Source organism: Haliotis asinina, chromosome 11 (assembly GCF_037392515.1).
Source record: "Haliotis asinina isolate JCU_RB_2024 chromosome 11, JCU_Hal_asi_v2, whole genome shotgun sequence".
NCBI lineage: Eukaryota > Metazoa > Mollusca > Gastropoda > Lepetellida > Haliotidae > Haliotis > Haliotis asinina.
In genome coordinates this window covers 35,309,491-35,431,499 of record NC_090290.1, presented here as the reverse complement: position 1 = coordinate 35,431,499, position 122,009 = coordinate 35,309,491, and the positions used below count along the sequence as shown (strand labels likewise).

At 39.9% G+C, this 122,009-nt stretch overlaps 3 protein-coding genes and 1 pseudogene across 4 annotated transcripts in view; all 4 read right to left on the bottom strand.

Moving 5' to 3' along the window:
• Positions 1-7,228: 7,228 nt before the first annotated feature.
• Positions 7,229-17,445, bottom strand: LOC137256291 (uncharacterized). Its single transcript, XM_067794035.1, has 7 exons — positions 17,327-17,445; positions 16,164-16,270; positions 12,518-12,871; positions 10,720-11,265; positions 9,458-9,496; positions 8,001-8,088; positions 7,229-7,600 (listed from the first exon to the last, which is right to left on the bottom strand). The coding sequence occupies exons 2-7, from the start codon at positions 16,216-16,218 to the stop codon at positions 7,453-7,455; spliced, it is 1,230 nt and encodes a 409-aa protein (XP_067650136.1). The 5' UTR covers positions 16,219-16,270; positions 17,327-17,445; the 3' UTR covers positions 7,229-7,452.
• Positions 17,446-26,359: 8,914 nt separating this feature from the next.
• LOC137255388 (mucin-3A-like) lies at positions 26,360-35,687 on the bottom strand (annotated as a pseudogene).
• An 8,821-nt stretch (positions 35,688-44,508) lies between these two features.
• LOC137255620 (uncharacterized) lies at positions 44,509-71,298 on the bottom strand. 2 transcript variants are annotated; one of them, XM_067793073.1, is made up of 19 exons: positions 71,085-71,298; positions 70,353-70,631; positions 65,194-65,333; positions 60,860-61,219; positions 59,217-59,570; positions 57,671-58,057; positions 56,561-56,638; positions 55,717-56,103; positions 54,594-54,671; positions 53,735-54,136; positions 52,610-52,687; positions 51,750-52,151; positions 50,625-50,702; positions 49,615-50,166; positions 48,490-48,576; positions 47,619-48,032; positions 46,526-46,570; positions 45,911-45,998; positions 44,509-45,376 (listed from the first exon to the last, which is right to left on the bottom strand). In XM_067793073.1, exons 3-19 carry the CDS (start codon positions 65,246-65,248, stop codon positions 44,908-44,910), a joined length of 4,314 nt encoding a protein of 1,437 aa, XP_067649174.1. In that variant the 5' UTR covers positions 65,249-65,333; positions 70,353-70,631; positions 71,085-71,298; the 3' UTR covers positions 44,509-44,907. The 2 variants fall into 2 exon arrangements, with proteins under 2 accessions (XP_067649174.1, XP_067649173.1); XM_067793072.1 differs by lacking the exons at positions 70,353-70,631; positions 71,085-71,298 and adding an exon at positions 66,375-66,466.
• A 33,605-nt stretch (positions 71,299-104,903) lies between these two features.
• LOC137255619 (uncharacterized) overlaps positions 104,904-122,009 on the bottom strand; it is a 17,907-nt gene continuing 801 nt past the window's right edge. Inside the window, exons 2-7 of the mRNA XM_067793071.1 lie at positions 117,779-117,881; positions 111,032-111,427; positions 108,051-108,404; positions 107,362-107,607; positions 106,795-106,882; positions 104,904-106,326 (exon numbers count right to left, since the gene is read on the bottom strand). Of these exons, the coding sequence (XP_067649172.1) occupies positions 106,179-106,326; positions 106,795-106,882; positions 107,362-107,607; positions 108,051-108,404; positions 111,032-111,427; positions 117,779-117,833 (1,287 nt within the window). The 5' untranslated portion in view covers positions 117,834-117,881 and the 3' untranslated portion in view covers positions 104,904-106,178. The remainder of the gene's footprint in view (positions 106,327-106,794; positions 106,883-107,361; positions 107,608-108,050; positions 108,405-111,031; positions 111,428-117,778; positions 117,882-122,009) is intronic.

Genomic DNA, 122,009 nt, shown 5'->3' with positions numbered 1-122,009 from the left:
CGCCTTACGAGACACGTATTAAACAGTATCGGTATTGATTGCATTGTACCAGAAGCAACCAAGTGCATTCATCCAGATGACTTGCCCCTCCTGCATGTAACAAACGCGTCCACAACGCTTACTTGTTCACTGCGCTGGCTCATTTAATACTTGTCAAGCAGCACACGTCTCTGGTCGAGCATTCTGATCCGTCGACTTTCTGATTTCAGAGTAGTAAAATGCATTCGATGATGACCACTTTGGTCTCAGCTATTCATTAGTTATCAAAAGTTTGGATCCTAATCAGAAAGACGCAAGGGGTGTTGGATAGTTTAAAACTCTATATGTTTTTACGTTTTGTATTTATCTTTGTCCACTCAGATGATATCATGATACTTTGATGCTTTAAATACTCTTGTACACATTAAAATCGATGCTGTAATAAACTACATTAACAAGGAGATATATATACACAGGAGACTATATTTATATCTGCTTCAATAAAATGACACATCATTTCATTGACACAGTTTCAGTTGTAGGAATGCTACACACGATCACCATACTTCGAGCAAGTGTCTATTTACTGTGTCTTGGCTTGATTGCTTTATATCTTAAACAGGCCAGCGACCAGCATGAAAACATTCACTGTTATTCAAGTTATAGTTTTCTTTTACCTGAATTGTAGGATAAACAGATTTGGCTAAGCTGAAGGTGAGTACTTCAACTTTGGTTTGTAAAAGATTTATAAACGTCATCATGTTTGGATACTTGTATACATGTAAAGGTAAATAGCGACGTCTAAATGTCAAACTATAATAACATGACATTCATGCTCTATGTCATCATTGCAAAAACAACTTAAACGTTTTCCTAAAACTAATTTTGATTGAACCATCTTCCTTTGTCAATCATTAGTGAATGAGAAGATAATCGCAAGCGTGTCAAGGCTAGTCTATAGCATGTAGTTTCAATTTGAGATAAATAGTTTTCCGTGGTAAGTGATGATTTCATAATGAATTATATTCCTTTTCCCTTAATGGGAAGATAGGGACAAGAGCTGGGACCTTGCTTCGTGTAGTCTAATCCGATAGAAGCCGACCCCTTAATTAATGAACTTAAACTCTCCCAGTGTGTTAAACACGGTCTGGCATTAACTTCGCAAAACACTTCACTCACTGACTTACCCCTCCTTAGTGTTGGAGAGAGGTTTTTCTTTGCTGATTCTGAAGTTAATATGTCATTATCCGTTGGTGAAGAGGTTTCTGGCAAAACAACAAACGTTCAGATTTGAACCTGAAAACGATATCGCCACTGGCAGATATCTGCACAAGTACACCTGTTTCTGTCCAAGCCAAGAAGACACGTTGACATGCAGTAACCAAAACCGGTTGTGCGGATCACATTCAGCCATCTTCTATAGCAACAAACGGGTTACCTTAGAACTATTTAGATGTGGGTACTTACGGGCGATTTGAACAAATGATAACGAGCATGGCAAGATATAAAACTGGGTAGCGATGTGTAAACACTTACTAAAGACGGATTAAGGAAGTCGATGATGTGTTGACATGGCTACACGCTATATTGGGAGACAAAATTCACTCAAAAGTGTGCAGGGATGATATGATGACGTGTATTGCAACGTGTGCCGCACATACAGGACATTTTGCTTTAGACCTGGACATGCATATTTGACACATATAACTTTCTCATCGCTGTACGACATTTCCATAAAAACATAGTTATGGACACCAAGTGGTCTCTCACAGTTGCGGATCTACATATTCGTATTTATGCATATGCACGGAATTTCTGCACGGTAGCCTAATGGCGAGAGTGTTCTCTAATAACCCCCCAAAACCCCAGGTTGATTCGTCTCGTGGTTACAATGCTTGAAGCCCATTGCTGGCGTCCTATGCCGTGATATTGCTTGAATTGTGCCAGATGCGCACCATACTCAATGATCACAGCCATTCGTAACCAAATATGCTTAAGGAAAACGAACGGTAAAAGTTGAATAAATAAGAGTATGTCTAGATCATAATCAGAATTCATTGTACGATTCTGACTATATCTTTTGTCCTCATGAATGATTATGAGATTGTGTAGACACCGGGTGCCAAAATGTGGGTCCATTGCATGAACAAATGGGGTTATTTGTCAAATGTACCACACGTTCCTACAAATCCACTGGGGTGTTACAAAGAGTGTGTAGAAGGAGAGTTTTGACACAGACAGCGTTGTGACGCCGTTGCTGTGTACGGATGTTGTTATTGTAGACGCCAAAACTTGTTATTTACCAGCTCTCTGTGTGCTGACCGTGTTGGTAGACGCCACGGCTGCTTGTATTGTACATGTGGTAAAAGTAGCACTAGCTGTAACAGTAGGAGTAGTAGTAGTTGATGTAGACGTTGGGGTGTTCAGTGACACATCTGAAGGAACGCTGGCTCCACACACGACGGTAACATCCTTACCTGTATCAGCTACAAATATACGATCAATGTTCAGCACTATGTACACTCACGTTTAATCCACATCGCTTAGAGTAAACATTCAGGCAATGTTCACAGTTATATCTAATATCTAATATACAAAGTTTACAGGTACATCAAATATGCAATATTTACAGTTACATCTAATATTACATTTATAATGTTTACAGTTATATCTAATATGCAATGTTTACAGTTATATCTAGTATGGAATGTTTACAGTTATATCCAGTATGCAATGTTTACAGTTATATCTAATATGGAATGCTCACAGTTACCTAATATCAACGACAGTGTTTGTACCTTTGCGCTTCATTTTAATTATACTGGGCTGTCGTACCACATAACGTTTTGTTTGAACATTGAAAGGTAAGTTATCACTGATGCGGTAGGTAACACTCAAAAAAAAAAATGGTGGAAAAAATGCAAAAGTTTCAGTCATATTTGGTTTCATTCTTGAGTACATCCATGCGTACTTCCGAAATTAAGAGCCAAATATTTATGACGTGATCAAGTTTAGTTCAGTACACCATCGCGAATATATACTGACGATATGACAATTATTTTATAATGTAAATATTTTTACCATAATCTATTCATGACAGGAAAGAATCGGACACAAGTTTGCTGTCTTACATTCTCCTTGTTACATTCAGTGGCATATACAGATGTAAAGTTGATATAGTTACTGTGTCGCTATAATGGTATTTAACAAAAAAATTCACAACCACAGAACATCTTCACATTTTTAAAATTGAAAAAAATGTTGCACGTTTCAGTTAAACGTGAAAGACAAAGATGTCTCGTTACAGTTCGGTGTAGAGCCAAATCAAGAGATATAAAATAATTTTAACTTACTTTTCGCTCGTATCCACATCCTTTTCTTTATGTCCAGGGTCGACTGTCAAGAATACTGAAAAATGGGAATATGTGTAGAGAATTTTCGCTGCAAAATTGGGACGTTTGCGACCGTACAGTGGTGGATATTAAGCAAGCTGTGGAACAAGGCGGTCGCGTCTCGGATCTCACGAAAACTATGACGAACATGGCCACCCGGATAACCGTGTTGAATCTGATACTCGTGTTGTTGTTTTGTGCTGGAGAGAAGCTGAACCCGGGACCTACTGACCGATCAGGTGATAATCAGATCATCATAGCTCACTTCGAAGCAGTTCCGCGATCAAACAAACACTTTTGACTGATCCAAATCCAAGCAAAAGCGAAGATGCGGTATTAGACGCCATTGGAGGGTTGAAGAGGAGGTTCGATGATATCGTGAAATCTAACAACGCGTTCAATTCATAATATTCTAGTGAAAAAGACGTCAGTGCAAAAGAATACCCATTACTGACTATCCTCAGAAACATATTCCGTTAGGTGTAAAGATCAAAAATTATGCAAAAGGACAATTGAAAATAAAAAATGACAAGTGTTCTTGAAAAGGGTAAACATGTCCTGTTCCGAAAGTGAATAAATAACACAAAATACACACATATTCAATGACGTGTGTGTACAAGAAGGTTGTATTTCAGGTATGTAAGGACCCGATGTTGGAAGGCTAAAACCGCCTAATTGGGACATGGAATGTACTACTGTAAAGATGTGTCTGAGGGCTCAGTGTACCGAAGTAGCCGGTAGATGACCGTGGACCCGTTTCGTCTAAGATCTCGTAACCTTTCTCGTAGCATTGGCACCTCGTATGTTACAGTACAGGAGGTAGGGATGCCGCGGGGAAACTTACGAGATCTCGTGCTTACGAGAGCTTTGTGAAACGGGGTTCATCGCAACTCACTGCAGACAACTTACGTCGTGGTTACACTGGTATAGTATGTTCACATGGCAGTCTGTAGCCACTCACTCACTCCCATCACTCTCACTCACTCACTCAGTCACATCACTCTCACTCACATCGCTCTCACTCAGATCACTCTCACCCACTCGCTCACTCCCACCACTCACATAACTCTCTCATTCACTCACTCACTAACATCTCTCTCAGTCACTCCCATCACTCTCACTCACTCACTAGTTGTACCATGATTACCCATTCGACTACTGGTTCATTCACTGTTACCAAAAGAAATTTGCCTCAATGTTGGCTGTAGGTTCACAGTGTATCCTACCTCTGACTGAACATCAGGTCCAGCTTCGTCCAGCTTGTATAACTGTTGTCGACAGGTTGTTTCGCTGTCATATCGCGGGTCCTGTTTGGTTTTCTCACGCTACCTGGCTGTGATATTGCCGACGCGATGTCACATGTGAACTCTCTTAACTCATCTCTCCCCTCTTGCAGATTTTACTAGATAGTACATTCGAGTCAATCTCCAACAGCGCATGTAATATGTTACATATTCCAAATATTTACCAGTACAAAACATTTTCGAGTAATACGCATATTCGAGGGACGAACGGTCTTTTTATGGAAAAAGTGAAAGTTTTTTCCTCGATATGATATCACTGGAATGCATGTCATATGTTCTTCCTAAGTTGTTTAGTCCACTGATTAAAGCGTTAGCTCGACACGCCGCAGATTAAGGTTCGATTCCCCACAACGGAGAAGATCATTATTCGATTGGATCTCTCTTGCACAAGGACCACCAGTACCCGTATCTATCTATCTATCTATCTATCTATCTATCTATCTATCTATCTATCTATCTATCTATCTATCTATCTATCTATCTATCTATCTATCTTTCTATCTATCTATCTATCTATTTATCTATCTGTCTGTCTGTCTCTCTGTCTCTCTGTCTCTCTGTACATATGACAGCAATTTCCATAACCAAGAAGATGTTAGGAGCATAATGCTAAAGAATTAAATGACGAATGGCGGAGTAAATATATTTCATGGTAATAATATATTAATTAATTTTATTTTATCTGGATTGGTTGATTTGTTGTTTTACGCCGCACTCAGCAACATTCCAGCTATGTGTAGCGGTCTGTAAATAATCAGTCACACTTAACTCACATTTAGAAAGAAAGAAACATTTAATAACCATTCTTTCACGGAAGTTTGTCCTCATCAGTCAAGCCTGTGGGATGTTCCACATGATAATAATATAGGTCACCAGCAATCCAAGGGACTAAACCGATAGCAGATAGTGAGTGAGTCAAGTTTCACGACGTTTGAAGCAATATTCCAGCAATATGTATTCCGAGTGAGGAGCGAGCACATTAACCATTAGGATACCCATCCACTCCATTTATCAATGGTGAGTGAGTTTAGTTTTACGCCGCACTCAGCAATATTACAAGTTGTATGGCGGCGGTCTGTAAATAATCGAGTCTGGACCAGACAATCCAGTCATCAATGCGCAAATTGGGAACCGATGACATGTGTCAACCAAGTCAGCGAGCCTGACCACCTGATCCCGTTAGTCGCCATTTACGACAAGCATGGTCTCCTTTCATGGCAAGCATGGGTTGCTGAAGGCCTATTCTACCCAGGACCTTCAGGGGCCCATTCATCAAAGAACTGTATACAAGTACATATATAGCATATACATCAAAAGTAAAAGCTGAGTTTGAGAATACTGGACTCATGTAGGTCCAACAACAACAGTAAAAATGTACTAACTCTTCAAAAACGTCGTCGTTGAAAGATCGTAAAGAGTAAAGTAAGAGAAACAGCATATGTTAAAAGGAAAATGCTGTGTTAAATTTTGTAAGTCTTGTTTCTTTTCTTTCTTTCTTTTTTTTTTTTTGTTTGTTGTTGTTTGTTTGCTTTTTCGAAACATCGCACTGACATCTAGAAGTTGAGGGGTCGCAGTCTGCAGTTGCCCGACATTTCAACGTTCATCATAGCGACAGACATAACACCCTAGCCCAGGATCCAGCAACATCCGGGCTGCTCACTTGCGTCATCATCTTGCTACTTTGAATTTGACAGCACATCGGTACATCAGTGAAGTCCTTGCACGTCACATGCTTCGGATTATAGTCCGCTGCCTTGACAATTCTAACGTCATTGACTTGCCATGGCCTTCCACTAAATCTAAACTCGATAGAGCACTACGTCAAAACACGCCTCAGACTTCCACAACTGGAAACTTCCACTATTCGCAAACTGACGTAGTAAATTCTTCCAAACGTGACCTCTGCATTATTTTTATATATAGAATTTGGCAATCCAATGCAATAGACGCTATGCAATTTGATCATCTAACATCTATGTTTAAAGAGAGCAAGAGAGTATATGGTTCATAGTGCGGGAATATTTAGCTAATTTATCTGAAATTATCTGAAATTCAGTGACAGTGTACAATCATACTTGAAGAATTGTGCCTCATGTAACTGTAACAGTGAACACAGCACATCAGATCCATAAAAATAGTTATCTAGGGCTGGGACGGGTAGTCCGGATACCCGGGTTGGATGGGTAATGAGTTGGATCCGGGTACCCGTCTCAATACACGGACCGTAATGACCATGTGACTTATAGATTAAACATTGTACTCTGTAATTTTTTCTTACATGATTAAAAGATTTTACCTGTATACATGTACATAATTTACGGTGACTTCTACTGAATATGATATATGATTAAGATACTGAAACCTCGAAACATTAACCTCCGAGTTGAATAATATATTGCCATTTCCTTGCCATTTGATGTCAGGAATTTAAACAATAGGTGTCTGGGTAGGGTAATAGGGGGTGGTGTACCCGGATAGAAAATTTGGATCCGCCTCAGCTCTACTGTAAACATCCACGGACAATACCAAATGGCACTTTTTTCACACAAATTATTTCTTTTCATTTTCTCGTTCTTGCTATAATGTTTTCGTTATTTCAATTATAGGTTTTCATGCTTCATAACAGGGTGACTTAACGCCTTAGTCACCCACGAAATCAATGTCTCATGAAAATATATAATATATATCCACTGCAAAACAAATCCAAAGTTCTTAAAAAGTTCTTACACGAAACAAAAGCGAGGGCATATGTACATCTACATTATCCTGCTATTTTGTTATTGATTGTAATATTCATAGGAGGTGTTAGCATATGTCGCCGTGCTGGCAGGACGTGCTGTACTATACGTGTGTTCTTCGTTCATAGTTGAGGTAGTGTCGTAAACATCTGCACCATTATTCCTTGCCTTCCGTTGGCAGTAACATCTGTGAACAGAGATTTTCACCACTAAGATATAGACACACAATGTTACATAGATTTCACTTAATCTAGTTTTTGTAGGGTGGCGAGCTAACTTAATGGTTAAAGCGCTTGCTCTCCAGAAACCTAGGTTCTATTCTCTACAGAAATCATAAACTTGTTTGTCTTTCATCAATGTTGAGTGGTGGGGTAAGCCAGTGGATACAGAGATCGCACGTAACTTCAAAGTGATCTGTGCAGAGAGTTTCTAGAGCTCTTGCCGTGGCATCGTTGGGCTACTTCACATGACAAATTAAGCAACAACAAAAATGAGGACTGGACATTTTCTTCCGACAAAGGAAAACAATATTTCCACCTATTTTGTGTTACACACATCTTTAGTGTCATTCTAAAGAGTAAAAGTACCTGGACATTATCCACCCCAAAACAAAGCCAATCACCAGAACTGCAGCGGACACGCCCAGTGTTGTGGGTAAGGTGCTTGATGACTCATCTGCACAAAGAAATAGACGTTGATACTACCATACGAATACCTGGATATTTCTCATATGTACTATACCGAACATGGTAATGTTGAGGTATTATGAAGCTACCTGTATTTACTGTACTACTGAGGTAAAGTGTGTAAACATAATTCTGAGAAAAAAACATAAAATATAATGATAATGTTTCCTTCAGCATGACTTGTTCATATCAATACTTATAATAGTCTATATTCACTTCACGAACAAATGACGATTAATACGTGAAGACGGCATCCTTATATGTTCATAACAGAACGATCAGTTTATAAGGTTACATGATTGTACCAATACCACACATTCAAGATGTTGGCCTTGCGAATCTCGCGTTGGAGGAAAGTTTGAATTGTCGAAACGCGGAGCCATTGTCTCCGCTGATGTCGTTTCAGAATTCTGTAGGTTTTGAGGGGTACGAGCTGATGATGTTCCCCGGATTTTCTTGTAGGCAGATATACCAGCAAATACGGCGAGTGTAGCAGTTGTAGAAGTTGAAGCAGCTATACTAGTAGAAGTAGCAATAGCAGTAGGGGTAGTATTAACAAAGCTAGTAGTACCTGTCTGTTTAGTAGCTGTGGCAGAAGCAGCAGCAGCAGCAGTAGCAGTAGTAGTAACATGAGTAGTTGTCGGATAAAGTTGATAAAGTGATAAAATTGTGAGCAAATGAAATACTTTAAATACATTTTCTTACCATATCATTCTCGAGTAAATATATATAGAAATTCAATAGATGACCCTGCTGACGGTTTTGATCACGTAACAAAAAGAAAATAAACAACAACATTTATCAACTGAACCGAGACATTCACGGCCAGTAATCGGTGTCATCGATGAAGAATTGGATTTTATATCATTGTTTCCTTGGAGACAATATTTGGTCATACACGAACGATATCTGTATTTGGATGCCCGTATTTCACCTTTTGATTTACCCTTGTTTGGGTGAAGAGGACTCTGGCAAAACGACAAACATATTGGCTTGAATGCATTCAGCTAGTGACGAAAACAAGTAGGCGTGCAGAATGAGAAGAATGAATTACGTATAAGAATTGATCAGTTTTTGACCAGGAAACCAGTATTGTTCTATCTCTGCCATTTGTTTAAATGAGGCATTATTCAACTGAAAGTGTACTCAAAACATGGTTACAGCTGATCCTAGTCTTCTTCTTCTAGTACTATTCCTCTACTACTACGTGTACAACAATAATATATTTAACTATACCTATTGCTACTACAACGACGACTGTTGCTATTATTGTTATTAATTGTTTGTTAATACAATTGCTACAAAGTATCTGGCAGCTAGTAGATTAACTTTGCAAAACACTCCACTCGCTGACTTACCCCTGCTTGGTGTTGAAGAAATTCTTTCCTTTGTTGTTTCTGAAATTGGTATGTCATGATCCGTTGGTGAAGAGGTTTCTGGCAAAAAGACTAACATATTGTCCTGAGAACATTTAATTGCTGATGAAAATAACTGGCTGTTTAACTTTTGAATACCAGTCAATAATATTCACGCTCGATAAAAATGGAATCCTGAAAAACAGACTTGTACCAAAAAACGAAACCACCGATTGAAGGCATCTGTACAAGTACACCTGTTTCTGTCCAAGCCAAGAAGACATGGTGACAATAACCCAAATCATATAAGCTGTTCACATTCAGCCATCTTCAATAGCAATACACGGGTTACCTTGGAACTATACGAAACAGCAAAAGAAACGCAAAAGTTTCGAAAAAATGAAATCTCATAAAAGTATGCGTTCATGTTTATGTCTTCTATTTAAAAACTTGACAAAACAGAGTTGCTTTTACTTGGCTCTTCAGTATATTTAGATTCGGATATCTGCGGGTGATTTGAACAAATGAATAAGCGCATGAATGGCAAGGTATATTATTAGGTAGTGATGTCTAAGCATTTACTAAAAGCATATGAAAATCTATGATGTGCTGACGCTGAGAAGCTGGCACGGATGGTATGAGCTGACTTAGAGAATTGTCCACATCTATTGGAAAGTGTGCCGTACATGCCAGATATTTCGCTTTAAAACTGGACATGCATATTTGACACATATGACTTTCTCATTGTTGCACACCATGGGTTCTGACATCTAGACAAAAATTGGGTATGGACACCAAGTGTTCTCTCACTGTTGCGGATCTGCATATGCTTCTTTATGTATATGGACAAAATTTCTGCACGGTAGCCTAGTCGCTCCCTAAACCCGAGTTCGATTGGTTACAATGTATGACGCCCATTGCTGGCGTCCTATGCCGTGATATTGCTTGTACAGCTGCTCACTACACTCAACTACAGCGATTCGTAACCATGTATGCTTAAGGAAAACGAACGGTAAAAGCTGAATCAATAAACTGCATGATTCTGACTATATACCGTTTTCGCTTATGAATGATTATGAGATTGTGTACACACCAGGGCCCCATTTCACAAAGCGGCCGTAGCGCTAAGGTGATCTTAACTCCCATACTTTAACACAAACTTACAACTGTTGTTGCGCTACGGTCGCTTTGTGAAACGGGCCCCAGCTGGTGTTTGCCAAAAGGTGGGTGCATCAATGAACAAAGGGGTTATTTGTCATATGTACCAAAAGATCCTATAGATCCACTGGGGTGTTGAGACGGGTGTGGAGAGGGAGAGTTTGACTTGGATTGGTGTGGCGGGGTGCTTTGAAAAACACCATTCACAATCGACGCGGACAGCGTTGTGGTGCCCTTGCTGTGTACGGACGTCCTTGATGATGTTGTTATTGTGGACGGAAAAGCTTGTGGTTTACCAGCTTTCTGTGTGCTGACTGTGTTGGTAGACGCCATTGTTGCTTGTTTAGTAGATGTGGTAGACGTAGCAGTAGTTGTTGTAGGAGTTGTAGTAGTGGTAGTTGATGTCGTTGTAGTAGATGTTGTAGATGTAGCAGTAGTTATTGTAGGAGTTGTAGTAGTGGTAGTTGATGTCGTTGTAGTAGATGTGGTAGACGTAGCAGTAGCCGTAACAGTAGGTGTTGTAGGAGTTGTAGTAGTAGGAGTTGTAGTAGTAGTTGATGTCGTTGTAGTTGATGTAGACGTCGGGCAGTGCAGTGACACATCTGAAGGGATACTGGCTCCACACACGACGGTTACATTCTGACCTGTATCGGCTACAAATATACGATCAATGTTCAGCACTATGTACACTCACGTTTAATCCACATCGCTTAGAGGCATTCAGGCAATGTTCACAGTTATATCTAATATCTAAATTGCAAACATTATAGTTTTATCTGATAGCTAATTTATAATAATTATAGTTATGTTCAATATGCAATGTTCACAGTTATATATAATATACAATGTTCACAGATATATCTAATATCTAATTTACAATATTTACAGCTCTAATAAGCAATGTTTACAGTTATATCTAACATACAAAGTTCATAGTAGCCTAATATCGCCACAAACTACAGTGTTTGTATCTTTGTGCTTGATTTCAAAGATACTGGACTGTCGTGCCATATAAACCTTTGTTGAAACATTGGGAGGTAACTTACGACTGATGTGGTAAGTAAAACTCAAAGAATTAATTGGTACTGGGGATATTGGTGAAGACAATTGATAGAGGTTATAACTCGAATTGTTTCCTGATTTTTATATGCGTTGGATTTGCGTTTAGCAATTCTTGTAGACTGTGGCCAACAGTCACTGAGCATTTGTCTGAACAACATATCAATCACCATTACAGAACAGGCTCAAACAAAATGTTTGTTCAGTCTTTTTCGGAAGTTTAGGTGACATTCATCGAGTTTCCTGTGTTACATCATGTAACATGTCTTCTCTTATGCCACTTTTGGGCTACATAATTTAACATCTATCTTACTCCACTTTTCAGCATCAGTATTGAAATACATACCGTCATAAAAATCCCAATTTACTTTCGCGAACCTTTCATATAACAGGTTATTGAGAATACATAAGTTTCCAAACAAAATAAAATGTTCGTGGTGCAAATAATTCCAATTTCCAGTCTTATTTAATGTTTAATGTTTAGGTAATATCTATTGATATTTGAAGTTCATAGCCTAATATTTGTGCCGTCATCAAGTTTAATGCAGTTTGGCGACACCATCGTCAAGTTTTATTGATGATAAAACATACACGTATATAATAATGTAAATAGTTCTACCATAATCTATTCATGACAGAAAGGAATTGGACACAAGTTAGCCATATTACAGTGTCCCGGTCACATTCAATGGCACATCTCGTTGTAAAGTTCATATGGGTACCGTGTCACTATAAACGTATTTGACGACAAAAGAAATCATTTAAACGTGAAAGAGAAAGACGTCTTGTTACAAACTGGTTCAGAGCCAAATCAAGAGATATACAATATTTTTAACTGAGTCTTACTCTTCGCTCGTATCCACAGAAATTCCTTTTCTTGGCGTCCAGGGTCGACTGTCGTGAATATTGACATGTTAACATAGTTGGACGTGCTCTCAAACATTGTACTGGAACAGTTGCTGGGTGCAGGTGGATTCTTACAATCCACCTTCCTGATGGGCACATCTCTATCAGTGAAGTCTACCTGACAGGCAGGGGGCACAACTCGTGTTGCAGCAAGTTGTATGATGACATGAGAGTCACACTCATGAGAGTATGCTATACAGTTAGCATGGGCCTCTCCGTCATGTTGGTCGTTGTACAGATACACTTCCTGTCCTGTGTATGTAGAGTCGTGCTGGATGTGTAGCACGGTGTCAGCTGAAAGGGAAGACCAAAGATACTACTTACACAAAGGTACATGTGGGTGTGTTTGTTCTGAATAGGTAATCACATGACTTTCATACACGTAAGAAGTTACATATTAGAGAGATCGGATAAATCTATGTGACCGGTGAAGGTCCGGGGTAGAATAGGAAATCAGCAGCCCATGCTTGCCACAAAAGGCGACGATGATTGTTGTAAGAGGCAACTTACGGACTATGGTGTTGAGACTCTTTGACTTGGTTGACACAAACTATCTTTTCCTGTACACTTGCCATATATTTCAACTTTAGTTCGCTGGTCGTTGTAATGTACATGTGAAGTCATTGTATGCAATCGTCCCTGTTGAAATTCGATTGAGAGAAGCAGCCTGCCGTAGGTATATTTAATGTCGGAGTAAAGTCATCAAATACTTTTTGCATTTCTTAATGAATGGAACGGACGTGCCTCTGTCACCTCTCATTATAACAAACACCAGTAGATCGTTATTTTCACCCGGGAACTCCGACATGGGTCTGCTTTACAAGCTCCACCACTGTTTGCTAATACAGTAGAACATGGATATAGCGAACACGGATATAGCGAACAAATTTAAAAGTCCCGTCAATGGTCCCTTTATAATATCATTAAAATTATACGTGAATAATGAACTCGTGAGTAGCGAATTAACGGTTATAGCGAACTGATTTCCTGACCCCAAGCCCAAATAACGACGTGAGTAGCGAACTCACACAGTGTCAGCTCAGTGTCAACTCAGCGACTTAGCGGTATACATCAACCTTGTGGGTGGTGAATCAACATTGTTTAACCTCGTTGGCGGGGAATCAACATTGTTTAACCTCGTTGGCGGGGAATCAACATTGTTTGATAGTCATTAATTAATTAACAAAAGAAACACATCGTGTTTAAAAGCTTGACTGATACACAGATCTTCAGTTCGCTCTCGTCGCTATGGCAGGCAAACGTAAAGCTATCACCTTTGACACAAAGCTGATGACAAAAGATGATGAACCTCGTCCGAAGCCATCATTTGCTGAGGTGAATCTTAGTATTTCTGACTTTTTTGCTATTGCAACTGATATTTCACTTGATAATGTCATTGTAATTGTAATGCTACTGAGCTGTACAGTCTCCGTCGTAATTCCTATGTTGTAGTTACTTTTATAAGACAAGAGATAAGAATTTGATTGATACAGTAACATATACTAGGCACATGAAGAAACTGTGCACACAAAAACTTGTGTAGACACATAATGATTTAAACAGTGTCATGTATGCACGTACCATTTTCCGTGACGTCAGTTGCGTTGTTGCACGTGCATTCCGGGAAAGGGAAACAGAACAAATCAATGCCACAAAATACTGTAACTTGGGAAGCTCAATCCCTGCTGCTGCGATCGTTCGAAAATTGAAACGCATAGCGTACCAAGGCTAGCGTCTGCACAATGTCATGAGGCCATTGGGATGGTCCCTGGGGAAATGCCACAACTACAAGTGGCTGTACATTTCCACTGCCATCGGGACACCATTTCTGCACTAGTGAGACGCTACTTATCACAAATGACAAATCACAAATCGATCGGCCAAGTGTAACAATGCCAAGACAGGACAGATGGATAAGTGTGACCCATCTTTGCCACAGGTTTCAGACTGCATTGATGACTGCCCGGACCATCCAGGGATTTGCCGTATTCACCCCAACGCAGTTCGACAACGACAACGAGGCCGTGCAGGTGTTCACAAAGTCCAGGTAATAGTGATCTGTCAGTTGGTTCTTCATGACAGGAAGACAGTACTCAGTCACCTGATCACTCTCACGCTGCTGACAACAACGACTGAGTTCATCTGGTCCCTTCTGTCTTAAACTAACCCCAGCTATTTCCCTCTGACATGTGGCGTCAGAGGACACCCCGAGTGTAAACATGGTTGGGAGAAGCATCTCTGTGGCAGCACACGGGGGGTCGAGTGTCAGCATGAAGTTGTAACAGGCAGTCTTGTTTCTCCGGCCACAGACAACTGCGTATGGAACTGCAGATGGAAATGTGACTGATACCAGAAACTTTGGCACAACCAAACATCATCAACTAACTTCTCAACAGATGTGGCTCCTACGTTTATCTGACAACAATGAGAAGTGAGCAAATCTTGTACATAATACTTGGAACAGGGTTTTCTATGCAACATGCACTGTGTCAACATCCTTCATAGAATTGTATGAATGCGATATTCAGTATTCGACACTTTTCAGTATTCGACACTTATGGAAAATTCATCTCAGCTGGAAGCTTCCCAAATGTTTATAATAAATGGGAAAGAGAAGTTGACACTCTATAGACTGGAAGTGTATTTTTTCACGATATTGAAATGCCATAAGTGACACAAAACTCTAGATTTCCAACACAAGTTCTTACATAGAATAATATACTAGTATAACACAAAGGAACTGCTTAAAGTAAAACTGGTCGCCTCCGATCTGTGCTCTTTCTATGGGATAGAAGGCGAAAGTATTGACCATGTGTTTGTAAAATGTCCGTGAGTCAAATCCTCCTGGGAGGGTTTTAACAAATATGTTGATTGAATATTCGGAAAGCACATTGAAATAACAAACTATGGCATTCTATTTCTTTCTTGTGCTAACAGTTTATTAACTCATATGATCACTCTAGGGCATAAACCATGTATTAATTCATTTTAAAATTACCCTTAAAATGTCCTCACAGCAGAAAAATACATTGCTAGTTTAGAATAAGTCTTTTCAACAGAAAAAGAAATGTATTGTAACACATGCTTTAACTATTTTGTGATAAATAACAAACACCCGGAGAACGTTTAACTGGCTTTTTCCCACTGCTAGCTCTTAAGATGTATGAACTCCATATTTCTGAGATACAACTTTCATCTGTATGCATCATGGAATGGTATCCATAGAGGACAGAAGGTGCAATTAGGAAGCTATCATGTTAGTCACGAGCTATTTGAACTACTGCAACTTAACACGTCAGCCCTGTTCCCAACACAAATAGTTATTTATCCCGTAAACGCGAATTGTTCAAGACTATACCGATTTAGGTTGGTTTGCTCTTCATGTGTAGCCATACATCGTAAAGCTCAGTGTTAAATATGTGCAACAGCATGACTGCACTGCCAAATTATACATTTGTGTAATGAACAAAACATCACCGTAACGCACTTAGCCTCTTTAAAATTGAACGCAACTTGACCATGGCAACTATGCTATTATTTTGACATTTTACTCCACACAAGAAAGAAAGCTGCGATACTTTTATACCTTGAAGCAAAACCCACGGCAGCAGAAAAAGGGATCCTCGTCGATTTGTCCACATCCTGGCGTGGGTTAGGTCTACAGACACCCGTCCAAATGTATACTCTCAGGAACTATAGGGAAACATCAACATTTTGATAATCATACAGTAACGTTATACAAAAATGCCTTAGTGCAAGTGGTACAAGAGAAATAGGTCAGCCAGATTCTTTAGAGTTACAACAGGAAACTATACTAACTAAATTAATGTTTAATATCAGGACAGTTTGGTGTACAACATGAGTTTCTGTGTGTAACTGTCCTAAATCAATCATAATCATATGAAAACTCTGTCACTACACATTACAAACATGCCCGGCACGTGATCCCTTGATGAGAATTCGTTGTTTGATATCATCAGGAAATAGTCATGAAAACATTCGCCAGCAAAGTTCGTCTATGTCGCGATACCTTTGCCAACGATGTTCTTCCATGTAGATATACGTCTGCAAATGATGTTCTTTCATGTGGATACACATTTGCCAACGATGTTCTTATATGTGGATACACTTTCTCCATCGATGTTCTTCCATGTGGATACACATTTGCAAACGATGTTCTTTCATGTGAATATGCATTTGCGATCAATGTTCTTCCTTGTCGATACGCCTCTACAACTATGTTCGCCGACGTGGATATACGTTTCCCAACGATATTCTTCTATGAGGACACATGTTCGCCAAAGATATTCCTCCAACACCGTTCTTTTACGTGGAAACACATTTTCAAACGATGTCCTTCTATGTGAATATAGATGTACCAATGATATTCTTCTATGTGGATACATCTGACTACACATGACTACACATGACTATACATATGACATCGATAAGAATTATATATATGACAGGGCTGCATCAGTCACGCACAGACAACAGAAGCTATTTTTGGGGTCTTCAATGACCTACTTAACACATAATAAGGGCCTGGCACTGTACCCATATCTTCATGGATACAAGCACATGCTCACCGGGAGATACTCCCAATGTCCTGAGGTCACAGGCACCTGCTTACTTCACCGACTTTCTACAGCAATTATACAATTTGCTTAACTGACACAAATACACCTTACACATGCCAGTGTATTATCTACTGTTTACAACCACATTAATGTTTCACATGTATCCTACCTCCAACTGAACATCATGATGATTCAGCCAAACTCCACTTGACAGTAAACAGCTTACATCCCCACAAGACCAAGCCAAAACTGTCATTACTTTCTGTTCATGGGTCCATGAGCGCAGTCACAGTGAGTTACAATTTTTATCTCTATGTCATCTCATCTTTATCTGTATCGTGTGTCAACAGACAACGAATATTTCATAACCGGCCTGGGTTGAGTAATCCAGTCAGATTTGGAGCCGGTTTGGGTGTCCTCAGTGTTAAAATGAACCTACTACTAATTGCAAATACCTGTATTTTTGAGATACTTATACTTATACTTTAATGACATGACAAGCGGTGAGGTAGCCACGTGGTTAAAGCGTTCGCACGTAGCGCCGAATACACGAGTTCGATTCCGCACATGTTTGAAACCCATTCCTGGTGTCCGCCGTCGTGATATTGCTTTTATATTGCTAACAGGGGCATAAGGGACATGCTAACTCACTCACTAGATACTCATCAATCAGATGAAGCTCATGTTAGTTCAATTCACAGATGACTGCAGAACAATTCCCTCCGGTGGCTTGAAGGACGGAAAACGTATCATATATTTCATAAGTGTATCGTGGAACCCTGCAGCGAATCGGTAGAGAAATATTATTGTGTCATCAGCACGTTGGGGTTTTTTTTTGGGTCTGTCGGGTAGCCTAATGGTTAATGCGTCCACTTGGGTTCGATTCCCCACATGGGTACAACGTGTAAAGCTCATTTCTGGTGTTCCCCGATATTGCAGGAATATTGCTAAAGCGGCGTAAAACCATAGTTACTTGAGTGACGGTTATATGTCAAACAAGCATAGTGATGTAGCACAGTGAGTATAATTTGTTGCCTGGGCCTCATACTGTGTTGTCTTCTTGAACAAGGCACTTCGTCCACATTGCACCCAGTCCATCCGGCTGTGTATTATGGGTAACTGATAAGCCGAACCTATACGGTCAAGCCTGTTACTTTGGTAATACACGTTATCAACTTTCAGGCTGCAGGAGTGGTCTTCAGTATCTGAAACTCATAAGAGGCTCGTAGACTTGGCTGATGCATGTCATAGTATCAGTATTGCGTTGATGGATGCTCATGATGCTGATCACTGGATTGTCTGGTACAGAATAGAAAATTTACTACTGAAAAAATTGCTGAAACAAACAACAGTCCATTCACATTCATGCATATCGGGAGGCATTCAGTTGGACGTTACCTAAGACCTTCGTGAATCATGTGTCAATAATCCAGACATTGAGTATTCACTGTGACACAGGCTGCTTATCACAATCGGCATACTGTTTCAAGCTCCCCGAACCTATTCACTGCGCATGCGTTATGAGCGCGGCACAGCTGTAAACAACACTTTTCCCCAAACTCCGATTTCGTGGGCTTTTTTTCATTGCAATTTTTCGCAAGTTTCTAAGTAGAATTGGCATTTTTGATGATTTGTTTTGGTAAGTGCATACCTAAAGGTATCAGAATCTGTAAAGTTGTGTTTTACGTTGCATGTGACCTATAACCACTAACTGGGCTCTTAGTTACCCAGGCGTATGCTTGCCTGTAGATACATGTGGACACAACCAGCAGCAGTTGAATGAGTTCGATAAAGAAAAAAGTGTTATCTGTTAGTTGAATGTTGCAATAGGATGGCATGTCATGATAATGGATCATCATTTGAAATGTCCTATGAATTCTTAATCAGCTGTGTGATTTAAATGATAGCGTCATAATGGTCTGTCTGACATACTGATCTAGACAGACATTGATTCGACCATTAAGTTTATCAACCTCCATTCGGTGGGAGATAATGTCGCTAATTACAGCTGTCAAACTCATCTTGTTTATTTCAGAACTCCTACCCTAGAGGTATTTTCTGTAATTCTCTCTTCTGGACCCCCAAAACAATGAATACATCCTTACAATTCTTTAAAGTGTTGGATTTGTATGATGTGATATAATAATGATAATAAATGTGAACTTATAATGCGCCTTTTCCATGCACAAGGTCTATGCTCAAAGCGTTAACAAAGTGGGTGCATAGTATACATATCTACATAATCAGAGACTGATAGCTAGTAATAATGCAAAGAAAACAGGTGGGTCCTTAACAATCGTTTAAAGGAATTGAACTCAGCTGCTGATTTCATGGTGATAGGCAGAGAGTTCCAGAGTAGAGGGGGAGGACAGGGAAAGGATTACCTACCAAACGTTTGCAGTTTGAAACGAGGCACAGAGAGAAATTCTGAGAACGAAGCTGTCTACCTGGAAAGTATGGAGTATTTAGATAGGAATTCTGGACCTTTGTCATTGGGACATTTGTACACAAAACACAAATCTTGATTTATCAGGAAGGCAGGGGAGGTTTCTCATGGCAGGCGTTATGTGGGAGTGCTTGGAAGTTCCGCCTATGATTCGGCAGACTGTATTCTGGACATTTTGTAAATTTGAAAGCAGGTTCTGAGAAATACAAAAAAATGAGGCTATTACAATTATCAGTTTTTGACAAAACAAGTCCCTGAACCAGACCAGACACTGCATCACGACTGATGAGATGACGTATCTCCCAATGGCTCGTAGGTGGAAGAAGCATATTCTGCAGAGCTGATTAACATGGGTGTCCATCGCCAGTTGTGAGTCAAGTGTAACTCCGAGATGTTTAACAGAGTCCACTGGTTGTATTGCTGCATCAGCTGCCCTAACAGTACTGGTGGTACTAGCGTATATTTGATTAAATATACCTGAGTTTTTAACTTCATACATAAGACATAATTCAGGTGCTGTAACAATGTCACTAACTGATTGATTGAACCCCATGATATGGAGCGTGGGGGGTGCAGTGCTGGTACCAATTGATTTTGTACCCATTCTCAGAAAACTATCCCGTTCATTTCGGTATGATGGTCTCGGTTGTCTTTAGATTTTGCCTTGAAGACTAGGGACCAGCCACGTAGGAATCCCCGACTCTTGCAACCAGCATGGAGCACAATCAGTCGCTCTTTCCAAGTAGTAATTTTCTGGCACAGGACTCTGAAGTGGAGTAGGCGAACCATTGTGTCCCTGTGGTATGGGAAGCATTTACCCATGTTTGTCCAAATATACAGGCTCGTAACCCTATGTACTTTTCTTTCGAATTGTGCTTAAGTACTGGTTTCTTAGTCGAACAATATCAGAGCTCTCGCACAGTGCACGTCTATTTTCTGAAACTACTTTTTTTGTAACGGAAACCAAATTTGTGAAGCAACTTCCATAACTGATATTTTGATATGACCAAAGAATGATTTGTCTCCATATGCGTTTACAGAAAAGTTATTTTGTTTATATAGAGACTTAATGGCGTTTCTAACCAGCTATTGTTGAAATGAATCGACTGTCTCACATCGTGTGGGTTTTGAGACGGTCTCTTCAGCTGTGTCCGTACAGGTTGAATCGGTACAGTTTTTCAAGACAGTTTTTAACTTCCCTTCCGTCATCCCTACAGCACGTGCAGTTTGTAAACGATACTTTGCCAAAGCATATTGATGCCTGCCCCTTTCACCTTCGTTTTTAAAAAAGTTAAATACTTTGCAAATAATTTACTTAGCGCCGTGTGATAATCCCATTGTTTCAGGTATTTTTCGAAATTTCATGACAAAGTGATTTAGTCATCCACAATATCACTCACTCACTCACAACATCAATGTACGTTACTAAACGAATTCGAAGTTCTTAATAACAGAACGTTTACACTAAACAAAAGGAGGGGCATATATATATACATGCACAAATTTTAAGAATCACTATTTTCATGGTGTCTTGATTTCAACACTGAAGATCAGAACAACTATATATACAAACTATAAATGTTGATGACTGAATTAGACTTCCATAGATTCTGGAACCTAAGCTGGTCAAAATGTGACAATGAAAACGTTTCCCTACTATCTGAATCTTGAAAATCTAGTTTCATGCACATGGTTTCACCTCTCTGTGGTGAGACTGTGGGGCATGGAAGGCATGAAAAATGCTGGCATGTCATCACTGCGTCATCACCCGTTTAGTTGCCAAACATAAGCAAACCAATGATGTCAGTGACAGTCATAGATCTCGTTATGATATTTACCGTTAAGTATACAAGGTAGCAGATCACTTTTGTGCGTGTGCATACATATTTATTATCATGCAATGTTATTGATTGTAATATTCATAAGAGGTGTTAGCATATGTTGCCGTACTGGTAGGATGTACTGTACTATACGTGTGTTCTTCGTTCATGGTTGAGGTTGTGCTGTAGACAACTGCACCATTATTCCTTGTCTTCCGTTGGTAGTAACACCTGTAAACAGAGATTGCCCCTATTAAAACACAGACACACAATGATACATGGATTTCTCTTAATCTCAGTTACTTAGTTTTGTAGGGTGGTGGGGTAGCTTAATGGCTGAAGCGCTCGCTGTACAGAAACCCAGATTCTGTTCTCTACAGAAATCATAAACTTGTTTGTCCTTCCGCAATGTTGGGTGGTGGGACAACCCCAGTTGATACAGAGATCGCACGTAACTATTTTCGATACCTCATACGGGTATAATCTCTGGACAGAGTTTCTGGTGTCCCCCGCCGTGGCATCGCTAGGATATTGCCAAAAGTGGGGTGGAAATATATTCATTCACCCTGTATTATTTAACGAGGATACTTCAGACATCTCTAGCATTAGGCTTGACATGACAAAGTAATCGTATTAAACAAAAGACGATTGAACGTTTGTTTTTTCCCACAAGGAAAACAATATTTCTACTTATTTTGTGTTGCATACATCTTTATTCATTCTAAATACTAAAACTACCTGGTCATTATCCACCCCAAAACAAAGCCAACCAGCAGAACAGCAGCGGACACGCCCAGTGTTATGGGTATGGTGTTTGACTCACCTGTACAAGGAAATAAAATCTGTTTTTACCAAAACCGAGCATGATAATACTTACGCAATTTGAAGCTACCTGCATTGACTGTATTACTGTGGTACAGTCAATGCAAACATAATTTTGAGAATACAAAAAAATGAAGAAAATGATAATATATCCTCCAGCATTGTTCATGCCAATACGTTAGTCCAGTTTACTTGGCAAAAGAATGACGTTTAGTAAGTGAAGACGGCTTCCTTAAATGTCCTTCCCCTTCTCTCCCAATATCAGACCACTTCTTCTTTTATTTCAGCAATATTTGTCAGATTTTTCTCATTGACACTTACCTCCATAAGCCCCCACCCCACCCCCCACCCCCCCACCCCACTAGCATTTGTATTGGTTGTAGGTCCGGGCTGTAGCTTGCCCAGTCTAATAATGTCATATTTGGGGCGCCAAACCAGGCCTGTGAATGCTTTGAACGATGTTTTGGGTCGTTGTCCTGCTGGGAAAGTACAAACATTTCCATAGAACATGTGTCCAGTTAGAAGTAAATATACCTCGAGAATATGTTTGTACCACTCACCGTTCACATTCCATTCAAATACACACAGGGATGTTGCCCCTAACTCAGATATGCCACCAACACGTTAAAATTCGGTGATACAGTTTTCAGTTTGTTTGGTCCAGAATTTCAATGTATTTTGGAAACAGCCGCACATAACTTTCATCTGAGAAAATCCCTTTGTTCCAGTTAAAATCACTATGCTGTGAGCACCAGTTCAACCTTCGCTCCTTTTGTTCAGGTTTCATTATCGGTGATGGAATTCCTCGACATTTCTTCCAACCCATTGCATGTAGCTCAGTTCTAGTTTTGTCTTCACGGACAGAGACAATCATATCCAGCCTTAAGAATACCAGCCGCCAACAGTTTATTTTATGGGCCTGCCTGCGCCGTTCTCAAAGAACATTTTTTAAAACACGATTATAAGTTGACAAAGGGACGCCTGCTCTACTTGAAATAACTTTAGCTGACTTGATGTTCTTGTTATAATACTTTATAAATAAATCAACTTTCTCTTCTTTAAACCATCCATACTGAGGATCACTGAAAATACCGTCTAATGGCAAGTAAACAAAGGGGGGTAACTCTTCACAATGTAATGGAAAAGGGTTAACGGAGATGTCTCTCTTGAATAAAACCAAGCACTTGATAGCTGGTCAAGGTTGCTAATGGTAGAAATCCAACTAAAGGTCACATGCAACCAAATAATCAAACCTAATTGAACACGGGTATCATTTATTCATGATACGCAAAATGCATTGTTGATTAAGAAAAAAACAATATACAAAATTTGTTAATTTCAAATTACATGTGGTCAATTACTGAAGTTGTGCACTGGATATTGTCATCGGCAGATAGGCAGGCAGACATGAAGGTGTCAATAAACCAGACATTGAGTTTTCTCTATGACAGAGGCTGCTCATCACAGTCAACATGGTCTTTTTTCTTTCATGTAACAAGTAGATTTTTACTTGTTAGTGTACATAACCAAGATTAGATTACTGCTCACGACCTCATACGCCGGGCAGGCATATTGTTTCATGCTCCACGAACCTATTCACTGCGCATTCTATATGAGCATAGCATAGCTGTTGAAACCACATTTTCTGCCAGCACTGGGGCAAAATTAGTGAATCGTTTGAACTGATTTCGAGTGCTTTTTTCATCGAGTTTTATTTCAACTTTATAGGTTGAATTGGTATGTTTCCTGATTCGTTTCGGTAAGTGCATACCGAAAAATATCACAATCTGCAAAGTTGTGTCTTACGTTTCATGTGACCTTTAAACATAATCCTAAAATTCTCAATAATTTCTGGTCATACTACAACACGCTCCTATACCAGTTCACCTAGTAGACAACAGGGGATGTAACATATATATTCTTATCCTTTTACAGACTCTGCAATATCTTAAAACTGAACTTTTGTTAATATATGATAACACATTTACTAACAGGGGGTTTATTGACCGATAGCCATTGGACGTTTTACCTCTTGGTTTCTTACTGTCAGAAATTCCTATTGATCAAGTGAGCGTGACCCGGGTTAAACTTGATCTTCAACAATCCATGCTTGTCACTAGAGATGACTAAAGCCACCCTGACACTTGCACGAGTTTCGTCCCCTTACTGGTTTGCAGTTTCTTGCGTGCCAATGAGTAAACTCGGCGTAAACTGGTGTGAAGTATGCATAAACTGTGCGGGGTAATTATAAAATGTTCCAAATTTCTGTCGCGCATATTCTTCGTGCCACTTGCGTGAAGTAGGCGTGAACATTGCGCAACCTACTCGTAAACGCTGCGAGCAGTGCGTATCAAAGTGTGTCGATTCCCAGCCTTGCGTGCATTGAAAAAGGGTAAACGCACTCGTCTCGTTTGAATGAAACGGTGTACTTAATAACTGGTCGAGGTTGTTTATACTAGAAATCAAATTATCATATTCCTAAAATTCTCAACACTTTCTTGTCATAATATACGCTTTTCTTTTCGTTTCAAGCTTGGCCAAACAAACTGTATACTTTCTTCTGAGCACTAGTATAGCTTGGTGCATGTCATAAACGCTTACCACCTTTCTAAAAGAAACAGCATCCGGGGTGGAGTTGAGAAAAACAAAGACATAATCTAGATCACAGGCATATTTTACTATAATGAAATTCATGGACGGCGGCGATGTTACCAAAACAGGGACAAGGATACACGTCGGTTGGTTGCCAACATTGTTCCCAGCTAACCTTCATACGTTGGACAACCTTGGCAATGTCGCCGTGGAATTCGAAATGGGGCTACTGCTGCTCCTCCTGTTGTTCTCCGTCGTCTTCTACTAGTACTACAACTACTGCTGCTGCTGCTACTACTACGTGTACAATAGCAATATACTTAACTACACCTACTGCTACTGCACCTTATCATTATCATATCCTTGTCATTATTTGTTTGATAATACAGTTGTAACAATGTCTCTAGCAACAAATACTACATAGATAGTACTAAGATTTGTTACTTCGCAAAAACACTTCACTCACTAACTTACCCCTGTTTGGTGTTGAAGAAAGGCTTTTCTTTGCTTATTCTGAAGTTGATATGTTATTATCCGTTGGTGAAGAGGTTTCTGGCAAAACGACAAACATATTGTCTTGAAAAGAAATATCACTAGTGATGAAAACAACTGGCATTCTATCTTTTGAATACCAGTCAATAAAATTTAGCTCGATAAAAAAATAATTATGGAATCGTTGAAAAATAGACTTGAACCTGAAAACGATACCGCCGAGGGTACACCTGTTTCTCTCCCAGCCAAGAAGACACGTAGACAGGCAGTAACCAATCTCGATTGTGCTGATCACGTTCAGCCATCTTCTAGAACAACAAACGGGTTACCTTAGAAGTATTTAGATCTGGGTACTTACTGGTGATTAGAACTATGATAGCGAGCATGCCAGGGTATAACACCAGGTAGCAATGTGTAAACACTTACTAAAGGCTGACATGGTCACACGCTATATTGGGAGACAATAGCACTCAAAAGTTGGCACGGATGGTATGAGCTGACTTAGGGAATTGTCCACATATATCAAAACGTGTGCCGTACATACAGGACATTTGGCTTTAAAACTGGACATACATATTTGACACATATAACTTTCTCATAGTTGCACTACTGGGGTTAAGACATTCGACAAAACATAGGCATGGACACCAGGTGTTCTCTCACAGCTGTCGATCAGCATATGCTTCTTAATGTATATTTGCAGAAGTTCGGTAGCCTAGTTGTGACAGTGTTCTCTAATCACTCCCAAAACCCGGGTTTGAGTCGTCTCTTGATTACAGTGTTTGAAGCCCATTGCTGGCGTCCTGTGTCGTGATATTGCTTGAATTGTGCCAGATGCGCACAATACTCAGTGATCACAGCCATTCGTAAACATATATGCTTATGGAAAATGCTGAATCAATAAAATTATTTCTAGATCATAATCAGTGTTTATTGTGCGATTCTGACTATATCGTTTCTGCTTTTGACTTATTATACGATTGTATAGACATCAGCTGTGTGCCAAAAAGTGGGTTTATTGCATATGGGGTTATTTGTCATATTTACCGGAAGATCCTATAAACCAAATGGGGTGTTGCGACGGGGCTGTAGGAGAGTTTGACTTGGATTGGTGTAGTGTGGTGCTTTGAGAAACACCATTCCCAATAGACGCAGACAGCGTTGTGGTGCTGTTGCTGTGTACGGACGTCTTTGATGACGCTGTTATCGTTATTGTAGACCTCACAACTTGTGATTTACCAGCTTTCTGTGTGCTGACTGTGTTGGTAGACGCCATTGTTGCTTGTTTTGTAGATGCGGTAGTAGTAGCAGTAGTTGTTCTAGGAGTTGTAGTAATAGTTGATGTCGTTGTAGTTGATGTAGACGTTGGGCAGTTCAGTGACACATCTGAAGGGATGCTGGCTCCACACACGACGGTGACATTCTTACCTGTATCAGCTACAAATATACGATCAATGTTCAGAACTATGTACACTCATGTTTAATCCACATCACTTAAAGTAAATATTCAGACAATGTTCACAGTTATATCTAATATCTAATGTAAAATGTTTACAGTCATATCTAGTATGCAACGTTCACAGTGACCTAAAACCGCCACCAACCACAGTGTTTGTACTTTTGCGCTTGATTTCAAATATGCTGTGCTGTCATGCCATATAAACTTTTGTTGAAACATTGAAAGTTAATGTATCACTGAAGTGGTAGGTAACACTCGAAGACATAAATGGTAAAGAGGATGTAGGTGAAGACAACTGATAGAGGTTATTACACGAGTTGTTTTCGGATTTAAATATGCGCTGTATATGTAACAACATTGTATTTAGCAAATCTTGTAGATTGTTGCCAACAGTCACTGAACATTTGTCTGAACAATATATCAATCACTACTAGAGAACGGACTGTTCAGTGTTATCCGAAGGTCTGGTGACAGTAAACAGGTTTCCTGTGTTACATCATGTAACATGTCTTCTCTTATGCCACTTTTCGGCAACATCATGTAACATTTATCTTACTCCACTTTTCAGCATCAGGAATGAAATACAATGACGTAATAAAAAAATCCTAATCCACTTTCTTGAAACCTTTCATATGGCAGGTTATTGAGAATGAATAATAGAAAGTTCGTGGTGAAACAAATGCACATTTTCAGTCATATTTGGTTTCATGTTTAGGTAGATCCATTCATTCTTGCGAAATTAAGAGCCAAATATTTGTGACGTGATCAGGTTTAGTGGTACACTATCGTGAATATATATTGATGATATGACATACATTTATGAGGTAAATGTGTTTACCATAATCTATTCATGACAGGAAAGAATTGGATAGAAGCTAGCCATCTTAGATTCTCCTTGTTACATTTAGTACCTCATGTAGTTATAAGGTTCATATAGTTACCGTGTCACCATAAAGGCATTTGACAAAAAAAGTAGAATTTCAAAACCACCAAACCTCTTCATATTTTTAAAACTTAAAAAAATCTTGCGCGTTTCGATTAAACGTGAAAGACAAAGATGTCTTGTTACAATTTGGTGTAGAGCCAAATCAAGAGATATGCAATAAATCCAACTTACTTTTCACTCGCATCCACAGAAATTCCTTTTTTGTGTGTCCAGGGTCGACTGTCATGAATATTGACATGTTAAGCGGACACAACTCGTGTTGCAACAAGTTGAATAATGCCATGAGAGTCACACTCATGAGAGTATGCTATACAGTTAGCTTTGGCCATCCCGTCATGTTGGTCGTTGTACAGATACACCTCCTGTCCTGTGTATCTAGAGTTCTGCTGAATGTGCAACACCGTGTCATCTGAAAAGGAACACAGAGGTTTTACTGGTGTGTGTGCTTCTTACAGAATGATCTAAATGTACCTGTATTCCAGCCTTGGTTCATAAATTCATGTGACTTTCATATTAAAGGTTATATAGAACAAAATAATTTGTCATATATATTCATCTTTGTCCTTTGTCAATACATGTAGATTGTGAGTAACTGTAGCCTTTGACAAAACTTCAAGCATACAATTAATCAGGAAAATCTGGCATTGTCACTCATGACCATAATATTCAGAGCATAGATTTTCGAAGCTCTCTTAGCGCCAAGATAGTCGTAAGTTAATGTTAAGGCATGGCACGTACGACTATCTTAACGTTAAGACAGTTTAGGTAATCTAAGCCCTCAACACCTATCTGTTTCAAATTTCTAGAAGAGAATACAGCGCTTTAAATGACATGAGAGAATTGGAATTCTCTTCATAGATATCGCACACGGTTTCAAAAGATACATACACGGCATTGCCATAGCTGTGAAACAGACTAGCCAACAGAAAGAGGTAGTTAAGACTGAATGCACAGAAAAAGCTATAGCTGTGCAATTTATTCAGCATGATTTCAAGGCTGAGAAAACTGCTACGTATGGAAGGTTATCTGGTGGGATTATTGTATTGAAACACCTTCTAGTCCGTAGGTATGTGAAAAAATCATTGACTTCCCTGAATGCTATATATACGGTTTTTGATAAGTCAGTTTTTTAGTACGGGTAAAGATGTGTTATTCGCGGGTGTCTATATACATCCTTATGAAACCAGCTATATGTGGCATCTCAATGTTGCAAGACTCACTCCTTGATATTTTGCAAGAATGTGGTGATATGTACTTGTTCATTGGTGGCGACTTTAACGCAAGAACTGCTTATGAACCTGACTTCATAGATGATGACATAGCAGAGAGACTAAATCTAGACGACTTTAGTTATCGTTTTGATAAACTTAATCTGGAACGTTGTTCATGTGACAAAATAATAAACAAAACAGGGACACAGCTACTAAATTTATGCTCAGTTTTTGATCTGTCTATATATAATGGCCGTTGTGGTACTAACTCGTCTATCGGTGACTTCACTTTCATTGGTGCCTCTGGGGCAAGTGTCATTGACTATGTGTTGTCGTTGGGAGAGCTGCTTTCCCTCTGTCGAGATTGAAACTAGGTCAGAGGCCGACCACCTTCCCTCGTGTGTGCATTGCAGTCACGTGACAATGTACCGGCTGACTCTGAGTCTCATGATGCACGTGAGCATTGTGATTACCGGTATGTCTGGGACGTAATCAAACGGGATTTATTTAGGGACACTTTACCTTCTGATTAATTTCTGATTTGGATATGTCTGATGCCTTTTCAGAATTAATACACTCAGATGTTGACAAAGCAGTCACGGTGTTTACTGATCCCATCTGTAATGCTGCAAACGGTATGAAACGATTATATAGTAATGCTAAGAAAACGCCGCAGGATTGGTTTGATAAAGAATGTGAATATTATAGCTATGAGAGAAATCAGCTGTCATCTGTGTTCAGGTCTCATAAGGATCCAATCTCTTTGGCGAGTTATATAAAGACGAGAAATAAGTATACATCATTGTTGAGAGATAAAAAGCGTAGCCATAATATGAGCTTATGTAACATTTTGTTATGTATATAATAGTAAAACCTTTGAGCCTGTTTTTAACCAAATACATCCATAACACAGTGGTATAATAATGGTAAAAGTCATTGGGTTTCCAAATTGAAATACTTATTGTTTCGACTTGGCTATATATGGGAGTCACAAACAATAATTAGTAAAGAATCCTTCATTACGGAAGTTATGTCAGATTAAAATGTTCTTTTGAACAAGACTGACACTACTTACTATTCAACAGCTCTAAAACAAGAAATTGTACTTTTTTAAGGGTACCTTTGGAACAGAGTTATATCTCAAACGATTACCCCAAAATAGAAACAGACATATGTGAATGCTCCTACGGACGGAAGGGTGTGCACTGTCTGTAATGAAGGATACATGGAAGATGAATACCATTATTTGATGGTTTGTGTACGGTATAAACTATTGCGTGAGAGATATTTACCTGCTTTATATCATATCCAACGCATGATAAATTTAATATGCTTTTGGGTTCAGAGGACGTTAATATCGGTAGAAAGCTGGCCATGTATATCTATCATGCAAACTGTATGAGAATAACCTGCTGATTGGTTATTAATCCCTCTTTATATTCATTATGGGTATGGTTGTATGTGTATATGTGTATATATGAATATGTATGGATATGTATGTACACACACATACACACACACACACGCATACACACACATATGTATGTATATACAGACATATATATATACACACACATATATACGCACGCACACATACACACACACACATATATATATATATATATGTTCATATATATATATATATATATATATATATATATATATATGTATGTATGTATGTATGTATATATGTATGTGTAATGTATATGCAGTATACAATATGTAGTGCCGTATACAATATGCAATAAGTGCTGACTGACCACATGCATATGTGAATATGGGCCGGGGGCATAAATTCTTCTTGAATAAAGATGATAGACAATTGTGGTAACAGATTATGTAAACATAACCAGTTATGTCAGCACGTAAACCTAAACCAATAAGTGATGAGACATCAAGGTAAAGCGTTCCCTCTATGTGGCATCTATTGAGTGAATGAAGTTTAAGGAGCCTTACCCATTGTGGCGGGTGTATACCGAAACTCTGTGTATCCATCATGCCGATGTATCCAACTAGTCCTAATGCTTGTTCTACTCTTCGGGCTTTTCACTTTAGCATCGTGCATTTGGCTGTACACATCCATTACAGGTAGTTGCGAGTTCAACCAAATCATAAGAAGTATACATACAAAATATTTTATGACACACTGCAGTTTAACATGAAGAACAACAATGAATAGCAAATGGTACATTAGTAGGAGGAGTCAGTAGAAGACAAAGACGAACATTTGCTTGCGCTCACTTTAAGCGTGATAGAGGTGTAAGATTTTACATTCAAACGTCTCAATAAACAGTAAGTATGATGGCATCCTTGAACTTGTATAATTCATATTTAGTTGCGAGTACGTACACGAATACGCTGTTGAGCTTCCCACAACTTGTAAAGAAAAGTCATACCAAGTCTCGATTAGTATATATATTTGCACTCAATAAAACCTGATGATTTGTTTGTTGCTTATGGTACATATATGAATGTTGATAAAAAGTAGTTGGACACTACTCACTGTGTACACATTCATATGTGAAGGTCACAAAGTCTTCACCATCGGTATGCTGCACCTTCAGACCAGGTGAAGACAGTTGACATGTTGTCGAGGCCGTGCAGGTGTTCACAAAGTCCAGGTAGTTGTGATCTGTGAGGTTGTTCTTCATGACAGGAAGACAGTACTCAGTCACGGTATCAGTCTCACGCTTCGGACAACAACCAGCCGTTTTTCTGTGGCATGTGGGATGACAGTACACCCCCAGTGTAAACATGGCGGGGAGAAGCAGCATCTGGGTGGAGGGACACGAGGGCTCGTCTCTCAACGGAACGTTCTGACAAGCAATCACGTGTCTCTGGCCAAAGACAGCTGTGTATGGAACTGTTGAGGGAAAACCGATTTAGACCTTAGATATAAAGACGTAAAGCTGTTACTGTAGTGAATTGGTACATAATTGGATATCCAGACAGTCGAATAACATATAGTACATCAGTTGCCTAGTTCTATTTAACTTTATGCCTTATATTTCATGAAGCCAGATTCTTTTTCCAACACAAAACTAATATTTTCAAACTGCTGTGTTCTTCCGAGAAAACAGCATGATTTCGTATTGTTTTGTCGCTAACTGCAGTAAACAAACATAATAGGAATTCCTCCATCATTGAAAAAGAAAACTCTTGCTTTGAAGTTTGCATTTCAGCCCCATTTTGACTTTAGTACTACAATGTTATTCATACATGTGTATAACGATCACAATCCACTGACTTTTGTTTATAAATGAAGAATAAATGTCACCTCTTAATGCGAAGAGCTTATCTTTGCACGAACTTGAGTTAAACATAAAACATACTGAAGTTAAGACAATAATATTCCTGATGCATTATCACGAGTTGTTAGAGGATGATCAGTTTTGACATGATTTGTGGAGATGTATCTCTGGAGATTTCCCGTCATTTGCAGTTTCTTGTTCACTGGTCTATGCAGGTGTTAATCTCAATGCAAAAATTTGGGCAACTACAGTTCGAATTCCAAAGTCCAGTTAGAAAACCATTTTGCACTGCGAGATGAATATTCAGTACTTTTGAATGGAGATAAAAACTCAAAGAATATATGGACTTTGGTAAAAATGAGGAAGCTCCGGTTATTCGAGAATTCAGAGCAAAGATTGGTTTGAAGAAAATGTTCTGACATTGAAGGACAGCATCCCCAACACAGGCAATTGCAAATCAGTAATATCACAGGCAGGGTCACGTTATAGTCGGCTTAGCTTCCTCTCCTTTGCCAGGTTAGAAGAGGGACAGAAAAGGGCTGAACTGATAGCAAAATCGAGGTCTCTGGGGAAACAAGATCAGATTGAATTGGAAAATGCAAGAAAAGGAACTGGAGCTTGAAGCTCAGTTAGCTATCACAGAGGCGAAACGTAATGTCATAGTTTGTGTTAAGGTTCTCCAGAACATAAAGAGACCGGCGTTATAAAGCAAGACCTATCTTTGCAACGAGAGACACTTAAACTTAAGAAAAACCTTAAGCTGATCAACATGCTAGTTCTAAAAGAGTCTTAAACGTATTGCACGTATAAGTAAACATCAAACTGATCACCATAAGTGATAAGAAGTGACTACACTTCTGCCGTTCGCCATCTCAGCATGTCAGCTGCAGAAATGATAAAATTTACTGGAGATGATTTTCATTAAGAGATTCATTAAGAGATGCTTTTCCTTAAGAGATTCATGAGACAGTTTAGGAATAAAGCGATTTTAAACACTGATGATATGGATGAGATTGTAAACCATCTAGACCAGTTTACCACTGGAGAAGCAAACAGCTAAACAGATGGCAACATGGCTTACAATGCTATACTTAGAGAATATGAAGAGAGATATGGGAACACAGACTTGATTGCTTCTGCCTGTATCAAGAAAGCGTTAGAGTGACCACTCATTAAGATGGTCAATGCAAACGGACTGGATGAGTTTTCGATATTCCTCACTGAATGTAAACATGAAGTAGGCAGTATCAACTCTCCCAAAATTTTGTACTATCCTGAAAAAAAGAGGAGACTAGATATGAAGCTACCGTACCAGTATCACGACAAGTGGCGACACCTTGTTTCAAACATTTGGGGGAAAAACACCAATCCATTCAATTGTATGACTTGGTGAACTTTATGGGACGTAAAGCGAAGAAAGCAGTTGATCCGATCTATGGCAAGAAAGCGATGAATAGAAATCATCATCTTCACTGTCAAGATGTCGTCTAGGAAACATTCAACAAAACAAAACTCAAACTTTTGCCACAAATCTCACTGAGTGCACACAAAGAACGAGATCACAGGTCAACACTACAGTGTTTAGAAAATCTGGTGATCAAAGGCTAAGATATCTGTTGACGTATATGCTGTAGTTCATTCAACCACCATAAGCTCAGTTCCTGTAGAGAATGGGGATTCTTTCTTATGACAGACGACTACATCTTATGATGACCAAAGGCCTTTGTATCAAATGTTTTAGATGCGGACACACAGACAAACGGTGTGAATGGAAGGTAAAGTGTTCAAAGTGTGATGGTAATCGCCACACCTTGTTACACATTGATGGTCACAAATCACCAGCTGTGATTAAGAATGTTGAGTCCAAACCAACAAGCGCCTGTGCTAGTGGTCCCATGGCAGCTGGTGAAGGTGAATGTACAATGGCCATTATTCCGGTGAGGGTCGGGATGAGGAATAGCTGTAAGATGGTAGAGACATATGCTTTCCTTGATCCTGAAATTAGTGTTTCATTTTGCTCAGAACAGTTGATGGACCAACTTGAAGACAGGTCCACGTGGGAGTCCACATGCTACAAGAACACTGCTTGGATAGGTAGTCTGGAACGTGGTACATAACACGGCATCAGGCAAAGACGCAAGATTCCCTGTATTTAGAACAGAAGTAGTTGCCCTGGAATGAATAGAAAGTATGAGGAACTTGGAGAAAGTTGTTAAAACAGGAATCAACTTTGATTTCCCAGAGAAAATGATTAACGACAAGAAAGAACATTCGCATGAAGATAAACTCTTCAAAGAGAAAGTAGAGAATTCAATTAAATGCGGAAACGGGCATTTCTCTATAAAACTACCCTTCAGAAAAGAAAATGTTTGTTTACCAAAGAACCAAACTCCAGCCTTTCACAGACTTCAAAGCCTTAAAGAGAAACTGAAAAGAAATCAGAAATTTCATGAAGACTATACTGAATTTATTAACAACATCCTGAAAATGGGTTATGCAGAGAAAGTCCCTGAAGGTATGATCAAGAGAGAAATAGGAAATGGATGGTGCATACCCCATCATGGTATTTATCATTCTAGAAAGCCCGACAAGATACGCGTGGTGTTCATGTTCTCAGCCACCTACCATGAAATCTCTTTAAATAGTTAATTCCTGCCAGGACCAAACTTGACCATCAATCTCATAGTGGTTCTCTTGAGGCTCAGACAAGAACATATTGCCTTCATGGGCGATGTTGAATCCATTTTCTATCAGATGCAGTTGTTTGAAGAAGTCAGAGACTATGCACGACTCTTCTGGTGCGAAGATGGTGACCTGCAACAAGAGCAAACAACATATCGGATGAAAGGTCACCTGTTTGGAGCAGTTTCAGCACCAAGCTGTTCCAACGCAGCATTGCGAAAGACAGCACATGTTAACCAAGAGTTTTACGATGAAGAAGTAATAGAAATGTTAAAGAAGAATTTCTGCATAGATGACCGTTTGAAGTCTGCAGCCAGTGAAGAAAGGGCTATATCTCTCATACACCAAATTGCAACTCTCTGTCAGAGAGGAGATTTTCGTTTGTCAAAGTGGATGAGCAATAACCACACTGTATTAAACTCCATTCCACCCGAAGAGAGGGCAAAAGCTGTCAAACACTTAGATTTGGAAAACTCAGAACTTCCACCTGAGAGGACACTTGGTATGTTCTGGGAAGTAGGAAAGGATACTCTGGGCTTTACTTTCACCTTAGAAATCACATAACACCAAGAGAGGAATTCTAGCAACCTTGAGCTCGGTTTATAACCCGATTGGCCTACTGTCACCTTTCTTCCTTACAGCAATGTCACTGCTACAGACCCCTTGTCGTCAGAATGTAGTTTGGGATGACAAGACTGAGGGAGATGGATTACGAAATTGGACACAGTGGAAGGAAGATCTACTTCAGATTGAGGAACTTCATGTAATGAGATCATACAAACCGTGAGACTTTGGTCCTGTGCGTACATGTGAGCTGCACATGTTCTCAGATACTAGTGACATCGGATATGGTGTTGTAGTCTATCTCTTACTAACCAACAACAGATATGAGATTCACTGGTCTTTGGGTTTTTTTGCGTAAATCTCGCGTAGCACCACTAAAGAAAGTGCCAACAAGCAGCAGCCCTGAGTGTCAGGTTGAGCAGGATGATAGTGGAAGAACTTGACTACTCCATGTTGTCACTGTGCAGTATTCATCTGGACCTATAGTATGCCAGCTATTAGGTACATCACAAATGAAAAGACAAGATTTCACACCTTTGTCGCCAATCGCAATGGAGTTATAAGAGAAGCCTCAGATGTGAAACAGTGGAAATACATTGAAACATCCTTGAACCCAGCAGACATAGCATCAAGAGGCGCTAGAATTCATATCTTCTTCCAAGCGGCCTTCTGATCACAAGGAACAGATTTCCTGTGGCGCCATGAAGCAGAATGGCAGAAAGAAACAAACCTCAACTACCACATACCTGAAGCGGACCCAGAAGTGACGGAAGTTGTCAGCAGTACTTCACTTCATCAGGTAGAGATAATCAACAGATTACTGCTTTGCTTCTCTGACTGGTGGAAACGAGTTGTAGGTTGGATCATAATGGTTTTGACGTTCTGAAAGCAAAGGCCATGAAGGAAGAAACAGTAGAACTTGTAAACAAGTTTCCATCATCAGAAATACTTGTGTTGGGGGGTTAAGCGGCAGGTCCAGATGATGTCTTAGCCCGAAATTATTCATTGCTGTGGCAGCCTACTCCTTCCTTATCTACTGCTTTTGTATAATAATATTCTATCTAATTCCTACTGACAGGTGTGAAGGTTTGGTTGCTCCACTCAATAAGAAGGGAAGGTATAATTGCGTGCATAATTATTGAGGTATATCCCTCATAGATTCGTTTAGGAAAATATTTTCGATCACTGACAGTAAACGTCTGCATCAGTTTGCTAATTTCTTTGACAGTATTCCGGAGTCTCAAGCGTGATTTAAACAGGGATATTGTACTATGGATAATGTGTTTACTTTACAATGCCTTGTGCAAAAAAGCTGTCTAAAGGTGAGGGTAGATTTTTCTGTTATGGTTAGTTTTGTTATGGTTTTGGTGGAAAGTTGCTGCTGGTTTATGTACTCTAAAATATAAGCGTCTGTTAGAATATGCAGTACTTCTATAACACAGTATTATGACTGTTTAAGTGGAGTAAGACAAGGATGTGTCCCCATTCCATAGTTTAATTTCCAATGTTTATCTCAGAATTTCACTCTATGATAGAAGATATGCATTCTTGATGATAGTGTGGTTGGGTTGCAAAGGAAAATCGACTTCTTGTGTAAATTTTGTAAGTCTTGGGGGTCACAAGTGAATATGGATAAGGCAGAGATAGTAGCATGTTGAAATGGGTGATACCTTCGTAATTATGAAAAATGTTGGGTTTTTATGGCGTACAACTGAAAACAGCCACATATTATAATTATCTTGGTATCATGTTTTCTACTAGGTGTAAACTATTAAGAATGTCTAATGACCGTTATCACAAACTATGTTATAATTAAATATTTAGACTGGATTCTATTACTAGGATTACTTGGGTTTCTCAAATACGAAAGGTCTTCAATGAGTATGGATTTGGTTATGTTTGGCTTGTACATTTCAAAAGTATTCTATCATCGTTGCAGCTTGATAATCACATTTTAAGAAACAATGTAAGAGACTAAACAAGATATTAATTTATGGTTAAGATTCAATGCTTTCCTGGTACGATGTAATATGAATTCAGATGTAATTTGTAAGATCTGTAATAGTAATAGAAATGAAGACGGGTCCACTTGCTATTTAACTGTGGTAAATATGCACATATTTACCTCTATGGAATAATTTAACAAATGATTGCAAACTCATAAAGTTAATAACTTCTAATGACAACTTACTTTCATTAAATTGTGCTAAATTTATCAAAACAGCACTTAAATGTCGATCTTCTATATAATGACAACACAAATATCTGCCTGTTGTCATTATGCAAAGTGTCATATAAATTGCTTGCTTCTTTTGTTTCTTGTTTGGGGTTGTTTTTGGGTTTTTTTGGTTTTTTTTGTTTGGTTTGGTTTTTTGGTTGTTGTTGTTTTTGTTTTTTTGTACATCAGCCGATGGCCTACAAACTGATATAACCCTCTCTCCCTTTGTACTATCTATAGAGAATTGTGTACTTTAAATATCAAGGACAGTTCGTCCACATTCTGTAGGGAATGAGTCTTATATGGATGTGTTATAGTGTCAAAAGAGTAATGCATTGTACACGTGTACTGTACTTAGATTTGTGATATATACTACTGTTAAACTTGTGCCACAAAAATATACGCATTGAGAATAGAGTAGACCTATCTACAATGACTTTATTCCAGAATCATCTTCCTTTATGTGGACATTTCTGACATAGTTACCCCATGTGTATATGGGAAATATTACCCTTGCTCTCATCTCACATTACATCTCACGTCATACCATTGAGTGGCGATCATATCATTCAACTGTTAGAAGTGTTTTGTACATATTTTCATGACACTAAATTCAGACACAATGTATGATATGATTATACCATAAAAATGATCACATGATACCTTGAAGGAAAATCCATGTCACCAGTAAGAGGGATTCTCGCCACTTCGTCCACATTCTGGTGTGGTTTGGGATGTACACTCGCTCAGATGTTCGTTATCAGCGGCTATAATGATGATATAAAATTTCATACCGCTTGTAATCACCATACGGTTATGTAATGCAGAATGTAATATAATACCGACTCTATCCTTTCATGCTACACGAGTTTTTGGTGCCAAACACTTAAGTGAATAATGTATAGCAACTTTATGTCAAATTTGTTCAAGATTTGTGAAAGAAAGTCTTTTAGCAGCAAATGGCATTATGTTTCACCAAATTGTGAAACATATATCGGAAAGGCTTTGCATTACTTGACATGTGAGTTTCTTGACTGTTAATACGTTGACACTAGAAAAAATGGAGTGAGTGCAATTTATCATATTTGTCCGAATAATAGGCTAAGATGTTATGATTCTTCTTATATTCTTCTTTTAAGGAAGGCGGTGTATCGAAGCATACGCTTACTCCTTCATCGGGGGAACGATTAAATATTTACTCCGAAACACCGCATTCCTCAAAGTGAAGATATGTATCACTTAAAAGCGCTCAGATATTATTCCAGTGAAAGGAATGACAGTACAAAAGAATACCCATTACTGACTATCCTCAGAAACATATTCCGTTTGATGTAAAGATCAAAATTATGCGAAAGGACAACTGAAAATCAATAATGACAACATGTGTTCTAGAAGAGGGTAAACACGTCCTCTCGCAAGCTTAAGATCTCATAACATTTATCGTAACATTGGTACCTCTTATGTTACAGTATAGGAGGTAGGGATGCCACGAGGAAACTTACCAGATTTTGTGCTTACGAGAGCTTTGTGAAACGGGGTCCGACCCAACTCACTGCAGACACCCTACGTCGCGGTTACATTGGTGCGTTCACATGGCAGTTTGCAGCCATTTTACTCACGCACTCCTATCACTTCCTCACTCCTCACTCCCATCACTCTCACTCACTCCCATCACTCTCACTCACTCTCTCTCACTAACATCACTGGTTGTACCATGATACCCATTCGACTACTTCTACGTCAAGAAATTTGCCTCAGTGTTGGCTGTAGTTTCTTAACGTCACAACGTATCCTACCTCTGACTGTACATCAGCTCTAGCTACGTCCAGGTTCACGATGAACGACTAAATCTTTGCAGAATTGCTTGCTTGTTGTAATCGCAGACGCTGTGATAGGGGCATTTTATCTTATCCACAATTTTTAACTGCGACATGTATGACTGTCGATAGGTACTTTTGCTATCATATCGCGAGACGTGTTTGTTTTTCTCGGTTGTAATATTGCCGACGCGATGTAGCATGTAAACTCCCTTAACTCCACTTGCACCCTCTTTCGCAAATCAATTCACACCCAATGTAAACCTTTTCAGTTCACAGCCAGAGCCCCAAACATATATTTACAGAAATGGCATTTCTTGCTGTCTGCTGGCCCTAAAACCCATTCATATTCTCAATTTAAACCTCTTTTCGGTAGTGATCCATATCTCCATTGCATAGCTATCAAGACATTTTGTATTGCTTTAGCTAAATTCAGGTGTAGTTCACACCAATTGAATATAGAAATGGGTAGATATACAAAAACACCAAAGAGCTAAAGATTGTGTGAAATGCGTTCCTATAACTACGTGGAAAATGAGTTACTGTATCATTTCTTGTTGATATGCACTGCTTACGATGACCTACGCAATCCTTTTATTCCCGCTGATGTTTTCACTCATCCAACCGTGTGTAAATTCAACCGATTAATGTGTAATGTTACTCCTGTTCTTACGAAATCTTCCCTTACGCTAGTAATCAGCGTCACCGCAGCTTGAAGGCAGCAAATGTATCTGTATCATGGACCGCTGGCCTACACTCACGTGAATAAAGAAAGACAAAGAAAGAAATATATTTTAATAGACAGTACATTTTAGGTTTGCCCAAAGCAAGAGATGCCATGCAATTTGATCATCTAATAGCTATGAGTATATGGACAACACTCACAATGCAGGCATATTTAACTGAATATGTAACAGAATTATCTTAAATCAGTCACAGTGTGGATACAGAGATCGCACAGAGTCCTGCGCACATTGAAAAAGGATAAACAGACTTGTCTCTCTAAAGTAAAACCATGTACATGATAGATGGGTGTTTATACTAGAATTCAAATTAGCCTATTCCTAAAATTGTCAATAATTCCTGGTCATACTATACGCTTTTCGTTTCTTTTCAAGTTTGGTCAAACAAACTGTACACTTTCTTCTCAGAACTAGTTTCGGTTAACGCATGTCATAAACGCTTACCACCTTTCTAGGACAAACGGCATCGGGTGTAGAGTTCAGAAAAAAGTCTCTGTCCCAAGGAGTACAAAGACATAATCTAGATCACAGGCATATTTTGCTTTAATGAAATTCATGGACGGCAGGGATGTTACCAAAACAGGGACAAGGATACACGTCGGATGGTTGCCAACATTGTTCCTAGGTAACCTTCATACGTTGGAAAACGATGGCAATGTCGCCGTGGGAGTCTTCAACGTTCCAGCATTTCTCCTGTCATAATACGGACACAACGGGTGATAGCAAACAACGTAGACTTTACTCAATGTAACTGTATTATGTATGGTCACTTCTTCACATGTCATTATATCTATGTAGTTGTTAAATCAGTTGCCAACCAACAGAGACACAAACCTCTGATACAGCTGAATACAGGCACGAGGCAAAATGTTCCCCTTTTTCCTGTCTGTGATAAGAATACATAAGTAGTTTAAACACTTATTCTAGCCATCAGTACGTAACGTCAACGATCTGAACAGCAATGTGTACATAAAGCATGTTGTGTAGACAAAACGTCTGAAATGTAACGTGTCTAAAGGGCTTTGTCGGTTCTATTTACAAAAAGATAAACTTGATGTATTCTGAGATCTATAATTTTGGTTTGTTTTTTTTATTGATTTTTTTTTTTGCAATCTGTGTCACATGCAAAGAGTATTTACATTTATTCTGTTGCTGCTCGCTCGCTCACTCAAAACCAACACACACGAACTCACTCACTCGTGGCTGTGATATTATTTGCATCACTGTGTTTTATTGGTGCCTGGGTCAATTACCTTAGACAGATCAGGCATCATATTCTTGGATTTATGGTCTTCTAAACATAGTTCCTTGCTTAATTGAATGGACGACATGGGTGTCTGAAAACTATGGATAGAGGAGGTAGAAAGAACAATGTACACATGGTGTCTCTGAAAACTGTTGGTAGATGGAGGTGCAAAGTGCAATGTACAAACTAAGTCATTGTATTAATACTAGTTCCTCTGCCAATCATTTCCTGCGAAATATTACTTGCATTCCAAAACCTGGAACTGGCAAATATATACATTTTAGTCATACCTTGAGCTTACATCTGTTCATTTAGTTGAGCAATGTCATTCAATCAGTACCTCAAACTAAACCCTTATCCAGGAAAGTTTAAAGAATTCGTTATCCCTTTAAGCTCATGACACTAAATTCGGACAAAATAATGTTTAAATTCCTTTATAAAATCATCAGAATATACCTTATAGTAAAATCCATGTCGTCAGAAAGAGGTCTCCTGGCCACTTCGTCCACATTCTTGTCCAGTGTAGGTGTTGAGACACACTCGTCCAGATGTTCAGATTCAGAGACTACATAGTTGGACCAATAACTGTTTTCAAACAGGCTTGTAAAGTGACTGTCACAGCTTATGACACCACTTAAATTCATGTCATTTGTTCACCATTATCTGAGGTGGGGAAGGGGGGGGGGGGGGGGGAATTAGCCTAGGTGAAGGAGTCCCTTCGACTTCGACAGAACGGTGTCCGAAGGTATATGCAAAACAATCATGATACAGGTAGTTATGTCAACAGAGATTACAAATGTGTTTTGATATATGTGGCCAAACAAATATGTTTATTAGGTAACGGCATTTAAAGTGTAGGACACAACGTGGATGAAACGACGACAATGTGTATAACAGAGTATTTTCCCACACAGAACATTATTAGCCGCCCCTCCGGTTTTGACACCCTGTTCGTGTAAAACGTGCTTGTTTGTGCACAAGTTATACTGTTTAATAGTGAGTGAATGAGTTCTGTTTTATGTTGATCTTTAGCAATATTCCACCTATATCACAGCGTTGGACACCAGACACTTTGTACCCATGCGGGGAATCGAACCCGGGTCCTCGACGTGACGAGCGAACGCTTTAACCACTAGGCTACCCCATCGCCCTCTACTGTGTAACAAATTGGTATCTAACGCATTACATAAACATGTTGATACATGGTTAAACTGATGTTCATCTCAATCATCTGAATTAGAAATGAAGCATTATTTTCTCATGCAAAGGCATTCTAAAAGCAAGTTAACTTTTCAAGCAAGTTTACTCTCCGCCCAGTAAATGGGTACCCGGTGGGATAAGTCATGTAACTGAAAACGTCGCGCCTCACAGGCAGCTTGGGTTAATGAGTGTAATGATGTGTTGCTTCCGGGATCATGCACAAGTACGTGGATACAGGCACTTTATTAATTGCCATTGGTTCATTATCATGTTCTTGTAAATATGTCCTTGCCTACTATCAGTGGTGTGATCACTTTGATTAATACTGCTTGGCAAGTATTAGATGAGTCACGACCTGACAAATGACCCCAATTCGCATATATGGGAACACCCTTCAGAACATTCCGTTTGAAACAAGAGGAAAACAGGTTATTGTCTTAATATTGAAAAGTTCGATTTCCTCGTGCGAATCATGTCGTGATGGTATTTTAATAAACTAAATCGCTCTACGAGACACGTGTTAAACAGTAGCGGTACTGATTTCACGCCACGGTCAGTATGTATTGCACGTGTTTATCCGCCTGTAGCATCCAAGTGTATTCGTCCAGATGACTTGCCCCGCCTGTTTGTCACAAACGCGCTCACTGCGCTGGCTCATCTAATACTTACGAAGCAGCTCACCCTGTCTGTATGTGTGGCTGGTCGAGTACCAGTCCGTCAATTTTCTGATTTCAGAGTAGTAAAATGCATTCGATCTTTGGTCTTAGCTATTCGTAAGTTATCCAAATATTACCTCATACCAAAAAAAAAAAAAAGACGCAAGGGGTGTTGGGTGGTTTAAACCTCTTTATCTTTAACTTTTGTACTTTTCTTTGTCCACTCAGGGGATATAATGAGCGATTGATCTATTAAATACCTTTGTACACAATTTAAATTAATGCTGTAATAAAATACATTCACAAGGAGAAAGATAGATTATAACAGAAATAGAGATTATATCATCGTTTCATTGACACATTTCCAGTTGTAGGAATGCTACAAACAATCACCATACTCCGAGCAAGTGTCTGTTTACTGTGTCTTGGTTTGATATGTTTTATGTCTGAAATACGCCAACGGCCAGCATGTAAACATTCACGGACAATTCAAGTTATAGTTTCCTTTTAACTGAACTGTAGGATAAACAGAAGGTTAGTTCTTCAACTTTGGTTTGTAAAAGATTTATAAACGTCATCATGTTTGGATACTTGTATACATATAGATGTAAATAGCGACATCTAAATGTCAAACTATAATAACATGACATTCATCTTCTATGTCATCATTGCAAAAATGACATAAACGTTTTCCTAAAACTAATTTTGATCGAGCCATCTTCCTTTGTCAATCAGTAGTGAATGAGAAGATAATCGTAAGCGATGTCAAGGCTAGTCTGTAGTATGTAATTTCAATTTGAGATAAGTGATGATGAATTCATAATGAATTATATTCATTTTTCATCAAATGGGAAGATAGGGACAAGAGCTGGGACCTTGCCTCTTGTAGTCTAATCCGATAGAAGCCGACCCCTTAATTAATGAACTTAGACTCTCCCAATGTGATAAACACGGTCTGAAATTCGACCGATTAGTCCAGAACAGCTCAAGTATGATACGACAGATCGGCACTGAGAAGTGTTCAAAATTCGACGGATTGGGTCGTGATCGTGTGGTTTACTTACTTGCACCCGAAAGCTGTGATAACATCATTGGCGTCATGTGTATGGAACCGACTACATGTATGTTGGACAAAATTCAAGCAAATCATTGCATCAAAAAGATGCACAAACAACGAATGCCTTCCTGACCTGCAACAGGTTTATCACGCACGTGCATTACAAAAATACAAATAATCCGGATGGATTATGAGATAAGCTATTCCTAACTACTGGCGTTGAAATCTGTCAGAACAGGTACGTATTTACTGAAGCAGCCTTAATTTTCGGATTAAAATAGCCTAAAACGTACATTGTTGAACCATTCGCATAACGTAAGATATCCTCGCACAGACAAGGGCTTAGCCTCGTGGTTAAATCGTGCGCTTGTGACACCGAAGACCTGGTCCGATTCTCCATATGGATACAATATGTGAAGCCCATTTCTGGTGTGCCCTGGAATATTGCTAAACGCGGCGTAAAACTATAGTCATTCATTCGTACATACAATGATGTTCACATTTGTCAAGTTACTTCTGAAACTTGGCTTAAATCTCAGAGACATCATCACTCACACCTTCAAGAGTGCATGACCCGGATGTTCTACGAACTCTCTTCTTGTCGACTTTGGCGTATATAACTGTCACCTGATCAATTTCCTGAGGCTTGTTCGCCTCGGCATAGAGATCTGAAGCTTGAGCATCGCTTCTCTCCTCTGAATCGTCTCCACTGGGTTTGGCATTGAAAAGAACATCGTCAATATAGTCCAGTATACGTGGTAAGTTTTCCCTCAAACTGAGAGCTGCACCAGCTGGTCCGTGCTCGCAGTAAGGAGACACAGCTTCATGTCCATTGGACTCATCACCAAAGCTCTTTTTGTGCAGCAGCTCTATCTTGGAGTCATCAGCTGACGAGAGGACCGGGTAGGAAACATATGTATCTCGACCGCCGGAGTTCCTGACACCCTTGGAGTACTTCCCATTCTCCAGTTTTTGCTCTATTTCCACTGAGCCGTGTCTGTAAAATGTAAATTCGGTAGGCATTGTGAGGGATTTATATTTGTTTTTAGGCTTACTGTTTTGTTAAGTAAGCACGTGTGCAAAGGGTTAATTTTGCTGTGTTTCATAAAACAGACTTCTAGCTATCTATGTCTTTTTCTCCCTTTCTTTCTGTATCTTTCTGTCTGTCTGTATATACACCTATGTGGATGTTGTGCCGAACCCAATGGACACATTTCGACAGAACGATGTATAATGTGTGACACATACATAATGATGTGTTCCCTGACACAATGACAGTTTTATGTAACATATGGAGTACGAGCAGCCACATATATTGGACATACAAGCGTTTTCACTAATACACGGCGCAGTTGTAAACTTGCAAGATCTTTTTCATCGCCTGTACAGAGATCTTAGATGAACAAATTCCACAATTAAGATGTAATGCACATGTACGTTCACGTAGATTTTTGTATGATAAATTACACCTGGTAGTAATGGTATTTCACGAAGGTTTCGGACTGTATAAGCTGTTCAGACATGTGTGTACCTTTTCCTTCGTCGAACGCACACTGTGATTGTCACTAGGACAGCTATCAAAACACCTCCTCCAACACTCCCGACGATTATAAACACCTCTGTAAAAGCATAGATAGATGTTGATATGTGTCGTTTTCATTTTTCAAAACGAGCCGTTGCGTCACATTCACATATTAATGACGTTTATGCACACCTTATGATCAGTTGTTGTGAAATAGGTTCTCCAGTTTTCAAGTAAGGGCAGACATTTTACGATGTGTCATCATTATTATCGTGACTTCAGTGTTGTTTTATAAAGTAAACGGTAGTAACACATTTCGCCAACAGCAATGAAGAACACGTGAGAGGAAAAATCTCATCTATCTGTCTTGAGAGTACTCAAAAAGGGGCTACTGTTGCTCCCCCTCTTCTTCGTCGTTGTCTTCTTCTTCTGCTATTACTACAACTACTCCTACTGCCACTGCCACTGCTACTACTACTACGTGTACAACAACATTATACTTTGCTACTCCTACTGCTACTACAACGACAACGACAACGGTCACTATTATTGTCATTATTTGTTTGATTAAACAGTTGCGACAAAGCACTCTACCAACAAGTACTACTTCACACACTAACTCACCTCTGCTTGGTGTTGAGGAAACTCTTTCATTTGTTGATTCTGAAACTGAAATGTCATTATCCTCTCGTGACGCGTTTTCTAGCAAAAAACACAAATGTCAAATATATACTTGTCAGAACATTTCACTAGTGATGAAAACAACTGGCTCCCTTTCTTTTCAATACCAGTCAAAAATATTCAACCTCGATAAAAAATGTAGACTCGAACCTAAAAACGATACCGCCAATGGCAGCCATCTGTACAAGTACACCTGTTTCTCTCCAAACCAAGATGACACGCTGACATACAGTAACCAAACTCGATTGTGCTGATAACATTCAGTCATCTTCTATAGCAACATACGGGTTACCGTAGGACTATTTAGATCCGAGTACTTACGACTTCCGGGTGATTAGAACAAATGATAACGAGCATGGAAAGGTATAAAACTAGGTAGCGATGTGTAAACACTTACTAAAGTGGATGATGTGTTGACATGGCCACACGCTTTATTAGGAGACAATTTCACTCGCAGGGTTGGTATGAGTTGACTTACAGAAATGTCCACATATAGTAAAATGTGTGCCGTACATACAGGACATTTGGCTTTTCAAACTGGACATGCATATTTAACATATATAAAAACTTTCTCATCGATGTACAACTGGGGTTAAGGTATTTCATAGACATGGACACGGACACCAAGTGTTCTCTCATTGCTGCCGATCTACATATGCTTTTTAATACACATGGGCAGAATTTCTTCACGCACGCCTAGATTTGACAGTGTTCTCTAATCACTCCCACAATCCGGATTCGATTCGTCTCTTGATTACAATGTTTGAAGCCCATTGCTGGCGTCCTATATCGTGATATTGCTTGAATTGTGCCAGATGCGCACCATACTCAATGACCACAGTCATTCCTAACCATATATGCTTAAGGAAAACGAATGGTAATAGCTGAATCAATAAACCTATTTCTAGATCATAATCAGAGTTCATTGTACGATTCAGACTACATCAATTCTGCTTTTGACTGATTATGAGACACCAGGTGTTTGCCAAAAAGAGGGTTCTTTGCATAAACAAATGGGGTTATTTGTCATACGTACCAGAGGATCCTATAAATCCACTGGGGTGTTGCGGCGGATGTGTAGAAGGAGAGTTCCACTTGGATTGGTGTGGCGGGGTGCTTTGAGAAACACCATTTCCAGTGAACGCAGACAGCGTTGAGGCGCCCTTGCTGTGTACGGACGTCTTTGATGACTTTGTTATTGTAGACGGCACAACTTGTGGTTTACCAGCTTTCTGTGTGCTGACTGTGTTGGTAGACGCCATTGTTGCTTGTTTGGTAGATGTGGTAGACGTAGCAGTAGTTGTTGTAGGAGTTGTAGGTCTTGTAGTAGTAGGAGTTGTAGTAGTAGTAGTTGATGTTGTTTTAGTTGATGTAGACGCTGGAGTGTTCAGTGACACATCTGAAGGGATGTCGGTTCCACGCAAGATGGTGGCATTCTTATCTGCATCAGCTATAAATATACGATCAATGTTCAGCACTCTGTACACTCACGTTTGATCCACATCACTTGAAGTGTTCACTCAGGCAATGTTCACAGCTATGTCAAATAATTTACAATGTTCACAGGTACATCTAATATCTAATATACAATGTTCACAGTTGCCTTATATCACCACAAATGACGATGCTTTACCCATGGGCTTGCCTTGTTATGTAATGGGCTGTCACATAAACGTTTGTTGAAACATTGAAAGGTAAGTTATCACTGATGTGCCAGGTAGCACTCAAAGATATATTTGGTAAAGAGGACATTCGTGATGGAAACTGATAGAGGTTATTACGGCTAATAATGCTATTATTGTCATTGTTTGTTTGAGAATACAGTTTCAACAATGTTTCTACCAACAAGTACTAGATAGATAATACTATGAGATTAACTTCGCAAAACACTTCACTCACTGACTTACCCCTGCTTGGTGTTGAAGAACGGCTTTCCTCTCTTTTTACTGAAGTTGATGTGCCATGATGTGTTGGTGACGAGGTTTCTGGCAAAACTACAAACATGTCGTCTTGAGAACATTTAATTACCGATAAAAAAGCTGGTTGTTTAACTTTGGATTACAACAGTCAATAATATTCAATCTCGATAAGAAAATGGAATCTTGAAAAATAGACTTGAAACTGAAAACGATACCACTGATGAGAGCCATCTGTACAAGTACACCTCTTTCTCTCCAAACCAAGATGACACGCTGACATGCAGCAACCAAAATCGATTGTGCTGATAACATTCAGCCATCTTCTATAGCAACATACGGGTTACCTTTGAATTATATAAATTCGAGTAGTTACGGGTAATTAGAACAAATGATAACGAGCATGCCAAGTTATAATATACTAGGTAGCGATGTGTAAGCACTGCTAAAGACGGATTAAGAAAGTCGATGATGTGTTGACATACCCACACGCTTTGTTGAGAGACAATTTCACGCAAAAGTGTGCAGGGATGGTATGAGTTGACTTAGAGAAATGTTTACATCTACTAAAACGTGTGCCGTACATACAGGACATTTTGCCTTTAAAACTGGACATGCATATTTGACATATATAACTTCCTCACCGATGTACAACTGGGGTTAAGACTTTTCGACAAATAATGGACATGGACACCAAGTGTTCTCTCATTGCTGCCGATCTACATATGCTTCTTAATACACATGGGCAGAATTTCTTCAACGCAAGCCTAGATTTGACAGTGTTCTCTAATCACTCCCACTATCCGGATTCGATTCGTCTCTTGATTACAATGTTTGAAGCCCATTGCTGGCGTCCTATGTCCTGACATTGCTTGAATTGTGCCAGATGCGCACCATACTCAATGATCACAGTCACTCCTAACCATATAAGCTTAAGGAAAACGAACGGTAAAGGCTGAATCAATAAACCTATTTCTAGATCCTAATCAGAGTTCATTGTACGATACAGACTATATCGTTTCTGCTTTTGACTGATTATGAGATTGTGTAGACACCAAGTGTTTGCCAAAGAGCGGATTCTTTGCATAAACAGATGGGGTTATTTGTCATACGTACCAGAAGATCCTCTAAATCCACTGGGGTGTTGCGACTGGTGTGTAGAAGGAGAGTTCCACTTGGATTGGTGTGGCGGGGTGCTTTGAGAAACACCATTTCCAATGAATGCAGACAGAGTTGTGGCGTCCTTGCTGTGTACGGACGTCTTTGATGACTTTGTTATTGTAGACGGCACAACTTGTGGTTTACCAGCTTTCTGTGTGCTGACTGTGTTGGTAGACGCCATTGTTGCTTGTTTAGTAGATGTGGTAGACGTAGCAGTAGTTGTAAGAACAGTAGTTGTTGTAGGAGTTGTAGTAGTAGTAGCTGATGTTGTAGTAGATGTGGTAGCCCTATCAGTAGCCGTAACAGTAGTTGTTGTAGGAGTTGTAGTAGTAGTTGATGTCGTTGTAGTAGATGTGGTAGCCCTATCAGTAGCCGTAACAGTAGTTGTTGTAGGAGTTGTAGTAGTAGTTGATGTCGTTTTAGTTGATGTAGACGTTGGGGTGTTCAGTGAGACATCTGAAGGGATGTTGGCTCCACACAAGAGGGTGGCATTCTTATCTGCATCACCTACAAATATACGATCAATGTTCAGCACTCTGTACACTCACGTTTCATCAAGATTACTGATAGTAAACATTCAGGCAATGTTCGTAGTTAGGTCTAATAATTTACAATGTTCATAGGTACATCTAATATCTAATATACAATGTTCACAGTTACCTAATATCGCCACCAACGACAGTGATTTACCTGTGTGCTTCATTTCAAATATAATAGGCTGTCACATAAACGTTTGTTGAAACATTGAAAGGTTAGTTATCACTGATGTGGTAGGTAGCACTCAAAGATATATTTGTTAAAGAGGATATTGGTGATGGGAATTGATAAAGGGTTATTACGGTTAATAATGCTATTATTGTGATTACTTGTTTGAGAATAGAGTTGCAACAATGTCTCTACCAACAAGTACTAGATAGATAGTACTATGAGATTAACTTCGCAAAACACTTCACTCACTGTCTTACCCCTGCTTGGTGTTGAAGAAAGGCTTTCCTCTCTTGATTCTGAAGTTGATGTGTCATGATGTGTTGGTGAAGAGGTTTCTGGCAAAACCACAGACATATCGTCTTGAGAACATTTAATTAGCGATGAAAAACACTGGTTGTTTAACTTTGGATTACCACAGTCAATAATATTCAATCTCGATAACAAAAATGGAATCTTCAGAAATAGACTTGAACCTGAAAACGATACCGCCGATGGCAGCCATCTGTACAAGTACACCTGTTTCAGTCCAAGTCAAGAGGACACGTTGACTTACAGTTATCAAAATCGATTGTGCTGATCACATTCAGTCATCTTCTATAGCAACAAACGGGTTACCTTAGAACTATTTAGATCCGGCTACTTACGGGTAATTAGAACAAATGATAACGAGCATGGAAAGGTATAAAACTAGGTAGTCATGTGTAAACACTTACTAAAGGCGGATTAAGGAAGTCGATGATGTGTTGACATGGCCTCACGCTTTTTAGGGAGACAATTTCACTCGAAAGTGTGCAGGGATGGTATGAGTTGACTTAGAGAAATGTTTACAGGTTTCAAAACGTGTGCCGTACATACAGGACATTTGGTTCTAAAACTGGACGTGCATATTTGATATATATAACTTTCTCACCGATGTAAAAATGGGGTTTGGACCTTTCAACAAAACATGGACATGGACACCAAGTGTTCTCTCATTGCTGCCGATCTACATATGCTTCTTAATACACATGGGCAGAATTTCTTCAACGCAAGCCTAGTTTTGACAGTGTTCTCTAATCACTCCCACAATCAGGATTCGATTCGTCTCTTGATTACAATGTTTGAAGCCCATTGCTGGCGTCCTATGTCGTGATATTGCTTGAATTGTGCCAGATGCGCACCATACTCAATGATCACAGTCATTCCTAACCATATAAGCTTAAGGGAAACGAACGGTAAAAGCTGAATCAATAAACCTATTTCTAGATCATAATCAGAGTTCATTGTACGATTCTGACTACATCGTTTCTGCTTTTGACTGATTATGAGATTGTGTAGACACCAAGTGTTTGCCAAAAAGAGGGTTCTTTGCATAAACAAATGGGGTTATTTGTCATACGTACCAGAAGATCCTCTAAATCCACTGGGGTGTTGCGACTGGTGTGTAGAAGGAGAGTTCCACTTGGATTGGTGTGGCGGGGTGCTTTGAGAAACACCATTTCCAATGAATGCAGACAGAGTTGTGGCGTCCTTGCTGTGTACGGACGTCTTTGATGACTTTGTTATTGTAGACGGCACAACTTGTGGTTTACCAGCTTTCTGTGTGCTGACTGTGTTGGTAGACGCCATTGTTGCTTGTTTGGTAGATGTGGTAGACGTAGCAGTAGTTGTTGTCGGAGTTGTAGTAGTAGGAGTTCTAGTAGCAGATGATGTTGTTTTCGTTGATGTAGACGTTGGGTTGTTCAGTGAGACATCTGAAGGGATGTTGGCCCCACACAAGAGCTGGACATTCTTATCTGCATCAGCTATAAATATACGATCAATGTTCAGCACTGTGTATACTCACGTTTGATCCACATCACCTGAAGTGTTCACTCAGGCAATGTTCACAGCTATGTCAAATAATTTACAATGTTCACAGGTACATCTAATATCTAATATACAATGTTCACAGTTACCTAATATCGCCACAAATGACTATGCTTTACCTCTGCGCTTAATTTGAAATATAATAGGCTGTCACATAAACGTTTGTTGAAACATTGAAAGGTAAGTTATCACTGATGTGGTAGGTAGCACTCAAAGATATATTTGGTAAAGAGGATATTGGTGATGGGAATTGATAAAGGGTTATTACGGTTAATAATGCTATTATTGTCATTATTTTTTTGAGAAAACAGTTGCTACAATGTCTCTACCAACAAGTACTAGATAGATAGTACTATGAGATTAACTTCGCAAAACACTTCACTCACTGTCTTACCCCTGCTTGGTGTTGAAGAAAGGCTTTCCTCTCTTGATTCTGAAGTTGATGTGTCATGATGTGTTGGTGAAGAGGTTTCTGGCAAAACCACAGACATATCGTCTTGAGAACATTTAATTAGCGATGAAAAACACTGGTTGTTTAACTTTGGATTACCACAGTCAATAATATTCAATCTCGATAACAAAAATGGAATCTTCAGAAATAGACTTGAACCTGAAAACGATACCGCCGATGGCAGCCATCTGTACAAGTACACCTGTTTCTGTCCAAGTCAAGAGGACACGTTGACTTACAGTTATCAAAATCGATTGTGCTGGTCACATTCACCCATCTTCTATAGCAACAAACGGGTTACCTTAGAACTATTTAGATACGGCTACTTACGGGTAATTAGAACAAATGATAACGAGCATGGAAAGGTATAAAACTAGGTAGTCATGTGTAAACACTTACTAAAGGCGGATTAAGGAAGTCGATGATGTGTTGACATGGCCTCACGCTTTTTAGGGAGACAATTTCACGCATAAGTGTGCAGGGATGGTATGAGTAGACTTAGAGAAAGGTTTACATGTTTCAAAACGTGTGCCATACATACAGGACATTTGGTTCTAAAACTGGACGTGCATATTTGATATATATAACTTTCTCACCGCTGTATAACTGGGGTTAAGACATTTCGACAAAACATAGACATGGACACCAAGTGTTCTCTCATTGCTGCCGATCTACATATGCTTCTTAATACACATGGGCAGAATTTCTTCAACGCAAGCCTAGTTTTGACAGTGTTCTCTAACCACTCCCACAATCCGGATTCGATTCGTCTCTTGATTACAATGTTTGAAGCCCATTGCTGGCGTCCTATGTCGTGATATTGCTTGAATTGTGCCAGATGCGCACCATACTCAATGATCACAGTCATTCCTAACCATATAAGCTTAAGGGAAACGAACGGTAAAAGCTGAATCAATAAACCTATTTCTAGATCATAATCAGAGTTCATTGTACGATTCTGACTACATCGTTTCTGCTTTTGACTGATTATGAGATTGTGTAGACACCAAGTGTTTGCCAAAAAGAGGGTTCTTTGCATAAACAAATGGGGTTATTTGTCATACGTACCAGAAGATCCTCTAAATCCACTGGGGTGTTGCGACTGGTGTGTAGAAGGAGAGTTCCACTTGGATTGGTGTGGCGGGGTGCTTTGAGAAACACCATTTCCAATGAACGCAGACAACGTTGTGGCACCCTTGCTGTGTACGGACGTCTTTGATGACTTTGTTATTGTAGACGGCACAACTTGTGGTTTACCAGCTTTCTGTGTGCTGACTGTGTTGGTAGACGCCATTGTTGCTTGTTTGGTAGATGTGGTAGACGTAGCAGTAGTTGTTGTAGGAGTTGTAGTAGTAGGAGTTCTAGTAGCAGATGATGTTGTTTTCGTTGATGTAGACGCTGGAGTGTTCAGTGACACATCTGAAGGGATGCCGGTTCCACGCAACATGGTGGCATTCTTATCTGCATCAGCTATAAATATACGATCAATGTTCAGCACTCTGTACACTCACGTTTGATCCACATCACTTGAAGTGTTCACTCAGGCAATGTTCACAGTTATGTCAAATAATTTACAATGTTCACAGGTACATCTAATATCTAATATACAATGTTCACAGTTACCTTATATCACCACAAATGACGATGCTTTACCCATGGGCTTGCTTTGTTTTATAATGGGCTGTCACATAAACGTTTGTTGAAACATTGAAAGGTAAGTTATCACTGACGTGGTAGGTAGCACTCAAAGATATATTTGTTAAAGAGGATATTCGTGATGGGAATTGATACAGGTTATTACGGCTAATAATGCTATTATTGTCATTACTTGTTTGAGAATAGAGTTGCAACAATGTCTCTACCAACAAGTACTACATAGATAGTACTAAGAGATTAACTTCGCAAAACACTTCACTCACTGTCTTACCCCTGCTTGGTGTTGAAGAAAGGCTTTCCTCTCTTGATTCTGTAGTTGATGTGTCATGATGTGTTGGTGAAGAGGTTTCTGGCAAAACCACAAACATATCGTGTTGAGAACATTTAATTAGCCATGAAAAAGCTGACTGTTTAACTTTGGATTACAACAGTCAATAATATTCAATCTCGATAAGAAAATGGAATCTTGAAAAATAGACTTGAAACTGAAAACGATACCACTGATGACAGCCATCTGTACAAGTACACCTGTTTCAGTCCAAGCCAAGAAGACCTGTTGACATGCAGTTACCAAAATCGATTGTGCTGATCACATTCAGTCATCTTCTATAGCAACAAACGAGTTACCTTTGAATTATATAAATTCGGGTACTTACGGGTAATTAGAACAAATGATAACGAGCATGGAAAGGTATAATACTAGGTAGCGATGTGTAAACACTTACTAAAGGCAGATTAAGAAAGTCGATGATGTGTTAAAATGGCCATACGCTTTGTTGAGAGACAATTTCACTGATAAGTGTGCAGGGATGGTATGAGTTGACTTACAGAAATGTTTACATGTTTCAAAACGTGTGCCGTACATACAGGACATTTGGTTCTAAAACTGGACATGCATATTTGACATATATAACTTTCTCACCGCTGTACAACTGGGGTTTGGACTTTTCAACAAAACATGGACACGGACACCAAGTGTTCTCTCATTGCTGCCGATCTACATATGCTTCTTAATACACATGGGCAGAATTTTTTCAACGCAAGCCTAGTTTTGACAGTGTTCTCTAATCACTCCCACTATCCGGATTCGATTCGTCTCTTGGTTACAATGTTTGAAGCCCATTACTGGCGTCCTATGACGTGTTATTGCTTGAATTGTGCCAGATGCGCACCATACTCAATGATCACAGTCATTCCTAACCATACATGCTTAAGGAAAACGAACGGTAAAAGCTGAATCAATAAACCTATTTCTAGATCATAATCAGAGTTCATTGTGCGATTCTGACTACATCGTTTCTGCTTTTGACTGATTATGAGATTGTGTAGACACCAGGTGTTTGCCAAAGAGCGGATTCTTTGCATAAACAAATGGGGTTATTTGTCATACGTACCAGAAGATCCTCTAAATCCACTGGGGTGTTGCGACTGGTGTGTAGAAGGAGAGTTCCACTTGGATTGGTGTGGCGGGGTGCTTTGAGAAACACCATTTCCAATGAATGCAGACTGCGTTGTGGCGCCCTTGCTGTGAACGGACGTCTTTGATGACTTTGTTATTGTAGACGGCACAACTTGTGGTTTACCAGCTTTCTGTGTGCTGACTGTGTTGGTAGACGCCATTGTTGCTTGTTTGGTAGATGTGGTAGACGTAGCAGTAGTTGTTGTAGGAGTTGTAGTAGTAATTGATGTCGTTTTAGTTGATGTAGACGTTGGGCAGTTCAGTGACACATCTGAAGGGATGTTGGCTCCACACAAGAGGGGGGCATTCTTATCTGCATCAGCTACAAATATACGATCAATCTTCAGCACTCTGTACACTCACGTTTCATCAACATTACTTATAGTAAACATTCAGGCAATGTTCGTAGTTAGGTCTAATAATTTACAATGTTCACAGGTACGTCTAATATCTAATATACAATGTTCGCAGTTACCTAATATCGCCACCAACGACAGTGGTTTACCTGTGTGCTTCATTTCAAATATAATGGGCTGTCACATAAACGTTTGTTGAAACATTGAAAGGTAAGTTATCACTGATGTGGTAGGTAGCACTCAAAGATATATTTGGTAGAGAGGATATTGGTGATGGGAATTGATACAGGTTATTACGGTTAATAATGCTATTATTGTCATTACTTGTTTGAGAATAGAGTTGCAACAATGTCTCTACCAACAAGTACTAGATAGATAGTACTAAGAGATTAACTTCGCAAAACACTTCACTCACTGTCTTACCCCTGCTTGGTGTTGAAGAAAGGCTTTCCTCTCTTGATTCTGAAGTTGATGTGTCATGATGTGTTGGTGACGAGGTTTCTGGCAAAACCACAAACATGTCGTCTTGAGAACGTTTAATTAGCGATGAAAAAGCTGGTTGTTTAACTTTGGATTACCACAGTCAATAATATTCAATCTCGATAACAAAAATGGAATCTTCAGAAATAGACTTGAACCTGAAAACGATACCACTGATGACAGCCATCTGTACAAGTACACCTGTTTCTGTCCAAGCCAAGAAGACCTGTTGACATACAGTTACCAAAATCGATTGTGCTCATCACATTCAGTCATCTTCTATAGCAACAAACGGGTTACCTTAGAACTATTTACATCCGGGTACTTACGGGTAATTAGAACAAATGATAACGAGCATGGAAAGGTATAATACTAGGTAGCGATGTGTAAACACTTACTAAAGGCAGATTAAGAAAGTCGATGATGTGTTAAAATGGCCTCACGCTTTTTTGGGAGACAATTTCACTCATAAGTGTGTAGGGATGGTATGAGTTGACTTAGAGAAAGGTTTACATGTTTCAAAACGTGTGCCGTACATACAGGACATTTGGTTCTAAAACTGGACATGCATATTTGACATATATAACTTTCTCACCGCTGTACAACTGGGGTTAAGACATTTCGACAAAACATAGACATGGACACCAAGTGTTCTCTCATTGCTGCCGATCTACATATGCTTCTTAATACACATGGGCAGAATTTCTTCACGCACGCCTAGATTTGTCAGTGTTCTCTAATCACTCCCACAATCCGGATTCGATTCGTCTCTTGATTACAATGTTTGAAGCCCATTGCTGGCGTCCTATGACGTGTTATTGCTTGAATTGTGCCAGATACGCACCATACACAATGATCACAGTCATTCCTAACCATACATGCTTAAGGAAAACGAACGGTAAAAGCTGAATCAATAAACCTATTTCTAGATCCTAATCAGAGTTCATTGTACGATTCTGACTACATCGTTTCTGCTTTTGACTGATTATGAGATTGTGTTTGCCAAAGAGCGGATTCTTTGCATAAACAAATGGGGTTATTTGTCATACGTACCAGAAGATCCTCTAAATCCATGGGGGTGTTGCGACGGGTGTGTAGAAGGAGAGTTCCACTTGGATTGGTGTGGCGGGGTGCTTTGAGAAACACCATTTCCAATGAATGCAGACTGCGTTGTGGCGCCCTTGCTGTGAACGGACGTCTTTGATGACTTTGTTATTGTAGACGGCACAACTTGTGGTTTACCAGCTTTCTGTGTGCTGACTGTGTTGGTAGACGCCATTGTTGCTTGTTTGGTAGATGTGGTAGACGTAGCAGTAGTTGTTGTAGGAGTTGTAGTAGTAATTGATGTCGTTTTAGTTGATGTAGACGTTGGGCAGTTCAGTGACACATCTGAAGGTATGTTGGCTCCACACACGACGGTGACATTCTTACCTGTATCAGCTACAAATATACGATCAATGTTCAGCACTATGTACACTTCAGTTTAATCAACATCATTTAAAGTAAACATTCAGGTAATGTTCACAGTTATATCTAATATCAAATATACAATGTTTACATTTATGTCAAGTATGGAATGTTAGCTAGTATCGCCACCAACCACAGTGTTTGTACTTTTGCGTTTGTTTTCAAACCCTGGGCTGCCGTGCCATAGAAACTTTTGTTGATACTTTGAAAGGTCAGTTATCACTGATGTGGTAAGTGACACTCAAAGACATTATTGGTAAAGAAGATATTGGTGAAGGCAACTGATAGAGGTTATTACACGATTTCTTTTTGAATTGTCATATGCACTGTATATGTAATAACTTTGTATTTAGCAATTCTTGCAGATTGTTGCCAACAGTCACTGAATATTTGTCTGAACAACATAATCACCATTATAGAATGGGCTTTAACAAAATGTACGCTCAAATCTTATCAGAAGGTCTGGTGACAGTAATGTATACGTGTTCTCTTATGCCACTTTTCAGCTACATCGTGTAACATCTATCTTTCTCCACTTTCCAGCATCAGGAATGAAATACAATGACGTAATAAAACTCGTTTTTCACTCTTTCGAACCTTTCATATAACAGGTTATTGAGAATAAATACTTGTCCCATGGGAACAAAACAAAATAAAAAGCTTGTGGTGGAAAAAATGCAAAATTTTCAGTCATATTTGGTTTTATGTTTAGGTAGATCCATTCATACTTCCCAAATTTCAGAGCCAAATATTTGTGACGTGATCACGTTTAGTGCAGGACAACATCGTGAATATATATTGACGATATGACATTCATTTATATTATGTTAAATATTTTTACAAATATTTTTGCCATAATCTATTCATGACAAGAAAGAACTGGACACAAGTTAGCCATTTTAGATTCTATTTGTTACATTCAGTAGCACATGTAGTTATAAAGTTCATGCAGTTACCGTGTCACGATAAAGGTATTTGATAAAAAACAGTAGAATTTTAAAATCACCGAACATCTTCACATATTTAAAATTAAAAATATCTTGCACGGTTCTATTAAACGTGAAAGACAAAGATGTCTTGTTACAATTTGGTGTAGAGCCAAATCAATAGATATGCAATAAATCCAACTTACTTTTCACTCGCATCCACAGAAATTCCTTTTTTGGGTGTCCAGGGTCGACTGTCATGAATATTGACATGTTAACATAGTTGGATTTGCTCTCAAACATTGTACTGGAACAGTTGCTGGATGCAGGTGGATTCTTACAGTCTACCTTCTTGATGGGCACATCTCTATCAGTGAAGTTTACCTGACAGGCAGCGGACACAACTCGTGTTGCAGCAAGTTGTATAATGACATGAGAGTCACACCCATGAGAGTATGCTATACAGTTAGCTTTAGCCATCCCGTCATGTTGGTCGTTGTACAGATACACCTCCTGTCCTGTGTATCTAGAGTTCTGCTGAATGTGCAACACCGTGTCATCTGAAAAGGAACACAGCGGTTTTACTGGTGTGTGTGCTTCTTACAGAACGGTCTAAATGTACCTGTATACCTGCCTTGGTTCATAAATTCATATGACTTTCATATTAAAGGTTATATAGAAGAAAAATAATTTGTCATATATATTCATCTTTGCCCTTTGCCAATACATGTAGAGTGTGAGTGATTGTAGCTTTTGACAAAACTTCAAGCATACAATTAATCAGGAAAATCTGGCACTCCTACTCATGACCATAATATTCAGGGCCCAGATTTTCGAAGCTCTCTTAGCGCTAAGACAGTCGTAAGTTAATTTTAAGGTATGGCACTTACAATTATCTTAACGTTAAGAGAGCTTCGGAAATTTAAGCCCTCAACGTCTATCTGTCTCAAATTTCTAGAAGATAATGTCGCCCTTTAAACGACTATAGAGAACTGAAAATGAATCCACGCCATAGATATTTGAAACTTTTTTAAAAAAATATATGCACGGCACTGGCATAGCTGTGAAACAGAGCAGCCAACAGAAAGAAGTAGCTAAGACTGAATGCACAGAAAAAGCTAAAGCTGTACAACTGCATCAACAGATCATGTAAGCATAACCAGTTATGTCAGCACGTAAGTCTAAACCAATAAGTGATGAGACATCAACGTCCAGCGTCCCCTCTATGTGACATCTATCGAGTGAATGTGGTTTTACACAGTTGTAGCAATGTTCAAGCGACACGATGAAGAAGGCTTACCCATCGCGCCGGATATATATTGAAACTCTGTGTAACCATCATGTTGATGTGTGCAACTGGTCCTAATACTTGTTCTGCTGGGGTTTTTTTCATTTTAGCATCGTACGTTTGGCTGTACGCTTCCATTACATGTAGTTGCGAGTACAGCCAAATGATAAGAGGTATATGTACATAATATTTCATGACAAACTGCAGATTAACATAAACAACATGTAATTCACACAAATGGTACATAAGTGGGAGAGGTCAGTAGGGGACAAAGAAGAACATTTGGTTACTCTCTCTTTAAGCTTGAGAGAGGTGTAAGATTCTACTCTGAAACGTCTCACTATCCAATAAATAAGAAGTTGTCATCCTTGAAGTTGTATAATTCATATTTAGTCGCGAGTACGTACACGGATACGCTGTTGAGCTTCCCAGAACTTGTAAAGAAAAGTCACACCAAGTCTCGATTAGTATATATATTTGCACTCAATAAAACCTGATGATGTGTTTGTTGCTTATGGTTCATATATGAATGTTGATAAAAAGTAGTTGGACACTACTCACTGTGTACACATTCATATGTGAAGGTCACAAAGTGTTCACCATCGGTAGGCTGCACCTTCAGACGAGGTGAAGACAGTTGACATGTTGTCGAGGCCGTGCAGGTGTTCACAAAGTCCAGGTAGTTGTGATCTGTGAGGTTGTTCTTCATGACAGGAAGACAGTACTCAGTCACGGTATCAGTCTCACGCTTCGGACAACAACCAGCCGTTTTTCTGTGACATGTGGGATGAGAGTACACCCCGAGTGTAAACATGGTGGGGAGAAGCAGCATCTGGGTGGAGGGACACGAGGGCTCGTCTCTCAACGGAACGTTCTGACAGGCAATCACGTGTCTCTGGCCAAAGACAGCTGTGTATGGAACTGTTGAGGGAAAACCGATTTAGGCCTTAGATATAAAGACGTACAGCTGTTACTGTAGTGAATTGGTACATAATTGGATAACCAGACAGTCGAATAACATATAGTACATCAGTTGCCTAGTTTTATGTAACTTTATGCTTTATGCTTTATGAAACCAGATGCTTTTGCCAACACACAACTAATATTTTCAAACTGCTGTGTTCTTCCGAGAAAAGAGCATGATTTTGTATTGTTTTGTTGCTGACTATAATAAACAAACATACTAGGAACTATTCCATCATTAAAAAAGAAACTCTTGCCTTGTTGTTTGCACTTCAGCAATATTGACTTTAGTACTACTGTGTTATTCATACAGGTGTACAACGATCACAATCCACTGAATTTTGTGCATAAATGAAGAAAATAAAGTCACCTCTTCATGCGAAGAGCCTATCTTTGCAGGAACTTGAGCCAGACATAAAACATGCTGAAGGGAAGACAATATCATTGCTGATGCATTATCACGAGTTGTTTGGGGATGATCGGTTTTGACATGCTTTGTGGAGATGTATCTCTAGTGATTTCGTATCTTTGGCAGGCTGTTGCTCACTGGTTCATGCAGGTGTTAATCTCATTAATAAATTTGAACAACTACGGTCCCAATCCAAAAGTGGGACTGTCAAGGGTGGTGATACATTTCTTAAATATTCATGATGTTTCTTATTACTTTGGAGTACAATATGGCGGACTGAGTAAGTCGGGCGTATCACTGCTCAGCCCTCATTACTAATACAACCACTAAACTGAACTATCACACATATTTAAAGCATCACTGATGAAACCGGGAATATGTGTAGAACAGTTTTGTTGCAAAATTGTTTCGTTTGCGACCGAACAATGGTGGATACTAAGCAAACTGTGGAACAAGGTGGTCGTGTCTCGGATGTCACGAAAACACGCAGTGACGAACATGGCCACCCGGATAGCCTTGTTGAATCTTATACTCATGTTGTTGTTTTGTGCTGAGGAGCAGCTGAACCCTGGACTTACTGATCGAGCAGGAGATGATCATCGCTCACTTCAGAGCAGTTCTGCGAACAAATAAACACTTTTGACTGATCCAAATCCAAGTACAAGCGAAGCTGCGGTATGAGACGCCATTGACGGGTTGAAGATGAAGTTTGAAGATATCGTGAAATCCAACAACGAGTTACACAGTAAGTTGGATACCGTTAATAAATTTGTTAAAGACCTAAGTAATAATCTACATGTGATAGAAGACCGATAGGTACTACTAGAATCAGGAAATTTGAAGTTAAGAGATTACGTCTGCGAAATTGAAGATTGAACTGGATTACTTGGAAAATCAAAGCAAAATCAAATACGAACCACAGTGAATCGAGGGATGACTGCGATTCTACTGTGCGTGATGTGTTGAAAACTCATCTTGATCTCGATAATTCACATATTGTTATTAATCGTGCTCACAGAATCATGAAATGAAAAGCAATTATAGCAGCCAAAAAACTCAAAGGTACGTCCATGTTTATTAGTGAGGACTTTACAAAGACAGTTCGCGACAAGAGGCGCATGTTGAAACATATGACGATGGAGGCAAGGCCAAACGAACGACGAGCGAGCTAATCTAGATTTGGCAAGTTGTTTATTGACAAAAATGTAAAAGGCGAGATTGTTGTTGGGATAGAGACCACCACTGCAAAGCCAGGTCCACACGCAGACATTGGAGGCGATGTTAATTAGCCAACATAGATACGAATTCGGCCCGGCCTTGGTTTGTAACAAAACTTATAATGAAATTGACAATGACGTGTAGCTGTCAGTTCTGAGCTGCAACGTCAACGAGTTAAAACACAAGATAGACGATACTGAAGTTAATGATGATTTGTCAAAGCACCCTATCTTAGGCTTATTGGAGATCTGGAATAATTGTCCGAAAGACTATATTGAATCATTATTCCCTGATCATACAGTTTATACGAACTATAGAGACTTTAACTAAAGAGAGGGGGTGGCTGTCTGTGTCTACTCTTCTTTGATATGAGCCTTATTTCGTGTTATTGTCGATTACACAGATATGATTTTCTTGTGTTCGACAAGAGGGCATTTAATTCTAGACGTGATATCATATTTGGATTTGTATACATCCATTCTATGAATACATGCATTGTGACCGACAATAGACTACCTAAAGGAATTGAGTACTTGGACAAAACTCTATCAGCTGTCATATATGACCACTCTGATTGTGAGAAATTATTCTACCGGGTGATTATAACGAGAGGACCACATCATCGATCATGGTAATAGATATATTACAAGCTTAGAGGATATAGACTACGTCTCTGATACAGTTAGCACCACTGGCAATTCCAGACATAATGTGTGTAATGACAATGGGAAACATTTGATTAATTAGTGTTGTACATTTGCAGTACATGTAGTTAATGGACGATTCACAGGTGACGAACATGGGGCGTATACATGTTTTATAGAAAACGGCACAAGTCTTGTTGACTATGTTGTGTGTTCATTTAACATTTTCTATCGTATTTCAGACTTCAAGGTCGAAACCCGCTCTGAGCCTGACCATTTTCCAATCATAACTACACTTAATGTTAGTTGTGCAAACACGTCGTGTGAGCATGATGAAGTTAATGTAAAATGTGTTTACGACGTTCCAAAGTTTGTGTGGAAAAAAGAAATAGGTGACGATTATGTGTGTAATGTTGCTCAGTCGCTGGTATGTTGCAGGAAACTGTTGACTCTGCTGTGGAGGTGCTGACTGGAGTGATACTGAATGCTGTTGTCAGGTGTGGTGTACAGTCTCGTGGTAGTAGGTCCAGCGGTGGATCAGTGGATAAGTGGTTTAATAATGAGTGTAGGCATAAGAAGGCTAATACGTTCAGTGTACTGTATGAGTTTAGATTGACAGGGAGCAAGGCTGTTTTGCTGGAGAATTGTAAACTGAGGAATTGGTATAGATCGTTATGTTGAAAGAAGCGGAAAGCGTACGATGAGTCTTTTCTAATATCATGATGAAAATATTTGTGATAGATCTACTGATGCAGAAGTCAATAATATACTTAATTCGTACATTGGGTGTTTAAGCGCAGGTCCTGATGATGTCTTAGCCGTGATGATTATTCATTGGTGTCTCAGCCTACTCTTTCCCTATCTACTACTTTTGTATAACAATATTCTATCTACAGGTACTTTCCCTCCTGATTGGTGTAAAGGTTTGGTTGTTCCACCAAATAAGAAAGGGAGGTATAATTGTGTGGATAATTATCGAGCTGTATCCCTGACAGTCTCGGGGCGAAATTTGCATGGTATGGGGTGCTTTCTGTCGGAACAACCGTTCCCGACTTCTTGTCATCCGCGTAAACCTCACAGCTGCTGCTTACCGCGACCAGAAGCTTACCCCTGAACTCGTTCCTTTCATGGCGGCTAATGACCCAGATCTACACTTCCAGCATGATAATGCTCGGTCGCATACCACGATGTTGACACGGAATATCCTTCAAAACGCTGGAATCAACGTTATGGACTGGTCATCAAGGTCCCCTGATCTTAATCCAACAGAGCACGTGTGGGATGCAATTGGGAACTTTTACAGGAACTTGGCGCTGCCGTACAAGAGCAATGGCGCACAATCCCCAACCACGTGTTCACAAGCATCAGGCAGTCGATGAGGAGACGGTGTTTGGCAGTGGTGAATGCGCGAGGCGGCCATACACAATACTGAACTGAGAAATTTCGAATTCTTATTCTTGTGACTTGACAATCTGTATACCCATGTTTCGGGACGGCACAGTGTATCGAATACATCACACAGATCTCAGGAACGAAATCATAACAATTTAAACATCTTACAATCTCTTGTTCTTTTATAGTGCCCTGAAGAAAGAATGTGAAGTTTCTTTTTATCACTCAGTGTATAACATGATTCTGCCATAAAAATAATCACAAGATACCTTGAAGTAAAATCCATGTCACCAGTAAGAGGGATTCTCGCCACTTCGTCCACATTCTGGTGTGGGTTTGGATGTACACTCGCTCAGATGTTCGTTATCAGCGACTATGATGATGATATAAAATTCTTATTTCATACCACCTGTAATCAAGATACGGGTCATTTAATACAGAAATGTAGTCAGGTAATATCGGCTCGATCGTTTCAAGCTGCATTATACACCGAGCTTTGCTGCCAAATACTCCAGTGAATAATGTATAGCAATTTCATGTCAGATTTGTTCACGATTTATAAAAGAAAGTATTTCATCAGCAAATGGCATTATGTTTGACCAAACTGTGGAACATATATAGGAAAGGCTTCGCATTTCCTGACACGTGAGTTTCTTGACCGTTAATTCCGTTGACTCCAAAACACCGTGTTCCTCAAAGTGACATCCGAAGAGTTGATGTGCATACAGTGATTGCGTAAATATGTATCCCTTCAAAGGGTTTAGATATAATTCCAGTGAAAAAAACGTCAGTGCAAAAGAATACCCATTATTGACTATCCTCAGAAACAAATTCCGTTTGGTGTAAAGATCAAAATTATGCAAAAGGACAAATGAAAATCAATAATGACACCAGGTGTTCTAGAAAAGGGTAAACACGCCCTCTTCCGAAAGTGAATAAATAACACAAAATACAGGAATATTCCAAGACGTGTGAGTACAAAAAGGACATGCATCGACTTACAAATACGCGGCTGTATTTAAAGTATGTAAGGACCCGATGTTGGGAGGATAAAACCGCCTAAATATGACATTGGTACATTTAATACTTGAACTACTGTAAAAGTGTATCTGAGGGCTACACTGGTACGTTCACATGGCAGTTTGTACTCACTCACTCACTCACTCACTCACTCACATCACTATCACTTACTCACTCCCTTCACTCTCACTCACTTACTCACATTACTCTCACTGCCACCAACCACTCAGTCTCACTCACATCACTATCACTTACTCACTCCCTTCACTCTCACTCACTCACTCACATCACTCTCACTCACATCACTCACTCACTCACTCACTCACTCGTTGTACCATGATACCCATTTGACTACTTGCTCATTCACTGGTACCACAAGAAATCTGCCTCAGTGTTGGCTGTAGTTTTTTAACGTCACAGTGTATCCTACCTCTGACTGTACCTCAGCTCCAGCTACGTCCAGCTTCACGATGAACGACTAAATCTTTGCATCGTTGCTTGCTTGTTGTAATCGCATATGCTGTTTTAGGGGCATTTATCTTATCCACTTCAACATGTATAACTTGTTTTGTTATCATATCGCGGGTCGAGTTTGGTTTTCTCACGCTACCTGGCAGAAATATTCCCGGCACGTTGCAACATGTTAACACTCTTAAATTCACTTGCCCACTCTTGTAGATTTTAACAGATAGTACATTCGAGTCACTCACAGCGCGTGTTATATATCACATATTCCAAATATTTACCAGTACAAAAGCATTCTCGAGTAATACGCATATTCAACAGACGTACGGTCTTTTCATGTAGAAAGTGACAGCTTTTCCCGTTATATAGTATAGATAGATAGATAGACAGATAGATAGATGGGATATTTATATAGCGCACACATCCCCGCACTAGTGCATGCTCAAGGCGCTGGTATCACTGGAACCCATGTCATTTGGTCTTCCTACGTTGTTAAGCCACTTAAGGCAACTGGTTGAAGCGTTCGCTCGACACGCCGTAGATTAATTCCCCACGCCGGAGAAGTTCATTTCTGGAGTCCCTGCCTTCATATTGCTGGACTATTACTAAACGTGGCGTAAAAATATGCTCGCCATAAGCTTGCAAGAGGTTATTCGGTTGGAACGCGCATGACAGCAAATTCCGTAGCCAAGCGTTGGTTTTTTAAAGAAGATGTCAGGAGCATAATGCTAAAGAATTAAAATTAAAGATACAACGACGAATGGCGAAGTAAATATATTTAATGGTAATAATATATTTCCTTTATCTTGGTTGGTTGATTGGGGTTTGTTGTTTTACGCCACACTCAGCAACATTCCAGCTATATGTGGCGGTCTGTAAATAATCGAGTCTGGACCAGACAATCCAGTGATCATCAGCATGAGCATCAATCCAGTAGAATCTGATCATGTCAGCCATCTCTTACGACACGCACGGATTACCTAAGAACAATTTTAAGCAGGATTTTTACGGGTTCTTCGTTAGACGCTGGAATCATGCTGTTGAAAAGGTCTTGGTGCAAACATTCTTATCACCATTGAAGGTCACTTTAAAAGACTATATGGACCATTTCATAATCAGTCACACTATATTCACATTAAGAAAGAAAGAAACTTTAATAACGCTTCTTTGACGGAAGTGTGTTTACATCAGTCAAGCCCTGTGGGATGTTCCACATGATAAGAACGTAGGCCCCCAGCAATCAAAGGATCTAAACCGATAGCAGACAGTGAGTGAGTCTAGTTTGACGCCGTTTGAAGGAATATTCCAGCAATATCCACGAGTCTTCCGAGTGAGGAGAGAACGCTTTAACCATTAGGATACCCAACCGTTCAATTTATCAAAGAACTATATACAAGTACATATACAGCATATACATAAAAAGTAACGCGCGGCGGATTGAGAATATTAGCCTCATGTAGCTGCAGCAACGACAACAAAAATGCACTAATTCTTCCAAAACGTCGTCATTGAGTGATTCGTAACAGATTCAGCGCCAAAACGAAACAATTCAATTTTCTCCCCTTGTTATCAAAACGTTTGAAGAAATATACGCTAAAAACGTCACCTAGGCATCATGCAGAGTAAAGAAAGCGGACCTGGCACTGATTCCTTAAGCAGAGATTTGACCAAGAAGGCCAGTTATCGCCCCCGTTTTGAGAGACTTCCATCGGCGCTTGCGGTGGTGTCGGAGGGTCCGGAACTGGAACCTTAGAAACTGGAGCCGAGTCTAGTTCAGTGATGATTCATGGTTTCATCTTCACCGGCAAGATGAAATACCGTAGCATGAATCCACGGTTTGCTCCTAAATGCTTTCGGCAGGTGGACAGATTCAGTGAAGGGGGTGTCATGGCGTTGAGTGCGATGTCAACACACAAAGGTCTTTATTGGTGGTTCAGGTGAATTTGACAGCAAATCGGTATATCATATCAACGAAGTCCTTGAACGTCAAATACCTCCGATTATGGACAGAAAGAGGGAGTTGTTCCAGCGTGTCAGCGCTACTTCATATACAGCACGCGTCACGGTCCGCTACCTTGTCAATATTCTAGCGTCAATGTCTTGCCATGGCCTTCCACCAGACCTGAACACGACAGAATACTACGATGAACTTGATATAAGTCAAAACACGCCTCAAACTTCCACAACTGACCATCGCATTGCAGGAATAGTGTCGGAGAACACATATCCAGTCTATGCCGAGAGAGCACCAAGCAGAAATTGCTGCCAACAGTAGCCATTACAAACTACTGATATTGAGGGCCATCTTGTGGACTGAGGTAAACAGAAACACAACAATAAAGGCTGCTGTTGTATTGGTGAACCCTTTGTCTATACACGTATGACGTTTCACCTTTTTACCACTGAAATTACATGAAATAAATGCAACACTATAATTTGCAGTTACGGTGGAAGCTGTCTAAACCGACCCTCATCAGGGCTGAAAAAATAATCCAGTTTTAGACAACGTGCCTGATTGTGGAACTGATGATAAATGTACAAGTCACGCATGGGACTGAGATTTCATGCCGGTCTTGACAAGTTGCCTCCATGGCCAGCTTCCACTGTACACTGTTTGCAGACAAATTCTTATCAGACAAATCCTCCTAAAAGTGGCCCCTACACTCCTTTTTTGAAGAGTAAGTATGTAGGTTTGTCCAAAGCAAGAGACGCTATGCAATTTGAGCATCTAATAGCTATGTTTGAGAGTATATGGACAACATTCACAGTGTAGGAATATTTAACCTATTTATCGAGAATTATCTGAAATTCAGTCACAATGTACAATCATACTTGAAGCATTGCGCCTCATGTAACTGTAACAGTACATAGCAAAGTTGCTATAATTCTGTAAACTAGGGCTGTGACGGGTGGTCAGCATACCCGGGGCGTGTGGATGATGAGTTGGACCCGGTTACCCGTCTCAATACCCGGACCCGTAATGATCATGTGACTATTAGATTAAACATTGTACTATGTTATTCTTTCTTTAATGATTAAGAGGTGTCTTAGAAGATTTAGACAGTGTTTACGGTGACTTCTATTGAATATGATACATGATTGAGATACTGAAAACTCGAACTATTAACCTCCGAGTTGAAGAATTTATTGCCATTTTCTTGCCATTTGATGTCAGGAAATGAAACAGAGGGTGTCCGGGTAGACTAATTGTGGATGGGGTACCCGTGTAGAAAATTAGGACCCGCCTCATTCCAACACCCACGGAAAAGACCAAATGCCACTTTTGTCATACAAATTATTCCTTTTGGTTTTCTTGTTCTTGCAATAATTTTTCGGTATTTCAATTATATGTTTTTCGAAATATCATGACAAAGTGACTTAACGCCTACGTCACCCTAAATATCAATGTCACATAAAAATTGATAATATATATCCGCTGCTAAGCAAATTCAAAGTTCTTAAAAAAGGGTTTACACTTAACAAAAGGAGGATAGCATGTGTCGTGCTGGTGTGATGTGCTGTACTATATGTGTGTTCATGGTTGAGGTTGTGTCGTAACCATCTGCACCACTATTCCCTGTCTTCCGTTGGTAGAAACGTGAAGCCATTGTCTCTGCTCTGGGGTACGAGCTGATGATGTTCCCAGGATTTTTCTTGCCGACAAATATATCAGAAGATGTGGTGATTGTAGGAGTAGCAGAAGTCGAAGCAGCAGTACTAGTAGTAGTAGCGATATTAGTAGGGGTAGTATTAATAAAGCTAGTAATACCTGCTTGTTTAGTAGTTGTGGTAGAAGCAGCAGTACTAGTAGTAGTAGCGATATTAGTAGGGGTAGTATTAATAAAGCTAGTAATACCTGCTTGTTTAGTAGTTGTGGTAGAAGCAGCAGTACTAGTAGTAGTAGCGATATTAGTAGGGGTAGTATTAATAAAGCTAGTAATACCTGCTTGTTTAGTAGTTGTGGTAGAAGCAGCAGCTGTAGCAGTAACAACAGAAGTTGTTGACGGAGTAGAAGTAGTACTGGTGGGGATGGTAGTAGTAGTAGTAGTAGTAGTAGCAGTAGTAGTAGCAGCAGTAGTAGCAGCAGCAGCAGCAGCAGCAGTAGTAGTAGTAGTAGTAGTAGTAGTAGTAGTAGCACTTGATGTAGACGTGAGGCAGTTCAGTGACACATCTACAGGAATGTTGGCTCCACACACGACGGTGACATTTTTACCTGTATCAGCTGCAAATTATCTTGTGTCAGTGACATTCAGAGTGTACCTTAAATCATGCTTGGTAGTAAGCACTTGTACCATGTACGCGTATATATGTGCTTAAGTAGTTATGGACAAGGATAAACTAGGCTTGGCACCACTAATTTTGAATAACTATAGTTCTTCACACGTAGTTCGACAAATATATACAAGTAGGCCAGGCCAACAAATAGTTCGTTATCCCCGTTTCTTTATCATAAGAGTGTTTGTCATAAACGTAGTTGTATTATTTATTACAATGAACAAGCTCATGGGGTGTTCGTTGATAAATTAGCATAGGACTTAAATCGCGTTTATAAAATCATATCTAAATATGAGTCAAAACGATTCTGGTGGATGTGACGTGACTGAAGTACGGAATAACCCCTGTTTGGGGTCATTTAAATTTAACATAACATTAACAGAATTCTGAAAGTGTGCACCTTATTGATGGACACATGTCCATCCCTGAAGTCCATAAGACAGCTAGAGGACACAACTCGTGTTGCAGCAACTTGACATAATGACATGAGAGTCACACGCTTGAGAGTATGCTATACAGTTAGCATGGGCTTCCCCCGTCATGTTGATCGTTGTACAGATACACCTCCTGTCCTGTGTATTTAGAGTTCTGCTGGATGCGCAGCAAGGTGTCCTCTGAAAAGAAAGAAGCAAAATAGAAAGACAAAGTCATGAAAGTTTCCAGTATTTTGTTCACGTTATCCATATAAAGTAATAGTGAGTGAGATAAAATTAGTGTTTCATTAAATTCACGTCATCATAAACTAGTGCTCAAAACAACTCTGCATCGCCAAATATAATAAAAATTCACAAAATTAAAAATAAAGTGATAAAACCATACTGAGCCATGTCACACGTACTCATTCCGGGAACAAAGGGCAAAATTAGTTAACGAATAGCCTGAAAGTCGCACATAATCAGGAAGTCAGACAATCATGACATTCGAGCACGTCGACCCTATCGCGGAGTGCACCTGACTCTTCAAAACCGACGTCGTGGAGATCGACAATGGTAGATGTGTGACTGGCAACTGTGATGTTCACCGACGAGAGTAGATTTTTGCCTGTATTGTAATGACGACTGGTCTCGTGTTAACAGACGAGTAGGTGAATGTTTAGCGCTGATTTGCGTTCAGCCTGTGCGACCGTTTGGAGTCAGTAGCATGGGTGTGTGGGCAGGGATCTGCGGCGATATCAGAACGAGACTTGATTATTCATGGCACCTTCAATGACGTTTTGCGACCAGTTGTGTTGCCATGTTTCCACCAGGAACCCCGGGGCATTGTCTACCAGAACCGACAACGTAAAGCGTCATTCAGGAAGCTTGACAAGTGGCTTTTCACATATTGCTATCATCTTTTGCCAGCAGGTTTAATGATAGATGAATCCGATCGAACACTTATATGACTACTCGGATCGACACATCGCTATGCAAATACAGCAGCACAGCACAGCACAGCACAGCATAGAAGACTACCTGTCACCGCTTATCAACTGGACCCATGAAGGTCCGGGTAGAATAGCTCTTCATGCTTGCCATAAAAGGCGACTATGCTTGTCATTGGAGAAGACTAACGGGATGGGGTGGTCAGCCTTGCTGACTTGGTTGATACATGTCATCGGTTCCCAGTTGGGCAGATAGATGGTCATGCTGTCAATCACTGGATTGTCTGGTCCAGACCCGATTATTTAGAGACCGCCGCCATATAACTGGAATATCGCTGCGGCGTAAACTAAACTCAAACACTCACTCACTCACTTAACTGGAACATTGTCTGATGCAGGAACGGCAACGGATCACGCCTAACGTCATTCGCCGTCATACGTCATCAATGCGTGAACATGTGTTGGCGTGTAGCCATACTCACTACTGATACAACATTTTATGACATTTTGCAGAAGAAACGCATTGTTGATTTGTGTAAACATTCAAACTATGATAGAGAATTTCGACTACTAAATGAATGTCAATGTGTGCTGTATAATTGAAAACTCTACTGAAATTATAAAGACGTCCATTTAAGCAAGGTATGACCAGAACTTACTGAGAGTTTGAAGTCACTATGGGCAGCACAGCACAGCACAGCACAGCACAGCACAGCACAGCACAGCACAGCACAGCACTGCACAGCACAGCACAGCACAGCACAGCACAGCACAGCACAGCACAGCACAGCATAGCATAGAAGACTACCTCTCACCGCTTATCAATGGACCCGTGAAAGTGAGGGGGTAGAATAGGTCTTCAGCAATCAATGCGTGCCTTAAAAGGCATCTGTGCTAGTCATAAGAGAAGACTAACGGGTGGTCAGGCTCGCTGACTTGGTTGACACGTCATCGGCTCCCATTTGGGCAGATCGATGCTCATGCAGTCGATCACTTGATTGTATGGTCCAGACTCGATTATTTAGCGACCGCTGCCATATAACTGGAATATCACTGAGTGTCGTGTGAAACTTAACTCTTTCACTTACTCACTGACTTAACAACTGGAAAATTATCTCCTCCTTCATCAATGCGTCGACGTGTTTGGGCGTGTATTGAAGCCAGTGGTGGTCACATTCACTATTGATTCAACGTGTGATTATATTTTGTTGATTTGTGTAAACGTTCAGACTATGATACCGATTTCGACTAGGAAATGAATGTTAATATGTGTTGTAGAATTGAAAACTCTGTTGAAGTTATAGGGATGTTCATTTAAACACAGTATGGCTAGAAGATATTGAGACTTTGAAGATCGTGTTTTTTTCAAACACTACTCGTATCAAATGTGTATGAGAACCTAACTCCAGATTCAGAAACAGGTGTACAGGTAGTATTTTGTCAAGTCACCACAGGCAGCAAAGCAGGTTTAAATGCGGCGGGGCATATCACTGATCAAAGAGGTTAAAAAGTCGTGGGCCACGCTGTCCCAATATCAGACCACCTCTTCTTTCATTTCAGCAATATTTGTCAAATTTTTCTTACTGACACTTTCCTTCATCAGTCCCCAAGCATTTTCTATTGGATGTAGGTCAGGGATATAGCTTGGCCAATCTAATAATGTCATATTTTGGGACCAAAACCAGGCTTGTGAATGCTTTGAACGATGTTTTGGGTCGTTGCCCTGCTGGAAAATCCAAATATTTCCACAGAACCTGTGCACAGATAGAAGTGAGTGTCCCTCGAGTGTCCCTATGTGTGTACCGCTCACTGTTCACATTCCCTTCAAATACACAGTGGGATGCTCAGATATGCCACCCCACATGTTAAATTTCGGAGTTTGGACGCTAATACAAAGGTTTTTCAGTTTGATTGGTTCAGAATTTGAAGGTATTTAGGAAACAGGCACACAGAACTTTCATCTGAGAAAATCACATTGCCCCAGTTATAATTTCTATGCTGTGAGCACCAGTTCAACCTTCGCTCCTTTTGTTCAGATTTCATGATCGGTGATGGAATTCCTCGACTTTTCTACCAACCCATGGCATGCAGTTCAGTTCTAATTGTCTCCCTGCAGACTGTCGCTGTTCCTCTATCAATCGTATCCAGACTTAAGTTTTCTACACTCCTTCGATTGTTTTTAGAAACAAGAATACCAAACCGCCTCCTGTCACCGACAGTCGATTTTTTGGGCCTACCTGCGCCTTTCTAGTTCTCAGTGCCATATCCATTTGCAACGTTTTTCAAAACACTATAGAAATGAGTGCCTGTCCTACTTGAAATCACTTTAGATGATTTGATGTCCTTGTTATAATACTCTATAATCAACTCCCTCTTCTCTAAATCATCCATACTGAGGATCACTGAACATACCGGCTAACAGCAAGTAAACAAAGGGGGATATCTCTTTACAAACTAATGAAAAAGGACCGTTTCTCTTGAATGAAACATAGCACTTGATAGCTGTCAAGGTTGTTAAAACCTCAAAGCCAATTAAAGTCACATACAACCAAAAAATCAAACATAATTAAAACAGAGGTATCACTTACTCATGATATGTAAAATACATTGCTGATTATGAAAAAAACAATTAAACAAAATTATAAGCGTTGTAACATCAAAAGTGCAATATTTTGTACTTGGGCTTACCTCCCTCAGAGCTGGTAGATGTGCACCCAAGTGTAATGAAGCCTTTTCATTGGCCACTGGTTCATTTGCCGATACGCTTAGCTGGCTCTTTGTTTGTGGCTTAAAAGCCCGGTGTGTTAATTTCAAATTGTATGTGGTCAATTACTGAAGTACATTGCATATTGTCATTAGCAGACAGGCACGCAGACATATAAGTGTCAATAGACCACACATGGAGATTTCTCTGTGGCAGAGGCAGCTTATCACAATCAACATGTATTTTTTCTTTTATGAAACGAGTAGATTCTTTACATGTTTGTGTACACAACCAAGATTAGATTACAGCTCACAATCGCATAGTTTGGGCAGATATACTCTTTCAAGCACAGCTATGATGTTGTTGATTGGTTTACTAACGTTCCACGTGAAGAAGCCCTTACAGCCTTGCGCGAACGACTCAACCAACTTGAACAGCCACTTCACACCAGCCTCTCCACAGACTCTATCATAGACCTCGCCTCAACCTGCATCAACGCAACATACTTCACACGAGGAGATGATATATATGAACAGATACATGGACTGCCGATGACGTCACCCATGTCACCTATCCTTACGGAGATATACATGTCAGACCTTGACAAAAAGCCCTCCTCACATCACCTTTCCAGCCTATGTGCTGGTATCGAAAGGTGGATGTTGTGGCCAAAATCAATTGATTATTCATACAGAGAATCATTTTTCGTTTCCTTAAGTTCCAAATTTGTATCATTCCCATTTCACTTAAGTTTCAAATTGACATTCTTATTTCATTTAAGATTCTAAGTTTTTGATCCAAGCTGTCTTGAGATACCCTTCCACATCTGATAAGGGAAGGTAAATGCTTTGGGTTATTCATATCATGCCATGTGCTCTCAGCATCCACGTGGCCAAGTCATCAAGTCCCCAAGCTAAAAAGGTCTAAAACATTGGTAAAGCACTTACACTTTTAACTTATACATGAAGTGGTAACCATATATGCAATACTATGTTACTCACATATATATATTTAGTATGTTGAAGCAAAGATAGTTCTATTTATCCATTTTCAGCAGACATGTTTGGGTTTTTTTTCATGTGTTAGTATGACACCTGTTAGCTCACCTTACAATATATATCTTTTATGATCAGTGAAATTGGTGAACTTTAAGTGAAAGTAGTTAACAATGAAATTGTCATAAGGTTAAATAATAAGATAGCTTTTCAGCTTTCTCAGTCAATCTGTGTTTGTAACAAGATTTGTAACAAGACATAAGAAGACAAGAATGAAGCATTAAAGAAGCAAGCTATTTGGTTATTACAGTGGACGACAATTTTGTCGTCCCGAAACCTGACAACGACCCTCTAGAGCTGCTAAACCACCTCAACAAGCACCATCCGAGAGTCAAAAATTCACCATGGATGCAAAAACCAACAACCAGATCCCATTCCTAGACATCCTTGTATCCCGCATCCATTCCAACCAACTTCAGACAACAGTATACCGGAAACCCACCCACAATAACCAGTATGTCCACTATCAGTCCTACCCTCCACGAGTGAAGTCAGGCATTGTCTCCACGCTTACTAGAAAAGCTAAGAACGTATGTTCTATAAAGCTACATGAGGAAATCAACCACCTGAGAGATGTTTTTGTCAACCATAATGATTACCCACCCAAAGTAGTGAACAGGACAATTGCAGCAACTTTATCGTCACATTCTACCAAACCTCCTTAACCTAAATCGGCTCCTACAAAGATCTCCATCCCATACGTCGTCAAACCTTCCCACCAGATCAGCAGGCTCCTTAAGGAAGAAGCAGAATAGGCACCACCTTTACTATTTCTGTCACCATCAACAAACCCCTACAGGCCAATGGAAGTAGACAAGACAAGACAATCGTTTATTGTATTTTAGGCCATCGTCCCTTATACAAGAGAGTTGCATACAGCGTTGTGATACATGGTGTAGGTATATACATTAGGACATGGCTAAGTGCTCGTTACGATGAATAAATGCATACTTAACATAGAGAGCTAGGTTACGAAGGGTGGATTCATTATTAGTTGTTAATATACTAGTAAAGGCTGTCAATGATGGTTTCGATAGATAATATTCTGGGATATAGTTGTAACGTAAATCTTCATAAAACGGACAATCAAGAGTAAAATGTACTTCATCTTCAACTGAGGAATTGCATAAAGGACAAATTCTTTCAGATTTGGGGATGGACAGATTTCTACCTCTATTTACCATTAGGTCCAACAGGCCTGTCCTGTATTTGTCAAATATTTTTCTATTACAGTTAAAAGTTAGTTTAGATAAATACAATTCAGTTTGTACTAGAGTTTTAAATGTTCTATATAATTCATAACGAGAGCTACTTTCTAGAGTGAAATGCCACTCCTGATTTACCGCTCGATCACGAAATTCTTTCAAAAACATAAAGACATCCCCAACACCCTGGCTTATCCATACCAAACCTTACCCATGAGAAAACAGAAGATTTCTTATATGTGATGCCCAAGATGTTTTACCCATATTAACTAGATGAACCATCATATATGATATTTTTGGTAGATGACTTTCAGGCATTATCGGAATTTTAAACCAGTATTTAAGGCATCGTATTTGTGAATTAATATACATGGGGTGTCTCCCCAATTCACCGTAAACCATACAATTTGGAGTGGCGGGCCCAACACCTAGAGATTTTTTGCAGGCCATAAGGTGTAGTCTCTCCAAGTAATCGTAGTGTTGAAATCTCCATACTTCCGATCCAAATAATAAAATGGGTTGTACCTGGGCATCAAATAGTTTGAAAAATATATTTGGAGTAAATATTCCACATTCCTGGGAAATAGATAAAATTGAAATCGTAGCTTTCTTTGCACGTCGAACCAGGTCATGGACACAACATTTTAAATTCATCGTATGTGAAAAGATTATTCCCAGATATTTACATTGATTGACAACATCAACAGGTTTTCTGTGGAAAAAACATTTCTCCTTGGATGCTACAGCACCACACCTTCTAAATATGACTATGTTAGATTTGTCTAAATTAACATATAGTTTCAAGTTTGCAGAATAACTTTCAAGAATATTTAGTTGATTTTGCAAACCAGTAATAGTTTCGGATATCAAGATAACATCGTCTGCAAATAGACGCGTAAACAGTTCTATCATATCTGGAAACACCTGCACCCCATGTTTGCCATTTTGCATGACATCGTAATAAAATTCGTTAATGAAAAACGAGAACAAAATCGGACTTACAATGCATCCTTGCCGTAGTCCCAATGGACAGTCAAAATAATCTGTTACACCAGAGCCACATCGCACACAGGATTTTACATTTGAATACACTGCCTTTAACATGCTAGACATTTTCCCACCTAACCCGGCATTACGTAAGCAATACCATAGTTTCTGTCTGTCTACAGAATCGAAAGCCTTCTTAAAATCGACAAAAGCTACATACATTTTGTGTTTTCAACGGGATAAGCATTTCTGAATCAGTGCATACAAAGTGAAAATATGATCTGTGGTGGAGTATTGCTTACGAAACCCAGCTTGAGTCTCCGGAATCTTGTCCCTCATGTTTGCCCATTTAGACAGTCGGCTATTTAGTATAGACGTGAAGACTTTTCCGAGAATACTCATAAGAGATATTCCCCTATAATTATCGGGATAGTTAAAGTCACCTTTCTTATGAATTGGGACAATAATAGAAGACAACCAACTGCGGGGAAATACTCCTTTTGCGAACAAACAATTAAAGCATGTATTGAGAAAAGGAATAATTTCTGTAACAGAACATTTACGCATTTCAATAATTATATCACCAGGACCAGCTGTTTTTCCACATTTTAGTTGTGAAATAGCATTTGTGATTTCATCATCCGATATAGGCGAATCTTATACAAATTCATCTACTTCATCATAGCGCCCATTAAGCTCATCCGAGATTTCTAAAATTTCTTGGTCGGAGTCAGACTCATCGAGCTCTGCATCATTCGAGGTGAACATTCCTGAAATGGATGAGCCACTCAGTTTTGGAAATTGAAATTTGTTGAGAGCGTTTAGTTTTGATATGTCGAATTTCTTTCCAGAATTTAGACTGGCAATGCATAGTATTTAGTCTATTTAGTTCACTACATTTGACTTCATGCTTAAAGTTCCTGTAACATGTCTTATCCCTATTTCGCTCTTTACAGTAAGTTCGTGTGTGACTATCAGTGCGCTGACGTCGAAACTTTCTTAAGACTCTACGTTCATTTCTCTTAGCCAATTCACAGTCCTTGCTTAACGGTTTATATCAAGGATTGTCTTTGTATGCCTTTTTCATACATTCAGCAGATTTCATCATCATATCAACGAGATCATTAATAGCACTGTCGATATCGGCCTAGAGTTCAATCAGCAAGTTTTCACCAAGTTGGCCCAATTTCTGACGTAGAGTATTTAGAAATGTAGTACAGAATGATTCATTCCACAATATCTTCTCTGTATTAGTTGGTTTGTTATTAGACGCATTTGATGTATGGGTCATCTTGGGGAAACTGCACGATAACTCGAGTGGAAAATGATCTGAATCATATATAGTGTTCACCTATATTAAAGTGTTGGAAATACTGAAATAAGTCTGGGGAGCAAATAAAGTAGTCATTTACACTACAGCCTTTCTCACTACAGTATGTTTACTCACCATTTAGGTCCCCATTCAGTCTACCATCAACTATGAATAAATGGAAGGCGTAGCACGTATCTGGCAATATGCGACCAAATCTGTTTACCATATTATCTTGAGATTTACGATTCTCGACTGGAGTGTCATTTAGTTCATAAAATGAACTAGAGTTATGCAAGTCATCACTAGGATGTACAGGTGGATTATTGAGGTGATCAGTTCTAGCGTTCGTATCTCCACATAGCATCAGATGTGAGTTACTGAACTCTATTACGTTATCAACAAGTAGCTGTTCAAGTTGATCAATACTGCAACTTGAATCACAATTGTCATAGCATCGTGAGCCCATAGGGGGTATATACGTGCATATCAATTTTATATCTTTATCTATGGAGAATATTTCTTTTGATAAATTTACACAAAGAGCGGTATCAATACGCAATTTTGTCAACGTACATAATTTCTTGATTGATTGAGGAATGCACAGACATACTCCACCGGATAGACGACCAAATTCGGACAGTTTAACAGCAGGGCAATAGAATATGTCGTATCCCTCTAACCAGTTCGTATCTAAATTCTCAACAAATATCTCTACTAGGAATACAATTTTGAATTTCCCCAGATAGTGAGTGAATTCTGGATCTATGACTTTACTTTTTAAACCATTTACATTACAGAAAAGGAAAGTGAAATGTTTGACGGTATTGCTTTCACACGAGGCACCGTCACGGCCGCGTGCGGTGTTAGACGAGAAGGATCCCTGTGGAGATTGTTCCGAGCTTTGGCCACACCGCTAGGCACTTGCACCCTGAGCAGTAGCATCGTTACGGTTCTGGCTCCGCGTTGGGATCCTCCTACCAGTGCTACGTGAAGTATCACGCTGATGCGAGGCTGCTGAAACACTACCTGTTCGAGGCACTGACACAAGTTTGCCATTCTTAAAAATCCGAACTGGCTTTCTCCCTTTAGCGTTTGCAGTTGCTTACGTTGTGGCATGTTGTTAGGTCGCTCGCAATTCCATACCCGTTTTCTTTCAGGACTACCTTGTCGTCAGATGCATGCAGTTTCACAATCATTGTGCGTGGCCTGTCAGAGTGATGGCGTTTAGCGCCATGACGGTGGGCCCTGATGACGTCGTATGACTGCCATGTTTTGAATGTGACATTTTCATTTGAAACATTCAGAGATGTTTCATTACACCCAATGGATTTTTCATTTTCACCCGCAAACAGCAGCAAGCCATAAAATTCAACCGAAAGGATGTAGTCTACAAAACTGACTGCAATTGTGGGCACTCATACAAAGAAGAAACATCCAGGCCAGAATCAAGGAACATCAGACATCAACCACCAAATCGGACCAAAGATCAGCCAGTTCAGACCATATAGCGGCCTACCCCGATCACCAAATCAACTGGACTGACTACACCAACCTCTCAAAGAACCAATCAGACTTTACCATAAGAAAAATAACTGAAGCTATCAACATCAAACGATACCGACCCCTGTTTAACAGAGACCAAGGCTATCCTATCCCCACGGCTTACGATGAGCTCATCAAACCACTCTAGCCTCCTGCACAAACATCTACTCTGTGCACCTCACTGGCTTACTTAGTTATCATCACACTGTTAACTTGTATTCATACGAAGCTCTGTGTACCACTGGCTTCTATGTTTATCCTTGTATACATTGTTACCCCCTTTTTGTCGTCATCACTTGTTAATTATATACATATAATTTACACTTGAAAACGATACAAGAACCTGTACCGAAACGTCGTGCTCTAGTATTAAGGAAGTTGTCATCCATATACGCTTATTCTATTTATAGGTTAAATTGGTATTTTTGATGATTTGTTTCGGTATCAGAAAGGTATCAGAATCTGCAAAGTTTTGTTTAACGTTGCATGTGACCTTTAAACACAACCCTAAAATTCTAAGTAATTTCTGGTAATGCTACAGCACGCTCCTATACCAATTCGTCTAGTAGACAACAAGGGATGTAACATATATATTCTTATCCTTTTACAGACTCTGCTATATACTAAAATTGAACTTTTGTTAACATACAATACCATATTTACTAACAGGGGATGTAACATGTCTATTCTTATCCTTTTACAGGCTTCGCAATATTCTAAATTTGAACTTTTACAGTGTATACACAGTGTAGCTCTAATACATAAATCCACTCACCTTTTCAGACAGAATGTATGAGTAATTAATGTGAAATCATCGAAAGATGCAGCATCAACACCAACGTTTCCTTAACATATAAGCTGTTTGTACCAACCCAAACTTTATTCCGCACTGAAGAGGCCACAGGCCTATAGTACATAAAACATTCATACATAAATGTTCTCCCGAGTGATAATGTTTACACTTTCAGATATCATTCTGTTTCTTTCTTTGCAATGATGCATGGTATATAAACATTGATAAGTTCTGAAGTATTATACTGTTTGTACATGACGGTAATGAAATAAATGTAATAACGTTTGGATATCTGTAAAACTGATTTGGTAAATATTTCCTTCTGAGATCGGAGTACAGCGGACAAACAAGAAGGAAGTGGTACTCATCCTCAACATTATTCAAATCGCAATGTTGGCATCGTCTGTCTTGTCGATTAATATGAGTGTAGCGTTCAGTTTCTGTAAATAAATCATGCGACGATCATGCGAAAACGCGATAGTGTAACTCGGAACTTCTTTACTGTTATCTTAGAGAGGTACCACCCCAAACTAATTTGTTTTTTAAATAGTTTGTAATAGAAACATTTACTTAATAGAGTCATTGATTCAAACCATGTTTGCACATAAATATCTTTAAGTCTCTGAGTCAGTGACTTTATAACATTAGGGTAGCAGTTAACGTTTTGATCATACCATGCGTTACCAAACCCCGTTTTAAACAGGAATGTATTAATATTCGTTACCCAATTAGTTTTTCCATTAGTGTCATAAACTATCATCATATTGTAACACTAGGGAAATCTATGTGCAGGCATGTATAACAATTGTAACCAGTATTTGATAGCCTTAACTTGCACTGGGAATCTACAACGCCAAGAATGTTTTACAGACACACAAATGAACTTTTTCTATTACATCGAAATATTGCAAGCCCCAAACTTCAGATCCATACAGTAATATTGGGCTTATTGTAACATCAAATATTTTAAAAATCGGCTCGAAGGCAACATTTCCTTGAGCATTTAACTGCTTACAGATCGAAACAAAAAGCTTCTGCGCTTGTGTGTCTGCCTGTTTAGTGTGTCTATTCCATGACAGGGTTTGGGTGAAGTAAACACCTAAATACTTATAGAGCGGTGTTATTTCTAAATGTTCTCCTTTAAACAAACATGTTTTACCCGATATGTTGCCACCATTTTTAAAAACTACCACTTTTGTCTTATCCATGTTTACACTTAGTTTCCAATTATCGCAAAATTCATCAATTTCTCTCTTTAGTCCATTAACAGTACTGGAAAATATTATAGTATCATCTGAAAATAGAAGCACAACAGCTGCGTAATATCGGGGTGTGGCGTGATGCCATTATTGCAGTTTTCGTGAATTTGAGTTGCTAAATCATTTATAACTAAACAGAAAAGGACTTATGATACAGCCCTGTCTTACTCCCAAATGGCATGTAAAGTTTTTTAGACCTCGTTATTATGCCCTACACATACCTTCATATTTTCATAGATAATGCATAAGAGTTTATTCATTTTCCTGCTCAGTCCACTAATTCGTAAGAGATTCCATAGTTTACTTCTATTTACCGAGTCAAATGCTTTCGAGAAATCTACAAAAAGAGCATAGAATTTGCCACCTTTAGTACTTAAATATTTTGTACAATTGTTTGGAGAATAAATATATTGTCAACCGTCGAGTATCCCTCTCTGAATCCCGCTTGCTCTTCATTTATTTTATCTAGAGCATCTGCCCACAGTAAGAGTCTTTTATTAATGATATAAGATTTTGCTAAATATGCCAAGGAGGGTAATCCCTCTATAATTATTCATGCTATTTATATCACCTTGTTTGTGAATGGGGACTATTACACCAACTGACCAAGATTGAGGAAAATACTACTCTCGAGTATAACGTTAAATATCAGTTCCAAGTATGGTATTAATATATCCTCTGAGTTCTTAAAAATTCAGAAATAGTATCATCAATACCAGGGGATTTATTACTTTTCAGATGTTGAATGCTTTCAAATATTTCATCCCTAGTAACGGGTGCATCTAAAATCTGATTTACAACTGGTATATTAGAATTGCTTTCAGGTGCTTCGTGGTAATAGTGGGAGTCGGAGTCCTCATCTGGAGAGGCAAACAGATTTTCAAAATATTTATACCATTCCTCACCATGTACACAAGTTGCAGTCTTTTCGGATTAAAACTCCAACCAGTACTGCTATGAATCATTGATGCTGTCTTCCAAACGTTTTTGTTTAGATTCAAAACAGTCATTTCGATTTCGTTTGCACGTTACTGAGTATTTATTCCTAGTTTTGTGTTATTCGTCTAAAGATTTCCTGTCCTTATTTTATCGAAAATTATTTAATGATTTACATCTATCTTTCTTTAAACTTTCACATTCACTATCAAACCAATTATTTAATCTCTTAATGGTTTACCCGTTTGTCTTATCATATCTGAGGCTACTAAACATGTAGCGTCTGTGATATAACCAATACTCCAATCCGTGTCAGATAGTGCCGCATCTAGGGATTGATCTAGAAATTCTTGTACAGGATCTGAGTGTAGATTATCTCTAAATTGTTGCAGTTTTTATTATTCCAGACAAAGATGAACGATTTTTCAGTTTTGCGTTTTATGTTATTGTTATAGTTACTCCTAGTCATTGTTAAAGGGAGATGTGTTGACCCACACCTTGAATCTACACTCAAATGAATGACATGTTCAAATGATATTGATGAAGTTAAAAGGTAATCAATAAAACTAGTACCACTCACACACATAAATGTAAAATCACCTACTTCTTTTTTCATTACCACACCTTCCATTCATCATATGAATATTTAAAACAGCACATAAATCTAATAAATACTTTCCAAAGTTATCTTCAACTTTATCCGATGAAAAATTTTCTAGATTGAGGTAATCAAATATGAAGTCCCACACAGAATGACCACGATGCTCAGTGTACTCAATTATATCATCTTCCACAAAATCAGGTTTAGTACCGGTTCTAGAGTTGAAATCTCCTCCACATAGTACATACACATCAGGTAAAGTAGTCAATATATCTAATAATTTCTCTTGAAACAGCATGATTCCATTTTCACATTATGGGCTAAGTTCTTCATGCCATGTTCAGCACTCTGGATGGATATAGACACATGCTTAAATTATATCTAGATCGAGTCCAAAAATTGGCTTATCAAAAAGAATGAAGATAGTATCGTATTTTCTGTAACCCTTGGTCATTTTATATATTTACTTAAATATCTTCTAATCATAAACACTATCCCCCCAGAGAGGGTACCACATGTTGATATTCTGTCTGTATGTTTACAAATAGGCACGTGATTTGTAAATGTGTCTTCTAATCTTAGAATAGAAGCATTGCTCTATGTCTCGGTAAAACTAACTATATCGAATGTTTAATGTACTTGACAAGGTCCATATCCTGTAATTTTGGTGAAAGTCCATAGATATTCCAGAAAAGGAAATCCGGAGAGCTTTCAGAGTTATCATCAGTATGTTTACACACATCTGGGGGAAGCATCCTACAATCATCTCTAACATGACCCTGGTCACACCCCTATCGAGTCTGGCGGAACTCAGCTGACGTCCGGGTCTCTGATCCTTGCGATGTTCTCGCTCCTGTCTGACGTAAACTTTCACATTCACTATCAAACCAATTATTTAATCTCTTAATGGTTTACCCGTTTGTCTTGTGTCCTTCCTTGGCTCCTCAATTACCTTATTCTCCTTGTAGTAATACCGTGTGTCAGGGTTCTCAGTTCTTAGTCTGTACAGTTCTTGATGCTGATAATAAGTCAGATCGTTGGCAATCCCAATATTTTTTTGCATGAGCACATCCCTGAGTTTTATCGAGTGTCATTTGTCCTCACAGTGGCACATACGTATGATGATGGGTCTCACCTTGTTTTGAGATTTACTTGAGATCCGATGTGCCCGTTCGATATCTCGAGGGACTATGTCAGGAAGATCCTTGGATTTTCTGTTCTCATTCAGTATCTCTAGAACCTTACTCTTGCTCTCTGTATACGTTTCGTTGGATGTCTCTGAGACACCGTACATCACCATGGTGTTGTACCATGTGTGGTGTCCTCCACACAAGATTCCAAATCCAAAATACAAGAGCCAATACGTTCATATCTTTCTGTAAGTTCACAAACTTCTATTCTGATCACATGTTGTTCCTCTATATTAATCTTAAGTTCACATTTTAAACCACAGATCTCTGACCCGATATATTTTATGTCCTCTTTAACAGACTGCATGTCATGAGAGAGAACTGTACTTCTGAGTCTTTAATCTGTTCTAATATGGCAGATTTAAGATCATCAAGCTCCTTGCAGGAAGATCCAGGGTTGAGTTCAATGTCTTCAGCTCTGTGAATCACCGAGAGCACAATCATTGTCTTTGGGATTGTACATATCCTCGGTGTTTCCTGTTTTCGATTTGTAAACACCGACGTCACTTTAGTATGAAAACAAACGCAGATCTCAATTTGTGGGCACACTGAGACTGAGGGGGTCAGTGCAAGTGATGTAGTTTGCATCCACAATGCAAGAGTTGACCCCAAACTGTATACAAAAAGCATTATAATCCCACACAACACAAGTATGTTGTATGGTTGAGTAGTATATACAATGGGGGTTTTAAAACACATTTTAAACACCCATTGTATATACTACTGGTTGTATCTTTGAAATCTGCCTTAGCCCTCTAGGTGGCAAAAAGTTTCCGATTATTGCCCTCCACATGTTAGTTGAGATCCGCATGCTGCTTTACATCCAGTGTTATCCCGATATATGTCTTCTTTTTCCAAATGGCATTGGAATTTCAGGGGGGGGGGGGGGGGGGCAGCTGCAAACGATTTTCACTACTCAAGGAAGCAGTTTGCACTGTACCACATTTGCTTGTTTTTTCAGGTTGTACAAAAGTCGAAGTCAGTTAATATTGAGCATGTCTTTCAAAGCATTGTAGGTGTCTCTTCAAAGCCCCATTCACAAAATCCTAATGTCACGTCGACGTCTCTCATAGTATCGGCCTTCAAGTCTATGTCTGCAGCTCGGTGTTAGTATGTGTACTCTTTTGTACAGACTCATCAAATGACAAATTCATTAGTAGTTCACCATCTCTTTTGAAATTGGAATCGCTTAATTTCTCCTACTCTAATCGTTTCCATTGTCTAGACCTGCATTTAACATTTTCTTTGGAGTTTGCATTTTCCATCATATGCAAATACACATATCATACTAAAATGTGACGAAAAAGAATATAGCGTATATTATTATCTGAATAAATGTCAGTGCAATAAGGTTTGAATTGTATGTGTTTGAACTCACCTTAGTTATAAAGATAATTTTCTCTGTATTGATCATATAAATCATGTTAGCAACAACATCCAGTGGTATGTTACGACTTCACTCTTGACTAAGAATGTGTGTGTATTCATACCTGAATAATTGTTGTAACTGCAGTATCATTTCACAACAGAACAGTATTATTATAATATGACATAATAACCTTAATATTTTTAAAAAGTGCCGTTCAATGATTCATTTTCATCTTAACGATTAATGTTTCAATAATGCTTTCATTACATTGAGTTTCACTGAAAAATGATACGTTTCCCTCACAAGATTGTGTATCTTGGCTAGCGAGGTCAAATATGTATCTATAATCTCACCAGTGTTTCTTTCCTGTTTAGCAGAGGCAATAAGTTGTATGATACGAGTTTATCTGTAGCAACCCCGAGCTGACATGAACCCGGCGGTGTGTCTCACAGTAGCAGGATATTTAACCATTTAACACTAAAACAGAAAAGCAAGTCGGTCTAGACTATCTTTTAATTGAAATTTGACACATTATTTGAATAATTTCTTTCAGTCTACTTTTCAATAACTAAATTTATTTCTAGCGTATTGAAAAGAAATATTAAGTGTGTTTCAGATGGAGTGTCAGTTTAACCGGGGAATCTGTGACATATCAAAGGTCCAGGTGATTATGACTGAATCGTTTCTAATCTACTCTGCAAGACACCGTATGACAGGGGGTTTTTTGGGGGTTTTTTTTATGTCTCATTTTACTTCATTTTGTAAACATTCATTACCAATTTTACCAGAAATACACTATTTGTTGGCAGTAAAGATATATATTCTGATAAATGTTTATATTAATAAAGAAGGATGGAGACAATTATAAACAAAGCTTTCCGTTTAAAAACAGCAAAACTGGAAAATCTCAGTTATAGTTCCAACAAGTCTAAGAAAACTAGGATCAGTAAATAATTAATTAATCATGTATCTAGTTTATCATTCCGAATCATATTACTTCTACATAAATACACACAGGACTTTTAAATGCAGAGTATAACGTTAAATACTTACTTTTATGGCGCTGAGAACGCGAATTGAGGCACAGAACCAGCAGAGCGCAGTCGAAGGAGGACTTGGAACTGTTAGCGCGAGATATGTAAGATAGATTGTGAGAGCGGGACGTCCACGGGCTGAATACATGTTCATTAATATGATTATGCTTTGGATGAGTGAAAAAATATGCCAAGACTACAAATAAACTTTATAATATCCTAAAGTGATAGAGGATAACTGGACATTTTTGAAAAATCACTGATACATATATTTTGGCTCATGGAAATATGATATGCCACCACGTTAGTTCCGGGCAGAGGCAATGATAAGTCTCCAGTGACGCAGGTCTAACTGGCTCGGCGCTGGCTAATCGCAATGTTTGAAAACTGTCGGCCGACTGGTATCGCCCCACTCCTGTGATAGATTTGCCAGCATTGGTGCGGCACGTGCATGCTGCTTGGGATATTCCTACAATTCTCAATAATTCCTGGTCATACGATACAATTTCTTTTTTTTTCATGTTTGGTCAAACACACAGTATTCTTTCTTTTGAGTACTAGTTTAGTTTCAAGTCATTAACACGTACCACCATTCTAAAAGAAACGGCATCCGGCGTGGACTTCAGTAAAACCTCTGTCCCAAGGAGTACAAAGTCCCAAGGAATATAATCTAGAGCACAGGCATACTTTACCTTAATAAAATTCATGGCACCAGTGGCAAGCCACCTCCAGCTCCCCATTTTTGTTAGAAAGGGAAAACTGTTACTAAGTTACGGTCTGGAGGTCTTTTGGTTGGATGTGTCAGGAAGTACCAGGCCATTAACCTCATGACGTCAACCAAATTAGCTGATATTCAGGTTACATGTTCAGCACACAAGACCCTTCATTTTTCCAAAGGACTAATCCGTGACAGAGACCGAAGTCTCGCAGATGAATCTGTCGAAGACATTGTATCTCAGCTTCGAAGTCAAGGTGTCATTGAGGCCAAACGATTTACATATCGTAAAGAATAATGATCGTGTGTTCCCATCTAGCACATATCTATTGACTTTTGACACCCCGGTGTTCCCACTTTCTATTAAGGTTGGGTGTTTTTCCATGACAGTTGATCTCTTTATCCCACGCCCTACTCGTTGTTTTAACTGTCAGAAGTTTGGCCAGTGGCAAAATTCTTGTAGGAACAAGTTAGCTTACTTCCGATGTGGAGAACCTGAACATGATGGCAAAATATGTACAAACAACATCAAGTGTTTACATTGTAAAGGTGACCACATAGGCCTTTCCTAAGGGAAGGGAATCCCTTGTGAGAAACATGGAGTCATCAGCGGTAGTCTACAGTCAGAAGAAATGTTCTTACTGCCAGCGGGTCTTCTAGCTCACGATTTTGTGGATAATTACCTGCAGTCAAGATCCAAGGCATCAGGAAAGAATCACGTGCACAAAGCATACAAGTATTTCCACAAGAAATACTTGGGGAAAAAGGCAAAGTAAGTAAACAGCTGCTGGTAAACATATCGCGTGTATCACTAGCTATGATACATAGCTTTCACGACATGAACGCTATGCCGCACCTCCATAGGCCGCAATGGTGGAAATCATTTGTCGCACTTTCGCGCACTCGTTACGACTATTGCGCACGAAAAACGAAATATTTGCAAGCCATCAGACATCTCAGTCGATCGATCGCATATGAGCGGCGCCATTTTAAATCACGTGACGCGAAGGGATTCCCTCCCTAAAATAGTAACATACGGGTCCTACACCTCGCTGTTTGTTTACAACAAATTTTCATACATTCTTAAAAAATTAAAAGGATTGTGTGGAGACTTTCGTTTACAATTTACACTGACTGACCCTGCTCTTTTTCACTTAGTCCAATCATTTCCATAACAACCAAGAAAAAGAAAAATGAAAAAAATCTGCAAATAGCAAAAGGCACCACTTTAGACTCTGATCCATATTTATTCCTATTTATGCTGAAAAGTAACAACCGGTTTCAGAGCTATGTACATATACAATTTCATATACTTATCATTGTTGAAGTTCTCAATATAAGTAAATAAAATCTGCACCTTGAAAAGCATACTTTTCTGAACTAATACTTCACTGATAATTTGGAAATCCTGCTATTTTTGGTTTCAAAGAGGAAGAGGTACTGTCATACTGCAAATGGAGTTTCTTCAACTGAGACTTCATTGAAGTATATAAGTGACTTAAAAAATAAAACCTTTTTCATCAATGAGGTATGAACAGGAGTTTAAATATGCTATTTGCCTTTGTGCTGTAATTTGAATGATCATTCCCCATTTAAAAATTGCTTCTTAGATGTATCCCCATATTTTGGTATTTGTTTATAACTGAAATATAACAAACACTGTTTTGCTACTTGTTTGCTAATATGGAAAAGAAGAGATATACAGCAAGGACTGAAGCTGGGTGCTTGAAACCTAACACAACATGGAAATATTACAAGTGATATTCAAGGCAGTAGAAATGTGAACTGAGGAATGTTAACGTTTTTTGTTTTTGTTTTTTTATATATTTTTTTAAGCATAAATGGAATTTAGAGATAATTATTTCGATAACTCATTAATTATTTAGTTCCTACATTCAGTATGTCTTATTAGTAAACTGTTATGTCGTCAAACGTTTAGGAGTAGTACAGAAACACCAATGCACTGTCGAGGTGGCAGCAATGATCCAATATAATGAATATTGTAGAAAGCATTGAAAACTCCAGAGCAGTTCCTTTCAAAACAGTTATTGAAAGGGCTGGGTGGTCAGTCAGTCTTGATTGGGAAAGAAAGTCTCCACACAATCCTTTTGATTATCTAAAAATGTATGAAAATTTGTTATGAACAAGCACCGAGGTCTGGAACAGGTGTGTTACTATTTTCGGGAGGGAATCACGTGATTTAAAATGGCGCCGCTCATGCGACCGATCGACTGAGATGTTTGATGGCTTGCAAATATTTATTTTTTAATATTTTGATAACGAAACTAGGGCTCACATGTAGGTATAAGTACAAAGAAGCCATTCATATAAGTTTTTCGTGCGCAATAGTCGTAACGAGTGCGCGAAAGTGCGACAAATGATTTCCACCATTCTGCCTATGGAGGTGCGGCATTGCGTTCATGTCGTGAACGCTATGTATCTTAGCTAGTGTATCACTACTTGGGAAACCTCCCGAACGGACTGTCATACCCTACTTCATAATATATTCCGATCCAATCGAAAAAAAACATATACTTTCCTTATTTAAATCCTAGTGTTGCATACATTGATATAATATCAGGATCGGTACAGTAGGTTTCTTCAGTTTGATAGAATTATAAATATGTCAGAATGTATGTAAGATCAATACATTTAATTTATCATATATGTGTAAGGAATGAACGTAGAGTTGATCATTTTAGAATTATGAATTTGTCATGGTTTTTGGGTGCTAATTTCAGTCACAAAAACATGTAAAGGGTGTAGATTGTTAGCCCAGTGCTATGCTTCACAAAGAAATATAAGATGTTCCTTATGGGTGAATGAAAAATTGCATGTCTTGTCTGAAAGCATTCATGTTGAGTACTGTTTATTCATTTACTGATTAAGAACTTTTTACTTTTTACGTTATCTGTTTATTTTTCATCATGCCACGATGTTTAACTTAAGGGAGCCTGTTCATGTTTGCCAACCTAAAATTCACATTATATATGATTGATATATTGATTGAACTCATTTAACAAATAGTGATCAATATGAACAATCTCATTTTGAACTTTGTTTGCTTGCATTTCAATTACATGTAATATTTTTTTCTTCTCTTTGAAATGCTTTGATGTATTTTTTAGAACTGAATATATATCAACGATATAGTTTGTCTTGGACATAACTGAGCAGACTACAGCAACATGTCTTCAAATAAGTAAGGCACTGTTAGAGTTCATATTCATTCATTCATTCATTCATTCATTCATGCTGATTCTATGTTTACTTACTGAACAGTAGGCGTATTTAAAGATTCTTTAAAAGCAGATACCCGAATAAAGACAATACTTCAGTTTATCATGAAGGATATACAGTCACATATATTTTGTGACTGTCCCAAAGGTGAAGAGAAAAGCTGTAGCCATATTGGAGCTCTGCTGTATGACATTGGTCACTTAAAGAAACTGGGAAACAAGGGGATTCCAACAGATCGTGTGAACACATCTCAGCCACAGACATGGCATAAACTAGAGGGGAGAAAATATCAAGATGTTGTTGCTGTTGGCTAGGGACTGGAGGCAGCTGCCCCAAACAATTCACATCCCATTAATTTGAATAGTAAGTGCTATTCTCTGTATATATTGTAAATAGTATCTTATTAAACTTGGTATGGTGTTTACCAGTAACTGAAGTTCATATCATTAGTACCACAAAGTGGTAATTAAATTTCGTATTAAGAAAATGTAATGTAATCTATAACACTAATCCATGTTCTATGCCTCATGTATATTACACATAGATTGAGTTATCACCCTTGATAAATTATGTGTTTTCCAGACAATGATTTTATGCCTCATTGACAAATATATTCATGTGAAAATATGAATGTGTACTTGTATGTGAAGGATGTATCATGTTTTTATGATATTTTCTGATGTTACTGTTTTGTGTATTACATGGTCTCAATACAGCTCTGCTCATGACAGTCTCTGCAAATGAACGCCGTTTATTTCCATCACTACCCAGTTACATAAATGTAGATGAAAAATCTCACGTGTGAATTCAAAAACCTTTCACAACCAAAAACATACCAAATGGCAGAGTCATTGTGTGAGACTTTCCTTTGTTTAGATTAAATCCTTAAATTTAAAAATTTCATTTTTTAACACTTCACATTATTGTCAATAACAAAACATAATAATAATTTAAACAAAAATGATGTTATTACCTATGTTAGTTTGAAAACTTGCAGCCTTGCAGAATTTAGACTATCAACCAAGATGATTGACTGTTATAGGTAGAACTTTGGAATTTTGAAAACACTACGAGTGAAAAGTTATCGGAAATGGGACCATTTATGCTCACAGACCGTGTACTCTGCAATAGTCCTAAGATTCTAACATGCTGAGCTATTGCATCCAAGTATTGTATTTAATTTACTAGTACAGATATATATATGTGGGGTGAATTTGGCATGATACCACAAATATATACTCCTAAAATGTACTATTATTCAGCACATTCAGCACCTTGAAATGGGGGCCCTCACCCCGACGAATTTTCACGAACCACTTTTTACTTAAATGTTTGTCCTTTTGAAAGTGATGGATCCAAACCGGGGGATCCTCGGGGTAACGGCTGTCAGACTGACATTTGTAAACGCAGCAGTGTTGAGCATTTTCTTTCCCCACCTGTGTCCCGAGAGAACAAATCTAAACATCATAAATGTCAGGTGTTGACGTGCTTGCTCACACAGCCTCGTTTTGGAGTGATGACCCAATGACCTGCATAAATTTTGAGGAGAGCCTATGGCATTTTCTAACGACTGTCCTGTGTGGAAATGTGAGGCCACTGTACAGAAACTAAAAAGTGAGAAACGTCTCAGTTACTCCGATGCCAGGAAACAAGCCAGACCTCTTGCACCTGATTCAGCACGTCCATCGTATGCATCCACAGTCAAAAGGGTAACTACAACTATTCCTTGCCAGACAGACCTTACTTGGGTAAAATCTGAACATCCAAAATCCCTCTCAGAAATTGCACTAAATACAGAAAGTTCCAAACCAACCACAGATCCAGATCAGTTACCAGTAAAACAAAGAGGAACATCTACACAGAGTCACAACAAATCAACTTGTCAAAATCTACCAAAGCGGATATAAAGAAAAAACAAATTCAGCCTGACATATTACCCAAAGCATTAAAATATACAGTGCAGTTCCATAATAAATATGGACTGCTTGAAGATATGGATACAGAAGTATCCCTCCGTGTGAGCACTAGTGACCATACCAGTGGTCACTCTCCAGAAAAGAAAGGAAGAGCAGTGTCTCCTGTTACCGCTCCTTAGATAATTAAATCACCATGAGCCATTCACCGAATCTAGTGCAATGGAACTGCAGAGGACCCAAGAATGACTTTAATGAACCACAGTTGTTAGTTCAAGACTTTAAACGGTCAGCACTGTGTCTTCAAGAGACTTATCTCAAGTATACTGATACATTTGATTTAAGGCAGTATACTTGTTATCACTCTTTTTCTCCTCCAGGGCATAAAGCGACTGGAGGTTCAACTGTATTAGTTAGACGTAACATCATTCACAGAGATGTTCATTTGAATACCAATCTCCAAGCCGTAGCTATTCGCCTCAGCCTGCACATTGCGTTTACTCTGTGCTCCTCGTACATTCCACCTTCATCTGTTCTGATCTCCAAAATCTCTATGATCAGTTACCAAAGTCCTGTATCATGATGGGCGATTGGAACGGGCACAACCCTCTATGGAGAAGTAGAAGCACAAACCATAAAGGCCAGATTATTGAGGATTTTATATCTGATAGTAGCTTGTGTGTTTTTGATGACGAATCAAACACCTATTTACATCCTGGAACAGTAACCTATTCTGCACTTGATCTGTCCCCCGCTTATTCGAATGTTTACGACAAATTTGACTGTTCTGTTCATGATGACCTTTGCGGAAGTGACCACTTTCGAACTGTCCTTAAAGCTATCAAACCTGATGATGACACCCTTTATCACGGTGGAATTTTAATAAGGCCAACTGACCTCTATATGAAATACTGTGTATGGAAAAATTAATACCGGAAAACTTTATGAATATATCAGATCCGATAGAGTTGTTTTCAGCTGAGTTAAATGAAATCGCTGACCAATCAATTCCTAAGTCCTCTGCAATTCCTCACCTTCGTAAACCATGGTTCAACAATGAATTTAAACAAGCAAGAAAGTGTGGGAAGAAAGCAGAAAAATACTCTCGCAGACATCCTACCGTTCATAACTGAAATAATGTTAAAATTACGAGTGCCAAGGCACGACGAACTTATAAACAAAACAAGCGCCAGTCTTGGAGGAAATATGTTTCCAACATTAATTCGCGAACACCCATGTCTAGGTGTGGAATATGGTCCAAAGAATAAAAGGCAAAGGTTCCAAATCCTCTGTTAAACATCGTAAAGAAGGTGATAAGTTGGTAAGGGTGATATTGCCAATAAAATCGGTGAAGCTCTTTCCAGAAATTCTTCATCATCACATTATATACCTGAATTTCAGAAATATAAAAATCGACAAGAAAAACAAAGAATTAATTTTCACTCTAATAACGGTGAAGATTATAATGAGGTATTTTCATTACATGAGCTACATACTGCTCTCGAGCAAGCTCATGATACTGCAGCTGGTGATGACAACATTCATAATCCTATGTTAAGAATGCTATTGTAAATAAACAACACATTGTATCAATTTTCTTCGATCTGGAGAAAGCATGTGATACTACTTGGAAGTATGGCATTTTGAAGGATTTACATGATTTCGGTTTGAGAGGCAATTTCAAGTCCGAGTGGGTTTAACCCTTTCTAACCATTACGATCAGGATCGGGTGTCCCACAAGGGAGTATTTTGTCTGTTACTTTATGTAGTATTAAAATAAGTAGCCTTTCTAAAGTTTTAAATGATGCAGTTGATGGATCACTTTTCGTGGATGATTTTAATGTTTCTTGTCGTGGTAAAAAGATGCATACCATAGAGAGGCATAAGGTCTAAGACTTGCTTTGGAACTTTCAGAACTTCCCCTATTAACAGTCTACGTCGAGGTCGATGAGCCATCTCTTAACCAACGACGTATCACATTATCTTTACAGTATCTCACTAACCTATATTCCAGTAAGTCCAACCTCTTTATGAGACTCTATACAATAAAAAGTCGTCTCTTGTTCCGCCTCTTTGTATAAAAGTGAAACCTTTCCTCTTTGCTGCTGGAATTGAGCTAGAAAATATATCTCTATCCCGTCTGATTTCTTCTCCTCCTTGGCAGTTAGTTACACCAGATGTTGACCTAACACTGACAACATTTAAAAAGTCGGAAACAAATGATTTACAATGTAAACAAGAATATAATCAATTAAGAAGTAAATATTGCAATTACAAATCCTTATTTACGAATGGGTCCAAGGATGGTGGCGCCGTGGCTTGTGCCACCGTCATTGAATCCAGAATAATATCTTCCCGATTACCGGATAATAGCTGCAGTTTTACTGCAGAAGCAAACGCAATACTAAAGGCTCTTAAATATATTGATAGACACCCCAAACATAAACAATAGATAATCTATTCAGACGATCGTCCTGCCGTCAGGCTATTAAGAATCATTCTTGCAAACATCCACTTTTATTAGACATTATAGAATTGTATTATGATCCACACACTGATTATAAAGCTGTTATTAGATCTTGTATCCGTGATCTTATGCAAAAGAAGTGGGGCACCCAAGTAGGTATCAATAAATTACACCAAATCATATCAACTATCAGTTATACGTACTTGGGTTGTCAGTCCAGATTTGAAGAGGTCATTATGCGACGATGTCGTATTGGTCATACAAGATACACTCATGAGTATTTGCTAAAAGGCGAAGATCCTCCGTTTTGTATCCCTTGTGATGAGGAAATGACGATGAAGCATGTCTTGCTTGATTGTATTGATTTTGCCATTACAAGGGATAAATATTTCAAAGTCAAAACAATTAAGAATCTTTTTAATGAAGGAAATTGTCATTTAATAATTGTCTTTTTTTAAAGAAATAGAATTGTTGGATAACTTTTGAACAATATGTTTTGTATATAGAAAAATGTTATTTTATTAATGGTAGTATAAATTAACAGTTGCGATTGTTATTGGCTGTGCCTTCAAGGGGGATGAAAGTATCGTAAAATTATTGTCCCCCTGAGAGGGAACGTAAGTCCCAGAAGTTTCAAAATAAAATTTTCAAGTACCAGGTTTTTAAACGTAGTATATTTGTTATTTTAAATTTTGGCTAAATTGTCGCCAGCAGTTGAGGGGATGATGTAAATCCAGCTAGGGTCCATGCAGGTAGCAAAAGTAATGTAAGTCCCCGTGGTTCCTAGTATGGTGATCTTCCCTCACTTGTTGGTGATCTATAGCCCGTCTTTTATATTTTATTGTCTTCTCTCATTACAGTGTTTTACTTTTACATACTAGTTTTATGTTCATGTCTGTGATTTAGTAGTATTTTTCCTGTCCATAGTCGACAGCTTTTAATCTTCAAGATGTTTTCATTTGATCAGGTGAACTGTTCTCGTCACGGTATGGCTGCAATATTGCCGATCTGACGGTAAATATTAACTCACTCACTGACTAATATTCATGGACGGCGGCGATGTTACCTAAACAGGGATAGGATACACGTTGTTTGGTTTCCAACATTGGTCTCAGCTAATCTTCATACGATGGACAACCTTAGCAATGTTTCTGGTCATAATACGGTTAAGACAGGTGTTAGCAAACATCGTAGACTTTACTCATACAGCCATGATAAAATTGATATACTTGAAAACGTACATATAAAATCACTTTCACTCAGTCACCCCATCACTCTCACTCACTCACTCCCATCACTCACTCACTCACTCTCACATCACCTTCATTTACTGCCTACTGCGTACACCCTCACATCACTCTCACTCAATCACTCCCATCACTCTCACCTCACTCCCATCACTCTCTTTCACTCTCTCACTCACGCTCTCACATCACTTTCACTCAGTCACCCCATCACTCCCATCACTCACTCACTCTCACGGACTCACTCCCATCACTCACTCACTCACTCTCACATCACTCTCACTCAAACACTCCCATCACTCTCACTCACCCCATCACTCTCTCTCACTCACTCTCTCACATCACTTTCACTCAGTCACCCCATCACTCTCACTAACTCACTCACTCACATCACTCACATCACTCACTCAATCACTCTCACTCACTCCCATCACTCTCACTCTCTCACTAACATCACCGGTTAACACTAATGGCTCATTCATTGCTACCACAAGAAATTTGCCTCAGTGTTGGCTGTAGTTTCATAAGGTGACAACGTCTCCTACCTCTGACTGTACATCGTCTACGTCCAGCTTCACGATAAACGACTAAATCTTTGCATCATTGCTTGCTTGTTGTAATCGCAGACGCTGTTATAGGGGCATTTTATCTTATCCACAATTTCTAACTTTGACATGAAAAACTGCCGATGGGTTGTATCGCCATCATATCGCGGGGCATGTTTGGTTTTCTCACGCTACCCTTCTGTAATATTGCCGACGCGATGTAACGTGAACTCTCTTAACTCCACTTGCCTAGTGTTGTAGATCTTAATAGATAGTACATTCGAGTCAATCTTCAACAGTGCGCGTAATATATTACATATTCTAAATATTTACCAGTACGAAAGTATCTACGATTAATACATATATTTGAGTGACGAACGGTCTTTTTATGAATTCACTGGAATGCACGTCATTTGGTTGTTAACCTGTTTAGACCACTGGTTAAAGTGGTCGCTCGAAACGTCGTAGATTAAGGTTCGATTCCCAACAAAGAAATTCATATCTGGAGTCCCTGCCTTCATATTGTTGGAATATTGCTAAACTTTGCGTAAAAATATCTTCATCATAAGCTTGCAAGAAGTTATTCGATCGGAACACTTTCATATGTATGTGTGTGTGTGTGTGTGTGTGTGTGTGTGTGTGTGTGTGTGTGTGTGTGTATGTATGTATGTATGTGTAACAGCAAATTCCGTAACCATGCGTTGTTTTTTAGAGCCCAATGCCAAAGAATCAAAGATAAAATGGCAAAGTAAATATATTAATAATATATTTCTTTTATCTTGGTTGTTTTGTTGTTTTACGCCGCACACAGCAACATTCCAACATGTGTAGCGGTCAGTAAATAATCGAGTCAATCTACACAACTGGGATACACTGACATGTACCAGCCCAGTAGAATCTGATCATGTCAGCCATCTCTTACGACACGCAAGGGTTACCCAAGATCAATTTTAAACCGGATTTTTACGGGTTCTTCGTTAGAAGCTGGAATTATGCTGTTGAAAAGGTCTTGGTGCAAACAGTGAACATCATCTTTGAAGACAACTTTGAAAGACTATGTGGACCATTTCATTATCAGTTACACTAAATTCACATTTAGAAAGAAAGTTTTAATATCACTCCTTTCACGGAAGTGTGTTTACATCAGTCAAGCCCTGTTGGATGTTCCACATCATAAGAATATAGATCCCCAGATCCAAGGGACTAAACCGATAGCAGACAGTGAGTGAGTCTTCCGAGTGAGGAGAGAACGCTTTAACCATTAGGATACCCATCCGCCAATTTATCAAAGAACTATATACAAGCACATGAAAATAACCCACCGCTGATTTTGAGCATATTGGCCTCATGTAGCTGCTGTTGCTACAACACAAATGTACTAATTCTTCTAACATCTTCTAACATCATCGTTGAGTGATTGTTAACAGACAGAGCGCCAAAACCGTCACCTGGAAAACATGCAAAGTAAAGTAAGCGGAACTGTATGTGTTACCGAGAGAGAGAGAGAGAGAGAGAGAGAGAGAGAGAGAGAGAGAGAGAGAGAGAGAGAGAGAGAGAGACAGAGTCAGTAAAGGAGCCACAGGCCCAATAGACATCAGGTGTACATAATACACACTCGTCAGAAAACATCAAGAGAGCTGGACAGTTATACATTATTATGTAGGGGCACAGACTGAGAGAAATTTAATTCGTTTTTTTTCTTGGCAAAAGACCCCGGGTATTTTGCTAAACAATTTATAATATGTGCATTCTTTGATGTAAACAGTTTGGCGAATTTCACCTCAGATGGATATGTGTGGCAATATTTAAGGAGAGTATCATTTCTTAATTTCCCATAAAATGGACTTTCTAGACAAAAGTGATATTCGTTTTCTTTATTAGGGACGATACAAAGCGGACAAAGGCGACCCTCCCTTTTAAAACATAAATGTCTGCCGTACTCAATCATCAAACTGTGGTTTCAGCAACGAAATCTGCTTAGGAAAATGCGGAACACTTCACACCAGCATTATTGATGTAAAACTCCAAAGCTACACCTTCTTTTAGCCTACGAAATCCAGTTTCGGAACACGTGGAATAGTAGATGACCACAGCTGGTTATCTATGTCAATGCACCTCTGCTTGAACAATGATATGAAAGTAGAAATATTTTCAACACTTTGACTGGCCCACACATTACCAAAACCATAACTGTACAAGAGAGATTTCACCTTATGAGCCCAACAATCTATGTCTTTTTCAGCAAGACAATACTGATACTCGCATACTTTATGTAGGATTACATTCTCAACTTGGGACAGGAGGCGGGCCAAATATTTAACAGTTTTGATATACTCATTTACCTTCAATGAATAACGACCAATCTCAGCACGCGCTACAATATTTGGCGTGTTTCTTGAAAGACCCAAAACCTGTTTACAGAACCTATCGTGTAACATTCAATACAGAAAGGCGACATGTGGAAACCCCAGACATCACTTCCATATAGTAACAATGGCAGGATCTTGACATCAACTAAATTATATGGAACAGTACATTAATTGGTAGGTTATAAAAATTCGTAAACGATGATTTGAGGATATTCAGCACCTTCGATGTTTTTCCAGACAGAGGTTTCTGGGTAACATACCATGATGCAGAGGAAGAGAAGCCAACACCTAAGTATTTGTGAGTGAGTGAGTTTAGTTTTACGCCGCACTTAGCAGTATTCCAGCCATATGGCGGCAGTCTGTAAATAATCGAGTCTGGACCTGACAATCCAGTGACCAACAACATCGGCATCGATCTGCGCACTTTGGAACAGATGGCATGTGTCAACCAAGTCAGCGAGCCGGACCACCCGATCCTAAGTATTTGTATGATACAACAATGTGAAGCAACTGTCCATTCAAAAGGAATTTTTCAAAATGTCTTCGTCTACCAGCCTTCCTGAATACAATAACTTTACTTCTGTCAGTGTTTATTTTCAATTTCCACCTGTTTCAATATGAAACTAACTTATCTAGCCTCTTTTGCAAACCTGTTACTGTAAAGTCAAAAGGTGCAATATCATCAACAAACAATAGGATGAACAACTCAACTGAGTTTAGACTGATAACCCTCTGACCATCTGCTGATAAACAATCGACAATGTCGTTGACAAAAAGGATAAACAGAAAGGGAGGTAAATGGCATCCCTGAAGTACTCCTGACAAACAATCAAAACACGGCATGTAACCATCTCTCATTGACACACAAGCTTTAACGTGGAAGTCGCGGTGGCTGAGCGGGCTAGGCGGCTGACTTTGTGTGCTGACAATTAGGTGCTTGACTGCAATGCTCATTCATCCAAGACTTCACACGGATCCTAAAGTTACATGGCCACACAGATACAACATTACGAATCAACAGCCGTTCCTTCCATTAATATGTGTAGTCATTTACTCTCCTTGCTTGTCGATAGTCAACATGAAATCATCGTATTTTCACATACTTATTGATTATTACCCTTTCAGTCCTATGTGTTTTGAAGCGTACTTAGATGACAGTGAGTAGTTTACACATTGTTGGGTGTGGACTGTGCATATAGAAGTATACAGCCACTGGAACATGGACGGTATACAATAGTGTCGATAGGATGCAGTGTAGATATTTGCGGACAGAGGACATGAGTACAGGATATAGAGTACAGGATGTAGACTGTGGCCGAAGAATAGCTACAGTGATTCAGTGTGGATTTCCTTGGACTAATGCTTAGTCAATGCAAACATTTCTTGAATAATTAAACAAATTCAGTATAGCCTTTCCGTTCCTGATGTTTTCACATGTGATGTCAGTGCTTCAGTTTGGTCTGGACGTGCCTAAGCTTGGAGTAAAAATGTAGATATACTGAATATGGATGGGACTCAATCAAAAAAGTACTAGAATATGTACTTTACCGAGAAAGTTAAATCCCAAATATGACATATGTTACACAAGCTTTAACGTTTCGGTACATGTTTTTCAAAAGTCTTTAGGCATTGCCTTTCACGTTGTCAGGCCAAAGTTTGTAAAGGAGACCATGCCAGTCATCTGAGTCACAAGCAGGCGTCAAGTCAATAAATGCACAATAGAAGCGCCCTTTGTAAAGTGAAAGATATTTAGTAATTATAGCATTGTGAATGAAAATATTATCGTGAGTCTGGAAACCATGCCGGAACCCGCCTTGCTCGTCAACGAAGAATTCTTTACTTTCACCCCAAGAGTTTAACCTGTTGATGATAATTTTACAAAATATTTTACCAGTTACTTCAAGCAATGTAATAGGTCTATAATGACCAGCGCATTCGATATTACCTTTCTTATACAAAGGAATTATATATAATTCCGTATGTCCACTAAGATGTATAAATGCCTGCAGATAAAATGCTATTAAAAAGGGATTTCAACAAATAAATACAATGATGAGGTGCATTTGTTTTAGAAATTCAGTTTGAATGCAGCTGGGTGCTGGTGCTTCTCCATTATGCATTTCTTGAATAGCATTAACAATTTCATGGCAGGATATTTCTTTATCAAGGTAATCATTGTCCACAGATGAATCGATAAAACTATCACTGATTGAATCAATAAAATCTTTGACAAAAGTGTAAACGTGTTCCTCACTGGATGAACAATAGGAAGACTGAAAAACATTCTTGAAGTGGATCGGCCAATCAAATGGTATTATGTTAGTATTTACAAATGATGATTTCAATTTCACAATTCTCCAGAACAATTTACTGTCTTTAGTAGAGAGTGCGTTACTAAGTTTATGTGCGAAATCTGACAATGAAGAAGACAATTTCACAGTACACAGCTATTCATAGTGTGAACGTTCTCTATCACATTTACGGTTACTTGCTTGAAATACAAGCAGGCGTAGAGCAGTGGTACGTGCACTCATGTATTCATCATCTTACCAGTTGTCTCCCTTTGGAGCATTATTGGTCGACAATACACTAGATTTACAATAACTGGCACATGATTGTATGTATAACCGTGTTAAAAAGCCTCTTGAACATCACCATTATCAATAAAGGAATGAAACTGGTTCACTACATAGATTGGTAATACATCCCAGTTTTGCAGGTAATCTGAAACACAGTTACTTTTCCATCGATATCAAATTTAGGGTGAAAGATTATAGACACCCTCACTATTCTGTTCAGGGACAATGACAACGAAAATGTTACTGGCAAATGTGTCGACTCAACTTCATCGAACATCTGACACTTAAAATCATCAAAAAGCACATAGTCAACAGCACTTTGTCCATTATTGGCAAAACATGTTATGTTGATATTATGTATATATTTACATATTCTCAAATCCGTTGCTTTGCAGAAGTTCCAAAAGGCGTAGCCACGTCTGTTGATCACAGTGTCGAATGACACACGTGGGTCGATGTCGTCAGTTACATAATCCAAGTCATCATCAATCGGGAGATACCTCAGGTCATCGTTGACGATATAGTCCTTATAATATACATTCCCAGTGCGTGCATTAAAATCACCTTGATTTATAATTCTACAATCCTGTTCATTAGATCTAACTAGTTAACATCATCATCAAAAATAGTGAAAACAGGTTCATCAGCATATGCACTGGAACTTGCCGGAGAATAATAATTTAAAACAACACCAATAAATATGGAAAAGTCATAGTCACGTAATCATAGTATTTTATTACTTTCCGCCGAAATTAATGACACAAACTGAGAGACAATGTCGGCGACAAGTCAAGTTATTCCATCGGAATTCCTCAAAGCGTTGGTATGTTTTTGTCTACATTTCCTAAACACTGTACATCTTTGGCATGCTAACTCCTCACATTCATCTAACCACGAGAGATAAAATTTTATTTTTTTCCAAAAAGTCCAAGACCTAGTTGCTGCACGTGGACCTTGGCCACGCCCATATCTGTTCAAGTCAGTATCTGTTATTTATCAGAACTAGTTCATCTTCAGTATCGTTTAATCAATTGAGTTTGTTTCCAATTCGGATTTTGTCAACTTTAAGAGTAGAGTGTTATCGATCACTATAAGGATGGAAATGTTGTGTTTAATTTTGTCATTCGTTTTCGGCTTTTTCGGCTGAATGCCGTCAATCGCAACATCACACTAGGCCGTCATGAAGTTGCGGGGTCGCAGTCTGTTGTTGCCGAAGTTTCAACGTTCACTATAGCGCCTCATCGTTTGATGCTGGCTCATTTTCCCGAGAAACGGCTGTCTAAGACATACCACCCTAGCCCAGGACCCAGCAACATCCGGGATACTCACTTGCGTCATCGTCTTGCTACTACAGAGGAGACTGCACACAGTGAATTTCCGACCAAACTGTCACTAACAGATTCCTTGAAGTGGGGATTTGACCAAGAAGGCCAGTTGTCGCCCCTGTTTTGAGAGACTTCCAGCGGCGCTTGCGGTGGTGTCGGACATAACAATGCTACTTCAAAAAACAGCACGCGTCACGGTCCTCTACCTTGCCAGTTTTAAAGTCAGTGCGTTACCATGACCTTCCACCACATCTAAACCCGATAGAACACTACGGTGAACTCGATCGACGTCAAAGCACGCCTCAAACTGCCACAACTGGCCATCGCATTGCAGGAAGTGTCGAAGAACACATGACACATATATACAGTCTGTACCGAGACGGTATAAAGCAGTCACTGCCGCCAATGGTTGCCATACATAGTACAGATTTTGAAGCCATCTTGTGGACTCAAGTAAACAGAAACACAACAATAAAGGCTGCTGTTGTATTGGCGAACCCTTTGTCTATACACGTGTGACGTTTTGCCACCGAAATTACATGAAATAATTGCAACACTATATCTTGGAATAACGATGGAAGCTGTCTAAACCGGCACTCATCGGGGCTGAAGAATAAACCAGTTTAGACAATGTTATAGATTGTGGCGCTCGTGATAAATGTACAAGTCACGCATGGGACTGAGATATTATGCCTGTCTTAACAACTTGCTGGATTGGACAGATACCGAGTTAGACAGCTTCCACTGTACACAATTTGCAAACTTATGCAGTAAATTATTCTAAATATGGTCTAGGCATGTTTTTTTTTTTCTTTTTTTTTTCATTCTTTTCTTATTTTTTTTAGAAGAGTATATATTTAGGTTTGTCCAAAGCAAGAGACTCTAAGCAATTTGATCATCTAAAATCTGTGTTTAAAGAGAGTATTTGGACAACATTCACAATGCAGGAATATTTAACTTATTTATCTAGAATTATCTGAAATTCAGTCACAGTGTACAATCACACTTGAAGAACTGTAACAGTGAACACAGCAGACTGGATCCATAAAAATAGTTATTGCAGAAATCTGTAAACTGGGGCTGGGACGGGTAGTTCGGATACCCGGGGCGGGTGGATGATGAGTTGGACTCGGATACCCGTCTCAATACCCGGACCCGTAATGATCATGTGACTAATAGATCAAACATTGTACTATGTTATTTTTTCTTTCATGATAAAGAGGTTGTATTGTCTTTGAAGATTTAGACATAATTTACGGCCACTTCTGTTGAATATGATACATGATAAAGGTATTGAAATCTCGAAATATATACCTCCGAGTTGAAGAATATATTGCCATTTTCTTGCCATTTCATGTAAGGAACTTAAGCAACGGGTGTCCGGGTAGGGTAATAGGGTGTAGGGTACTCGGGTAAAAAATTTGGACCCGCCCCAGCCCTAGTGTAAACATCAGCGGAAAATACCAAATGCCAATTTTTTGTCATACATTATCATTTTCTCGTTCTTGCAGTATTTTTTGTTCTTTATTTCAATTATATGTTTTTCGAAATTTCATGACAAAGTGACGTAACGCCTTAGTCACCCATAATATCAATGAACTCACTCACTCACTCACAATATCAATGTCTCATAAAAATTCACAACACATATCCGCCACTAAACGATTCTAAAGTCCCCCAAAAAAAGTCCCCAAAACGTTTGCAAAAAGAGGGGGCATATGTACATCTTTATTCTCGCGCTATTTTGTTATTGATTGTAATAATCATAAGAGGCGTTCGTATGTGTCGCTGTGCTGGTAGGATGTGCTGTACTGTACGTGTGTTCTTCATTCAGGTTTGAGGTTGTTTCGTAACCATCTCCACCATTCTTCGAGGTCTTCCGTTGGTAGTAACATCTGTAAACAGAGATTTCCACCACTGGAATACAGAGACACAATGATACATAGATTTCACAGTAATTTTTGTAGGGTGGCGAGGTAGCTTAATAGTTAAAGCCCTTGCTCTACAGAAACAAAGGTTATATTCTTTATAGAAATCATAAACTTTGTCTTTGTCTTTGTTTGTCTTTCCTCAATGATGGGTGTTGGGGTAACCCAGTGGATACAGAGAAGAGTAACTTCAAAATAATCTGTGCAGAGAGCTCGAGTCTCTAGGGCCCTTGCCGTGGCACCATTGGGATATTACCAAAAGCGATGTATTACTTAACGCAGATACTTCAGACATCTCTAGCAAATGACTTGTTACGACATATTGATCGTATTAAGCAAAAAACACGACTGAACATTTTTCTTCCCACAAGAGAAACATGTCTACTTATTTTGTGTTACATACATGTTTAGTGTCATTCTAAATAGTAAACATACCTGGTCATTATCCACCCCAAAACAATGCCAACCAACAGAACAGCAGCGGACACACCCAGTGTTATGGGCAAGGTGATGAATGACTCACCTGTACAAGGAAATTAATAGAAGCCGTTGTTACCAAACAAATATCTGCAAATCTGTAGACACAATTCTTAGAGTAAAAACATGATAAACATGACAATATTTCCTTCAGAATGGCTTGTTTATGCTGCGTTTCATTTTAATAAGTGAAGACGACTTACTTATATGTTTATGGCAGCACAATCGGTTTATAAGGTTAAATGTCTGTATCAATACCACTTGTTAAAGATGTTGGCCTTGCGAATCTATTTGGTTGCGTTGGATGAAAGTTTGAAATGTAGAAACGCGAAGCCATTGTCTCTGCTGATGTCGTTTCAGAAGGCTGTAGGTTTTGAGGGGTACGAGCTGACGATGTTTTCCGGATTTTCTTGTATGCAGATATACCAGCAAATACGGCGATTGTAGGAGTAGCATAAGTTGAATCTGCAGTACTAGTAGAAGTAGCAATAGTAGTAGGAGTAGTATCAATAAAGCGAGTAGTACCTGCTTGTTTAGTAGCTTTGGCAGAAGCAGCAGCAGTAGCAGTAACAACAGTAGTTGTCGGAGTAGTAACAGTAGTAATAGTAGTAGTAGTAGTAGGGGATGTAGTAGTAGTAGTAGTAGTAGTAGTAGTAGTAGTAGTAGTAGTAGCGGTGGTAGCAGCACTTGATGTAGACGTGAGGCAGTTCAGTGACACATCTAGAGAAATGTTGGCTCCACACACGACGGTGACATTCTTACCTGTATCAGCTACAAATTAATTATCTTGTGTCAGTGACAACCAGAGTATACCTTAAATCATTCTTCACAGTAATATATATAATAAGAGTTTTTGACAAGGATAAAGTAAGCTAGACACGACTAATTTTGAATAACTATGGTTCCTCGCAAGTAGTTCGACAAATGTAATAAGTAGGCCGGGCCAACAAATAGTTCGTTATGCCCATTTCTTTATCATAAGAGTCTTCGTCAGGAACGTATTATATATTGCAATGAACAAGCTCGCGGGCTTTCGTTGATAAATTAGCAGAGGACTTAAATCGCGTTTAATAAATCATAATTATATAAATATGAGTCAAAACGATTCTGGTGGATTGATTAAGTACGGAACAATCTCCGTTTGGGGTCATTTAAATTTAACATAACATTAATAGACTCTCAATTATCAATGATAGTGTTCATCTTATGTTTACTTTTCGCTCGCATCCACAGAAATTCTTTTCCTTGACGTCCAGGGTCTACTGTCATGAATATTGACATGTCAACGTAGTTGGACTTGCTCTCAAACATGGTACTGGAACAGCTCCTAGATGCAGGTGGAGTCTTACAGTCCACCTTGTTGATGGACACATGTCCATCAGTGAAGTCCATAAAACAGGCAGAGGACACAACTCGTGCTGCAGCAAGTTGTATAATGACGTGGGAGTCACACTCATGAGAGTATGCTATACAGCTAGCTTTAGCCATCCCGTCATGTTCGCCGTTGAACAGATACACCTCCTGTCCTGTGTATGTAGAGTCCTGCTGGATGTGTAGCACTGTGTCCTCTGATAAGAAAGAAGCAAGACAGAAAGACCAAGTCATGAAAGTTGTACAGTTTTCAGCTCAGCGTCATAAATTATATATGTGTGTGTGTGGTGGTGTGTGTGTGTGTGTGTGCGTGTGTGTGTGTGTGTGTGTACGAAAGTCATGAAAGTTGTACAGTTTTGTTCATATCATCGCTATATATTATATATATGGACATTTGTAGAGCTCAGTAGTAACTCCACACCTCTTTGATCAACAGCAAATATGTACAGTATATACAAGAAGAAGGTGGAGATGGAAGGATATGACTTGAAATCAAGAGGTAGTGAGTTCCACATGGAAGCTGCGCATACACTGAAAGATGTGCTGCCAAAAGTTTGCAACTTGTATTTTGGGACATGGAGAAGACTTTTGTCTTGAGATCTGGGAGATCGCGCTGGAGTGTAGGGTGTTATAATATCTTGCGTGTAGAAGGGCAATGAACTGTTTAGTGCTGAATATACAAGAGACAATGTATCGCATTGTATTCTCTCTCGATTGGGAAGCCAATGGAGTGACTTTAGTATGGAACATCTAGTGACAATTCTTGCTGCGCTGAGAGTGAGATTTAATTAGTGTTTTATTAAATTCATGTCATCATAAACTAGTGCTCCAACGAATCTATACACCGCCAAATATAATAAAAATTCACAAAATTTAAAATGAAGTGATAAAACCATACTGAACCATGTCACACGTACGCGTTCCGGGAACAAAAGACGAAAGAAGTTAATAGCCTGAAAATCCGAAATAATCAGCTGGAAGTCAGACAATCATGGCATTCGAGCACGTCGACCCTATAACGGAGTGTACCTGACTCTTCAAAACCGACGTTGTCGACTAACGTGAGCCAGGCGAGCTCGACGATGGCAGATGCGTGACTGTTGACTTCGAATGTCAACATTTGCTGTACAACTGAAAACTCTATTGAAATTATAAAGGTGTTCATTTTGATGTAGTGTGACCAGAACTTATTGGGAATATGAAGATTCTATTTGTGTTTTTTTACTCATTACTCAAGTATTAAATGTGAATGTTAACAGAGCCTACCTCCAGATTCAAAGACAGGTGAACGGTTAGTATTTTGTCAAGTTACTGTGGGCTGCAAAGCAGGTTTCAGTGCGGTGGACATACTACTGATTAAGGAAGTTAGAAAGTCGTGGTTCAATATCAGATCACCTCTTCTGTCATTTCAGCAATATTTGTCAGATTTTTCTTATTGACACTTTCCTTCATTAAGTCCCCAAGCATTTGGTATATAGGTCAGGGCTACAGCTTGGCCAATCTAATAATGTCTTATTTTGGGACCAAAAGCAGGTTTCTGAATGCTGTAAACGATGTTTTGGGTCGTTGTGCTGCTTGAAAATCCAGAGATTGAGATAGAAGTGAATGTTCCTCGAGAATATGTGTGTACCGCTCACCGTTCACATTCCCTTCAAATACACACTGGGATGCTAAGATATGCCACCCCTCACGTTAAATTCCGGCCTGTACTTTGGACGCTGATACCAAGGTTTTTCAGTTTGTTTGGTCCAGACCTTCAATATATTTAGGAAACAGACACACAGAACTTTCATCTGAGAAAATCACACTGTCCCAGTTAAAATGTCTATGCTGTAAGGACCAGTTCAACCTTCGCTCCTTTTGTTCAGGTTTCATGATCGGGGATGGAATTCATGGACTTTTCTTCCAAAACATTGCATGCAGCTCAGATTTAATTGACTCCTTACAGACAGCCATAATTCCTCCATCAATCATATCCAGCCTTAAGTTTTTCGTTCGTTTGTTTTTAGAAACAAGAATACAACCCGCTTCCTGTCACCGACAGTTCATTTTCTGGGCCTACCTGCGCCTCGCTTCATTTGCAACATTTTTTTCAAAATACGATACAAGGTGCACAACGGGATGCTTATTCTACTTGAAATCTCTTCAGCTGATCTGATGTCCTTGTTAAAGTACTTTGTTATCAACTGCGACCGGTTTGTATCAAAGCGGTGGGTGTCAAAGTGTGTCGATTCCGAGCGGAGTTGTCTCTCTTCATTGAAACCAAGTACTTGATAACTGGTCGAGGCTGTTTACACTAGGAATCAAATTAAACGTATTCCTTACATTCTTAATTATTTCTGGTCATACTATACGCTGTTCGTTCTTTTCAAACACAATTGCATACTTTCTTCTGAGCACTAGTTTAGTTCGATGCATGCCATAAACGCTTACCACCTTTCTAAAACAAACGGCATCCGGTGAGTTGAGAAAAACCTCTGTCCCAAGGAGTACAAAGACAATCTAGATCACAAACATGTTTTACTTTATTGAAATCCATGGACGGTACGGATATTACCAAAACAGGTTTACATGCGTTGGATAACGATGGCTATGTTGCTGTGTGATTCTTCAACGTTTCAGCAATTCTCTTGTCATATAAAGGACACGACGGATGATAGCAGGTATCGTAGACTTTACTCAGCGTAACTGTATTATGCACGGACATTTCTTCACATCATTATATCTGTGTAGTTGTTAAATCAGTTGCCAAGCAAAACGTTAGCTATTTCCTTACTGTGATAAGGAATTCATAAGTAATTTAAACACCTGAGACACTACTCACTGTGTACACATTCAAAGGTGAAGGTCACGTAGTCTTCTTTATGTGTATGCTGCACCCTCCCACCAGGTGAAGGCAGTTGACATGTTGTCGAGGCAGTGCAGTTGTTCACAAAGTCCAGGTAGACGTGATCTGTCAGTTGATAATAGTTGGCAGGAAGACAGTACTCAGTCACGGTATCATTCTCACGCTGCTGACAACAACGTCTGAGTTCATCTGGTCCCTTCTGTCTTAAACTGTCCTGAGCTATTTCCGTCACACATGTGGCGTCAGAGGACCACCCGAGTGTAAACATGGTGGGGAGAAGCATCTCTGTGGCGGCACACGGGGGATCGACGACCAACCGGAAGCTGTGACAGGCAGTCACGTTTCTCAGGCCACAGACAAATGTACTTGGAACTGTAGATGCAAATGTCACTGATGCTAGAAACAACCAAACCTCATGAACTAACTAATCTCAGCAGATATGGTACCTACATTCCTGTGACAACAATGTTTATCCCACTTAATAAGAGCGCAAATCTCGTACATAATACTTGGGATGTGGTCTTTTATTTAACACGCACTTTGTCACAATCATTCATGACATTGTATTAATTCGTTATTGTTGACTATAGCATTCCGAAGCTTGTTTTCAGTAGATCTGAATTAAGAAATCGCACAAAATAAGCCAATATATATATATATATATATAACATTTTTGATTAAATGTCATTTTTTATACTTACCTGGTGGAAAGCCAACAATGCCCACGTGAGTAGCGCTTACTCAATTTCTCTCATAACACAGTCTACAAAAAAAGTAGAGACGCGAGGTCAACATACGGGCGGTAGGTCACCCAGGTCACGAGATGACCTGGACACGTCATTCCCTTACCCAGCGAGGCAGACAACAAAACCCTCAGGAGGGGAGGCTGGGCGGAAACTCCCGACTGTTGGCTTTCTACCAGGTAATTATAAAAAATGACATTTAATCAAAAATGTTATATTTTTTACATACTTATCAGGTAAGAAAGCCAACAATGCCCAGAATGGCACAGAGGCGGAGGGCTGAGAGCGTGGACGCGAGACCTCGCCCGTGCGTCTCTACGTAAAGAGGAACCAAGAAACCCTGAGGAGAGCGATCCACCGGCATCCGCCTCCGCACTAGAGGGCGGGTAGGACACCAACCGCTGTCCGGACATCCCCGATAAGGAGGAGGGATCGGCCGACAACCCCGGAAGGGAAACCCAACATGAGAAAAGACAACTCAACACTGAAGGAGTGGAGAGAAGCAACAGAAAAGTTTATTTGAGGCAAAAAGGGTGTGTAGCTGAGGTCCCCAGCTTGGCACCATACGAGAGGCGGGGGAGTGTAGGCCACCTAAAGAGGAGCAGCCCCGCGCCGAATTAAAGGGTAAGGACCCCCCGTTCTTTGCTGGGCAAAGACCTGGGGTCCTAGCCTTGAAATGCCCGCCAGATCCTCGTTGGAGAGGGTTCGTAAATAGTGGTTGGCGAACACCAAGCCAGACTTCCAGAAGCAGCCCGCCATGATGTCCGCCACCGCAATGTTGCAGTGATAAGCCATGGTGGCCGAGACGGCCCTGATCTCGTGTGGGTTGGTTCGAGTCGGAAGAGGTCTGTCCTGGCCTTTGTAGGCCTCTATGATGGCCGACCGAAGGTATACCCCAAGAGCTCTCCGATCAATCTCCCTTTTGCTCCTCTGGGAGTGAGGGAGGAAGAGCCTCCGCCGCCCCTGCCTAAGGGAGCGGGTACGGTCGGTATACACTCGGAGAGCCCTGACAGGGCAGAGAGAGAGTGCTCCCTCCTCCGTCGGGTCTACCAACGGCCCTAAGGAAGGGATGTGGAAGGTACGTCCCAGTTCGTCTGCCTGTTGGTTCTTGCAAACGAAGTCGGGGGCGATTCCCAAGGACGCAGATCCTCCATCCGTGGCCTCAAATCTCAGGAGATCCGCCTGAAGAGCGTGAAGCTCCGATATTCGGGCCGCCGAGGCCATGGCCACTAGAAAGGTGGTCTTCACCGTGACGCGGAGGAGGGGAGCCTCTTCCAGAGGCTCATAAAAATCTGACTTGAGGTGGTCAAGGACCACTGCCAGATCCCACTCAGGAGCCCTCGGCTTGCGCCGACCCTCCGCCTGTCGGAAAGACTTGATGAGCTCCCTCAATACAGAAATGTCCAGTCCCGGCGACCTCTTCCTTATAACGGACATGATGGCCGCCAGATTGGTGTTAATGGAGGAGGCCTTGAGCCCTCGAACGTTGCGCAAGTGAACCAGATAATCAGCTATCTGGGGAAGAGTGGCAGAACCGGCCTCCACGCCGTTGTCTTCACAGAAGGAGGAAAAGGAACCCCACTGGAAGTCGTAGAGCTTCTGCGTGGTTTTCCTCTGTGAGGAAGCCAAGGCCGAGGCTACTCGCTTGGAGTATCCACTGTTCCTGAGTCCCCTTTGAATACAAGCCAAACGTGCAGATCGAATACCTGAGGGTTTTTGTGAACACGGCCGCTTGGCTTGCTTATGAGAAGGTCCCTCCGGTGAGGGATCTGAACGGGATCCTGCAGACAGAGTCTGCGAAGGGGAACGAACCAGGGCCGGGCAGGCCACATGGGAGCCACCAGAAGCAGTCTGCGGTGAGGTGGGAGACTTATTGGGTGAAGACAGTGGGTCTCCCTGACGTGCTCGTTGAGGAACACCTGAAGAGGTCGGAGCATCAGCCTCCCCCTTATGGTTAGGTCCTGGGCTGACGTCAGGAGGCCCAATATCCGCTGCCACTGCCTGAGGGACAGGGGCTCTGATAGTGCCCGAGTCATCAGGGGCGCTAGCCTGGTCATCCGCTCCTTGGGTACAAAAGCCTTGAAGGCTACTGTATCCAGTATGGCACCTAGGTATTGGAGAGAGGTGGTTGGTACCAGGTCCGACTTCTCCAGGTTCACTAGCCACCCTAGGCGTCGAAGGAGGTGGATGACGAGGTCCCGTTGCGCCTCGAGAATGGAGGGCGAAGGGTTGTGAGCGAACCCATCGTCCAGGTACATAAGGAATTGGACCTGGAGTTCGTGGAGGAACTGGACGATGGGTTGGGTCACACGAGTGAACAGCCATGGGGCAGAGGAAATCCCGAACGGGAGGACATTCCACTGAAAGTGCCTGCCCCCCAGGACGAAACGGAGGTACCTGCGATCCGCCAAGTGAATGGGGATGTGCAGGTACGCATCCTGGAGGTCGAGGGACACCATGTAGTCCGAGGGCTCCAGTAACCGCATGGCTGATGGAACAGTCAAGAGTCGAAAATATGGCGGCTGTTCGAGGTAGGAGGAGTTGAACTCCTTCAAGTCGTGAATCAGCCGCCATTTCCCCGAGTTGCGTTTGGGCCTGACAAAAACGGGGGAATAGAACCCGGGAGTCAGATCCTGGAGGGGGATTTCCTGAACTGCCCCCTTGGAGACTAGAGACTCCACCTGCTCTAAGGTGAGTTGGAACCTGACTGAGTCCATCGGACGTTCCACCGGAGAGCAGGTTAGAGGGGGCGGAGAGGAGATCGGGATGCGGAAGCCACGCTCCAGGATCCGACACACGAATGGGTCTAGTCCTAGCTGACGCCAGTTTGGGACAAAGAGGCTCAAGCGGCCGCAAACGGGTCCGTCGAATGGAGGAATGATAGGTGGCGGAAGGATTGGCGGGCACCAAGAGTCACTTCTTCTTGGACGTCCACTTGCCCTTGTTCCGCTTCCGCGGAGTGCCCTTGCTGGGGGTTTGGAATCCCTGGTTAGCCTGGCTGGGCTGGTTGGACTGGTTCGTGGGTCCTCGGCCACGACCTAAGAAATCGAAAGTCCACCTTCCCTGTCCGCTTCCTAGGATTGGATTGGTCTGCTGGAGGACCTCCCTGACGCTTGCGGGGGGTGGAGCCTGCTGAGGGTCCGCCACCCGTCATGATCCGATTGGTTAGGTCCTGCTGCTGGATCTCATGGCGAGTGCGGAGAGCTTCTGGGATTTCCCCCGCGAACAAGGTGTCTGCCGACACTGAGGCGTGACGGAGGGAGTCCCTAATCTCCGGAGGGAGATTAGTGCGCCCCAGGAAACCTTCCCGTCTGAGGTTGGTAATGGCAGCTGAAATCCTAGCAGCCGACAGGGTGACTTGTGCCACTCCACCAGCTACCGCTCCAAATGCCCTATACAGAGGTTCCTCACCCTGTTCCATCCCTGCCTCCTTGGCGAAAGTGGCCATAGCTTGGCAGGCGTGAGCAACATAGTTGCTCAGCCCCACAATGGATCTGGCCTCCTTGTCCAAATGGATAAGGTGATTGTCCGACACCTTGTGGGGTACCCCAGCAGAAGCAACACGAGAGATATCGGGATCCAAGGAGGGAGGATCTAAAGGAATGGGCGAGTTCGCCACTGGAAGCCTGGGAGAGAACACAGTCTTCAGGGCAGAAAGACTCGCCTCTCGCCCTAGAAGCGGCAGAAGGTTGATCGTCCACCTCCGCCAACACCACACCGGTGTATTCCGCAATTGCCTCCAGTCTAGACGCAGAGTCAGAGACTGGAGGGTTAGGCTCTGGAAGGACAGGGTCGCTGTCATCCCCCACCTCCTCCGGGAGGATAGGAATAAGTGGAGGGTCTCTTGTGTTAATGAACTCCCTAGAGGGGGAGGACCTGGGAGAAGGAGAGCGTCTCGGGGAGTGAACGGGCGTCCGCCTCCGGAGGCGGAGCGGAGAGGAGGGTTCCGCGGAACGAGCCGATGTGGGCGGACCAAGGCGTTGATCAAGGATGGACTCCACTAACCCTTTAACGGAAAGGAGAAGCCTCTCTGAGCGAACCTGCTCCCTGTTACGAGACTTCTTTCTCCTTCCTTCTCTTCTTCTCCTTCCTCCCCTCCGGTGATACGGCTACGTCCTCCCTCAGGAGGGGCCGAGAGGGAGAGACGGAACGGGAGCGAGTAGCGCTCCCCTCTGGCATAGTCCTGATGGGGTCCGACTCCATTCCTGACTGAGAGTCGAACTCCTCCGCCTCCTCGTGAATAACTAACTCCTCTGATGCGGAGGGAGAAGGAGGGCGGATGGGAGAGCGAGGCACCGATCGTCTAGATGACGCCGAAGACACTGGCGAACCTGCGGAAGGCGCTGCCTTCTTCCGATGAGACTCCCTCTCGCTCTTCCTAAGTACTGCCAGGTACTGACGAAAGTCCCGCTCAGAGAGGACCTCACACTCTGCACAAGTGTTATCCGCAGCGCAGGGACTCTTGCAAAGCCTACACAATGTGTGAGGATCCCACTTAGCCGACTTCCTAGTGCCGCACTGAGTGCAGAAGGAGGCGAATACCATGGTGGAACGCACGACAGGGTACGCTGCCGAGGGGTGACGGCAGAGTAAACTCCTATCCGAGGAGGATAGGCACGTCACAAGCGAATGGTCCGACCAGGCGGAAGGTTCGCCTGTCCTCCGCCTCTCCGTCAAGGAGAAAGGTCCGCCAATGCTCCTCTACACCACACAGGGGTTGAGGGGAACGACAGAAGAATCTCCTAGCGAAGGGTCCGCCTAGGCGGAGGGTCCGTCTGACCTCCGCTACTGCACACAAAGGCGCAGGTGAACGATAGTTAAGGAACCCCTAACAAAAGGTCCGCTTGGGCGAAGGGTTCGCCTATCCGCCAATCCGCCTATCCGCCAGCGAGTAACGCGGAAGCCCGACAAGGGTCCGAGTGCACGAGCCACACAAGCGTGAACCGAGACACAATCGGGACACCCGTGAAGCACGTGCAAGTGGGACGACGGCCGACGACCCACAAACTGCTGGCAAGAAAGAAAAAATCAGCTAGTCGCAGATAACGAAAAACACCTAAAAGCGACTAGAATGATGATAGTAGAGAGAGAGAGACATATAGAAAAATGCAATAAACAAAGCACACACTTAACTAGAATCCAGTAGAGCGGCCAAGCAACACGTCTTGACTCGCTCGTCTCTAGTAAGGGAATGACGTGTCCAGGTCATCTCGTGACCTGGGTGACCTACCGCCCGTATGTTGACCTCGCGTCTCTACTTTTTTGTAGACTGTGTTATGAGAGAAATTGAGTAAGCGCTACTCACGTGGGCATTGTTGGCTTTCTTACCTGATAAGTATGTAATATATATATATATATATTGTTTACATTAATACTGGCATTACCTCTAACAGACTGATATCATCAGATAACTGGTGCATTTGACGGAATAAATCCAATCAAATACATAAGATTGTTAGAGCAGACCACATCTAACCATGCTATATGAACAAAAGCTTTAGCTATGTATCCCTGTTGAGGTATCCACCGAAAGTATTACAATTATAAACCTTGTAGGAAGTGGCCTAAACACCTTGAAAACGTTTCACCGGTTTTAAAAAGGTTCCACCGGTAGCACTACAGATATATGAGCAGCAGATTTCTGCAATATGTACAGCGTTGAAAATTAAACTTTCATTTGTAGAGGACAGAAGGTGTAATTCGGAATCTGTGTTATTCACGTGCAATTTCTTTGTACTATTACAACTTAAAAAGTCAACCCAAAAATCATTGTTTATCCCAGAAACTGGCATTGGGCAGATTCCGATTGGTGTCCTCTTGGTGTTTTAGCCATACCTAGTAATAAAATAAATTTAATAAAGGGTATTTCAACTAAACATCACCCGAATATGTTAACCGTCTGTGCAACGTAACTGTGGTAATTATCCTGTAATTTTGACATTTTAATCCACACGAAAAGGGAAGTTCGATACTTCTATACCTTGAAGTAAAATCCATGTCAGCAGAAAGAGGTATCCTGATCGCATTGTCCACATCCTGCTGCAGACAAGGCCTATCAACCTGAAGGTGTTCCGTCTGAGGGACTAAAGCATGGTAAAAAAGAATATGTTAATAATCATACAGTTCCTCCATACAAAACTGCTTAAGTACATATGGCAAAAACATATGTTATTTTCAACAAAACATAATCATGGTGTAAGCATAACCTTTGCAAACGATGTTCTTCTACGTGGATGCACCTTTGCCAACAATGGTCTTCAACGTGGATGCACCTTTGCCAACAATGGTCTTCAACGTGGATGGATGAACCTGTTCTTCTACGTGGTGTTACGAGTGTGTATTTTCCGTATATTTTGTTATTAATTCAGTAATAATTATTATTGGGTCACAATGTTTAGTGTTTTGAATAGTAAATATACTGAACATCATTGAAAACGCACCACCTGTAAATTTTGAAATAAGGCAATAGAATCTTTTGGAAATGGAAAATTAATGGTGGGAATTTTGATAATAACACACTAGATCGTAAATAACGCTCTACAGTAAAAAACGGATCGTTCGAACACATCATCGAACACATCACATGAAAACAACAAAATTCATGCACATCACACACGAAGGGCACAAATTGCATGCAGAAAGCATGCTGTTCAGGGGTATAAATGACCTTCGGCACAAAACCGTTCTCAATTTCGCAGTACTTTCGTAAGTAAAGTTTTTTCGCCATGCCAAGATTGTCACCAGAGGAACGAGAACAGGCCTTGGGTATGTTGCAGGTCGGCGCTTCAAGCAGAAACATTGCACGACGATTTGGGTGTCATCATTCGACCATTCTGAGGCTTGCTAACAGATACCAACAAACAGGAACCAGCAGGGACCGGCAACGCCCAGGTCAGGCACGTGTTACCACCCCTCGTCAAGATCGAGACATTGTACGGCGCCATATTCGGGATCGAACCTTGCCCGCTGCCAGAACCGCCAACGCTGTCCAGGGTCGACGTGGTTTGATCAGCGCTTCCACCGTCCGACGCCGTCTCCGTGCGGCAGGGTTACGTTGTCGACGCCCTTACGTTGGACCCATCCTGACTGACAGGCATCGCCGTGAACGCCGACAATGGGCTGAACAGCATCGTGTGTGGTTGTTACGACGTTGGCATGGTGTGGTGTTCTCCGACGAGTCGCGTTTTCACTTGCGAAATGCTGACGGGCGTCTACGGGTATGGCGTCGACGGGGTGAACGTTATCATCAGGATTGTGTTGTGCAAACCGATCGGTAGGGTGGAGGCAGCATTATGGTGTGGGGAGGGATAAGTTATCACCACAGAACCGCTCTGATTGTTTGTCGTGGCAGAGTGAATGCCGTTTACTACCGTGACAACATTCTTCAGAACAACGTCGTTCCCTTCTTTCACCAGCATCAAGATCTGCACACATTTCAACATGACAATGCACGAGCCCACACTGCACGTGTTTCGATACAGTATCTGGCTAACAACAACATTCCTCTACTTCATTGGCCTGCATTGTCACCAGATTTGTCACCCATCGAACACTTGTGGGATTACATCGGCAAACGCCTCGCACGTCGTCCGCAGATCAACAACCTTGGGGAACTCGACAATGCCTTGCAGCAAGAGTGGAATGCAGTGCCTCAGGACTTTATTCAGAGACTTATCCGTTCAATGAGGAGACGTTGCACAGCTTGTGTTGCTGCTAACGGGGGTCATACACGCTACTGACTTTTCATTTTGACCCCATCTTTATTTCATTGTCAGCTGCATTAAATCTTCACTGTTTTGCTTGATTGTTTTTTGCTTCTTTTCTTTATCAAACATTGGTCTACACAAATATGTAAAATTTACATAGATTGCTCACTTCTGCTCTTAGAAATCCACAATTTTAGGGGTGGTGAGTTTTCAATGATGTTCAGTATATTATGGGTCACATTTCGTTTTAATCTCTGGTCAACACTTTTAGCATTCTGGCATTCCGGAATTTATCTGTTCCCAGTTTACGAGGTTCACTTCTGGGCTACTGTTTCAAGACCATTCTACAGTGTTGACGATATTCGTTTGTGCCCGAACTTTCGGGAAATGACTTTGTAAACATATATAAAGGCTGGTTGCCGTGTTGAGGGCGACACTCACACTGAAATTCATTCATATTTGCTGGCGTTAGATCTCTGCCACGCTTTTGATCATCAAAATCCCGTGAATCTACATTATCTGCTGTCGCACCGATCGCTGTGTTTACATTTTGCCATAGCTGTTCCCTCTCACATCATGACTTTCGTGAGTTCGATATATTGTATTTTTGTGACCCAATGACTTAGATTTTGTCTCTCTTGAATTGTACTTAAAATCTGCATTGTTATATTAACTTGTGACTTTGTATACCTAGTCTAGCATATAACTAGACGACTTCGCACTATACCAAGGTGTGCTCGACGTCTCGGTGTAGGCCTTGGCTGGAATACGAGTTTATTCATATGAACTATTGTATACCTTGCTCTCGTCGTATAACAATATAGAATTTTAACGTTTACAACTTGTCTTTGTTCTATTTTGCTGGTTTACAATGGGATTTGTTAAATTATTGTCACGGTAAATTCTTAACCGTAACAGTGGACACATCTTTGCCAACAATGGTCTTCAACGAGGGTGCACCGATGCCAACGACGTTCTTCTACGTGGACACACCTTTGTCACCGATGTTATTCTACATACGTACACTTTATCTAATGAAGTATTTCTGCATCAGTCAACGATGTTGATGTGATCTTAGTGCTTCTTTTGGTTTTTCAAATGGTTCTCAACAGCTCACAATGGTTATTTTGTTCGTGGCGGATATTACCGTTCGCTGACTTCTGGTTTCAATAATTCCATCGCATAATTATGAGACCCGACGCCGATTTCTCGACAAACTAAAGTCCAAGTTTTGACTTAAAACAAGGTTTCACTAAACTTTGAGGAAAGGCAGGGAGATGCATTTTCCAGAGTGATTTGAAATCGATATTGTATTCAAACATAAGAGACAATTTCAGTTTGGTGGATATATTACTAGTACTTTAGTTGTTTGGCCTTTTTTATTTTTAAATGTAGTTCAGTTAAAAATTCAGCTGTTAAAAGCTGTCAAACTCCCTTTGAAATTTGAGCACAAACTTAAGTTTGTTTCGAGAAATCTTGGCCTGTTTTTTTTCACGAGAAATCTGTTTCGGTGGAGTATAGAGACAGAACATTTTCTGGCGACACAAATCTGACGGAGACGTTTCAAACTAGTCAAAGCTTGTTACCATGGCAATGGTTTTCTCTAAATGGAAGAGCACAGTTTTCCTATGATCTCATCCCGTGATAACATACAGAATAATATACATAGCTATTGTCTGGACTTTAGAAAAATATTCAAGCATGATGACACCTTCGGTATCTAAGAACCTTCCCAGCAGATACGATACAATGTGTCTTCTTTAGGGATAGTTTCACAGTTTTGATGGCTCGCTCGTTTGACAGGACATGATGTGATGTGGAACGCTGCAGCGAATGTGCGAGGTTTTGGAAACCATCTCGGTTATTCATCGTATGTTGATAATTCCCTGGAGTGTATCATGAATTATGCCCTAGTGTATGTGACGGGTTTTGGTCTTCAAATGTCCCAAGGACAGAAAATGATGAGACGAAAAACGTCGCTTAAGATGTGAACCAGTTTATTGCCTGTGAACGGCGAATTAGCAAGATTACAACATTATAAAATGTTGCATGTCCGATATAGTCGGATGGTGACATGGAAGTCGAATATGAAAAATTTATGTAATATGAATACATAGGCAATAATCAATACAAATATAAGTATAAGCTTGGAATGCAATAGTCATGCTATAATTGTATAATTGATAAAAAAATATATGATGTCACGCATGAGCGCTTCGCGTAGGATATTTACAACTGATGTGACGTCACGCATTAGCAATCAGATAGAATAATATAAAACTGATGATTTTGTATACTGTGGATATAGAATCATAATGATTAATCATTCACACACTACCTTGCGTGCGATGCTAGTGTTTAAGTTAATCATTGATCCGCTAGAGAAAGTTTATAATACGTTTCCGCGATTTATTGCTAACTTAACAAAATGTTATTACTATGCTAAGATAATAGTAGTGAGTGAGTGAGTTTCGTTTTACGCTGCACTCACCGATATTCCAGCAA

Excerpts from the sequence above, each read along its gene's own strand:
- LOC137256291 (XM_067794035.1), bottom strand. The coding sequence starts at position 16,218 with ATGTGGACAAATCGACGAGGATCCCTTTTTCTGCTGCCGTGGGTTTTG. Across the intron at positions 12,872-16,163 it reads GCCGTGGGTTTTGCTTCAAG|CTGACACCGTGCTACACATC; the intron begins GTATAAAAGTAT and ends CTTCCCTTTCAG. Across the intron at positions 9,497-10,719 it reads TGGATCTATAGGATCTTTTG|AAACAACAAAGGAAAGAATT; the intron begins GTACATATGACA and ends TACCAATTTCAG.
- LOC137255620 (XM_067793073.1), bottom strand. The coding sequence starts at position 65,248 with ATGTGGACGAAGTGGCGAGAATCCCTCTTACTGGTGACATGGATTTTA. Across the intron at positions 59,571-60,859 it reads CACATATGAATGTGTACACA|ATGACACGGTGTTGCACATT; the intron begins GTGAGTAGTGTC and ends GTTCCTTTTCAG. Across the intron at positions 48,577-49,614 it reads TGGATTTAGAGGATCTTCTG|TTTTGCCAGAAACCTCGTCA; the intron begins GTACGTATGACA and ends ACATGTTTGTAG.